The sequence below is a fragment of the Leucoraja erinacea genome, chromosome 18 (genome assembly GCF_028641065.1).
Source record: "Leucoraja erinacea ecotype New England chromosome 18, Leri_hhj_1, whole genome shotgun sequence".
NCBI classification, from domain to species: Eukaryota; Metazoa; Chordata; class Chondrichthyes; order Rajiformes; family Rajidae; genus Leucoraja; species Leucoraja erinaceus.
The window spans coordinates 2921011-3065189 of NC_073394.1; the positions used below are offsets into that span (position 1 = coordinate 2921011).

General features: G+C 43.0%; 3 protein-coding genes across 8 annotated transcripts in view; 2 read left to right on the forward strand and 1 right to left on the reverse strand.

Annotated features, from left to right (window-relative positions):
- svip (small VCP interacting protein) overlaps window positions 1–1501 on the forward strand; it is a 13020-nt gene extending 11519 nt beyond the window's left edge. Inside the window, exon 6 of the mRNA XM_055649155.1 lies at window positions 421–1501. Within this exon, the coding sequence (XP_055505130.1) occupies window positions 421–435 (15 nt within the window). The 3' untranslated portion in view covers window positions 436–1501. The remainder of the gene's footprint in view (window positions 1–420) is intronic.
- A 10456-nt stretch (window positions 1502–11957) lies between these two features.
- On the reverse strand, window positions 11958–110093 carry LOC129705567 (growth arrest-specific protein 2). 6 transcript variants are annotated; one of them, XM_055649158.1, is made up of 9 exons: window positions 109958–110093; window positions 108092–108234; window positions 91478–91636; window positions 73031–73152; window positions 55316–55457; window positions 49487–49550; window positions 32896–33034; window positions 31697–31804; window positions 11958–13965 (listed from the first exon to the last, which is right to left on the reverse strand). In XM_055649158.1, exons 3-9 carry the CDS (start codon window positions 91620–91622, stop codon window positions 13717–13719), a joined length of 969 nt encoding a protein of 322 aa, XP_055505133.1. In that variant the 5' UTR covers window positions 91623–91636; window positions 108092–108234; window positions 109958–110093; the 3' UTR covers window positions 11958–13716. The 6 variants fall into 6 exon arrangements, with proteins under 6 accessions (XP_055505133.1, XP_055505137.1, XP_055505134.1 ...); XM_055649162.1 differs by lacking the exons at window positions 108092–108234; window positions 109958–110093 and adding an exon at window positions 93497–93604; XM_055649159.1 differs by lacking the exons at window positions 108092–108234; window positions 109958–110093 and adding an exon at window positions 93006–93255.
- Window positions 109379–111129, forward strand: fancf (FA complementation group F). The gene has a single exon (XM_055649156.1). The coding sequence runs from the start codon at window positions 109438–109440 to the stop codon at window positions 110551–110553; it is 1116 nt and encodes a 371-aa protein (XP_055505131.1). The 5' UTR covers window positions 109379–109437; the 3' UTR covers window positions 110554–111129.
- The last annotated feature ends 33050 nt before the right edge of the window (window positions 111130–144179 follow it).

A 144179-nucleotide genomic window follows, 5' to 3' on the forward strand; every position in this document is an offset into this window, starting at 1 on the left:
ACAGCGCCCGCGGTCAGGATCGAGGCAGTACGCAGTGAGGCAGTAACTCTACCGATTTTTAGTTAGTTTGCCAAAAGGTGGTAATATTCTTTAAACTTGTGCCTGGGAATGTTTACATCTCGCAATGCATCTCTTTTACACTAAAACGACTTAGTTTCATTTAGAGATACCGCGTGGAAACAGGCCCTTCAGCCCACCGAGTCCGCGGTGACCAGCGATCCCCGCACACTAACACTACCATACGCACTGGGGACAATTTACAATTACACTAGTTCAATAGACTATTGAACCCGCCCCTCACCCATCCACATCAGTCTGAGAAGGGTCTCGACGTCTGTCAGGAGCAGGTCATTTGGGCCTTTGAGCCAGCACCGCCATTCAATGTGATGTAACTAACAGTACTTCTCTTTTAAATTTCAGTGGCAGGTTGGCTAAAGGATGCGTAGAGCTGATACCCGGATTGAGAACCGCCGATGCAGCGTGACCTTCCCAGCCCCCAGCCCCCCCCCCCCCCCCCACGATCACAGAGTTGTTGATGTCCTCCGCGTGGCTTTCAGTGTCGTGTGGTTAGAGCCATCCAGAAATGTGCCATGCTACTTCACGTTGAATGTCGCCTACCAAGCGCTTTCTGTGCCCCGACAGAAAAGTACAATGTCTCTCACAACTTAACAACCTGCCTGTTAATGCATCATTCGGCTAATCCAGACTGTGAAGACCAAAGATACTAGAGCTCCTCTATAATCTTTGGTGAAGACTGCACTCCGCCTTGGATGTTACTCACCCCGAGTCCTTTACATTCGCTTCTGCTTAAACCGGAGATTATATTGCCAGAGGTGGAACAAAAATGCTGGAGAAACTCAGCAGGTTGGGCAGCATCTACGGAGCGAAGGAAATAGGCGAGGTTTCGGGTCGAGACCCTTCTTCAGACTGATGTGGAGATGGGGGAGGGGCGGGAACCCGCCCCTCCCCCACCTCCACATCAGTCTGAAGAAGGGTCTCGACGTCAGTCTGAAGAAGGGTCTCAGCCCGAATCGTCGTCAATTTCCTTCGCTCCATAGATGCTGCCTCACCCACTGAGTTTCTCCAGCATTTTTGCCCACCTTAGATTTTCCAGCATCTGCAGCTCCTTCTTAAACATCAAATTGCCAGATATTTATTTCCTGCGTTGCCATTACTTATAGACCAGTGTTGATTTGCTGATTTCTGTAGATAATTTTGCTGTATCTTTAATAGGCAAGGTTTTCTATATTTATAAAACAATTTTCTAAACCTGCGTGCCTTGGATATAGTGTAGAAAGATGTAATGTGCTTTGTTTTAATGCTGTAATCACCAATTGAAATAGCAGTATTTAATTTATTCTCTCTTTAATTTATTCCACTGTTTTTTCTTTTGCTGTAAAATTGTCACCGGACAAGATCACTACACTGAACTATAACTCTATGTACTTGAGTCATTTAGGAAAAGGCCTTTATATGACTAAATAAAAATCTCTATTTGTGATTCTGATTGAACTTGTCATCAATTTTGAGGCACATTTGGCGACTAACGGTGGCGACTAACTGCCCTGTCCCACGGTGCGAGTTCATTCAATGGCTCTCCCGAGTTTACAAAAAAATCAAACTCGTGGTAAGCACGGAGAATGAACGTATCGGGTACGTCGGAGCTCGGGGACGTCTCTTACCGGCTCGTAACGCTAACGGCAGGCACTCGGGAAAACTCGCTAACGGCAGGTAAGCGCGGGAGACTCGTGAAGATTTTTCAACATGATGATAAATGTCCACGAGAGCCCCGAGTACTGACGAGCGGCCATTACCGTAAATCTCCGAGTTCGAATCGGGAAACTCGGGGAATGAACACGTACCGTGGGACAGGGGTTTAAATGTACACGTTGACTAATGCAAGATTAAAATACTATTACTATTAAAACAATACTAATACTATAAAAATATAAATGTAAATATGCATAAATATAAAAAGCTTTATCCACATCTCAAGCAATAAACATCACGCGTGCGTTTATCAAACATTTAATTGGCATTCACTCCCCCCCCCCCTTCTCTCTCCATCCCCTTCCCCAACTCTTTCTTCCCCCCCCCCCCCCCCCCCCCCCACAGATCTATCCCACCCACTTCTCTCCCTCTCATCACTTCCCTCTCTCTCCCTCTCCCCGCTCTTCTCTCCCTCCCCCCAGATTTAGACTCCCCCCCCCCCCATGTCACAAGGCTATTGTGGAAGGCGTACCAGGCTAAACTACTCTCTGCCTCTGCATCTTCACGTGAACAGTTCTATAATCCCACAGTTTTATATTCGAGCGGCTCGTCTACAGTAGCAGTACGCTACTGCGGATGCCATTCAGCTGTTCTTGTGGTTGCTCCCCTTCTGGTGTCCTTATATCGCCCACTTGTGTGTGGGTAGTGGATGAGAAACAAAAATAACAGAACTAGTGCAAGTTGCTGATTAATATTCAGCATGGACTGTGGATCCTTCTCTGGATGCTTTCAAGAAAGAACTAGATAGGACTCTTACCGATAGCAGAGTCAGGGGATATGGGAAGAAGGGTGGTCACGGTGGCGCAGCGGTAGAGTTGCTGCCTTACAGCAAAATGCCGCGCCCGAGACCCGGGTTCGATCCTGACTACGGGTGCTGTCTATACGGAGTTTGTACGTTCTCCCCGTGACCTGCGTGGGTTTTCTCCGGGATCTTCGGTTTCCTCCCACACTCCAAAGACGTACAGGTTTGTAGGTTGATTGGCTTGATAAAAAAATGTGAAATTGTCCAAGTTGCCGATATGCAGAGTACTGCCCTGCCGATTACAAAATTCAGAAGGCAGGAACGGGGTACTGTTTGGGGATGATCAGCCATGATCGCATTAAATGGCTCGTGGGGCTGAATGGCCTACTGCTGCTTGGAGTGCCAAAGATCCTGTCTCAATGCTGTAGCTCTAACCTACACTAGTTGAACAACAGCCTGACGTATGTGTTGCCCAAGTGGTCCAGTGCAGAGTGGGAGGAGCCAGCAAGATCACATCCGCTGCTCATCTGTTGGTAGGTGAAAGGTAGCAAGTCCAATTGACTGGGGTGAGCACAGTGGCTCAGCGGTCGAGTTGCTGCCTCAGCGCCAGAGACTCTGGTTCAATCCTGACTTCAGGCACTGTCTATGTTGAGTTTGTACGTTCTCCCTGCGACCACGTGGGTTTTCTCCGGGTGCTCCGGTTTCCTCCCACAGTCCAAAGACGTGCAGGTTTGTAGGTTAATTGGCTTTTGTAAATTATCCCCAGTGCGTGTAGGATAGTAAGGGTGATCGCTGGTCAGCACAGACTCGGGCTGAAAGGCCTGTTTCCATGCTGCATCTCTAATCTAAATTAAATTAATCATAGACATTTACGGTGGGCTGTAAAGACTGTTTCCACACTGCATCTCTGAACTAAAACTAAACCAAACATTCCTTACTAAGGTAGAGTTGATCTGCGTCCTAATCAACCTCTCATAGCACCTCACCACAGCAGACATGAGCACCACACTTCGGTAGTCAGTGAGACAAGTCTGAAGAAGAGTCTCGACCTGAAACGTTACCCATTCCTTCTCTCCAAGAGATGCTGCCTGTCGCACTGAGTTACTCCAGAATTTTAAACCAGCATCTGCAGTTCTTTCCTGCTCACCTTGCTCTTCTTTGGGCAGTGGTATTGTGGATGACCATTACGGCAGGTGAGGAGACCTTGGGCCACAGTAGTGAGAGGTTGAAGGTGTCAACGGAAACTCCAGCCAGCTGATGCGTGCACGTTTTATGAACGCAACTGGTGGGGCAGAGGTGCTGCCTTACAACAAAGGTAGACACAAAATGCTGGAGTAACTCAGCGGGTGAGGCAGCATCTATGGAGAGAAGGAATGGGTGACGTTTTGGGCTGAGACTCTTCTCAAGACTGCCTTAAAACGCCAGTGACCTGCCATTCAGGTACTACGGGGAGAAGGCAGGAGAATGGGGTTTGGAGGGAGAGATAGATCAGCCAGGATTGAATGGTGGAGGAGACTTGATGGTCCGAATGGCTTAATTCTGTTCCTATCACTTATGACCCAGGTTCAATTCTAACTACAGGAGCTGTCTGTCTGTACAGAGTTTGCACGTTCTCCCCGTGACCTGCGTGCATTTTCTCCACTAACTTTGGTTTCCTCCCACACTCCAAAGACGTGCAGGTATGTGGGTTTAATTGGCTTGTGTAAATTGTCCTCAGGGTGTGTAGGATAGTGTTAGGGTGCGGGGATCGCTGGTCGGCGCGGACCAGCTGAATCTCTCAACTAAACTGTTGTCAATTCCCAGTGACCCTGGACAGCAGCTCAACAGTTTAATGAGAGGGACATGTTGGATGTCCTTCCGACAGGGTCTTCCACTTGGAAAGTTAACGACTTCTCTCTCCACGGATGCTGCCTGACTTGCTGAGTGTTTCCCAACATTTTGTTTTCCTGTAGAGAGCAGTTTGATGGATTGTCCACTTGGGGGCAATGTTACCATGTGATTTTCTTTCCCAGGCTAGGTTCATAATTAATTCTGTTTTTCATTATCTAAACCATATAAGCCAAGTACTGGCAGTTACCTTAGTTTTCAAAGCATTTTAATTTAATGAGGGGGGTTAAATAGGGCCAGTAATATCTCACGAAAAGAACGTGAAGTTCTTTGCTATCAGCCTCCGCAATATGTACTATTTGAATTTGCAAAATAGAACATAGAACATAGAAGATAAAACTAATCAGCCCGCACGTGATCCATGCCCCTCCATTTTGAGGTGCACAATATCAAGAGAGGAATGGATCGGGTAGATGCACAGAGTCTTACCCATAGTAGGGGAATCGGGATTCTGAGGCCAAGGGTTTAAGGTGAAGGGGAAAAAATGTTATAGGAATTGGAGGGCTAACTTTTTCACACAAAGTTGGAACAAGATGCCAGAGGTGAGAATGCTAGATGCAGGAAAAATGTTCCCAATGTTGTGGGTGAGTCCAGAACCAGGGGCCCTCACAGGCTTAGAATAAAGGGGAGGCCATTTAAGACTGAGGTGAGAAAAAAAAGTTTTCATCCAGAGAGTTGTGAATTTGTGGAATTCCCTGCCACAGAGGGCAGTGGAGGCCAAATCACTGGATGGATTTAAGAGAGTTAGATAGAGCTCTAGGGGCTAGTGGAGTCAAGGGATATGGGGAGAAGGCAGGCACGGGTTATTGATTGTGGACGATGAGCTATGATCGCAATGAATGGCGGTGCTGGCTCGAAGGGCCGAATGGCCTCCTCCTGCACCTATTTTCCATGTTTCTCTGTCTATGTTTCCAGGAGGTAGTTGAGACAGGAATCATCATAACATTTAAGAGACATTTGGGCAGGCACAGGGAGAGGACAGGTTTAGTGGGATTTCAGCCAAGGCCGAGTAGATGGGACTAATGTAGATGGGGCATGTTGGTCGACGTGGGCAATTTGGGCCGAAGGGTCTGTTTCCACACTGTATGACTCTATAACTCTATGTCTCGATCCCTGCATATCCATGTGCCCATCTAAAACCTGCTTAAATGCTCCTATCATTTGTTCCTCTACCATCACCTCCAGCAGCACAATCCAGCACCCACCGCTGTGTGTGGTCAAAATAACCCCATAAATCTCCCTAAAATTGTGCCCCTCGCTTTAAATGCCCTCTGGTCTTTGACATTTCCAACAGGGCAAATGGTTTCGAGTGTCTATCCTATTTATGCATTTCTTATACCAGGTCTCCCCTCATGTTCCCGATGTTGAGGGAGTCCAGAATCGGGGGCCACACTTTAAACATAAGGAGTAAGCCATTTAGAACAGAGATATGGAAACACTTTTTCACACAGAGAGTTGTGAGTCTGTGGAATTCTCTGTCTCAGTGCGGTGGAGGCCGGTTCTCTGGATACTTCCAAGAGTGAGCTAGATAGGGCTCTTAAAGATGGTGGAGTCAGTGCATATGGGGAGAAGGCAGGAATGGGGTACTGATTGTGGATGATCAGCCATGATCATATTGAATGGCGGTGCTGGCTTGAAGGGCCGAATGGCCTACTCCTGCACCTATTGTTTGTTGTGTAATGTCAACCTCCAGCACTCCAGAGAAAACAATGCAAGTAGTTGCAATGCAAACGGGAAAGCAGACATATTATCTAAATGGTGGCCGATTGGGAAAGGGGGAGATGCAGCAAGACCTGGGTGTCATGGTACACCAGTCATTGAAGGTAGGCATGCAGGTGCAGCAGGCAGTAAAGAAAGTGAATGGTATGTTGGCTTTCATAGCAAGAGGATTTGAGTATAGGAGCAGGGAGGTTCTACTGCAGTTGTACAGGGTCTTGGTGAGACCACACCTGGAGTATTGCGTGCAGTTTTGGTCTCCAAATCTGAGGAAGGACATTATCGCCATAGAGGGAGTGCAGAGAAGGTTCACCAGACTGATCCCTGGGATGTCAGGACTGTCTTATGAAGAAAGACTGGATAGACTTGGTTTATACTCTCTAGAATTTTGGAGATTGAGAGGGGATCTTATAGAAACTTACAAAATTCATAAGGGGTTGGACAGGCTAGATGCAGGAAGATTGTTCCCGATGTTGGGGAAGTCCAGGACAAGGGGTCACAGCTTAAGGATAAGGGGGAAATCCTTTAAAACCGAGATGAGAAGAACATTTTTCACACAGAGAGTGGTGAATCTCTGGAACTCTCTGCCACAGAGGGTAGTTGAGGCCAGTTCATTGGCTATATTTAAGAGGGAGTTAGATGTGGCCCTTGTGGCTAAGGGGATCAGGGGGTATGGAGAGAAGGCAGGTACGGGATACTGAGTTGGATGATCAGCCATGATCATATTGAATGGTGGTGCAGGCTCGAAGGGCCGAATGGCCTCCAGCACTCCTGCACCTAATTTCTATGTTTCTATGTTTCTTGTAGCTAATGTCCCCTAATCCAGACAACATTCTGGTAAACCTCTTCTGCACACTTTCCAAAGCCTCCACATCCTTCCTGTAATGGGGCATCAGAATCCAATGCTCACGCCAGTGAGCTTGCCATACACTACTTTTATCTCTCTATCTACATGTGTTGCCACTTTCAGGAAGCCATAGACCTGGGCCACAGAGACAGACACAAAATGCTGGAGTAACTCAGCGGGACAGGCAGCATCTCTGGAGAGAAGGAATTTGTGACGTTTCAGGTCGAGACCCTTCTTCAGACTGAGAGCCAGGGGAGAGGGAGACGCAGAGATATGGTAAGGTGTGAAAACGAGACATCTAAGGGGACAAAGCTCAGGGAAAATGTAGAATAGATCGTTGTTCGCTAGTGGGAGGTAACGTCTATTATCAAAGGATGAGAAATATAATGAATCTACCTATCTTGGATTACGAATCAGGTAGTTACATAGTTCTAAATGTCAAACTTATTTCAATGAACTTATTTCACTATAACTTTGGCAAATTAAGCTCAGGTTGGCATAGCATGATTATAACAGCCTTCTTATTTCCTTGTCAAGTACGTAGATCAATTACTTTAAAAGGGTAGTTGAAATTTACGATGTAGACAAAAGGAGCTGCAAGTGCTGGCGTCTTGCATAAAACACAATAACCATATAACCATATAACAATTACAGCACGGAAACGGGCCATCTCGACCCTTCTAGTCCGTGCCGAACACATAATCTCCCCTAGTCCCATATACCTGCGCTCAGACCATAACCCTCCATTCCCTTCCCTTCCATATAACTATCCAATTTATATTTAAATGATAAAAACGAACCTGCCTCCACCACCTTCACTGGAAGCTCATTCCACACAGCTACAACTCTCTGAGTAAAGATGTGCTGGATGTGCAGGGAGTGGAGGGATATGGATTACAGTATGTGTAGGCTGATGAGAGACGGTCTTGACACAGACATTGTGATCTTAAGGGCCTGTTCCTGTGCCCCCGTGTTCTACTGCCTGCTTGGGGGGATTGCCGACATCCATTCATACTGAATCCACCGCGCTTGGCTGAGCTGCCGATTAGGTTGAAGTATTTGCAGAAACAACTTACCAGGAGATGAAGTCTGAACTTATTTTAAAAACCTTCCAAAGTGTGAGGATTGAGGCAGACACAAGAGATCGAGGCTGAAGCGGAAATATCATAAACTTTATTTATTGGGTTTTTTAAAAAGCATGGAATTTTAAAATAATGGTGGAATTGGCATTTCACAGATTTTAAGGTCCAACAAAGTTATTTAAACAGTAACTACAAACTGATGAAACTGTACAACTATTAAAAACTCATTCAACAAGGTGTAACATATTTAGATATGTTTCCACTTGAAAAGGCCGCAAAAGAAAACTGGCCCTGTATAAGAGTAGGTGGTCACCACTGGCAGCTTCCGCATGTAACCACACAAGTGCAATCTAGAATTTTACGTCATAACCCCAACGTTATTCTTATTGCAAATTTTAAGCCATTGCATCAAATGGGGTCCTCCATTACTTTACGAAATGCATTTTAAAATAATTCATGCTTACTAAAAATGTGCTATGATGTTTACAAGGAATGGAAATTTGGGTTGGGGGATATGAGCATGTTTTATCTACTATTTATTTAAACGGACTCAGTAATATAGGTTGCTGGGGACCATCAATAGCTTCAGACCATCACTGATTCAGTGCTAACTTCAGCTCCCAACAATCCTTCCTGGTGGCATTAATTTTGTGGGGTAACTCAGCAGGACATGCTGCATCTGTGGATAGAAGGAATGGGTGACGTTTCTTCTTGCGAATGAAACATAAATAACCCAAATCTTGAGCCGGGTGTTGAGCAGCCAGGTTGTTGTCTCTGTTGGCGTCAATGTGTGCCAGGCCCTGACGCAGCTCCATGTGGTGGGTGGTAGAGCGGGCACCCAGAGATGACATGGTTGGCTGTCTGTTGTTCTGCTCCACATTCACAGGCTGGGCTCTGGTGGAGGGAGCCCCTATCTCCACACGCTGGCATTGAAACGCCCAACTTCAGTACCAAGTCTGTTGAGCTTCACCCATGCTCCTCTGGGGAGGTCAGACCCTGGACAGCTTTTATCTGGTAAAGAGATGTAGCTGTGTAATGGAGATGAGGTTGCCTTCCATTCCTGTGACCATTCCTTCTCTCCAGAGATGCTGCCTGCCTCGCTGAGTTACACCAGCATTTTGTGTCTACCTTCGGTTTAAACCAGCACCTGCAGTATTTTCCTTACTACTCATTAATTATGTTGTTAGATTTATCACCTTGTGATAATTTATAGCCAGTATTATGTTGTGTTATAGTTGCTTCCGAGATGGCGTCCAAACTAGGCGACTATCTGTGTGCTCGCTACAGAAGCAGGTCTACGATCACATATTACAATCGCTCCACACTCTTAAACCTCTCCTCCCACGGCAACATTCATTCCCTGATCATATATCTGTACACTGCAAAACGGCTCGATTGTAATCATGTGTTGGTCTTTCCGCTGACTGGTTAGCATGCAACAAAAGCTTTTCACTGTACCTCGGTACATGTGACAATAAACTAAACTAAACTGAAATAAAAAAAGCCACTGAGCCATAGGGTTAGACAGCACAGAAACAGCCCCATTTGTCATCTCATCCATGCCGACCATCTAAGCTAGTCCCATTTGCTTGCGTTTGGCCCTTATCCACTTGAACATACAAATTGATTGATTGAGATTGTTATTAGTTGAGACTTGAAGTGAGAATTAATTAATCAATTAGGCACTTGAATTCTAGTTCCTACACAATAGAGCATCTATCTAAATCTACCAGAATGTGGTCTAACGATTTACAACGTTGAACCCACATGTGCAGTATCGGATGGTCCATTTGAGGGGACATTTTCCAGTCATGTATTGCATATATATATATATTCACAGTTCTTCATAGATATGTTTTTTAGTTTTAGTGTTACAGCATTGGAATAGGCCTACCAAGTCCACGCCGACCATCACTCATACTAGTTCTATGTTATCCCACCTTCTCATCCTGTCCCTACACGCTAGGGGCAATTTTACAGAGAGCCAATTAACATACAAACTTGCAGGTCTTCCTCCCAGATGTGGGCGGAAACCGGAGCACCAGGAATAAACTCATGCAGTCACACTCCACACAGACAGCAACCAAGATTGGGATTTAACCCCAGCCTCTGGTGCTGTGAGGCAGCAGCTCCACCAGTTACACCACTGGACCGCCCATATGTAGTGATAGCAATTCACTAGCAAACACAATTATCCAGAAAAAACATGGCTTCTCTCTCCATTGCTTTAAGTCAAATGAATGACATAACTCCACATATACTTATGGCATTGAACCGCAATGGAATGCTTTATATTGTTGGTGACTTAAATAGTTTTGTGTAAGTAAAACCAGTGTATATTTTAATCATCTCGTTGAATAACGAGAAGTGGATGTGTCTATGCATTTCACAATTGTATAGAAACTATTAAACGGACAAAACTATCTTTTTAAAGTGAAGATATAGACGAAAGTTGGAGTAACTCAGCGGTTCGTGTAGCATCTGTGGGGAAAAGGAATGGGTGACGTTTCGGGTTGAGACCTTTGTCCAGACTGAGAGTCAGGGGGAGATGGAGTCTAGCGATGTGGAAGGATAAGATGTGAAAAGCAGCCGATCATCAAGGAAATGTAGAATTGTCATTTTCACACCTTACCCTTCCATATCTCTAGTCTCCCTCTCTCCCGACTCTCAGTCTGAAGAAGGGTTTCTGATTCTGTCTGATAACTGGAACCCTTTCTAACATTTTGCATTCTCTGTTATGCTGTTCAGCATCTGCTGCACTTAAGTTTATCTTGAGCTGGGACAATAAATGGATAGGAGGGCGATGCACGTGTATTGTGAATAATTCCGTCAGCTTAGATTTGTTTTTTTCACCTCTTTTTTTTCTTCTTTATTTAACAAAAGTTATGTTAAATATCACCATGGAACACAGAGTGCTGGAGTAACTCAGCGGGTCAGGCAACATGTGAGAAGGACATGGATGGGTGACGTTTCCACATTATCCAAACCTGCTGCCTGACCCGCCGAGCTACTCCAGAACTTGGTGTCTTTTTTTGTAAATCAGCCGCTGCAGTTCCTTGAGAAACTCAGCGGGTGCAGCAGCATCTATGGAGCAAAGGAAATAGGTAACGTTTCGGGCCGAAACCCTGAAGGAAATAGGTAACGTTTCGGGCTGAAACCCTGAAGGAAATAGGCAACGTTTCGGGCTGAAACCCTGAAGGAAATAGGTAACGTTTCAGGCCGAAACGTTGCCTATTTCCTTCGCTCCATAGATGCTGCTGCACCCGCTGGGTTTCTCCAGCATTTTTGTCTACCTTCGATTTTCCAGCATCTGCAGTTCCTTCTTAAACGCTGCAGTTCCTTGTTTCTTCTCCAGATGTTTGAAGCAGCCAGCCTGATACAGCACAATCTGACCCAGTCTTTCAGTTAACCAGTCAGCACCATTAGTTGCACTTATTCTCGCGACTAGTGTGACATTTCAGTGGTATAGGGTCAAGGGAAATACAGCAATACTGTGTTATCATGCACAAAGTTTAATGATTTGCTGCTATTTCTGTCTTGGTTCTTGGTTTCTTAGTCCTCCAAAATATTCCAAATGGAATTTAAACTGGAGGTGTCTACCTGTATGTGTAAAATGTTAATATTTGCATGCACCTTAATGAGATGAGGGGAAATATCCCTTTAGCTTGAATGGTGAATTTGATGCAACATATAGGCATGCATTTGAGGAGTGCGTTTTGCTATTCTTTAATCTCAGCAGTAAATCTGGGCGGGTGTCATTAGGCACATTGGTCACTTTTTTTGGTCTACATGTTGGAGAGGGAATTTGCAAAAGCTCATGAAGATAGAATTCAACGTGTGGGATTTGGAACAGAGGGGGGATTATTGCAGCTTTTGTTCCCCCCTCTCAGCCCAGCTTCATGACAGTGCAGTGTTTTATCTTTGAGTGTTGTTGAAATGAATCTATAGATTCCCTACAAGGGGGGCAAGAGATATCGGGAGAGAGCAGGGAAAGTGGTGGGGAGGCCAAGACATAGCAATGTTACTACTGCAACTGAAGCAACATTGCTTTCAATGTTTTGAAACTATGAGCAACCAAACATTCAGTCACTCATCATCCTTTTAAGGATGGTAGACATAAATGCTGGAGAAACTCAGCGGGTGCAGCAGCATCTATGGAGCGAGGGGCCGAAACGTTGCCTATTTCCCTCGCTCCGCTGAGTTTCTCCAGCATTTTTGTCTACCTTCGATTTTCCAGCATCTGCAGTTCCTTCTTAAATCCTTCTTAAAACCAGGATTCTGCCTGGTTGAAACTAGTTCTTTATGCAATCTGATGCTTTTGAAACAACGTGTTGTTAGGAGAGTGGTTTTTACAAGGCACACAATGTGCAAATTTCACAACTGATAAAATAATGGAAAGCAGAATAAATTGCATTGGACCACTGGGATAACGTTACAACTACAATAAAGACGGATAATACCAAGTGTTAGTTGCCTGGCGAAAATAATCTTTAGTCAGAGGGTGGTGAACCTGTGGAATTCATTGCCACAGAAAGCTGTGGTCCTCTCTGTTATAGGCTATGTATCGGCTGCAAGTTTGGTATTTATAGAACTAGGACTGACAGTATTCTGCTACTCCCTGCAGAGATTATTTTTCATATATATATATCCTGGAATCTTGGACAATGCCAGGTTATTAAATCACCAGCTTCCACTTACTGTCAGAATAAAATGACAAATTCAGCTGCTTATGAATTAATAGTTGCAAAACTAGTAGGACAATTAGAAATTAGATATAGAAGCAATTGGTTAGCCAGACGGTGGTCAATCTGTGGAATTCCTTAACACAGAAGTCTGTGGAGGCCATGGATATTTTTAAGGCAGAGATAGATAGACAATAGACTATAGACAATAGGCAATAGGTGCAGGAGTAGGCCATTCGAGCCAGCACCGCCATTCAATGTGATCATGGCTGATCATCCACAATAAGTGCCCCAGATTCTTGATTAGTACGGATGTCAGGGATTATGGGGTGAAGGCAGGAGAATGGGGTTAGGAGGGAGAGATAGATCAGCCATGATTGAATGGTGGAGTAGACTTGATGGGCCGAATGGCCTAATTCTGCTCCTATCACTTATGAATCCGTCAACTACTGTGAATTTGGAATGCTCAATATTGGGAGTCAAATCCCAATAGTTTAAGGGAATGTTGGTATGGATGGCAGAGTGGAGTTAGTGCAGTTAAAGCTGCTTGGGAATGTGTAGACATTCAGACCAGTGCAGCCCATTTGGTCTGTCAGTGGTACAGGAATATCAGTAATATTATGTTTAACACTAAGCTTTTCTTTTTCTTAACAAGGCAGGAAGTATGATAGTCAAGCAATGTGTAATCAAAATAGGCACAGTTCCAATCTTACCACTTTGAATTTCTCCACACTGGGATTTAAACCAGTGAAGTAAAATTGTTCAAGTCGTTAAAGTGCCGATCACTGTCTCTAAATCTACTACAACTTTGTCGCGAGATTTTTTTTTCCCGTCTTATTATCTGCATTTTTTGGTTCTTTCTAGTTTCACCAAAAATCCCGTCTCGGGTGATTGGGGAGAATGACTGTGGGACTGCTCGGTTTGGAAGGGTAGTACGTGGTACTTTTGATATTTGGTGTTAGTTGAGATGGCATGGTAAATACTCTGCCATCATTTTGTTCCCCAGTTACCACTATTGTGACTTGCATTCTCTCTTCTGCTCCTGTAGTGGGCAGCCACCACCAGGTAGCTATCAGGGCTTGGATCTTTGATGGGCAGAGACTTGTTGGGGACAGGAGAGGTCTTGCCGTCCACCCTGGAGATCTGCAGCATCCGGCAGGGGTCGTGCTTCAGCAGGTAGCCTTCAAAGGTCTCCCAGCCCCCTCCTACACGCACCATCACGTGCTTGTTGTGCAGCATCTGCAACACAAGAGTAAGTAAGTAAGTTTATTGGCCAAGTATTCACATACAAGGAATTTGCCTTTGTGCTCCGCCCACAAGTAACAACATGACATACAGTGACAGTTACGAATGACTCAGAAAACACTAAACATTAATAATAATAAAACATTAATGACAAAACACCATTGATCAAGCATGTGAACCAACAAAATACCAGATCAAAGGGAGGCTACAGATTTTTGGCTGTTGAGTAGAGCAACTACTCGTGGATAAAAGCTGTTTTTATGTCTGGCTGTGGCAGCTTTGACAGTCCGGAGTCGCCTTCCAGAGGGAAGTGATTCAAAGACTTTGTGGCCAGGGTGAGAGGGGTCAGAGATGATCTTGCCCGCTCGCTTCCTGGCCCTTGCAGTGTACAGTTCGTCAATGGAGGGAAGGTTGCAGCCAATGACCTTCTCTGCTGATCGGATAGGCCGATGGAGCTAAGTGCTGGAGTAGCAGCGGGCAGGCAACATCTCTGGGAAAAAATGCATAGGTGATGTTTTGGGTTGGGACCTTTCTTCAGACTAGTAGGCTGGCTTCTTCAGAATGTCTTGTTGCAGTTTAGAGATACAGCGTGGAAACAGGCCCTTCGGCCCACTGAGTCTGCACTAACCAGTGATCAACTGTACACTAGTTCTATCCTTTTTGTTTATTATATGTTATCTACAAGTCTTGTGTTTAGAGGCCTTCTGAGCTGCTGGATGACTTTCATTGTTCCGTTGTCAGTACATATGACAATTAAACACTCTTGTAGATAGTTTAGTTTAGTTTAGAGATACAGCATGGAAGCAGGCTCTTCGTCCCATTGAGTCAGCGCTGACCACACACTACCTGTTCTACCTTACACACTCGAGACAAAGTCAATTAACCTACAAACCTGCACGTCTTTGGATTGTGGGAGGAAACCGCAGCAACGGGAGAAAACCCACGCGGTCACAGGGAGAACGTACAAACTCCCTACAGACAGCACCCGTAGTCACGATCGAACCCGGGTCTCCAGGACTATAAGGCAGCAACTCTACCGCTGCACCACTGAGTTTTGTAACTCAGTAATGAGATCGCGCCCTACACATTTTAAAACTGCTTGACATGGAAATGGAAAACGCTGTTTGTTTCTAACAGAGGGATAATATGAATAAAATATCAAGTATGAGTATTGACTTAAACCGCATATTTTCTCTTGAAGCAAGCCATGCACGTTCCTAATCCACAGGGACATGCTGTCATGGAAGCGGCATAATGTTGCACATTATTATGAAAATGAATAACCGTTACAGGCAAGAAATTAAAATTCATGTCTTCCCTCTGGTTCATCAACTTCACAAGCTGCCCATAAGATTATGGAGGCGACTTTAAAAATTTGTGAGACATGAACTAAAAATGTACTTGCGTTTTTTGCTCACAAAAGAGTTAATTTGTAAAGTATTAATTAATCTTACGATTCATTAATGTTTTAAAGTCTGTTTTGCAACACCAGATGTTTCTCATTCTGCTATGTTGCTAAGGCAAAACATCCAAGTGAAGCACTGTTTTATTCTCCGCATCCTTATAGCCACAAGCCCTGGAAGAGATGTACAGGGAGGAACTGCTGATGCTGGCTTCATTCAAAGATAGACACAAAAAGCTGGAGTAACTCAGAGGGTCAGGCAGCATCTTTCGGGTCGAGACCCTTCTTCAGACTCGACCCAAAACCTCACCCATTCCTTCTCTTCAGAGATGTTGCCCGTCCCGCTGAGTTACTCCAGCTTTTTGTGTCTAGCCTTGGAGGATATTCTCAATGATAGTGAGTCTTATACCTCAGGTTCCTTTTAATAAATCATTTATTTAAAGAACATTAAAACAAATTAGTTTATAATATTATTAACATTTTATATTATTAATAACCCACCAAACATGACAGTGCTTAAGAAGGAACTGCAGATGCTAGAAAAATGGAATGTAGACAAAAATGCTGGAGAAACTCAGCGGGTGAGGCAGCATCTATGGAGCGAAGGAATAGGTGACGTTTTGGCAAGGGTCTCGATCCGAAACATCACCTATTCCTTCGGCCCTTCCACGACCTTCAGCCAACGTTTCCACGCAGACCAGCAACCACTCTGTGCTCCAGCACTAGGGACAATTAACAATTTTTACTGAAGCCAATTAACCTGCAAACCTGCATGTGTATGGAGCATGGGATAAAACTCTAGCACCCAAAAGAAACTCACAGGGAGAACATACAAACTCCGTACAGACAGCACCCGCAGTCAGGATCGAACACGGGTCTCTGGTGCTGTAAAACAGCAACTCTACCACCGCCACCGTGCCACCACTGTCTAAGGAAAGGAAATTCTCTCTGGAATTCTCTGCCTCAGAGGGCGGTGGAGGCTGGTTCTGTGGATACTTTCAAGAGAGAGCTAGATAGGGCTCTTAAAGATAGTGGAGTCAGGGGATATGGGGAGGAAGCAGGAACGGAGTACTGATTAGGGATGATCAGCCGTGATCACATCAAAGGGCCAAATGCAACTATTGTCTATTGTCTAAGTGTTTCCTACTATCACATACATACAGAGAGAGGGAAAGGTACTAATTATCCTGCTGTGTTTCTGTGTTTTCTGTCTGGATAACTATTCATTCCTCCTGTTTCGAAATGATGAAATAATTATATCGGGCAGTGACAATTTTGCAATCAATGCAAAACTCCCCCAGTGTTCAGTAACTTCAGAGACACCCAACTGATGAGTGTCATTTCAAAAGTCAGACTGAATGAAAATATTGCCCGCAGCTAGCAATTATTTTGCCAAAAAAGATAATTCTCTAATGTTATACTCTACTACAGTCGGATAATATTTCAAAAGAATCCCTTCTGACAGAGGCAACATCTATTTTTCCCAGTTGCCAATCTGATGTTATGTAGCAATTATAAAGCACAAAAAGAAAATGTATTATTATAAAGCTGGTAGTGTTGCAATTAAAAATACCATGGAAATTGATAAGGTAGATAGAAATGCCGGAGAAACTCAGCGGGTGAGGCAGCATCTATGGAGAGAAGGAATAGGTGAAGTTTTGGGTCGAGACCCTTATTCAGACTGATGTGGGGGTGGGAAGAAAGGAAGAGGCGGAGACAGTGGACTGCGGGGGAGCAGGGAAGGGGAGGGGAAAGAGGGAGAAAGCAGGGACTACCTTAAATTGGAGAAGCCAATGTTCATACCGCTGGGGTGTAAACTGCCCAAGCAAAATATGAGGTGCTGCTCCTCCAATTTACAGTGGGACTCACTCTGGACTACCAGAAAAGATTCGGAAATGGAGAAGAGTTGAAGTGCTTCATACCGAGATCAGGGGTTATTGCGAAAGGTGTTGGGCGAAGCGATCGCCAAGCAAAATATGAGGTGCTATGCTGCCTCCAACAAACGGTGGGACTCACTCAGGCCATGGAGGAGGCCCAGGACAGAAAGGTCAGATTCGGAATGGGAGGGGGAGTTGAAGTGCTGGGCCACCGGGAGATCAGGTTGGTTATTGCGAACTGAGTGGAGGTGTTGGGCAAAGCGATCTCCAAGCCTACGCTTGGTCTCACCGATGTAGAGCAGCTGACTACCTAGAGCAGCGGATGCAATAGATGAGGTTGGAGGAGGTGCAGGTGAACCTCTGCCGCACCTGGAAAGACTGCTTGGGTCCTTGAATGCAGTCAAGGGGGGAGGTAAAGCGACAAGTGTAGCATTTCCTGCGGTTGCAAGGGAAAGTACCAGGGAAGGGGGTGGTTTGGGTGGGAAGGGACGAATTGACCAGGAAATTGATAAGATGCTTTTGATTATTTCTAAAAGCTACACACCAAGTCAAAAGCTGTAAATAAAACCACGAGACTGTGCCTAAGGCTGAGCTAAATATGTACAGACAACAAATAAAATACTGGGATAAAAAAAGTCTTGTTTGTTAGGAGCACCCTCCAGAGCAAGGGGGGAGGGGAGAACAAAGGGGGATCTGGTGCGGGGATACTTTGTAACCCTGTAAGTGCCCTTTATGTGGTGCCTATTTGCATACCTTGGGTATGCAAGCGTTTAAGAAGAAACTGCAGATGCTGGAAAATCAAAGGTGGACAAAAATGCTGGAGAAACTCAGCGGATGAAGCAACATCTATAGTGAAGGAACAGGCGACATTTCGGGTCGAGACCCTTCTTCAGAAGCGTCGCCTATTTCCTTCACTCCACAGATGCTGCCTCACCCGCTGAGTTTCTCTAGCATTTTTATCTACCTTGGGTATGCAAGCAAAGAGTTTCACTGTGACTTGTCACATGGAGAATAAAGTATTCGTTCATTCATCTCCAAATAGGCCACAGTCATGTATGCCTAGCTGCCTGACTGTCATATTGATTAGAGGGCACGGTAAATATTGAGTAGGATATTTAGATCTGGTGGATTATGGTGTGAATGTTGCTGGCTCCAGCTATCACCAGCATGACTTCAAGCGAACTTCATCTACATCGGTGAGACCAAGCGTAGGCTTGTTGATCGCTTCGCCCAACACCTTTGCTGAGTTCGCAATTGGAGGAGTTTTGAAAATTCAGCGGTGACCAGAAAGACGCTACGACGCTGGGCGACTGAGGAGACGACTCACGACACCCTGGCGACGTCGCGGGGTGAAGCCTGTATAGTCGTGAGTAGTCGCCCAAACTGTTGTACCTTGTTCTGGTCGCCGCTGGATTTTCAATAAGCTGACAATTTTAGGTTGACCTGCAACGATCTATGACGGGTGCCGGCAAATCGCCGAGAAAGTCGCGGAAGTGGGACAGGCCCATTAGCCTCTTGCACTCTAAGGAAGAGTCCTCGTCCTAAGACCCACTTCCCCAACGTTTCTACCCATATGTCAGGCTGCCAGGACCTGGCAACGTCCTCATAACTCTTCTCTGCACCCTTTCCAGCTCAACAACATCCTTTCTATAGCGGTATACAGTAGCAGTACTTGGTGGAGTAAGTGTGGAATGCAGCATAGACTTCCCATTGTAATTCAATAGCCCATGGCACCAGCAAGACATCAGGCAGATGAGATATCAGAGCACAAGGAAAAGGAGAGAAGGAAAGTGAGACAGCCCCTTGCTGCTCAAGCTATGTGTGAGGAATTTAACTGCCCATGAAGTCTATATCCCCCAACTCAGCACGAGTGCACTTTAAAGAACTGAATATACCATGTGGTATAACTTATGCTACACTATTGTACCTCCTGTTGCTATTAAGAGTCATATGTCTTTGGCCCACGCTTGGTGCAAATGCAGTTCATAAAATCAGTGCATTAGTTATTTGAAGAGGCTATGAAAATATGCAACAACTCTGATTTTTAGTTTACTTTTGGAGTGGCACAGTGGCACTTTTGGAGTGGCACAGTTGCTGCCTTACAGTGCCAGAGACCGGGCTTTGATCCTGACCGGGTGCTGTCTATGTGGAGTTTGTATCTTCCCCCTGTGACCTCGTTGGTTTTCTCCGGGTGCTTGAGTTTCCTCCCACCTTCAAAAGACTTGCAGGTTTGTTTCCTTAATTGGCTTCTGTAAATTGTCCATAGTGTGTTGGATCGACCTAGTGTAGGGGGTGATCACAGGTCAGTACGGACGCGGTGAGGTGACGGGCCCGTTTCCACGCTGTATCTCTAAAACTGAACGAAAACTAACACACTTGAATTTTGAGACTATGTAGCATGGAACTGAGATGGGAATAAGACCGTCTGAAGAAGGGTTTCGGCCCGAAATGTTGCCTATTTCCTTCGCTCCATAGATGCTGCTGCACCCGCTGAGTTTCTCCAGCTTTTTTGTGTAACCATAAGACCGAGAGGGATGTGCTGCTGGGTGCAAACCACTAGGGGCGCTGCACTGGCAGCAGCCTCTACCTACAGCCTGTATGTCATTTCTATATTTTTTATTATTTTTAGTTAGTCTAAAGTCTGTTTTAGGGAGAAACTTTTACTTTTCTATGTGGGGGAGGGGGGCAGGGTAAGGGGGAAACCGTTTCCCAGTCTCTTCCTGGCGGGGACGCGACTATTTCTCCGAGTCGCGTCCTCGCCCCCCCCAGCTCGCGGCCTACCAGCTGGATCGGAGCGGCCTTTCCTGCCGGGGACCGGGATCCGGACCAGGGCTGCTACAGCGGCAGCGCAGCGCTGGAGTCACCACGGAGCGGGCGATGCCTACCTGGGTCGCCGTTTGGACCTCCGGAGCGTTGGGCCGTTGCTCCAACATCGTGGAGTTCTGGTGCAGAGAGCTTCCAACGCGGGCGGCGCTGAACAACACTGAGGAGTCCTGGGGCGCATTGCAGAGGGCCTCCAGCAGCAGTCTCCACCCGGCGCGGCCTGCGGACTTTGGAAGCCGCTGACTACGGTGGGCCGACTCTGGTGTCCACGCTGCTGAGGACGTCCCGCAGCCCCGACGTCGGACTGGTATCATCCCGGCGAGTGGTCCTGGTCATCGGGCCGCCCGTAGCTGCAACTGCGGAGGGCTTGGGGAGACCCTGACCACGGGGAACAGTGGAGGAAGAAGACTGACTTTGGTGCCTTCCCACACAGTGGGAAACTTTGGTTCTGCTGTGTGGGGATGTTTTGTGTTGAATTCTATAGTGTGTTGAGTCCTGTTTATTTTTATTGTATGGCTGTATGGGAATTAATTTCACTGTGCCATCTGGCACACGTGACAATTAAATCTATCTTGTATCTTGCTGGCATTTGTGTTACCACTGTGTAATGTCTCTTTGGTCTGCCAAACCAGCGCTTCTTCTTGCACTTTGACTTGGACTGTGACCTGCTTTTTTTCTTTTTCTTCCTGTCCTTTGACGGAGCATTGGGACTGGTGGACCATCCTCGGCTCCAAACTTTCTTCTTTCCTTCTTTTTCGGTCCGCAGTCGCTCATTCTTCTTCTCCTTGCATGGAGAGTGTCTTGAGTCCCGCCATTTTTACTTCTGACACCATGTAATGGGTTTGGTATAACCCGGTTGTGACTAGCACAATAAAGAGTCGTCCGACACCGAGGACATCTTGTAAGAAGAGCTTTATTTCCCACTCCAAAACAGACACTTCCAGAAGGTCACTCATAATTAGTCACGAGGCCACTGGCAAACTTGCCAGCTTCTACTCCTGGCCTCAAGAGGGCACTGGCATTCACAATATAGATTATTTTATGTTATGGGCTAGCTCACCAGACATATCCTGTGAGGACATGAAATGTATTTCTGCGACGCTAGAATAAGTGTGTTTCTCGGCCCTGGAGAAGACAGCAGTCATAGCTGACTTCACAGCTTGGTTTGGGAACAGCTCCATCCAAGACAGCAAGAAATTGCAGAGAATTGTGGACACAGCCCAGAACTTTACATAAACCAACCTCCCTTCCATTGACTCCATTTATACCTCACTCTGCTTCAGCAAGGTCAGAAGCATAATCAAGGACAAGTCACACCCTGGCCCCTCCCTCTTCTGCCCTCACCAATCGGGCAAACGTTATAGAAGTGGGAAAACGCACACCTCCAGATTCAGGGACAGTTTCTCCCAGCTTGTCATGAGGAATAGTGAAAGGCTTGGATAGAGTGAATGTGGAGAGGATGTTTCCACTAGTGGGAGAGTCCAAGACTAGAGGTCATAGCCTCAGCATTAAAGGACATTGTTTTAGGAAGGTGAGGAGAAATTTCTTTAGTCAGAGGGCAGTGAATCTGTGGAATTCTTTGCTGCAGAAGGCCAAGTCAGTGGACAATTTAAGGCAGAGATAGATAGATCCTTGATTAGTATGGGTGTCAGAGATTATGGGGAGAAGGCAGCAGAATGGGGTTAGAAGGGAGAGATGGATCAGCCATGATTGAATGGTGGAGTAGACTTGATGTGCCGAATGGCCTTATTCTATTCCTTATGACCTTATGAGCAGTTATCAGGCGACCGAACCATTCTACCACAACTAGAGAGCAGTCCTGAACTATTATCTACCTCATCGGGGACCCTCGGACTATCTTTGATCATCCTTTACTGGCTTTGCCTTGCACTAAACGTTATTCCCTTATCATGTATCTGTACACTGCGAATGGCTCAATTGTGATCATGCATTGTCTTTTCGCTGGCTGGTTAGCACGCAGCAACCTCGGCACACGCGACAATAAACTAAACTAAACTGAACTGAGTTGCAATCACTCCCTGCCGGGGTCTTCCAGTGGTGCTCCTTACTGCTCTCCTGCCCCTTCTCTTTTCTGCCATACCAGCCTTTGCTAGGCACATACATAAGTCTGGAAACTCTCTAGGTAGCTAGGGACGGGCTGCAGTGAGGAGGGTGCCTTTAAAGTTTGATGACTTTTTCAGAGGGCTGCATGGTATATCGTTGCAGCCATGAGAAACTGTGTGGATGCTGGTTTTATTGCCAGCTTCTGGGTGCTAGCCACCACCTGTCTGAGTTCTCAATGTTTCACACATTTGTCACATATTTGCTGGATTTCACGAGGCGATTGCAGACTTTCAAAGTCACGCATGGTATGTACTGCGAAGATGTTGCTCCTGGTTTTCCCTTCCCACCAGCCTTTTGTGCATCTGTGTAGGAAGGAACGTCAGATGCGGGTTTGAATCGACGATAGACACAAAATGGAGTAACTCAGCGGGACAGGCAGCATCTCTGGAGAGAAGGAGTTTGTGACATTTTGGGTCAAGTCTGAAGAAGGGTCTGCCTTCTGCCCTGCAGGGTGCTCTTTAAGACTGAGACATTTTTCCTATGATTATAGTTATTACTAGACTAAGTGGGACCCGTTGGGTCCCAGCATCACACAGGAGGGCTGGTCACCAACGCAATATTCCACCTCTCCACCAATTCCAATACTGCTCGCCAGTGTCTGTTGCGCTAGTATGGGTGCTGCAGGCTGGTTTCCAGAGGGCTAGTATAGAAATTGTGGGCCGTATGGATGCTTGGGCAGGCATCCAACTGTTGCAATGATTTTAAAAGCCTAGCCAAGGCAAACAATTGGGCTGCAGCCACCCGACAACCAAAATTCATTTTGTGAACACAAACTTGTTAAAAAAGGGCTGCATCCACTTTACAGCCGCATCGAGGGGACACACCGCGGAGTAGATGTGCGTTCAGTGTTATTCGCAGCTCAGAGAGCTGTGACCTTCTCGCTTCCTGGTCTGGCAGAGACCGAGTGAGGCACGACACTTCCTGGTTTTATAGTCCCTCCCCCTGCCGCCAGCGGGGGCAGCAGAGAGAATGGGAAATTTTGTAAAAACATTAATATCTCTCTTATTTTTTATCGACGGAAGAAATCCTCCACACTCATACAGCGGAGGGGGGCTCTGAGCGAGGTGGCCAAAAATGATGGCCGTAGGTGGCAGCGTTCTCTCGGAAATCGCAGCACAGTCGGCCAAAAGCGGTCAAGATCAGAGATTTAGTAATATGTATAGATAGGTACCTGTACCTAGGCACATGTGACTATTAATAAAGTATCATTAAATCATTCAATTCTGATCAAAATATCTCTGTAAACCTTTGGCCCTATTTGCTATTTGAACATTTCTGCTCATAATAGCAGATTTCAAGCATAATGAAGGACGAATCTCCTCCCTGGTCTCCCCTCTCCCATTAGGCAAGAGGTACAGGAGCACCAGCTATCCATGTCCTGAGACACTCTTTGCATCATTCCTAGGTACATGTGACAGTAAAGTATAATTGAACGATTGAATCATTGAATCCTGATCAAAAGATCTCTGTAACCTGTGTAGATCTTCATGGGAATAATCAGGGTGAAGATCGCGTAAAATGCTCTTAAGGGTACATTATTACAACCTCACATTTTGTAGTTGGTCACCTGATTGGAGTGTTGGTGCCAAACACTGCACCAGTTAGAACATAGAATGTAACGTACAGCACAAAAACATGCCCTTCGGCCCACATTGTCTAGGCCAAAAATTATGCTAAAATCAACCCTTATGTACCTGCACATGACCCAGATCCCTCCCTTCCCTGCATATCTGTGTGTCTATCCAAGTCTCCTCAGTGCCGCTGTCATATCTGCCTCCTCCACCACCTACCTCAGCAATGCATTCCAGGCACTCACTACCTTCTGCGTATAAAACTTCCCAAATACATCTTTAAAGTTTGACAATAGACAATAGGTGCTGGAGCAGGCCATTCGGCCCTTCGAGCCATTCAATGTGATCATGGCTGATCATCCACAATCAGTACCCCGTCCCTGCCTTCTCCCCATATCCCCCGACTCCGCTATCTTTAAGAACACTATCTATCTCTCTCTTGAAAGTATCCAGAGAACTGGCTTCCACCGCCCTCCGAGGCAGAGAATTCCTCACAACTCTCTGTGAGAAAAAGTGGTTCCTCGTCTCTGTTCTAAATAGCTTACCCCTTATTCGTAAACTGTGGCCCCTGGTTCTGGACTCCCCCAACATCGGGAACATGTTTCCTGCCTCTAGCGTGTCCAAACCTTAATAATCTTATATGTTTCAATAAGATCCTCGCATCCTTCTAAACTCCAGAGTGTACAAGCCCAGCTGCTCCATTCTCTCAGCATATGACAGTCCCGCCATCGCGGGAATTAACCTTAAAGTTTGCTCCTCGCATCTTAAAGCGATGCCTTCCAGCATTTGACTTTTCCGTCAAAAGTTCTTATTGTCCAACCTACCTATGCCTCTCATCATTTTATATACTTCTGTCAGGTTTTGTGTATCGAATAAGAATTTTTCTTGCTCATGATTAACTGAACAGTAATGTCTAAAAAATGGGGTTCATCATATTTGATTCGGTAACCGATACACATGTTCCTGATGGTACAGATTAAATTGCACATTGTTCCAACGCAGAGATGCTAACGCAAATCATCTTATCAAGGTGGAACTTAACATGGTACGATTAGGTCATTTATATTGGCAGTGGTCTGCATTTAGTTCAAAATTTATTTTCTATTTCTATATTCAATTCAATTTTTTTTTTTTAAATGAATTGCATTTATCGAAGGTAGACACAAAATGCTGGAGTAACTCAGCGGGACAGGCAGCATCTCTGGAGAGAAGGAATGGGTGACCTTTCGGGTCGAGACCCTTCTTCAGACCCTTCATCTCGACCCATTCGCCCATTCCTTCTCTCCAGAGATGCTGCCTGTCCTGCTGAGTTACTCCAGCATTTTGTGTCTACCTTCGACTTAAACCAGCATCTGCAGTTCTTTCCTACACAATTGGCTTTATCTTTATCAATTAATGAAAATAGCACCATTCTCCAGGGTCATGAACTTTCCAGGATTAGTTTATTATACGAGAGATTGTGCAACCTTGATATAACTATGGTTCTTATCTAATGAGAGTAAATGGGTTTAAATTATATATACATAACTTTTGACTGATGATTGAATGGTTGAACTGTGCACTCTTTGGTCAACAGTGAAGGAGTAAGATGAACTCCTCCAACTTGGTCCATTTAATATACATTTAGAGTGGATAGAGTGGAGAATTTGGATCGGAAGTCAGAGGTGGGGCTGGGCAGACAGAGATTGAGAATTGCTTTTATTCATTATAAATCCTTTATAAAATCTATAAATCTTTGTTGTCGCCCTTTATTTGGTGACCCTTTGCATACCTTGGGCACGCAAAACAAATAATATCTCTGTGACTTGTCACATGCGACAATAAATTATTTATTCATTCATTATATTTGCCGAGGTGATAACAGCTTTGACAGAATAATCATTGGATTAGAAATGGCACTTTTACCCAGAGGTTAACTTTGGTGACAGAGAATTATAAACATGAATACACAATTGAGATGTTGGTGCTGACAGACCAACATCTTGCACTTCACTTGACACTGCACGTGCTGTAAACTGGAGCAACACTTGCTAAAGCAACACAGCAAGTCGAGGAGCATCTCTGGCTGGAAGAAGTTCTTAATGTTTCAGGTCAAAACATAAGGCTTCAACCCAAAACACCAGCAATGTCTTTCTCCCCCACAAATGCTACTTGAGTGGTTGAATTGCTCCAGCTCATAGGTTATAGGAGTAGAATTAGGCCATTTGGCCCATCAAGTCTACTCTACAGTATCTCTCCCTCTAAAACCCCATTCTCCTGCCTTCTCTCCATAACCTCCGACACCTGTATCAGATACTGGATTAGCAATTAGCAATTCAGCTAGTTGCTTGAGATTTATGTGCTGGCATGCTTCAGGAACTGTGAAAGTTTAACCCTGAATTCTAACTTGGACTCGCTGAAGTAATTGTTCTTAGCTTGAGCAGCGTGCAATCCAACTCCTTCCCATTTGTCTTTCAGTTTCCATTAGCAGAAATTGTGTTGGAGGCCAACTTGATATACCGCCAAATCAGTGCTACTGGTTCAGACTTGGAAGCACTCACTAAATAGTGGAACTGCAAACTTAATTAGTTCCATCAGTCCCCGACAGCTTTGAGGATCAACCCCCTGCACGCTAAGATGTATGACATGCGGTAGGCCATAGCTGTGGTCACAACTGTAGATTCCAGGAGCAGCAACCATCCTCCAATCTCTGCCTATCTTTCATTCACACACTCCCTCTCTCTCCATCACTATTCTCTTCACCACACCTTCTCCTTTGTTAGTAGGCTAGTAAATTTGCAGATTATATGGAAATTGGTGCAGAGTGGACAGTGGAGTATCTATTACCTTGCTTGCTTATCCAACTTGGAGTACCCCAACGGCCTTCCAAGTAAGCCCCTAAACTTTGCCTCCTTCTGATTAACATTTTCTAAACCCTACCTTGCCCCAAGTCCTGACATTGTCCTCCCTCTGTTCCAGTAATGTACCCCAATTTATGAAGACTTAGAGTCATGCAGCGTGGAAACAGGCCCTATAATCCCACTCGCTACTTGAATATTTCTACTTACAATAGCAAATTCCCAGCATAATCACAGACGAGTCTCACCCTGGTCACTCCCTCCCCCATCAGGCAAGAGGTATAGGAGCATCACCTATCCATGTTCTCCAGAGATTCCGCTGTTACTCCAGAACTTTGACTCCTTTATTGTATCAACCATTATTTACAGTTTGTATCCCCGCCCCGATGTCCACCTGTTGCTATAAACGAGCAACTGGAGTTCTTTGTTTCTACATCTCAGCTTCTGAAGATGTGAACTTCACCTCCTTAAGGACAACACCAGTGAATGCATTGGAATTTAATTGCTTCACTCACACAGAATCCCAACATAAAATAAGTCCCCAAATGAAAGTCCTATAAATGTCAACATAATTGCAACCGGAGTGTGCCAACCACGTTTCAAGAAGGTGGTACAGCAACATGCATTCAAAAGGGCAGCAAATAAAATAAACTCGAGAATATGTATTTAAAAGAGAGGAAAAAAATATATATATATATCTATATATATAGTAGAAACAAAAGTAGAAAAACATATGGCACCTCAAAGTTCTGACGTGCTTGAACCAGTTTTCAGCACCTTGTGAGTGTATGAATGGTCAACAATATACAGAATATTGCAACTGATAAAAGTCATCTAATTGCAGACACAGAATCAAAGCAGTATGTCCTTCGCAATTGGGAAGGAATTTGATAGGAATTTGAGAAATTCATACTGAGATAATGTTCTTATATGTTGATCTAAGTCCCCCCCCTCCCCCCCCCTCCCCCTAAAATGGGCAGAGTGCTTTTGTTTGAGATCATTGCAATTTTTGGCAGCTACATTTTTTTTTTCAAAAGAACAATGAAACGTTATTTGTCCAGGGTTCCATATTCGAGTCTATAACAAGAAAAACAGTTTCAGCAAAGCTATGCTATATCAGAGTGAATGTTACATACATTAACTTTTGATGGTTTTACCATTCCTTGAAGCACCCCTGATGGTTTGTGCTCTGCTGACTCATCATGAATCATGTCTGTTATTCCAGACACAAAAAGATTCTGGAAATCAAGGTTAAATTATGTTGCTATCTAACTGAACAAATTGAAAATACTCCGGTCCTCTCTATTAAAGGTTATGCATCGGCTGCAATAGCATAGCTAGGTATTTATATAACCAGGATTGACAGTATTCTGCTACTCCCTGCAGAGATTATTTTTCATATATAGATATATATACATCCTGGAATCTTGGACAATGCCAGGTTATTAAATCACCAGCTTCCACTTACTGTCAGAATAAAATGACAAATTCAGCTGCTTATGGATTAATAGTTGCAAAACTAAAAGAACAATTAGAAATTAGATATAGAAGCAATTCTTTAGTCAGAGGGTGGTCAACTGTGGAATTCACTGCCGCAGAAGGCTGTGGAGGCTGTCAATAGGTTTATTTAAGGCAGAGATTGATAGATTCTTGATTAGTAGGGATGTCATGGGTTACAAAGGACAAAGGACATTTATTGTCACATACACCAATTGGTGTAGTGAAATTTGAGTTGCCATTTGCAGCACAGCAATAAAAATAAAACACAACATTAAAGAAGAATTTAACATTAAACATAAAAACATCCCCCCACAATGGTTCCCACTGTGAGGGAAGGCAGCAAAGTCCAGTCCTCTTCCTCTTGTTCACCTCGTGGTCGGGGCCCATTTGAGGCCTCCACAGTCGCCGCAACGGCGGTCCGATGTTTCAGGTCCTCTCGCTGGATGATGGAGCTCTGACATCGGGAGAATACTCTTCAGCGGCTTGGAGTGTCTGGAACGGCCACTTGCTGCCAGAGATGCGGCTCCCGAAGTCCACAGGTCGCGCTGGTCGGGGCTCCAACACTGGCGATCTCGGCGAAAGATCCCAGGCTCCGCGGTGTTTAAACTCAGCGCCGCCCGCAGCTGGACGGTACACAGACCTCACAGCTCCGCGATGTTGGAGTCGGCGGTCTCAGCACTCCGGAGCTTACCACACGGCGGCCCTCGGTAAGGCATCGCCCACTCCGCGATGGTGCGTCAGAGCTGAGCCGCCGCCAAAGCTGAAGATTCAAGCCGGTCCTGGCAGGAAACGCCGCACCAGTCCAGGTGGAGGGGGCGAAGATGAAGCTCGGAGGAAGGTCGCATCTCCGACCAGGTAGGGGACTGAAAAAAAACAGTTCCCCCCCCCCCCCCCCCCCCCCCCCCCCCCCCACAAAAAGACTAGACCTCCAAAACAAAACTTTTTAACATACTAAAAAAATGTTTTAAAGGGTGGAAGGACGAACAGCTGCAGGCTGGGCTGCCGTACTCGACGATGCCCCCACTCGCTGGTTATGGGGAGAAGGCAGGAGAATGGGGTTAGGAGGGAGAGGTAGATCAGCTACGATTGAATGGCGGAGTAGACTTGATGAGCCGAATGGCCTAATTCTGTTCCTTTATGAACAACTAAGCCATGCACGATAAACTTTAGATAAACCACCAGTTGCCTAATGAACAGGCGGCAGCTTTTGGTGGCAGTAGGGGAGAGCGCGCGCAACATGAAGGCGGCGTGAGTATCGGGCCCATCCCCGGCGCACTGCGTGTGGGGCCAGGGCCTCTGTGGCTCCCCGGCCTGGGAATTCCTCCTGGTTTAAACCCCCCCCCCCCCCAAAGCCACGTCTCATCCCTCCCGGCCTTGGGCTAAACTTCACCCCCCTCACTCAGTTACAGCAGTTTTGTGCAGTTCTAGCCTCCCCCATTACAGGAAGGATGTGGAGGCTTTGGAGAGGCTGCAGAAGAGATTTAGCAGAATGCTGCCTGAATTAGAAGGCAAGGTCGGACACACTTGGATTGTTTTCTCTGGAACACCAGTGGTTAAGGGAGAAGTATATAAAATGATGAGGCACTTGGATAGGGTAGGCAGACAGAACCATTCGCCCAGGGTGAAAATGTCAAGGACAAAAGGGAAGTGCTTTTAGTTGAGAGGGGCAATAATAATAATAATAATAATAATCTTATTTATATAGCACATTTTCAGTCAACTTGCATTGACCCCAAAGTGCTTCACATAATTACATTACATTACACACAGGCAAAGGTGGGTGAAGTGTCTTGCCCCAAGGACACAACGACAGTATGCACTCCAAGCGGGATTCGAACCGGCTACCTTCCGGTCGCTGGTCAAACACTTAGCCCATTGTGCCATCTGTCGTCCCGTTTAAAGGAGATTGAAAGGAGATTTTTACACAGAGGGTGGTGGGTGCCTGGAACGTGCTGCCAGGAGTGGTAGTGAAGGCATATACGATAGTGGAATTTAAGAGGCTTTTAGATAGGCACATGTATATGCAGGGAGGGGATGGAGGCATATGGATTGTGCGGGCAGAGGAGATTAGTTTAACATGGCATCATGTTTGGCACGGACATTGTGGGCTGAAGGGCCTGTTTCAATACCGTACAGTTCTGCGACTAATCACCAAGGTTTTCCAACACAACACTGGAGTTTGGTTGGATAAAGTGGTAAGGTGAAGCATGCCTTGAATCTGGAGTTCACATTTCATGTTAAAAGGACATGCTTTGTGGCACAGATCTCCCATCGGGTGACCTGCAAGATATTGGGAAATTTTGAAGGCAAGTCCCCGTGGGTGATTTTGAGCGCGATTCAAGTGACTATGAAGCTAAAACAGCGTCTGGGCAGTTCCCAACCAGTGCTGTCTAAAGAGACAACAGCCTTCTTTCATTACTGTTACAAAGCATGGGAAGGCAGAACACAAGAACAAAGGAAACAGAAGTAAGATTAAACCATTGAGCCAGTAACTTTGTGCTTCCCCACAGTCACATATCTTTCAAAGACTTTTTCAGCAATGGTCTATTTTTTTTTGTTGCTTTATACAGATTGAACGATTAGAACTAAGTACCAGTTTGTAAAATGGCAGCATTAACACGACTATATCATCCATTCCCATGCATTGCATTGTTAAAACATCATTCTTATTTGGATCACGGAACAGCTCATTTATTTCCACTTGTGGACACGATGGTAAGATGGATCGTCAGATCAGTACCGGAAGAGCTCAAGATTTAAATGTAAATGAAGGGGGACTCAGTGCCGGGCGGGTGCGGGTGGGTGAGCACCTGCGGCACTAGCCAGATGGGACTCTTTGGTAAACTTTTATAACTTTGGCGGCGGAGCCAGACGTGGCGATTCTTATGTACTGCCTCAGTGAGGTATGCTGTATGATTCTACAGTCACAGAGTCATACAATGTGGAGTCAAACATTCGGCCCAACTTGTCCATACCGGCCAACATGTCCCAGGAACACTTGGCCCACCTGTTGCATTTGGCCCATGTCCCGTCCAATCCCGTCCATGCCATGTATCTGTCTAACTGTTTCTGAAAAGTTGGGACAGTCCCTACCTCTTAGAAACATAGAAACATAGAAATTAGGTGCAGGAGTAGGCCATTCAGCCCTTCGAGCCTGCACCGCCATTCAATATGATCATGGCTGATCATCCAACTCAGTATCCCGTACCTGCCTTCTCTCCATACCCCCTGATCCCCTTAGCCACAAGGGCCACATCTAACTCCCTCTTAAATATAGCCAATGAAACTGGCCTCAACTACCCTCTGTGGCAGAGAGTTCCAGAGATTCACCACTCTCTGCGTGAAAAAAGTTCTTCTCATCTCGGTTTTAAAGGATTTCCCCTTTATCCTTAAGCTGTGAACCCTTGTCCCCTCTTCTGGCAGCTCGTTCCATACACCCACCATCTTTGTGTGAAATAGTTACCCCTTAGATTCCTAGTAAATCTTTTCCTCTGCACCTTAAACCTATGTCCCCTGGTTCTCGATTCACCTACTCTGGGCAAGAGACTCTGAGCATCTAAAGGTTTTGCAAAAGTGAATCTAAAGGTTTACCCGAATGAAGAGAATCTTTTCTCCAACACGATACCGTCCCTGAGAAAGTCGCTCGACATAAAACTTCTGTGGACATTTGCAAGGAGGATCTTCTGAAATATGTTTCACCTGAAATGACATTAACCATATGAAAAATCATATCCCAGATTAGGAATATTTATACATGACAATTATTTCATACACTGTGAATGGTTCGATTGTAATCACGTATTGTCTTTCTGCTGACTTGATGGCACGCAACAAAAGCTTTTCACTGTATCTCGGTGCACGTGACAATAAACGAAACTAAATTTTAAAAACTAAACTAAACTAAATAGAGTCCTGGAGTCATAGTGCGTGAAAACAGATCCTTCGGCCCAACTTGCCCACACCGAACAACATGTCCCATCTACTCTAGTCCCACCTGCCTGTAATTGGCCCATATCCGTGTAACCTGTCCTACCCATGTACCAGTCTTACTGTTTCGTTAAATGTTGCAATAGTCCCAGCCTTATTTACCACCTCCGGCAGCTTGTTCCATACATCCACCACCCTTTGTGTGAAAACATTACTCCTCAGGTTCCTATTAAATCTTTCCCCCTCTCACCTTAAACCTATCTCCTCTGGTTCTGAAGAAGGGTTTCGGCCCGAAACGTTGCCTATTTCCTTTGCTCCATAAATGCTGCTGCACCCGCTGATCTCCTCTGGTTCTCGATTCCCCTGCTCTGGACAAGAGACACAACCGATTGCTCTCATGAATTTGTCCATGGGATGAGTGCAGCTTCAGTAACTCTATGGAAACTCAACATCACACAGGATATTGCAGCCCGTATAACAGGCATATCATTCCTTCACTCCGCACCACCCGTACGTTGCACCACAGCAACTAACCAACACTCCTCAGAGATGTGTAGGAAGGAACTGCACATGCTGGTTTATACCGAAGGTAGACACAAAGTGCTGGAGTAACTCAGCGGATGAGGCAGCATCAGGAGAAAATAGATGGGTGATGTTTCGGGTCGGGACCATTCTTCAGACTGGACTGAGGGGAGAGATTGCTCCGATAGCACCTGTGAGGATTGTGATTGTTGGCTTTGAATACCATGCTCATCAATCACCCAGATCAGGAAGAATGCCTCTCAAAGATGAGACCAATGACAGATCAATGGAGAAGATCTAACTTGTTACTTTGAGAGCAGGTTTTGATCTGTTTTACTTACAGCATCATCGAGCAGCTTCCCTGCACTCTTCTTCCCAGGGGATTTAGTCGGAGATGGAGAGGGGGGTGGTGTAGAATGCGACTCTTCCTGTTCAATTTCTTTTTCTAATTTGACCAGTCCTGAAGGTTCGACTCCAAACCTGGATGGCAAATGAAAGCAGTTCATGTCATACAGTATGTTGTTAGTAAATATGTTGATCAATGAATTGAGATACATACATTTAAGATTCCACTTTCAAGAAAGGTAGTTCGAGAAGATGGGTCCTGACCCAAAACATCACCTATCGTAAGGTCATAAAGTCGTAAGTGATAGGAGTAGAATTAGGCCATTCGGCCAATCAGGTCTACTCCGCCATTCAATCATGGTTGATTTATCTCTCCCTCCTAACCCCGTTCCCCTGCCTTCTCCCCATCTCTGACGCCCGTACTCATCAAGAATCTGTGTTCTCCAGAGATTCTGCCTGACCCCATTGAGTTACTCCAGCACTCTGTGTCCTTTTGTAGCTCAACCTTTATTTGATTGTATGGACTGGTATGGTGTTTGTGCTGAAGCGTATGATTTTAATTTAATTGGTTCTATTCATATGCAACGATTGCCAAAATTCACATTAACTTTGAAACCTCAGTGATACTGATATGATATACATTCCACGGGGATGGAAGCAATTATACAAAAATGTGCAAGCTGGAGAATAAAATGGTTCACAGATTTTAAACCTCATTGTCAAATTAATGATGGCCGCATCATAGACATTTCAACTGAAGGGTTAAAATGTTTTTTCAAGCTCAAGATGAAAACGGGACTACATTATGTTCAACAATGTTGCAGTGGCAACATTATTCCATAGCATAGAGAAAAAATATCATCTGTTTGCTTTTGATAATAAACTGTATGAGCAATTGTAGGGTTACCTCACGTCAAGATGTTCTTTAGTTCAAGGTGGACATAAATGCTGGAGAAACTCAGCGGGCGAGGCAGCATCTATGGAGCGAAGGAAATAGGCGACGTTTCGGGTTGAGACCCTTCTGCAGACTGATGTGGGGATGGGGCAGGAAGAAGAAAGGAAGAGGCGGAGACAGTGGGCTGTGGGAGAGCTGGGAAGGGGAGGGGAAAGAGGGAGAAAGCAAGGACTACCTGAAATTGGAGGTCAATGTTCATACTGCTGAGGTGTAAAATACCCAAGCGAAATATGAGGCGCTGCTCCTCCAATTTACGGTGCTCCTCTGGCCATGGAGGAGGCCCAGGACAGAAAGGTCGGATTCAGAATGGAGGGGGAGTTGAAGTGCTGAGCCACCGGGAGATCAGGTTGGTTATTGCGAACTGAGCGGACGTGTTGGGCGAAGCGATCGACAAGCCTACGCTTGGTCTCACCGATGTAGAGCAGCTGACACCTAGAGCAGCGGATGCAATAGATGAGGGTGGAGGAGGTGCAGGTGAACCTCTGCCGCACCTGGAAAAACTGCTTGGGTCCTTGGATGGAGTTAAGGGGGGAGGTAGAGCAACAAGTGTAGCATTTCCTGCAGTTGTAAGGGAAAGTACTAGGAGAGAGGGTGGGAAGGGTGGGAAGGGACGAATTGACCAGGGAGTTATGGAGGGAGCGGTCTCTGCGGAAAGCCGAAAGGGGAGGAGATGGGAAGATGTGGCCAGTGGTGGGATCCCGTTGGATGTGGCGAAAATGTCAGAGGATTATCTGTTGTATGTGACGGCTGGTAGGGTGGAAGTTGAGGACAAGGGGGACTCTGCCCTAGTGACGAGTGGGATGGATAGGGAGTGAGAGCAGAGTTACGGGGTATAGAAGAGACTCTGGTGAGAGCCACATCTATAGTAGAAGTGGGGAACCCCCGGTACCTAAAGAATGCGGACATCTCCAATACCCTGGTTTGGAACACCTCTTCCTGGGAGCAGATGCGGCGTAGACGGAGGAATTGGGAGTAGGGGATGGAGTTTTTACAGGAAGCAGGGTGGAAAGAAGTGTAATCCAGATAGCCATCGGAGTCAGTGGGTTTATAGTAGATGTCGGTCAGTAGTCTGTCACCTGCGATGAAGATAGTGAGGTCTAGAATCAGTAGGGAGATGTCGGAAATGGACCAGGTGTATTTGAGTGTTTGTTTAGTTTAGTTTTGAGATACAGCATGGAAACAGGCTCTTCAGCCTACCGAGTCCACGCTGACCAGCGATCCCTGTACACTAACACTATTCTACACACACTAGGGGACAATTTACAATGAAACCAAGCCAATTAACCTGCACTTCTTTAGAGTGTGGGAGGAAAGCGGAGCACCCGGATGGAAACCCACGCAGGTCACGGGGAGAACGTACAAACTCCGTACTGACAGCACCCGTGTTCAGGATTGAACCCGGGTCTCTGGCGCTGTAAAGGCTGCAACTCTACCTCTACGCCACCGTTTCTTTGAAAGCTCCGGCCAAACACAGGGGTTCGTGCTTAATAAATCTCTTTCGAAACCAGCAGCATTTTAGGTTTATTAAGGCCACTGAGAAAGGGTAACAAATATAGCTCCACATAGTCAATGGACAGTGGGGCCATGATAGATCTTGAGACTGGGAGCTGAAGTGACATGAAGAAGGGGTGCTGATGAGGCTCCTGATTCCAGTTTATTCTTTGTGCTATGGTACCATTTTTACGACACCCTCCAGCAATCCCTTTAAGAACTGGTGGTTAAGTAGCTTAAGGAACACTGTTTCCTGCTTGGTGCCTGAAATCAAGGCACACAGCCAATGAACTCCCTGACCAATCTGCTTTTGTTCAGCTTTGAAAATGATGGGAGAAACACCTGCCAGTTCCTTTGAAATGCCACTGGAAGAGTCTACGTATTAACTCTGCTGGATAAAGAAATGTCATAAATATCGCAACTTCCAACCAACATAACTGCACTGTCAGAAGCCGTTGCATAATTATGCAAATTGTTTGTTGCACTTATTAATACAGAATTACACTGCATCTCCTAATTATCACTTCCCCAGTCCAAACAACTGATTATACAGCCATTACTGAAGTGAAGTTTAACATATGTCTGGTGCCTCTCTCCATTATTGAATGCTAACCAAAATGGCTTTGACATATGGCATTGATTCAAGCATTTCAATCTGCTTCTCACTGCAGCTGAAGTACAGAGTGGATATCTTCTTTCTACCCATTAAAACAGCAGCCTGACAATGGCACAGCACGGCCATACATCTAGATCTACAATTTAGTCATGGAGATGTACAGCCAACCTTTTTAAGAAAGAAAAAAAAAATTCAATCGATTGGCAGACGACCTTCCATTTTGAGACGACGTGTTTATGATCACTCATTCTATACGCATTATGAAGAACAAATTGAAGGAATCACAAAGTGCGTAGGAAGGAATTGCAGATGTTGGTTTACACCGAAGATAGACACAAAATGCTGGAGTAACTCAGCAGGTCAGGCAGCATCTCTGGAGAAAAAGAGTAGGTAATGTTTCGGGTCGAGACCCTTCTTCAGACTGAGATGAGCCTGAACTTTGAAGAGGGTCTCGGCCCGAAAAGTCACCTATTCCTTTTCTCCAGAAATGCTGCTTAACCCGCTAAGTCACTCCAGCATTTTGTGTCTATCTCCGGAATCACAAAGTGCTGGAGTAATTCAGCGGGTCAGGCAACATCTCTGGGGAACATGGATAGGTGACTTCATCAGTGATTATCTGAACATCTTCAGACTAAAGGGCCCCGACTCAAAACTTCATATAACTGTTTGTCTTTTAGCTTGGGTAGGAAATCAAGAAGCAGAGGACATAGGGTTAAGGTGAGAGGGGCAAGATTTAATAGGAACCTGAATCGCAAATTTATTGCTCAGTGTGTGGGTGGGTGTATGGAGCGAACTGCCAGAGGATGCAGTTGAGGCCGGTACTTTATGAGCATTTAATAGACACTTGGACAGGAACATGGATAGGAAAGGTTTACCAAGCATATGGTACTACCTTAGATGGGGCATCTTGGTCAGCATGGATGGGCTGGGTTGAAGAGCCCATTTCTGTGATGGATGACTGTATAATTACAAATTGAATTTACATGCAATAGTCTTATGTCTTAGTGTTGTGCATTGTTTCATTCCACTATATTATCAGGTTGGGCTGCTGAGCCAGTTTCCATGCTGTGTGACACTATGACCACATACTTCAGTTTAGTTTAGAGATACAGAGCGGCAAACAGGCCCTTCGGCCCACCGAGTCCGTGCTGACCAGCGATTCCCGTACACTAACATTATCCTACACACACTAGGGAGAACTTCCAATTTTACCAAAGCCGATTTACGTACAAACCTGTTTGTCTTTGTAGTTTGGGAGGAAACCGGAGCACCCAGAGAAAACTCACGCAGGTCACGGAGAGAACGTGCAAACTCCAAACAGACTACACCCGGGGTCTGGATCAAACCTGGATCCCTGGCGCTGCTCTACTGCTGTGCCACCGTGATGCCTTATCTGCATTAAAATCCATGATCATAGTTTTATCCAACGACTTAACTTGTCGATAAACGCTAGCTTTTTTAATGTAACTATTTACACTGTTTACTGCGCCATTTTTCTTTGAGTCATCTTCAAACTTCAATACATTGCACTCGACCCTGTTATACGTCATTAATAAATGTAGTGAATAATCAGAGAAACATAGAAACATAGAAACTAGGTGCAGGAGTAGGCCATTCGGCCCTTCGAGCTTGCACCGCCATTCAATGTGATCATGGCTGATCATCCAACTCAGTATCCCATCCCATCTAAGGTATGCCTTCTCTCCATACCCCCTGATCCCTTTAGCCACAAGGGCCACATCTAACTCCCTCTTAAATATAGCCTTATCAATATATCAATCCTTACAAAACAACATGGTTCATTTCCAAGTTGATTATAAAGACATTTTGCCCTGTGTAGTCTTCATGAGCAACCAATCTAACCAGGTTAATGATACTCCATCAACTGCATAAACCTTAGTGATAAGGCACGATAAAATGTGGAACCTGTCAAACTATTTCCCTGCCAAATTTCCATTTCCCCCAAAGTCCGGTTGTACTTGTTAAACATCCTTCTTAAATGTCTTTATTGTGAACGAACAGCAGTGTAGACCTTGTATTATCTTGATTTATGTCGAACAAAAAAAAGTAGTTTGTTTATTTTACTGAAGTTGTATTTTAACTTCACTTCACATGTCACTGCAGAGTTCTTCTTGGCAGCAAAGTTAAAATAACACCTCACAATTTACACTGCATTTTGAATATCTTTACATCATGAAGTTTGAAGTTTGTCAAGAAAATAAAAACACTTCTCTCAGCAGAGGCCAAGTTGCGGTTTTAAACCTGAGCAGAGTTTTTATTTTTCTTTAAAAACGTCATACTTATGATATGAAAATATTCAAAATCCAATGTAATTTGGCCACAAGAAGGCTTTGTTGTAATGAATCAATTCTCCAGTGCCAGTCTCAGAGCAGCAGCACAATTTAACCAGAACCCAAGCTATTGTTCCTTTAGTGAGGCTGAAATGCTGAATTGTTAGTTTTTCTTCATTTCTTTTTGGTAGAATAATACAATACAATGCTACAAATGATAACTAATCTGGTTATCAATCTTCCTTCAGACATCCACAGAATGAAAAGATAGCAGAGAAGGGATCAAATCCCAAAATGTGATTAGAAAATATAATGGATGTATTTGTACATTAGTCAATTCTATATTTAGTGTCATATAGAGTCATAGATTGATACAGTGTGGAAACAGACCCTTTGACCCAACTTGCCCACATGGGCAACATGTCCCAGTTACTCTCATCCCACCTGCCCATGTTTGGCCCATATCCCGGCAAATCTGTTCCATACACCCACCACACTTTGTGAAACAGTGACTGACCAGTCAGATTCATATTAAATCTTTTCCCTTTCACCTCAAACCTATGTCTGGTTCTCGATTCATCTACTCTGGGCAAGAGATTCTGCCCAATCTATTTCTCTCTTGATTTTATACACCTCAATAAGATTTCAGCCATCCTTCCCTGAATAAAATACAATCAACCCAAGTTTACTCTAAGCCAGGAACTATCTGAAGCACAGGATGTGTGACTTTAAACTTCCAGAGGTTGAATGCAAGCAGATGTTTGGTGTTCTTTGACTTATGAAAGTGAATATAAGCAGGGGATTAGATTTTCAATCAACTTATCTGCGATGGGAAAGCTGTACAAACAGGAAAGGAAAAGACAGAGCACCACAAAGCGACCCAAGGATACATCACGTTTGGTTTCAAGCTGGAAAAGTAATGCTTTTTAAATTAGTATAAGCTGGAGATGTGTTAAAATTCACAGAATGTAAAAGGCAAGTTTGCGAGATTCCTGTCAGGGCCAGTGATTCACATCAAAGGTATGCACAGTAACAGCTAGAAAATAAAAGAAACAGTTTGGTTTGGCTCATCATTAATGGTAGCTAGGGTGAAAAGTAAATAGGGATAAAACAATAACTAGTTTAAATCAGATTCGTCCAAATGCATTTCATTCCTGCATAAATGAAATTGGAGCTGCTTTCCTCAGCGACTAGCTCATGTGGCCCGTTTAATGAAACGCCAGCCAGCATCGCCATGATTGCTTAAACTGGATATATTCCTTTCCTGTGTGTCTGGGGAAGCTGACATGCTGTAAATCTTGTTATTCTCCCTGGACCTCTCCCTATACCTGGCTTCACACTCAGTTATTGCACCAAACAGTCTGCTTCTGTGCAAGAGCCTGCGGAGCATCACTTTATTAATGCTTTAATTAACGCGACAACTTTTAATTGCCTCTTGTGCAGAAAACAAATAATTGGTGTCAATAAAAGATGGAGGTACATCTTCCGATTTTGCGATAAGCATTGTTTAATTTAGTTTAGTTTAGTTTAGTTTAGAAAAGCAGAGCCCCTCCGCCCACCTAGTCAGCACCGACCAGCGATCCCCGCACATTAACACGACCCTACACACACTGGGGATAATTTGACATTTGTACCAAGTCAATTAACTAACAAACCTACAAGTCTTTGGTGTATGGGAGGAAACTGACGATCAGGGAGAAAACCCATGCAGGTCACGAGGAGAACGTACAAGCCCCGTACAGACAAGCCTCCATAATCAGGAACGTGCTTTCTGGCGATGTAAGGCAGCAGCTCTACCGCTGCGCCACCGTACTGCCCACATAAGAATGTGCCATTGAATGAGAAGGTTGAAAGTGAGGGGAGGGGGCAAGAATTAATGGGAACCTGTTTTTTTGTTTTAAACAAAGTGTGGTAGGTAAATGGAATGAGCTACTGGAGGAGATAATTGAGGCAGGCACAATCACAACATCTCAGAAACATTTAGACAGGTATATGGATAGGATAGGCTTGGAGGGATATGGTCCAAACACACGCAGGCAGGGCTATCTATCTACTGAATGGCCATTATAAGAAAGGAATTAAACAATTTGTTTTCCCTTAAGGCTCAAATCTTTTACGCTATCTTTCTCAAATGCCAAGGGGTGTCATCCCGAAAACATTGCCTATTTCCTTCGCTCCATAGATGCTGCTGCACCCGCTGAGTTTCTGAGTTTCTCTCCAGCACTTTTGTCTACCTTCGATTTTCCAGCATCTGCAGTTCCTTCTTAAACACTTTCTCAAAGGCCAGTAGAAACAATATCGACTTTAGGAGCAAATTCTTGATAAATAAGGGAGGGGATGTGTTAAAAGTTAACTGAGGTTATGCATGAAAGATTTTAAAAGGGAGCTGAGGGAGTAACACTTTGACGCTGAGGGTGGAGTGTACATGGAATGTACAATTATGGCATTTTAAAGATACTTGGACAGGTACATTGACGGGAAAGCTTTGGAGAGATGTGGGTTGAATGGGACTAGCTTGGCTGAGCAACTTGGTCACATGGATGAATTGTGCTGATATACCCATTTCTGCGCTGTACGGCTCTATACATTCCATTTTCGGATTGTCATCGTTGAAATAGAGTCTCATTTTCTAGCTGTCACTACTGGCATTCTCATGGTGAGCAGTTTTGATGATGGTGATGCTAAGCTGGTAGCTTATTGTTCCCTTTTTGACCTCTGTTGTTCAAGCTCCCACAGATCCTCATTTGCAAGTTTGTTTAAGAAAAAACAGCAGGTGCTGGAAAAATCGATGGTAGATAAAAATTCTGGAGAAACTCAGCGGGTGAGGCAGCATCTCTGGAGCGAAGGAATAGGTGACGTTTCGGGTCAAGACCCTTCCTCAGTCTTCATTTACAAGTTCTTCACCTGGAGCGGCACAGTGGCGCAGTGGTGGAATTGCTGCCTTACAGCGGCAGAGACCCAGTTTCGATCCTGACTACGGGTGCTGTCTGTACGGAGTTTGTACATTCTCCCCGTGACCTGCGTGGGTTTTCTCCGGGTGCTCAGTTTCCTCCCACACTCCAAAGACCTACAGGTTTGTGGGTTTGCAAATGTCTCCTCTAGTTTTTTGACTGGTTATTGACATCAGACAAAAGCAACAAAGAACACCTTGCATCCAATGGAACAAACTGTTCACATGTGGAAGAAGCACTTTCACCATCTAGATAAATGTGGGATTGCAATCCATAGCCCTGGAAAATTCGCAGAAAAATCTGCACTTCTCACAAAATCTTGCCGTTTGAAGAGATGAATCATGTAACTGGATATATTACGAGTCAGAAGTGTGGCTTTGGCAACACAAATGAGGTTAGGGGATAGACAGGAGGGAGAGAAAGAGAAATCACCTTAACTGTTGCACAATCAGAAGTTTAATGTATCGAGAGATGACAAATTCAGCCCATTTAACCATATAACAATTACAGCACGGAAACAGGCCATCTCGGCCCTACAAGTCCGTGCCGAACATCTTTTTTCCCTTAGTCCTACCTGCCTGCACTCATACCATAACCCTCCATTCCCTTCTCATCCATATGCCTATCCAATTTATTTTTAAATGATACCAACGAACCTGCCTCCACCATTTCCACTGGAAGCTCATTCCACACCGCTACCACTCTCTGAGTAAAGAAGTTCCCCCTCATGTTACCCCTAAACTTCTGTCCCTTAATTCTGAAGTCATGTCCTCTTGTTTGAATCTTCCCTATTCTCAAAGAGAAAAGCTGATCCACATCAACTCTGTCTATTCCTCTCATCATTTTAAAGACCTCTATCAATTCCCCCCCTTAACCTTCTGCGCTCCAGAGAATAAAGACCTAACTTATTCAACCTTTCTCTGTAACTTAGTTGTTGAAACCCAGGCAACGATCTAGTAAATGGTTCCACATCAGCTCCTCTACTAAGAGGAGCTGATGTGGAAAGGGTCAGCAGCGTGAAGTTCCTAGGACTACATCTGTCTGATGACCTGACGTCCACGGCCAACACCACAGCTCTGGTCAAGAGAGCCCAGCAGCGACTACACCCTCTCCGAAGACTACGTAAAGCAGGTCTCCCCACTACACACCTACGGACTTTTTATAGGGGGACTGTCGAGAGCACATTGACCTACGGCATCACTTCCTGGTTCGGGAGCTGCAAGGCGTACGAACGACACCAACTAGACAGGATTGTGAAGACCGCAAGCAGGATTATTGGTGCTCCACTCCCTTTCCTGCTGGACATATACAGGAAGAGATGTATCAGCAGAGCCATCTCCATCATCAAAGACCCCTACCACCCATCGCATGCCATTTTCTCCATCCTGCCATCTGGGAAGAGGTACAGGAACATTAGCTGCAAAACCAGCAGGATGCTCCTCAGCTTCTTCCCACAGGCTATAAGACTGATAAACGGGCTTTGCCCCCTGCCAAAGTATCGCGCACCAACCTGGACACACTGCAGCAGAGCCACTGTTGTGCCGCTGCCGATCGGAACGCCTGTTGAATGTTTAGTAGAGTGTTAAATTTGTTCATGATACATGTATTTTTATTTCTATTTATTTCTAATGCACACTGAATGGACACTGGTTGAGCAACGTTTTTTTGTTTCCTCTGGGTATGTGAATACTCAGGAAATGACAATAAAGATATACAATACAATACAATAAATCTCCTCTGTACTCTCTCTATTTTGTTGACATCCTTCCTATAATTGGGCAACCAAAATTGTACACCATACTCCAGATTTGGTCTCACCAATGCCTTGTACAATTTTAACATTACATCCCAGCTTCTATACTCAATGCTCTGATTTATAAAGACTAGCATACCAAAAGCTTTCTTTACCACCCTATCTATATGAGATTCCTCCTTCAAGGAACTATGCACGGTTATTCCCAGATCCCTCTGTTCATCTGTATTCTTCAATTCCCTACCATTTACCATGTACGTCCTATTTTGATTTGTCCTGCCAAGGTGTAGCACCTCACATTTATCAGCATTAAACTCCATCTGCCATCTTTCAGCCCATTCTTCCAAATGGCCTAAATCACTCTGTAGACTTTGGAAATCCTCTTCATTATCCACAACACCCCCTATCTTGGTATCATCTGCATACTTACTAATCCAATTTACCACACCTTCATCCAGATCATTGATGTACATGACAAACAACAAAGGACCCAACACCGATCCCTGAGGCACCCCACTAGTCACCTGCCTCCAACCCGACAAACAACCATCCACCATTACCCTCTGGCATCTCCCATTCAGCCACTGTTGAATCCATCTTGCTACTCCTGCATTTATACCCAACAGTTGAACCTTCTTAACCAACCTCCCATGAGGAACCTTGTCAAAGGCCTTACTAAAGTCCATATAGACAACATCCACTGCTTTACCCTCGTCAATTTCCCTAGTAACCTCTTCAAAAAATTCAAGAAGATTAGTCAAACATGACCTTCCAGGCACAAATCCATGTTGACTGTTCCTAATCAGACCCTGTTTATCTAGATGCTTATATATATTATCTCTAAGTATCTTTTCCATTAATTTGCCCACCACTGAAGTCAAACTAACAGGTCTATAATTGCTAGGTTTACTCTTAGAACCCTTTTTTAAACAATGGAACAACATGCGCAGTACGCCAATCCTCGGGGACTATTCCCATTTCTAATGACATTTGAAATATTTCTGTCATAGCCCCGGCTATTTCTACACTAACTTCCCTCAATGTCCTAGGGAATATCCTGTCAGGACCTGGAGACTTATCCACTTTTATATTTTTCAAGTGTCAGTACTTCTTTTACTTTGAAACTCATAGTATCCATAGCTACTCTACTAGTTTCCGTTACCTCACATAATTCAATATCCTTCTCCTTGGTGAATACCGAAGAAAAGAAATTGTTCAATATCTCCCCCATCTCTTTTGGCTCTGCAGATAGCTGTCCACTCTGTCTCTCCAATGGACCAATTTTATCCCTCGTTATCCTTTTGCTATTAATATAGCTGTAGAAACCTTTTGGATTTACTTTCACCTTACTTGCCAAAGCAACCTCATGTCTTCTTTTAGCTTTTCTAATTTCTTTCTTAAGATTCTTTTTACATTCCTTATACTCCTCAAGCACCTCATTTACTTCATGCTGCCTATAATTATTGTAAATCTCCCTCTTTTTCCGAACAAGATGTCCAATTTCCCTTGAAAACCAGGGCTCTTTCCAATTTTTACTGTTTCCTTTCAACCGAACAGGAACATAAAGATTCTGTACTCTTAAAATTTCCCCTTTAAATGTCCTCCATTTCTCTTCTACATCCTTCCCATAAAACAAAATGTCCCAGTTCACTCCTTTTAAATCATTTCGCATCTCATCAAAATTAGCCTTTCTCCAATCAAAAATCTCAACCCTAGGTCCAGTTCTGACCCTCTCCATAATTATATTGAAACTAATGGTATTGTGATCACTGGACCCGAAGTGCTCCCCAACGCATACCTCCGCCACCTGTCCCGTCTCATTTCCTAACAGGAGGTCCAGCACTGCCCCTCCTCTAGTAGGTACCTCTATGTATTGCTGCAAAAAACTATCCTGCACACATTTTACAAACTCCAAACCATCCAGCCCATTTACCGAATGTGTTTCCCAGTCTATGTGTGGAAAGTTGAAATCTCCAACAATCACTACTTTGTGCTTACTACTAATATCTGCTATCTCCTTACATATTTGCTCTTCCAATTCTCGATCCCCATTTGGCGGTCTATAATACACCCCTATAAGTGTTGCTACCCCTTTCCCACTTCTCAGTTCCACCCAAATAGCCTCCCTAGATGAGCCCTCCAATCTATCCTGCCAAAGCACTGCTGTAATATCTTCCCTGACTAGTAATGCAACACCTCCACCTCTTGCCCCCCCAATTCTATCACACCTGAAGCAACGAAATCCTGGAATATTTAGTTTCCAATCACAGCCCTCCTGCAACCATGTTTCACTGATCGCCACAACATTTGGCCCCAAAATGAATGGTTCCTATCTCTGCTTATCTACTGGAGGACATGGATAGGCACCATTTTGGGTTGGAATCCTTCCCAATTCACACTGTCACCTCTCCATGTTCTCCCGACATGCTGTCTGAGCTGTTGAGTTACTCCAGCAATTCTTGTTTGTTTTTTTTAAGTAAGAAATACTAGTTTTTGACATATATATTTTGAAATAGCTTATGGAGTCAGATGGAGCATTATCTTTAGAGTTAGGTCTGATTTATTTCGGCTATAGAGATACACCGTAGAAACTAAGTCCATGCCGACCCAGCGATCACCCTGTATACGAGCACTAACCTACACACTAGGGGCAATTTATCACTTTTCCCCCAAGCCAAATAAGCTACAAACCTGTATCATTTGAGAGTGTGGGAGGAAACCAGAGCACCCAGAGGAATCTCAAGCGGTCACAGGGAGAATGTACAAACTCTGTACACAGCATCTGTGGTCAGGATTGAACCTGGGTCTCTGGTTGCTGTAAGAAGCAACTATACTGCTACACCAATGTGCGCTGCTCCTAATTTCAGGAAAGTCTAACTGTTGGATCCTTGATTAACTACTTTTTCACCCTTGACTTATTTGTTATATCATTTTATTGCATGCCAATGGCTGCAGAAATAGTTTAATCCATTCAGCAAAGCTGCTCCATGGTTTTCTGTTATCTAGCATGCGATGTTGCAGCCTATGCAAAACAAACGGACCTTCCCTCAATGAGTCCTGCCAAAAGCAAGCATCATCCAGGATCTTGTCATAAGGTCCCATCAAGTCCACTTCCCCATTCAATCATGGTTGATCTAAGACTTTTGCCTCCATCACAGTGAGGAGATGCTTGGTGAACTCACTGTGGTGGATGTTAATTTGTGTTTATTGTATGTTTTGTTATTTATTATTATTGTGTATGACTGCAGGCAACGTAATTCGTTCAGACTGAAAGGTCTGAATGACAATAAAGGATCAAATCAAATCAAATCAAAATCTATCTCTCCCTCCTAACCCCATTCTCCTGCTTTCTCCCCATAACCTCTGACACCTGTACTAATCAAGAATCTGTCTATCTCTGCCAAAAATATCTACTGTCTTGGCCTCCACAGCCTTCTGTGGCAAAGAATCCCACAGATTCACCGCCCTCTGACAAAATAAATTTCTCCTCGTCTCCTTCCTAAAAGAATGTCCTTTAATTTATGACCTCTAGCCCTGGATTCTCCCACTTGTGGAAACATCCTCTCCATATCCACTCTATCCAAGCCTTTCACTATTCAATGAGGTCCCCCCTTATTCTTCAAAACTTCTTTTTAGAACCCCTTTTACTTCTTCTTGGAAAACGAATGCTTTAACGTTAAGGGTTTGGCCTGCTTCTGTTAGCATGTTTCTGTTGGGCAAACTGCACTAGGATCTCTTTCATTTATTAGCATCGAGCCTGGGCAGCACTCCACTAATCACGATATCCTGGACATTAATGTGCACTCGTCCCTTTCTACGGAAATTGCAAACAGATGATAATGCTGCAATTATTTTCAACATGTCACAATGCCAAGTTTCACTTGAGGTTCTTCAAATTTATTATGAAATATCTTCTAATCAATATAAATTTTAGTCAAAAATAACAAGCTATTTATTATTTCTCACCATTTTAATAAAGAATACTATTTTCTATGTTCTTCTATAATACATTTATTTCAGGTAGGATATAATAGGCTTCAAAACATTGAACACATATGGAATATGCAATAAAAAGGAACTGCAGATGCTGGTTTATACCAAAGATAAAATATAAAGTGCTGGAGTAACTCAGTGGGTCAGGCAACATCCCTGGAGACAATGGATAGATGGTGTTTGGGGATGGGACCCTTCTTAAGACTGATTGTAGATCGCAATCGGTCTGAAGAAGGGTTACTACCCCAAAAGTCGTCTATCCATTTTCTCCAGAGATGCTGTCTGACCCGCTGAGTTACTCCAGCATTTTGTGTCTGTCTTGATCACATAAGGAACCAGCATTTTGTTTGAACTTTATTTTCAGAACTTTAAAAGCAAATAGCCACATGTGACGGAGTTTTTCAGATGGTGAGGCATCTCACAGCTATCTGATATCTATACAATGTTAAACAACCGGTTGATATTTTTACGTTGGGGTCATTTATCTTTGGTTGCAGTGCAGTTACATATATCATTTCTGCCCTTTGTGCTTCAGTATAAAGTCATCCTAATCCAAATTAACATTTATAATTGATTCCATTCTTGGGACTCTATCATCACAAGTAATGCAGCAGTTTAAGGAACAATAAATATCACCTTGCCGATATCGCCAAGAACTAATTTCCGACAAAAATATCTCAACTCTAACCATGTATACACTTGCCATATTAGTTTAAAACCACGATGAAAATATTTTACATTATAAATATGAGAGTGGTGGCAAAGTGGTGCAGCGGTAGAGTTAGGTGACGTTTTAAAAAGTGCTGCAGTCACTTAGCAAGTCTGGCAACATCTCTGGAGAACATGGATAGGTGGCATTTCACGGAGTGCTGGAGTAACTCAGCGGGTCAGGCAGCATCTCTGGAGAACGTAGATAGGTGACGTTTCACATGGTGCTGGAGTAACTCAGCGGGTCAGGCAACATCTCTGGAGAACCCGGATAGATGATATTTTGGGTTGGAACTCCTTATTGAGTCTCGACCCGAACCGTTGCCTGGCCATGTCCTCCAAGGATACTGCCCGAGCCGCTCCAGCATTTGATGTATTAACCAGCATCTGCAGTTCTCCATTTCTACTGAATAAAATACACACATGGCGTTATTGAACTCACTCTTCACAATTTATTTATGTAAGTGTATTATGTATTTGGCTACAAAGATAGACACAAAATGCTGGAGCAACTCAGTGGCACAGGCAGCATCTCTAGAGAGAAGGAATGGGTGACATTTCGGATCGAGACCCTTCTTCAGACTGATGGCCATCAGTGTGCAGAAGGGTCTCAACCCGAAACATCACCCATTCCTTCTCTCCAGAGATGCTGCCTGTCCCACTGAGCTACTCCATCATTTTGTGTCTATCTTCAATTTAAACCAGCATCTGCAGTTCCTTCCTGCACATGGATTTGGCTTCATTTGCATTGTGAGTATCTGGTGGGTAATGTGCATGGAAGATTTAAAAAGTAAGCATGCATTTTTGAATTTATTCCAAACTATGGGGTAATTTCTGATTGAAATGTTTTCCCAACCTGCAGCGAGAAAAATAATCCTTTCCAGTTTCTTTCCCTATTGTGGTTAGAGAAATTCTTGTGACTCTCACAGTAACAATGCCACATCATTGCATACTGAACAGCTGTTTAACCTGCTCACAAGATGTTGCAGAATATGAACTTGAACACATTTATTCTTACTAATTACTGCTCTGCTGCGGATGCTACGAGTTCAGGTAATTAATTATTTCCACAGAGACCGTTCCCTCCACAACTCCCTGGTCAACTAGTCCCTTCTCACCCAAACCACACCCTCCCCAGGTACCTTCCCCTGCAACCGCAGGAGATGCAACACCTGTCCCTATACCTCCCCCCTCGAATCCATTCAAGAACTCCGACAGCCTTTTCAGGTGAGGCAGAGGTTCACTTGCACCTCCTTCAACCTCATCTACTGTATCCATTGTTCCAGGTGTGGATTCCTGTATATTGGCGATACCCAGCTCAGGCTCGGCGATCGTTTCACTGAACATCTGCGCTCAGACTGCCAAAGCCACGCGATCTCCCGGTTGCTCAGCACTTTAAGTTCCATTCCCACATTGACCTCTCTGTCCTGGGCCACCTCCATTGGCAGAGTGAGGCCCAGAGCAAATTGGAGGAACAACATCTCACATTTTGCTTGGGCAGCAGCTTACACCCCAGCGGTATGAACATTGACTCTAACTTCAAGTAGCACTTGCTTCCCCTCTCTCCACCCCCTCCCCCTTCTCCAACCAGTCTTACTGTCTTTGACAACATTTTCTCTCTGTACCGCCCACTCCCTTGAATCAGTCTGAAGAAGGGTCTCGACCCGAAGCATCACCCATTCCTTCTCTCCAGAGATGTTGCCTGTCCCGCTGAGTTACTCCAGCATTCTGTGTCTATCTTCGATTTCAACCAGCATCTGCAGTTCTTTCATACATAATTAATAATGCATGTTTACATTTACAGAGAAAGCAGGAACATTTAATTTTACCTGCAAGCTATTCTCCCCAGCTCCAGTAAGCACAGGCACACCTCTCTGGGTTGTTTGTGAAGGACTATCAACATAGGACACAAAAAACAATTATGATTTAATAACAAGCATTAATCAAAAGAACTTTATAAAAAACATACATGCTGCAGTTAAGATATAATATTTAAATTTTATAATTGCTGACATTCAATTATTTTAAAATAATCATGTTTACACCATGCTTTTTAAATGTGTAACTAGGGGCTTTATGATGTCAAGTTTGTTTATCCAATTAACAAATCTGCATTTTTTTTAAGGTAATCAAGAGGATTGATGATGGTGGATGTTGTTCATATGAACTTTAGAAAGGCATTTACAGTAGTTTATTTAGTTTGGTTTCGAGATATAGCGTGGCAACAAGCCCTTTGGCAGGCACAATAAAAACACTGGGCGGCACACTGGCGCAGCAGTAGAGTTGTTGCCTGTGCAGAGTTTGTACATTCTCCCCATGACCGTGTGGGCTTTCTCCGAGATCTTTAGTTTTTCCCACTCTTCAATGGCATACATGTTTGTGGGATAATTGGCTTGGTATAAATTGTCCTCAGTGTGTGTAGGATAGGGAGCGCTGGTTGGTGCGGACTTGGTGGGCCGAGGGGCCTGTTTCCATGTTGTATCTCTAAACTAAACTTAACTAAAAATAACAACACTTTAGACATTTGGATTGATACATTCTGTAGATAGGATGTGCAAAATGCAAGCAAATGGGACTATCTTAGATGAGCATTTTGATCAGCATGGACGTGTTGGCCCTAAGGGCCTGTTTCCATGCTGCATTATTCTATGTCATTGTATTTATGTTTTCGTATAGGTTGCACAATTTGCAATTTATATTTGAATTAAATCCATAGAATAAACATTATGAATTTAATCTATTTTCTCATATGGCTCAACTGAATGCAACAGAGTTAATAATACAAAGCAACAATATAAAAATGCTGGAATACCTCAGCGGGACAGACAGCTGAAGAAGGGTTTCGACCCAAAACGTCACCCATTCGTTCTCTCCAGAAATGCTGCCTGTCCCGCTGACTTACTCCAGCATTTTGTGTCTACCTTTGATTTAAACCAGCATCTGCAATTCTTTCCTACACAATCTAAAGATGTTCCTTCGCTATCATAAAACTGATTTACAATCAGAACAAAAACTCAATTTTCTATGCCAAAGGATTCCCTTAAATGACATAACATACCAGAAATGCAAATATTTTTTGGCCCGTTCTTATTTTCGAGCCAAACTATAGTTATGAATACGCTTCCTGGAAGTCAAGATAGTAGTATGTGAAATATTGGATATGATATATGGGGAGATTAAATATCAAGAAGATGCCCAGGCTGGGCAAAACACAAGGACCTACTTCTCTGATCAGTGACATTAAATAACTAGGGTAAATGGTAGGTGGATTATAGGGGAGACGAGGAAAGGAAATCAACTAACAATGGGCCATTATGGACTCCACCCTTCTAGAGGTCATCTGTGGCCTACCTGTTTTGTTCTAGCCTTGTCTATCTTTCAGTCTGAAGAAACGTCACCTATTCCTTTTCTCAAGAGATGCTGCCTGACCCGTTGGGATGCTCCAGCATTTTGTGACTATCCTCGGTATACGCCAGATTCTTAAGCCTGCTCTTTCCCGCACAAATCAATTAACGTGGTGACTTCTGAATATAAGGGAGGGCACTGGAGAAATATCATCAACATCGTCACTACAATATCCTGCAAAGACACTGGAAGGATAAGCAAATCAATGTCAGTCCCTCTCCCAGTCCAGTATAGGGGCCTTTAGTTACACTGTCAGTTAGGACGGGCAGGCTAGGCACCAGGATAGAAAAACAGAGTCTATTCCGAGCTCTATTGTGGGACTAGATTATCGTCAACAACAGAAAAGGGCTCTTGGATGTTCCAAACCTCACTGAAAGAATGCTAAATCTCCACCGATTACTGAGAATCTCTAGCCCATTACCACTCAAAATAAAAATGGTATTTGAAAACATTATTGCATTGCACACAGAAGTGGGAGGAACAGACTAGCTGATATTAAACAGATCAGAACTCAGAGCCTTGCCATAAATCAAATGAAGATTGCAGAGTAAGTAAGATAAGTTAAGTAGCATGAGAGATATGCCAGAGTGTGATGAGTCTGTGTACACTTCCTGGAGGAGAGTAACTGAACCCTAACCCTATCCCTATCATCCCATACAATCGCTCGACTCTTAAATCTCTTTTTTACCTGTAGGTACAGCACCATTTCTAAATGCTCTAATTATGTTTTCATTTAATATTCCTGCATATTTGATGATCCTACCCAATTGTGGACATTGGACTTTGTCTATAAAAGTGATGTGCTGCAACGTGGAAAACTATATTCTGCACTCCATATCTTTGCACTATCTATCGTACTCGAGTTTGGCTCGCTTGTTTTATGTATGTTATATCTGATCTTTTTGGACAGCATGCAAAACAAAGCTTTTCACTGTACCTCGGTACACACGACAATAGACATAGACAATAGGTGCAGGAGTAGGCCATTTGGCCCTTTGAGCCAGCACCACCATTCATGGCTGATCATCCCCAATCAGTACCCCGTTCCAGCCTTCTCCCCATATCCCCTACTCCGCTATCTTTAAGAACCCTATCTAGCTCTCTCTTGAAAGTATCCAGAGAACTGGCCTCCACCGCCCTCCGAGGCAGAGAATTCCACAGACTCACAACTCTCTGTGTGAAATAATAAATTGAAACTTGCCTTTACTGGATAACACATCACACAGAGGGGGAAGATCATGCCAGCACACTCTAAGCATTAGAATATCACATGAATGTGGTGATATTGTATTTATTGTTTGGGTCACTATAATAAAAGGTGGATATGTTAGTAGAAAATAAAATGCAAAGGAGATCTACAAGGATGTAGCCAGGGCTGGAGAAGCCAATTTACTAACCCATGCCTTGTCAAACCCTTTAGCAAAGTCCATGTGGACCACAGTAACTGCAGGAATCTCAATCATCTTTGTCATTTCTTCAAATAAAGACACCCAATTAAATTTGGGCATCAGGACCTCCCTCTCACAAAGCCATGCCAATAATCCACAATAAGTCTGAACTTTTCCAAATACATCTTGTTCCTTTGAATCTTCAACAACTTCCCTACCACTGATGAACAGTTTTAGATGGATAAAATGACGAGGGGCCCAGATAGGGCGAGAAAGTGAAGTTAAGTCACTGGGAGTCTTGATTTAATGTGCAGAATCGGTAAGGGCATTTCAAGGAAGATGAGAGAGAGGAAAGAAAATAACCACTGGTGCGATGGGATCTGGAATTAACAGCTTGAAAGGGTGTTGGAGGCAACAACCTTCACCATTCCCAAAGTGCCTGACCAAGCAAGGCTACGGACCAAGTTCACCCAAGTAGAATTAATCTGCCTGTTTTTTCTACCCCTCTGGACATTGCTGGCCAAATGACCTGCTTCTGTAAACCTCTACCATTCATTCATTTTCAAATTTTATAGTAAGTCATTCTGATGGCATTAAAATGCATTTAATGATGACGGCAATGTTACGTGTGCCTGGACTGAAGCAACCTTGCAGGAATGGTTCCTCATCCTTGCGTTTTCAGTAAGAGAATTGCCTTGCTGCTGCTGGCTGAACCCAAGCAGAATCATCTCAATCTCTGCTCCATTTAGGCTGACCTAATTTGCAGAGGGTCGCTCAAATAGGCATTAGGCCACTTAGAGGCCTTGGTCGATAGCCTAACACCCGTTTTAGCCAGTACTCTGACAAAATAGCCAAGCCTGAAGAGATGTTTTTCGGGCATTCTCAAAGCACTGGATATTAATCTCACAAATTGGTCCTGGAAAGTGTATTTTATCACTGTAAAAGGGTCGCAACAGTCCAATTTCTACTCTGTGGTGCTTCAGAATGGGTTGAGCTGTTCCCTGCCTTTTAAAAGCAGCTGACCTCATTGCAGACAGCATGTGGCTAAACTCATTGAGAAAGGTGTTACTGGCTCTGCCCAGAGATCACGAATAGAAAATAGAAATATACTGTGATGTTGTTAATTAGTTTGAGAATTTACACGAACCACCCTGAATAATCTAAAGAAAGTACAGTATTATTTTGTATGTGTTAATTTAATTATAGGATGTTTAGAACCCTTCTGCAGAACCACCCTGAATAATCTAAAGAAATGTGCTGATGGAATATTTCAATGTCCTCTGGCTAGGATAAAACATCTCATGACATTGATTCAAAATTCCCTTATGTTTTGCAGAACAGCCACATATATATTTTCATTTTAAAAGTATATTTAATGCTCAAAGAATTAGTTATAATTTAAAAAATACATTAAGGTTGAATTGCATCCAAATTACCAACTAACAGTGAACCTTTGATTAATTCTGACGTAACCAAATACCTAATATTAACTGTTTAAGAAGGAACTGCAGATGCTGGAAAATCGAAGGTAAACAAAAGTGCTGGAGAAACTCAGCGGGTGCAGCAGTATCTATGGAGCGAAGGAAATAGGCAACGTGTCGGGCCAAAACGTTGCCTATTTCCTTCGCTCCATAGATGCTGCTGCACCCGCTGAGTTTCTCCAGCACTTTTGTCTACCTAATATTAACTCTTCACTTTAGACTTTAGAGATACAGCATGGAAACAGGTCCTTGGGCCCACCGGGTCCGCGCTGACCATCGATCACCCCGTACATTAGCACTATCCTACACACTAGGGACAATTTACAATTTACAGAAGCCAATTAACCTACACACCTGCACGTCTTTGGGGTGTGGGAGGAAACTGGAGCACCCGCGGTCACAGGGAGAACGTACAAACTCCGTACAGACAGCACCCGGAGTCAGAATCCAACACGGGTCACTGGCACTGTAAAGCAGCAACTCTACCGCTGTGCCACCATGCCACTTTCAGTGCAGGGGATTAAAGGGGATTATTAATTCCTTTAGTTTTCTAATCAAAGAATACCTTTAACTAAAAAAAAAAATCATGCAGACATTTATTTGTGGAATTGAAGAACTTTAACGCACATTTGTTTCACATGAGCTGATGAGAAACAGATATGAATGTTGTATTATATGCAGCAACTAACAAAAGATAATGGTTCATGAATGGAATTGTTACTGAGTTCAACCGAAAGACAATTACAACACTGGGGATACGATATAATGATATCACAAGACAGCACTCTAACACTGACTGAGGTGCAACCTTTATAAAAATTCCTGCTTCAGTTCTTCTTTGTCATACAATGAGGAAGGTTCTTCCCACTGCTGGCACGTCCTAAAAAAAGCAATATTTGAGCCAACAGTGTCAAAAGCACAGATTGTAATCTTTGATAACATTTCTCTGGAGATCACCAGCAACAGCTTTATTTGCATGAAAGAATGTCAGGGAAAAAAACAGCGATAAGTATATCAAGCTGTCAGTTGGAAATAATAGTGCAAAACAGTGCCATTAACACACAGAAATTGCATATCAGTTACATGAAAGATAAGCACTGCAGTCAGTCTTCTTCAAGTGACCTTTTGTCTTTCTCAGAAAGGAGGTCACTCAACTGCGTACAAAGGCTCACTTATTCCCCAGACACTACAGATGGTGCATTCATCAAACTAAATAGGGCTTTTCAAAATCAAGTCAGGGTACCAATGCAGCCCAAGGAGAAAAACGCTTCGTATTGTGGATATCGTCCAAATGCTTTCTTTAACGCAACCCATGTGACAGATAATCCCCAACCAAAAAAACTAAAATAAATAAAAATATATATAGACGTGTTTGACTACGTACCCAAACCTTCGGATTCAAAAAGGCAAGTATCATCCACTCCCACTTCCCGACACCAGGAGAGGAAGTTGGCAGTGTTGTCACGGGCAAAGAATGAACCTGGAGGGGCATTTGCTCGACAAGGAATCTTCTTCAGAAGCAGTCTCTGCAAATACAAACATGATATCAATTGAGTAAAAGATATCTTAAGCTTTTTTTTAACAATTGTTGTCACACTTATCATTTCATATTTCCACAATGTCAATTCTTGTATCCGAAATAATAATGGAAAAGTCTCGACCCAAAACGTCACCCATTCCTTCTCTCCGGAGATGCTGCCTGTCCCGCTGAGTAACTCCAGCTTTTTGTGTCCATCGATGGGATCTATCCACATTGACTGGATTCTGATTGCCTTATGGTTTACTGCAGTTCATCAATGCTCATAACTTGTTTCATGGCGGTAAAATCTCAAATCCTGTCATTTAATTCTTCAGGAATCAATCTTACAGCATCCAAACAGAGTGTTAACAAAAATAAAGGCAAATAAAAGCAAGTTTTAAAATACAGTTAGTATTATATATACACCATAGTATGATTCTACTGTTGGAAGACTGTTTTGATATCTTCTGTTTTGATCGGGGATACCTAGAACACACGGGAACAGCAGCGGTGCAGGGAGGTGGTTAATCACAAACCTTCTCAAGACCAAGCAAGGATATGTGATAAATGTTGACCATGCCAATAACAGCACGACCCTGTATACAAACTAAAAAACAATCCGTTAAAAGGAGATCTGAAGAAGGGTCCCAAACCGAAATGTCGCCTATACGTAGGTTCATATGTGAGGAGCAGAATTATGCCATTTGGTCCATCAAGTCTACTCCGACATTCAATCATGGATGATCTAACTCTCCCTCTTAACCCCATTCTCCTGCCTTCTCCCCATAACCCCTGATACATGTACTAATCAAGAATCTATCTATCTCTGCCCTAAAAATATTCATTGACTTGGCCTCCACAGCCTTCTGTGGTAATGAATATTCACATTCTCCGGAGATGCCGCCTGACCCGCTGATTCACTCAAGCTCTTTGTGTCTCATTTACTTAAGGCCTTGGTTTTCTTGAAGCCTAAGCTTTTTAATGTATAACCTCAAACCTGCGACATTGTATGGTGAACTTGAGTTATGAAGTCTACTTCATTTTCAACATTTGCATCAGTACAATGCTTACAGCTGCACTCTATCAATATGTTTCTAAAGTATTTTTTTATTTCCTGGCTAGTATTCTCTCTTTAATTTAAAAAGAGGGGCGATTTTATTGGAAGTAAAATTTACATTGAGGGCTTTCAGAGATAATGCCTGCAGAGGAAGTGAGAAAAATGATAGCAGACTTATTGTATTGCTGCTTTTGCACTTATGTTACAAGAACATTAAAAAAAAATTCTATTAATGCAAAGAAAAAAAAATTGGCCGAGGAAAAGATTATGACAGGAGATCACAATCAAAAGGTTGGATAGGAAAAGGCTATCAAGCCTGTGTGGTGGTGATGAGAGAATTACACATCCTGAACCAAACCATGTGTAGGAAAGAACTGCAGATGCTGGTTTAAATCAAAGGTAGACACAACATGCTGGAGTAACTCAGCGTGACATTGAACTAAACCATTTTGGATTCAGCCAGCATCCTGGTTACATCATTCATATTTATACCTGCCAGTACTGTACACTGTGGGTGGCTAAATTGTAATCACGTATTGTCTTTTTGCTGACTTGTTAGCACGCAACAAGCGCTCTTCACTGTACCTCAGCACACGTGACAATAAACAAAACTGTACTGTAAACCTTATCCTAATTTAAAATTCTCCATTTTCTGGATGTGGAAGACCAAACAAGCTGGCCCTTCACACCAGAGAGATGTACTGTAAAAAGGCAGAGTGGCCTCTGTGCTTCATATCTTGAAGCCTTGTCCCCAAATCCTGTAACAACCAAATCACCGTCAAAGTTTTATGAACTGTTTTCGACTATCTGGAAGTCGTCGATTGTTAATAGGCAGAGATTGTCAGAACCATTCAAGCATCGTAAATAATTTAAGGAATAAAAAAAAGTTTAAAAAAAAAATCTAGGACATTTGATATTTTACACGTGATCCATTTAAGTACAAATTTCTATACTAACAGCAGGCAAATTGATAAGTAGTTCGCATCCCTTGGTCTCTGGACATCCTAGACAGAGATGACCTTATCTTCAGTCCATTCTATTCTTTCCTATCTTCCTAAATGTTATTTAAGCCAGCGAAATATTCTTCCTCATGATGAGTTCATTTCATCCCTCAGTCATTAAGCGAGCCTCAGTGTCCATTAGAAGTCTGATTTCATGAGTTCTCAGGATCAAAGATGTCACAGCCATTGAAGGTGATGCTAGGTGACTCTTCCTTCCCCCCCATCTGCCCCCCCCCCCTATCCTCTACTATCCCCCGTCACTTTAGCAGGTCCTGTTAGATCAGTCATTAATGACCGTTACCTCCCTCACACACATCATCTTCATCCTTTCTCATCTAAATATCCTTGTGGATCTCTAATCTTTTGAACAATTGTTCACATCACTGGGTCTTTGGCAACTCAATGGCCAATGCCCTCTCCCTCTCCCTCTGGCTTCTCTTTGCTTTAAACATTTCTAAGTAGGCAAACATAGGATTTATTGCACCAATAGTTACTGCAGAGATAAAGCCAATTCCCGACCCGACCAAAGGCCCCAACCAGGGGTGAACATTAAGAACAACAGAGGAAGAGGACTGATTTTGGTGCCTTCCCTCACAGTGGGAAACTTTGATTCTGTTGTGTGGGGATGTTTTGTGTTGGACTCTACCGTGTGTTGTGTACTTTATTTTAATTGTATGGCTGTATGGTGAACACACATTTCACTGTGCCAACTGGTATATGTGACAAATAAATAGTATCTTGTAATTCAAGACAAAGGCATTCACATAACATCTGCATTCTCAAACATCCCCTCAGGCAAATAGAAAACCAAAGACCCTTTTCACAGTTAACAAAACAAAACAGTTAACACAAACAAAAACATCAATACATCTAAAGATGTACAATCCTTAACTAATTTAGCAAAGCAGCCCATCTTGCCTTATGATTCTAATTTTATAAATACACAAATAAAAGTGGTTTGTTGGTATGAATGCTATCATCTGCCTAAGATGCAAGTCACTGAACATAACCTTGTGATGTGTGTGTGTAAACAAGAATCAAAGGCCATAATTATAGCTTAATATTGCTATCAAAACAAGTTTTTCAAGAATCTGGGATATATTAACGTCAGGCACAGTGACGAATGTTAGCATTTACACAATATATGTTCATTTAATAAAGAAGAATATACAAACCAAATAACCACCATAATACCAAAATGTGGAGGATTTTAAATTAGGATATTGTTTACAGTATAGTTTAGATAAGTTTATTGTCACATGTGCCAAGGTACAGTGAAAAGCTCTTGTTGCATGCCAACCAGTCAGCGGAAAGACAATACATGATTACAATCGAGCCATCCACAGTGTACAGATACATGATAAAGGGAATGACATTTAGTGCAAGATTAAGTCCAACAGTAGCAACTTCTACGGGAATATATTAAATCAGAAGGGAGCAAATGCTCCGATAATTTAAATGTTTTTAAACCAGCTCCAGTACAGTCCACCTCCTCCTCCACGTCTACAGATTTTGGCCGAGGATGTGGCCTTGTCCGTGTCAGAAAGACTGGGCAACCCATTTTACTGGGCATCTGGTCTCTGTCGGCAGTTGCCAACCCAAGTTCCCAGTTGCTTGTCAATTTCAATTCCACTTTCCAATCCCACGTGACCTGTCCATCCCCAGCATTCTCCACTGCCAGGGTGAACCCCAATGTAAACTGAAGAAGCAACACCTCATATTCCGCCAGGGTAGTCTACAACCCAATGGTTTGAACATTGAAGTCTTCTTATTTTCAGCAACCCTCTTCTTAGGGATGTTTGTTTGTTCGTTTCACATAACCTTCCCTTTCCTTCCAATATGGCCCAAACTGGAAAATAGCTCTTGATTGGACAGCCTTCTTGGCCGTCATAGATATTTAGGTTGTCGGGCCGGTTTCCATGCTGCGTATCTTTATGGCTCAACGGTTATAGAGTCAGAATATCAGTCATACATGTTATTGGCATTTACGGTCAGCCAGCAATGCAAAAGGGGTCAAGGAAAGAGCGTTCATGTCGTGGCCATGTTTCCACCAATCTTGCCACCACCACGCACAAGAAGCGCAAGACAGACAGCTCTGGCTGAACAACTTCTAATCTTAGAATTGGCTTCAACCATGACCTGGGTTAGACCAACGTCTCAGGCTTAACCAAGTGTCAATATTGCCAATAACTTTGAAGGCTGTTGAATCTCTCTGATATTCAGAACCCTTCAAAACATTCAAAATCTATTAAAATTCAATTGACCATTTAATATTTAAAAGTTAAGTAGTTTTAAAAAATCATTAACAAATTATAAACCTTTTAAACAAACCTAATTCTTTAAGGAAGGTAGACAAAAAATGTGTATTACGTCATAAGTTTATAGTGATAGGAGCAGAATTAGGCCATTTGGCCCATCAGGTCAACTCCGCCATTCAATCATGCCCAATCTATCTCTCCCTCCTAACCCCATTCTCCTGCCTCCACCCCATAACCCCGGACACCCGTACTAATCAAGTACACAAGTTCCTCAAGATGTTCTTCATTCAGATGAAAGGGCTCAGTGTCTGTGCATAGATGCAGATGCCCCAGTGTAACTACTGGAGAATTAAAGCCCTGTCCCACGGTGCGAGTTCATTCCAAGAGCTCTCCCGAGTTTAAAAAAAAAATCAAACTCGTGGTAAGCACGGAGAATGAATGGAGCAGGAACGTCGGAGCTCTGGGACGTCTCTCAGCGCTAACGGCAGGTACTCGGGAAGACTCGCTAACGGCAGGTAAGCACGGGAAGACTCATGAAGATTTTTCAACATTTTGAAAAATGTCCATGAGAGCCCCGAGTACCGACGAGTGGCCATTATCGTAAATCTCTGAGTTCGAATCAGGGCAAACTCGGGAGAGCTCTTGGAATGAACTCGTACCGTGGGACAGGGGTATCACAGAGAGCTCACTGGACTATGACATTCCCATTGTTGGAACCCAGTCAGGAAATCACCAATGAAGAATGGCCAGCAAGTTCAGAAAGTCTGAGTGCAGACTTTCAACATTTCACATCGATATCCAGCCAATTTCTTTAAACTGAGAATGCTCAACTAATACTACAACAATATCACATTATGCAGGCTAATAAAAGAGATATTGTATCCACGTTCAACTTGATTTATTCATGACCTTATGATATTCACACACCAAATGCCACTGGAAGAAAGATACAGAAAAAAATTAATTTGAATTTCCATTGGAACGGTGAAATCAGAATATTGTAAAGAATGATCAAATCTATCTGTGGCAATGACATCTTTGTAGGCTTTTAATTTTCAAATATCAACTCTTTGTAGAGTGACGGAATCACATTCCATATTTGGTAAATGGACACTGGGTTAAACCAGGCCAGCTCCATTTTAGCAATTAAACAGTGTCAGTATGGGGAAGTTTTCTATTCACCAAGACTATCTGCTTCTTGGCACAAGCACAATCACATAGCCAGCAAATTATACTGGTATGCAACGGAAATAGGTAGATGGGTATCACTGAATTACTCACTGGTATTCCTTAGTTCTCTACAACTTTGATTACAACTTTAATAGCAATGTCTAAGCCATCTCTTTGGTGTTCCATGGTTCTTCTGAAGTTAAAGTGCAGGCATGGGACATGATTATTGAATTACATTTAATAAATCCACAATATTAGCAATTTATACAGAGCAAAAATATCAAATAGCTTTAAAATACACTTCCAGAAAGATGTGGTCATTTTGTTGGCATGCAACCAAGCTCGTTGTATAACAAAAGTTGAAACTGTCATCCAGTATAATCTCACATGGTTTAATCTTTTTTATACACCTCTGTTGGTTTAAGAAAACATTTAGAGCAAATCATCTTCTCTTTCAGATAGAAGAATTCTTGTGAGTAATGGGAATCTTGCCTGCTCTGAAAGTCCAACTAAAATGCTGCCTCTTATTGATGTCCAGTATTAATAGACCAATGTCTAAGAAGGAACTGCAGATGCTGGTTTAATTCAAATTTAGACACAAAATACTGGAGTAACTCAGCGGGACCGGCAGCATCTCTGGAGAGAAGGAACGGGTGACGTTTCGGGTCTGACTCTCGACCTGAAACATCACCCGTTCCTGCTCTCCAGAAATGCTGCTTGTCCCACTGAGTTACTCCAGCATTTTGTGTCTATCTTCAGTTTAAACCAGCATCTGCATTTCCTTCTAGAAACTAATCTGTGGTTGGTGATCCCTGTAAATAGCAACTGTGGGGAAGGGTCTTTTCCTGCTACCAAGCACGCGTTCAGCTGTGTGAAGAGTGACATTTGCTGAAACGTTGACGTCCAATCTGCCAACACTAACATCAGATCAGTGTTAGACTGTTCTGCCTTCTCTAATTGAGAGGGTGCATTACTTTTCTCACAAGGATGGCATTCACCATAATGTGTGCCACAGGTGTATGTAAGTCATTCTGTCATCGTTGAGGCATCTTAAGGTAAATGTCTAATTGAGGACAATAAAACAAAAAGACTAATTAGAAAACACTACACAGTTGTGAACTCCTAATAAAGTATTCTCTGAGCAGCCAACATTCCACCAACCAAAGTGTTGTATTTTCAAACCTCTTTTTCATTATTTTTTACCATTCCAATCAAATCTCCCTAACTTGTATCCAACTATCATTTGGCAACTTTATCCCACCCCCACTTCCTTTTATTAACTTTCTCCTCCCAACTACAATCGATCTGAAGAAAGGCCCCGATCCAAAACATTGTCTGTCCATTTCCTCCATAGATGCTGTTTGACCCGCTGAACTGAAGAAGTGTTCCGACCCGAAACGTCACCCATCCATGTTCCCCAGAGATGCTGCCTGACCAGCTGAGTTACTCCTGCATTTTGTGTCTACTCCATCTACATGCTGCCTCGGGAAAGCCACCAGCAAAATCAAGGACCAGTCTCACCCCAGTCACTCCATCATTAACCCTCTCCAATCAGGCAAGAGGTAAGGAAGTTTAAAAATGCACAACTCCAGATTCAGGGACAGTTTCTACCCAGATATTATCAGCCAACTGAACTGTCCTCTCGACAACTAGAGAGTGGTCCTGACCTTCCATCTAACTCAGGACACCTTTGAGCTATCTTTAATTCGACTTTATCTTACACAAATTGTTTTACCCATCATCCGCTATCTGTACACGGTGGACAATTTGATTGTATCATGTATAGTCTTTCCTTTGACTGGGTAGCATGCAACAAAAAGCTCTTTACTGTACCTCGGTACATGTGACAGTAATGAACTAAAACTAAACTGTACTCCAGTGTTGTGTTTTGCATCTGCAGTTCCTTGTCTCTCTATATTTTAGATTCATTTTTCTTGTGCAGGCCTTAAGGAAATGTCAAAGATTTTTAATATTGGAGTCACAAAAGAATTGCAGCAACATTTCCAAAAATAATAAAAGTAGAACTTTAAATGTTCTTCAGTGTGTACTTATAAGCACAGATGTGTGAATGCATCGAGACTAGAAATTGTATTTCACATAAAAAAAGTATCCACTAAAGTAGTTCTCTACGCTGGCCCCAGGGCATTTTGTACATTCTGCTGACGTACGTGCCATTGGAGAAATCAGTTGCATTTGTTTCTCCAAACTGTAAGCATCAAGTGATTTCATGAGTGCCCCACATCTGCAGAAGTCAACCACTGCTGAAAGAATTGCTGCCTCCATTTGCTAAAGGGAACGTGATCAGTGCATCCAAACACCCTTTGTGTATCACTGTTTGTGGTGGGAACCAAAGCACGAATTATGATAGTAAACATGACGCCAGGCACCCTAATTCGCAGCTGGAGACATCAGCACCATAATAATTTCCACTAGTGGGAGAGTCTTGGATCAGAGGTCATGGCCTCCGAATTAAAGGATGTTCCTTTAGGAATATCTTTAGTCAGAGGGTGGTGGAACTGTGGAATTCATTCTGTGCAATCTGTGCAAGCACTAGCAGGTAGAGATCATGGATGGTGTATCCAGGCAGCTGGCGGAATCCAAAATAGTCTAGCTCAAAGATACTAGAGGAGCTATCTAGTATCTTTGGTCTAGCTCAGGATGTGTAGTTCTCTCACCACCGCCACACGCTTGAAAGCCTTTTTATATCCAATCTTTTGATTGTTACCCCCCTGGCCTAATCTTTTCCTCAGCCAATTTTTTTCCTTTGTATTAATACAATATATTGTTTTAAGTTCTTGCAATATAACAGCAAAATCAGCACTGCAATAAGTCTGTTGTCATTTTTTCACTGTAGGCATTATCTCTAAAAGCCCACAATATAAATTTGACTTCCCAGAAAATCGTCTCTCTTTTTAAATTGAAGAGAGAATACTGGCCAGGAAATAAAAATACTTTGGAAACATATTGATTGAGTGCAGCTGGATGCGACTGTGGAAAATGAAGTAGACTACACAACCGGAGTTCACCACACTATGTCACAGACTGGAGGTAAAACATCAAAAAGCTTTAAGAAAACCAAGGCCTTAAGTGAATAAGACACAAGGAGCTCGAGTAAATCAACGGGTCAGGCGGCATCTCCGGAGAATGTTGATATTCATCGCCACAGGTGGCTGTGGAGGCCAGGTCTACGGATATTTTTAAGGCAGAGAAAGATAGATTCTTGATTAGGACGGGTACCGGGGATTATGGGGAGATGGCAAGAGAATGGGTTTAGGAAGGACGGTTAGATCAGCCATGATTCAATGATGGAGTGGATGATGGTTTGGATGGCCTAATTCTGCTCCTATCACTTATGGACTTATAATCTGCATCTCAGAGTTTCCAAAGAGATAGTATTGAGATAATGTATGCACGTCATCGTGGCCTGATGTGGCAGTCTCAATGTGCAGGAACGCAAGAGGCTGTAGTAAGTGGTTGATTCAGCCAGGTCCGTGGCAAGCCCATCATCAAAAGCATCTCCTTGCGGCGCTGCCTATCCAAGGATCGCCGTAGGTGCTGTCTATCCAAGGATCGCCACCATCTGAGCAAGGCTGTCTATCTTGCTGCAACACGTATTGGGTACGTGGGAGGAAAGCAAAGCACCCGGAGCAACATTTGAGGCCACGGGGAAAACGGGAAAACTCACTCAGGCAGGACCCGAGGATAGGACTGGTGCATGGAGGCAGGGGTTCTACTAGCTGCACCATTGTGCTACATATACTGTTTAAGAAGGAACTGCAGATGCTGGAAAATCGAAGGTACACAAAAATGCTGGAGAAACTAAGCGGGTGCAGCAGCATCTATGGAGCGAAGGAAATAGGCAACGTTTCGGGCCAAAACCCTTCTTCAGTTCTAGATGCTGCTGCACCCGCTGAGTTTCTCCAGCACTTTTGTCTACCTGCTACATATACAGTACGTGTATGCAAGATTTCCAAAGGTAAGTGCAGTATGAAGAATGATAAGAATGCAGGGAGACAATATAGGCAAGTTGAGTGAGAGAGCTTAACAAGGCAGATGAGTTAACGTGGAAGAGGATTAGGTTATCCTCTTGGGGAATGCAGCACAAATACTGCAAAAGTAGTTTTCAAAATGTTAATCTTCAAAGAGACCAGTGTCCCCTTGTACACATGTCAATGGATGCTAACATGTATTCCATGTAATATTCCATGTAATACCATGTATTGCAGTTATTAGTCTATTGTAATTTTTATTATTGGTTGTATATTATTGTGTTTACGGGCCTGTTAAGAGGCAGCAAATAACAATTTCACTATTCTGTGGTCGATACGGTGCTGGCTCGAAGGGTCGAATGGCTATGAAACTGTATTTTGGATAACACAACACAAATTCCCCTATACGATACCTAATCACCGCGGGTTCGATCCTTGTATCTGCCTGGCCAAGCCCGTCTAGCCTCATGCAAGCAGAGACACTCCAAAAGGTCACGCAGTCCCAAGCGCTCTTCCAGAAGATCGACAATGGACCTCGTGGAGGCTGCCTTTTATAGGTCCCCCAACCTTGTGGGGCCGAACTACATGGAGGTAGTCTCTGTACAGTCCAATAACACATATCGATTACAACAGTACATGACAGACAGTTCCCCGAGCCAATAAAATAGTAACTAATGCATGTATCTGGTAAGGCTTCAAGAAGGAAGCTAACAGATGAATAATGCAACATGTGCCTTGGGATTCAAACAACTCAGACAAGGCTTAACATTTCAACCAATCAACAACTACAGAATAACTGTCTCACAACATTATTTACAATATGTATACTTGGTTTGCATTGATCCAATTAGCTCTATGCATTTCACACTTCATTATAAGAACTCTGCAGATGTCATATTCTTTCTCTGCAGCACTTATCTGGGCCAGAGACATGCTGGCACCATTCAGCAGCTTGTCTCAGCTCTGCAAAGGCACATTAACTTGACCAAAATGGCCCAGCAGCACATAAGCCCTTACTCAATTTTAATGCCATGGCTGCTCCAATTTAGCCAGGATTAACAAACCTAAAACGCCTTTTGTCCATTTCCCAACACAGTCGCTGCCTGACACACTGAGTTCCTCCATGACTTTGTTTTCTCTTCATATAATTATACCAGGAGGCCACACCTGCACTATTTTGTATACTTCAGTCTTTTTTTTCTTAAATGAAGACAGACAAAAGAGATTCACCAGATTGGTTCCTGAGATGGCAGGTTCTCATAAGCATTGACAACAATTAGCCAAGACCCCTGGTCTTTCGTTCAATAAATGACCATATTTAAACAATCAAAATGTTTGGAGGACTTGACAGGGTAGTTTTGGGGATGATTTTTGTTTGTTGTCTAAGGTGATAGCCATCTCATAATAGGGGATAGCCTTGTTGGTGGTGAATTTTTGGAATTATTCACCCAAGATTTTGGAGAATCAGTCATATTTGCATTCAAAACCAAAATCAATAGTTTGGTGGATATGAACAGAATTAGGTATTATGCGGGATGGAGAAATAAAATAGTGATTGGAGAAGATTAGCCTTGACCTCAAGGAACAGAATCAATACTTTCTGAAGAAGGGTTTCGACCCGAAAAGTCACCCATTCCTTCTCTCCAGAGATGTCCCGCTGAGTTACTCCAACATTTTGTGTTTACCAGCATCTGCAGTTTTTTCCTACATACTTTGAGTTCCTACTTCACATGCTCTTCTGCTCATGGAGGAGGTAGACAATTACATAAATATATCATAGTTGTCTGACACCCCAGGAGATCTCCACATTGGAAACGTCTAAAAAGCGGTCAAACAAAGTAAAGTCTGGAGTAGTGCCTGAGAGTCTGTTCTCAGTGTCATAGCAAGTTTATAGACCTGGCAGATCCAGTCAAGATCAATGCAGACGGCAACAAATCCATCTGCCATCACTAGCACTACTACTTCTACAGATACTGGTACTTCAACACAGTAAGACACAACTGTCAATTCATGACACATAATTTGTAATACACTCACTCACACTTTCCCCTTTCTGGCAGGGGCAGATTGTGTGCACCTACTATTCACAGTAGCAAACGTAAGGGAACTGTCTCTGCCTAGAAACGCAGCTAGATGGAGGAAAGAGGAATCCAAATTTCCACAGGTCTTTGCAGTTTGACTTTGTGAATAGTGGATAGTCAAATACTTGTGGGATAAATCGTGTTAAAATAGTTGATGGCAGTGGTCTCAATTTTCATTGCAACACAGGCTGAAACTATCCAAAAGCAGATTACTACAATCACCCGCAGTTGATCAACTCAGTCCCTCAGTTGGAACTAAGGTTGTCTCACTCTGTGTGACCAGAGCTGGCAGAGTTGGGTCAACAGAAGATTAGCAGGCCTTTAGTGCATGTTGGGATTTCAGACAGAGCCCCCCCTTTCATTCTCATTCATTGTCATTCTCTCCCTTCTTCTTCTACTCTGCCATTGCACAGCAGGCAAGAACTATGCCTGCAAGATGGCTGTATTCTGGGCTGCAAGTAGAAAATGATGATTACAATCAACATTAGCCATCGATATCTGCACCAGCAGAGTGGTACTGCAGATAGAGCTACTGTCTCACTGTGCCAGAGACCCAGGTTTGATGCTGACCTCTTTTGCTGTCTATGTGGAGTGTGCACATTCTCCCTGCGACCCGTATGGATTTCCTCTGGGTGCTCCGGTTTCCTCCCACATTCCAAAGACACGCGGTTTTCTAGATCTTCTAAATTGCCCCTAGTGTGTATGGAATGGATGCAAAAATGCGATCACATTGAACTAGTGGAGTGAATCCAGCATTCATTACGATCCTTCCAAGTGGTGACGCCTTCGAGTGTGGCAGCCTCGCCTGCAGCTGTTCGTCCTTCCATCCTTTTTTTTTTTAAATTTTTAGTCTGTCAAAAAGTTTTGTTTTGGAGGTCTCTTAGTTTTTTGTGGGGGATGTGGGGGGGGGGATGGGGGGGGGGGGGGGGGGGGGGGGGGGGGAAACTGTTGTTTTTCTCAGTCACTACCTGGTTGAGGATGAGTATTTCCTCCGAGGCTCATCTTCGCCCCCTCCTTGCGGCCTACCATCTGGATTGACGCGGCCTTTCCTGCCGGAGACCGGCCAGAGCTTCAGCTTCAGCGGCTGCGCGGCACCGATGTACCATCGCGGAGCTGGCGATACCTTACATGGGCGATACCTTACTCCGCTGTGGGGGGATGTTTTTATGTTTAATGTTAAATTCTAGTGCTGTGTTTATCTTATTTGTGTGCTGCATGGTAACTCAAATTTCACTGGACTCATTGGTATATGTGACAATAAATGTCCTTTGTTCTTTGAACTAGTGTGATCGGGCGATCGATGGCTGGCATGGACTCGGTGGGCCGAAGGGCCTGTTTCCATGCTGTATCTGGCAATCAATCCATATTTACGGCTGCAGTAGCCTATCCTCTCCATGTCAAACAGATTGATACAATTGTCTACAGTGGGTGCCTGTCAGTATTACCATTCAAATGTGCTATAACCATCACACCAAGCAAACTGACGTACAAAATTATATTACATTCAAATTTTTGTACAAATATGCACCTCTGCTGGGAAAAGGCAAATTGACTCTATTATGTTTTCAATTGTTTAGAGATCAGAATTGAATTTCACAAACCAGTTGAGAAAATCTCTTCGCCAGATGGTGAAGGCTAGATTCAGAAAGTAATGTCTTCACCACATGCAGGTTGCTGCCTGCCTTCGCAAAGCAGTGCTAAAAGCAAGGTGAGTGGGTTGGCCTAATTCTAAATGTCGGTAGAATATCAACGCACAAAGCAATGAAATAGCAACGTGGTGTAAAGTGTCTGTGCTTTAAGCCGCCGAATGCCAGAACACAGATTTAAGTCTGTCGTTCCTCATTCAGCATGTTTTAATTTCCGTCTTGCCAGCGCAGAGAGACAAAAAAAAAAGAGGCCGGTGTTTCCCCAAAAGGAAGAAAGAAAAGCAAGAGAAAAAAGCCGATTCCTCTGGCACGTTGCACAGGAAGCAACCAAGGGGGAGCATTTGCTAAGGTCTTGAATAAGATCACCTGCTTGGCGCCTTGCTTAAAGGGACACGCGTAACAGAAAGCCAAAAAGAGAAAGGTGGATAGAATATGTTGCAGTGTGGAGGAAGGAACTGCAGATGCTGGTTCATACAGAAAATAGACACGGTCTCGGGGCAGCCGAGGTTGAAGATGAAAGAGGGGGGCCGCTGCAAGGAACATAGCCAGTTCGATTAACTTTCTGAAACGTGGCGACTCCATGTATTGCCTCGGTGGGGTCTGCTGTACGAGTTTACCAGATTGTATGCAAAAACAAAGAATTTCACTGTACCCAGGTACATGTGACAATAAAGTATCATTGAAAATGCTGGTAGACAAAAATGCTGGAGAAGCTCAGCGGGTGAGGCAGCGGGTGGGGGCGCCCATCAGTCTGAAGAAGGGTCTCGACCTGAATCGTCGCCTTTTTACTTCGCTCCATAGATGCTGCCTCACCCGCTGAGTTTCTCCAGCATTTTTGTCTACCTTTGATTTTCCGGCACCTGCAGTTCCTTCTTAAACATTGAAAATGCTGGAGTAACTCAGCAGGTCAGGCAGCATCTCTGGAGAAAAAGGATATGGGGCATTTCGGTTTTAGAACCCTTCTTCAAGATATGTCACAATTAAGAAAAATGGGAAGTTAATCTAGATACAAATGCAAGTCTAATTATTCAGATGTTAATGAAAACATATTTTCCTTTCCCCATAAGTGTAATTCAAGCCCATAGGCAACAGAGCAGAAATTTAAAATACAAAATGTCATGAACAATGACATGTTGGGTTAACATATGATGAGCGTTTGATGGCACTGGGCCTGTACTCACTGGAGTTTAGAAGGATGAGGGAGGACCTCATTGAAACTTACCGAATAGTGAAAAGCTTGGATAGAGTGGATATGGAGAGGATTGTTTCGCTAGTGGGAGAATCTGGGACTAGAGGTCATAGCCTCAGAATTAAAGGGTGTTCTTTTATGAAGGGGATGATGAGGAATTTTTTTAGTCCGAGGGTGGTGAATCTGTGGAATTCTTTGCCACAGAAGGCTGTGGAGGCCAAGTCAATGGGGATTTTTAAGGCAGAGAAAGATAGATTCTTGATTAGTACGAGTGTCAGATGTTATGGGGAGAAGGCAGGAGAATGGGGTTAGGAGGGAGAAATAGATCAGCCATGATTGAATGGTGGAGCAGACTTGATGGGACGAATGGCCTAATTCTGCTCCTATCACTTCTGACCTTATGAACAATAATACCCAGTCTCACCACCAGTAACACTGACAGTGGGTTCTAATGCAGAGGGAACAATTTGCATTGGTGAGAATATTCTTCTGTCGCTTTACATCTGGCATCACTTCAATGATATCTGGCGGAGCAAAGATTAATGATGACAAGAGGCATTTTCCTGCACTATATCCCAAGCTAGGAGAGGTTTAACATTATCACCAGTCCCTAGAATCGTGGTGGTTTAATGTTACCCAGCCTTTAACCACTATATGTGTACACTGTACATAACTCAATACATTGAGTTGAACCAACAAGAGTTATAACATACTCTTCTTGCGTATAGGCGTGCACAGCCTAAAGTTGTAGGACAACTTGTTCTATTTGATCGTATTTGATTGTGCACACCAGGTTGATTGCATTTGTCGAAACAGGGTGGACCACGTGAAGGTTACAATCTCCCATCCCAACATAAATATAATAGTGAACCATAAAAATATATGATTGAAACATTTGGACTGTCGGAATATTTGATGAAATATTCATCTGGTAGCATTGCCTGAGATCTATGTCTGATATCTGCAATGTATAATCAAAACGGCTTTAAATTAATTATTTTGTCCTTGGTTATTAGCCTGTTGTCTGGCATGCTATACCCAAGGCACCGCACAGAACAATTAACTTGTATCATTGATCCTTATTTATATTAGTACCATTCCAATCACAAAAGTGATTTTGCTTTGGGACCACACTTGTTCCTAATTTAATGGAACTGGATTAGTTCGATTGTGTAATTTTCTCTGCACTACTTATCTGACAGTTTTGATGAAGGAATTTATTTTAACATTTACAAACCCACGTGCTTCATGGTTTTCTACTTTTACCTGTGATTAATACCAGCTCTTCCTTCTTACACTCCAAAGGGGAATGCACCAAATCATGTAATAACTATTGTGACAATGTTTGTACAGAATCTACCAGTGCAAGATCCTCAGAGTGTCCCATAAGCCAATTCTTGTGTCAAAAGTTATGACTATTGTAAAAGGCAGAGTACAATGTACGACAGATTACATTTTAGGTTGTAACGACGATGGGGTCTCAGCGGTGGTGAAGCCTTGCTGCGGAGGCGATGCCCCGCAGTCAACAGTCGACGAGTGCGTGGAGAACCACCGTGAGGGGGAGGGGAAGAACAATTGAGGACCCGGCATTGGGGGGGAACTGTTGTGGGGGGGGGGGGGGGGGGGGGGGGGGGGGGGGGGGGGGGGCCGGAACAAAAGGGGGAGCCAGCGTGTTTGTAACTGTGTCAGCACCATAGGTGCCAGCTATTTGTATACATTGTGTGTGCAAGCAAAGAATCTCACTGTGCTTAGTCCCATGTGACAATAAAGTATCCCTATGCCTTCCTATTTAGTGTTACCACAAACAAGAGCTGATTTTTACCATGAAACATTAACTCTGTTACTCTAACCAAAGCCGACCAGCTGGGTACTTCATGCATTTTCTGTTTTACGAAGAGCAGCGCATGATCAGGCCCTTCGGCCCGCAATGTCTGCGCTGAAAATGATGTCAAGTTGAACTAATTGCCTCTGTCTGCACGTGATCTACATCCCTCTATATCCATATGCTATCGAAAATCCTCTTAAGCACCACTATTGTATCTTCTTCCACCACAACCCCTGGCAGCACATTCCAGGCATCCATCATGCACTTTGTTGAAAAAATCAACTAGACCCGCACGTCTCCTTTAAACTTTCTCCCAGCTACCTTAAAGCTCTTGTCTTTGACATTTCGGCACGGAAAGAAAAAGTTCTGACTGTCAAGCCTGTCTATGCCTCTCATAATTTTATATATTTCTATCATGTCTTCCCTCAATCTCCAATGGTCCAGAGAGTTTATCCAACCTCTATTTATAGCTAATACCTTCTAATCCTGCAGCACACCGGTCCTCTACTTCTGCATCACATTCAAAGCCTCCACATCCTTCCTCTAATGGGATGACCAAAACTGCACACTATCTGCGCATAACCCAAATTAACCTGAGCTTCTTAAGCGATAAAGAATGCAATTGATTAGGAGATCATGATGCCTTAAAGGTCACAATAATATTAAGATCTTTTCATTTTTAATTATAATTATCAGCTGGTTAAAATCATCCACAAAGAAAATGCAAATGGTTACGAATGTCAGTGTTGGTGTTGATTTGACAATAGACAATAGGAGCAGGAGTAGGCCATTCGGCCCTTCGAGCCAGCATTGCCGTTCAATGTGATCATGGCTGATCATCAACAATCAGTACCCCATTCCTGCTTTCTCCCCATATCCCCCGACTCCAGTATCTTTAAAAGCCCTATCTAGCTCTCTCTTGAAAGTATCCAGAGAACCGGCCTCCACCGCCCTCTGAGGCAGAGAATTCCACAGACTCACAACTCTCTGAGTGAAGAAGTGTTTCCTTGTCTCCGTTCTAAATGGCTTACCCCTTATTCTTAAACTGTGGCCCCTAGTTCTGGACTCCCCCAACATCGGGAATTGAATTAGACAAAAATGCTGGAGAAACAGCAGGTGAGGCCGCATCTATGGAGCGAAGGAAATAGGCGACTTTTCGGGTCGAGACCCTTCTTCAAATTCGGGAATTAAATTGATTATTTTTCAATGCTATGTAACAAACACCCAATTGAAATTCAGATGAAACAAATCAATTCACTGGAACAAGTTTTCATTGCAAATAACACTAATTAACAAGACCTCACTGCCTTGCACGTTTAACAGTTAAAATGTAAAAGGATCATTAGCATGGCTTTCACAGATACCTTGGCAACTTTGTTTTCACTGTTGTTTTCTTTGAACTTTTCTTGCAATGTTTGGGCAAGTTGGCAGAGAAGTGCTCCGTTATCCAGCTTTCCCATAAAGCTTTCCGCAGTAATCTCTTTCCCTGTGTAAAATAAAAGCAAGATAATATAAGGTGGCAGGTACATTCTGTAACATGCCGATGTTTCAGGTGATTATAATACAGTGTGCAAGAAGGAACTACAGCTGGTTTAAACCGTAGACACAAAAAGCTGGAGTAACTCAGCGGGACAGGCAGCATCTCTGGAGAGAAGCTTCACAGATGCTGTTTGACCCGCTGAGCTGAAGAAGAGTTCCGACCCGAAACGTCACCCACCCATGTTCTCCAGAGATGCTGCCTGGCCCACTGAGTTACTTATCCTCTGATTATGATACAGATTTGATTATTTATATTGGGTCAAACTAATCCAGCAATTACACAGGGAAATGTTGACAAGTCACAGTGAACCCATCAGCATGTTCTCAACATCTGCCCATTTGATACCCCAGCCTTCAGCTTTATATCATTGGCACATTTACATATGGTTGGCTTGAGTGTGATCTCGTCCATCAGAAGAGTCATAATTGTTTAATACATTTTAATTCACATTTAATTATTGGTGGTATTGGTGACTCTCTCTAACTTCTACAGGTGCACAGTAGAGAGCATGCTGACCGGTTGCATCGTGGCTTGGTTCGGCAACTTGAGCGCCCTGGAGAGGAAAAGACTACAAAAATTAGTAAACACTGCCCATTCCATCATCGGCTCTGACCTTCCTTCCATCGAGGGGATCTATCGCAGTCACTGCCTCAAAAAGGCTGGCAGTATCATCAAAGACCCACACCATCCTGGCCACACACTCATCTCCCTGCTACCTTCAGGTAGAAGGTACAGGAGCCTGAAGACTGCAACGACCAGGTTCAGGAATCGCTACTTTCCCACAGCCATCAGGCTTTTAAACCTGGCTCGGACAAAACTCTGAACATTAATAACCCATTATCTGTTATTTGCACTTTATCAGTTTATTTATTCATGTGTGTATATATTTATATAATGGCATATGGATACATTGATCTGTTTTGTGGTCAATGCTTACTATGTTCTGTTGTGCTGAAACAAAGCAAGAATTTCATTGTCCTATCAGGGACACATGACAATAAATTCTCTTGAATCTTGAACTTTTCAATTCTGTTTCACTGTTTGGTTATGTTTCTACTTTCAGCATTAGGCTATTGGTATATAAAAAGACATATATTTAATATTGGTATAATTGATATAAAAGTACTCAGCTAAGCGGACTTGGCATCACCACCTCCCTCTGCAATTGGACACTGGATTTCCTCACCAACAGACCACAGTCTGTTAGGATCAACAACCTCACCTCCTCCACTCTAACACTGAACACCGGCGTGCCACAGGACTGTGTGCTCAGCCCTCTCCTCTACTCCCTCTTCACCCATGACTGCGTCCCTAAGTGTGGCTCCAACGCCATCATAAAATTTGCCGATGACACCACGGTGGTAGGACTGATCTGCGACAACAACGAATCAGCCTATAGGGAGGAGGTCCAGAACCTGGCAGCCTGGTGTGCCAACAATAACCTCGTCCTCAACTGTAAGAAGACAAAGGAAATCATTGTTGACTTCAGGAAGACCAGAGGTGGCAGACATACCCCCATTCACATAAATGGGACTGAGGTGGAGCGCGTCTCCAACTACAAATTCCTCGGGGTACATATCTCAGAGGATCTCTCCTGGTCCCTCAATACCACCAAACTGATCAAAAAGACGCAGCAGCGCCTTTACTTTCTGAGGAGGCTTAAGAAAGCTCACCTGTCCCCCCAGACCCTGTCCAACTTCTACCGCTGTACCATAGAAAGCATCCTGACCACCTGCTTCACGGTATGGTACAGCAGCTGCACCGCAGCGGACAGGAAGGCACTGCAACGGGTGGTGAAAACCGCTCAGCACATCATCGGTGCCTCGCTCCCTGCCATGGATGCCCTCCACCGCAAACGGTGTCTGAGACGGGCCGGGAAAATCATCAAGGACCTCTCTCACCCTAACCATGGGCTATTTGCCCTCCTCCCATCAGGGAGGCGGTACAGGAGCCTCAGGTCTCGCACAAGCAGGCTGAGGAACAGCTTTTTCAATAACACCATTATACTGCTGAACAGAGTCCCGTCTCTAGCTATCTTTAGACTCTCCCATTTGTATACATGTATTGCCTATGTGCCAGTTTAATTCATCCACAGGCCACACATTGTTAACCATGTTTTTATTTTTATTTGTATTTTTATTTTGTATTTTTATTTTTATTTCTACTATCTTGCACTATGACCAGACGCTAAACTGCATTTCGTTGTACCTGCAATGACAATAAAGTTGAATTGAATTGAATTGAATAATTAAAAGCCAATACCCACTGAAGGAAGCCAGAAGATGAAATTCAGATTATGGATTGCTGCCCAATTTGACAATGCCCATCTTGAAGTGCCCACCCACGGCACAGTGGAGCAGCAGTAGAATTGCTGCCTTACAGCTCCAGAGACCTGTCTGCAAGAAGTTTGTACTTTCTCCCCGTGAACTGCATGGGTTTTTTTCCGGGTGCTCTGGCTTCCTCCCACACTTCAAAGACATGCAGGTTTGTAGGCTAATTGGCTTGGTAAAATTGAAAATTGTGCCTCGTGTGTGTAGGTGAGTGTTAGTATGCGGTGGGCAGAAGAGCCTGTATCTGTGCTGTAATCTAAACTAAAAAGATAGAGGATTTTTTGGGGATATTTTGTAGAATATTTATTTGCTATATTTTGTTTAAAATCTATCATTTTTTAAGACTCTCTTTGTCATCATATGATTTCCCTTTGTAGTACTTCAAAATATTTTGCACCCAAATTAATTATTCTCATACTATTCATTATTGCGATTTGGGGAAAGCTGGGAGAACAGAATTTACTGAATGAAATTAAATACTCATTTAGGCTATTATCACTAAATTGAGGCTATAATTATATTTAATAAATTACTGACACAGGAACAATATTCATTCAACCTCGGCAACTCCAGATTCTCATGGTTCTTTCTTAAGGAGTGACCCCGGGCTTAGTTTCATTTTTAGTTTTAGAGATACAGCATGGAAGCAGGCCCTTTGGCCGACCGAGTCCATGCTGACCATGGATCACCCATACAAAAGTTCTATGGTATCCCACTTTCACATTCTACACACTAGGGGAAACCCACCCAATAGTCTTTGGAGTGTGGGAAGAATCCAGAGCATCAGGATTCAACCCACACGGTCATAGCGAAAACGTACAAACTCCGTACAGACAGCACCCACAGTCAGGATCGATCCTGGGTATCTGACGCGGTGAGGCAGCAGCTCTACCGCTGCAACACTGTGCCACCACCATGTAATCATTGCCATTCAATATGATAATGGTTTATCATCCAAAATCAATACCCCGTTCCCGCTTTTTCCCATATCCCTTTATTCCCTTAGCCCTAATGGCTAAACCTAACTCTCTCTTGAAAACATCCAGTGAATTGGCCCCCACTGCCTTCTGTGGCGGAGAATTCCACAGATTCACAACGCCCCCAGCCAGATTTCAAAAAGAGTCTGAACACTTATATTTCTACTACTCATTTCATTCTAAATCTCAGCTCAATTTCTGACAATTATTTTCCATTGTGTTTGGCATCCATTTCATGTTTGGACCTATTATATAATTACAAGTTAATATTCATGAAAACTCACATTGGGAAAAGGGTGACGTGACAGCTGAACAATAGGCTTTCAAACAAAAATGAAGCAATGAGATTTTACAACAACGCAAGGCAATTGACACCATGTGAAGGCATTCAGAATTGGATTTCTACACAATTTAAATACTGGGATACTTTCTGCCAAATATATAACCGAATACTTGCATTTCAAACTTTGAAGCATTCAATTATCTTAACGTTACCAAGCCCTGGGTTGTACTGAGACATAATTTTAAAAAAGTAAAAAAATACCAGATGGACCATTCTTAGTTAAGTTTAGAAATAGAGTGGAAACAGGCCCTTTGGCCCATCGGGTCCGCGCCGACTAGCCATCGCCGCACACTAACTATCCTACGCCGACTAGGGACAATTTTTACATTTACCAAGCCAATTAACCAACAAACCTGTACGTCTTTGGAGCGTGGGAGGAAACCGAAGATCTCAGAGAAAACATACACTGGTCAATTGGAAAACGTACAATCTCCGTACAGACAGCACCCGTTGTCTGGATCGAACCCGGGTCTAATAAACCACAACAAAGGCTCATGGAGCTTAAACATCATGAGTGTTTTACTGTCATATGTCCTGAAACAGAAGAATGTTTTTTTTTTCCCTTGCATTCCTATTTAGTAATCTGGTACCAAAATTCAAAATACTGAGCTAAAAATTCCTTGAGCTGTTCATTTTAATTCTATCTACTCAATAAATATCCCAGTTGGGTAAATGCAGCATGAAAAAGAATAGCACATTGTGGCAGCACAGCAGTAGAGCTACTGCCTTACAGCGCCAGAGACCCAGGTTCGATCCTGGCTACGGGTGCTGTCTGTTCAGAGTTTGTACGTTCTCCCCGTGACCGGCATGGGTTTTCCCATTTCCTCCCACACTCCAAAGACGTAAATGTTTGTAAGTTAATTAGCTTGGTATTAAAAAAATGTAAAAATATTAGTCTAGTGTGTGGAGGATAATGTTGGTGTGCAGGGCTCTCTGGTCGGTTTGGACTCGGTGAGCCGAAGAGCCTGTTTCCGCGCTGTATCTTGAAACAAAAAAACTAAATGGAAATAGGGCTACAGAATTATGCATAGACTGTTCTTCGAAATCCTCAATATATACTCTGAAGCTCTATTTACGGATCACCTAAAGCCCAAGAAGCGGAGTCCTGGGCGTGTAGTTGAATTCATGGAAGGTGGTCTTGGAAGGGAGGATGCTCCTCAAACTGTGGCGCATCCTGGACAATACAGCTCACCCACTCCATGACACACTGGTCAACCTGAGGAGCACCTTCAGCAACAGACTGGTTCCAACAAGATGCAGCACAGAAGATCCTTCTTCCCCGTGGCTATCAAACTGTACAACTCCTCCCTCTTCTCTCGTAGGGTAGACTGAGACTGACCTCCCTCCCGCCTCCCCAAGCTTTGCACATCCCCAATCCTGGACTTTCCACTCATCACTTCCATTTGATTATTTCACGTATCTTGTTGTGTTTTATGACCGTTTGCAGACTAATTTCCCTCCTGGGATAAATAACATTTTATCGTATCCTATTGTATCGTATCATATCCAATCTCGGCTTTGGAGGCACGTACACGCTCTCTCTCCACACACCAGTCGATTCTCTTGCAGATCAAATCTCTATGCCATGAATTTATACTTTGGCTCAGTCTTCACAGCACCCTTGATTAGCAAAGATTTACACCCCTCTATGAGAAGAAATTCCGCTCCATGTCCTCTGGCCATCCATTCCAAATTCAGATTCCGATTCCGATTCAAACTTTATTGTCATTGTGCAGTGTACAGTACAGAGACAACGAAAAGCAGTTAGCATCTCCCTAGAAGAGCGACAAAGAATATGAGCAATAAATAAATATATTTACGTGCATTCAGTCATAGTAGTGCAATTATTTTTTCCTGGTGGAAGGAGTGTCCGGGGGGGGGGTGATTGGCAATCACCGAGGTACAGTGTTGAGTAATGTAACAGCCGCAGAGAAAATTCTGGCCATTATTGTTAGGGGAAACATCCTCCTCGCAGCATCAACCCTATCAAAACCCCACAGAACCTTAAAGCTTTCAATAAGATCACCTATAATTTTTATCCACTACCATGTACAGACCAATATTTCTGTTCCATGTATTTTCCTAAAGTATTTTCATAACTTTACTCCAGGAATTAACAAGAGAACCTTCTCTGCATTGCCTTCAAAGTGAGTTTAACCTTCCTTAAATACAGAGAACCAAACTGTACATCGCAATCCAGATGCGGCCTCACCAACACCCTATTAATCTGTCAAAACGTCCTTATTTTTACACTCTAGATTGCTTGCAACAAAGTCAACGTTGCATGAGCATTCCTTGTTACTTGCTGTACCTGCCCAATAAACTTTTGTGTTTTAAGGATAAAAATGACATAGAATGCAATCTTCGAGAATGGTTCAAAGGCATCAGACACTAAACAAGTCCTGAAGAATACAACTGCCAGATTAGTCCCATTTGTCCTCTTTTCAGTTGTAGATACACATTCCATGATGACCTTGGCAAAGGTTGTGGGATAAATGAACAAATCTAACAGTTGGGGCGGCACAGTGGCACAGCAGTAGAGCTGTGGCCTTACAGTTTGATCCTGACTATATGTGCTCTCTGTACGGAGTTTGTACGTTCTCCCTGTTGCCGCATGGGCTTTCCCCGGGTGCTGCGGTTTCCTCCCACACTCCAAAGACATACAAGTTTGGAGTTTAATTGGCTTTGGTAAAATTGTACATTGTTCCTAACGTGAAGCATAGTGATAGTGTTCGGTGTGGACTTGGTGGGCCAAAGGGCCTGTTCCGCACTGATTCTCTGTTTTCATTGAGATGAAATGGACTGTCACCAGCAAAAGAATTATACACATCAACAACGTATATTTACACACTTTTTATTCCGACCAACCATGTGTCCAATTCAGATTGGAACATTCTGGTTTCTATTGCAAATATATTGCATCAGAGCCAGCAGCACATTTAACCAAGTTACTCCAGTACATTTACAAGCACTAGCACATGTCAATGACCAGGTCATCTTCTGTACACATAAAGCAGAACAGAAGTAACCTGGCTAATTGGCCTACTCCAAGACACACACAGATTGATGATAGATCACAACAGTCCCATCAAGTAGAAATTACCAACAACCTGGCTCTAAATCTCATCACTAAATAGATTATAAGGGTATAAATACGACCAAGATGAGAATGGCAACTTGTGACATTAAATCAACATTTGACTAAGTGTGGCATCATGGTCAAATGCAAAATTAAGATCAATGAGGAACAAGAAACCATTCTGTAGTGGCTGGAATCGTTTTTTGGCAAAAAAAATAAACATTACATTGTTTACTGGAGACCATTTGCCTCTGTCCTGAGCATCAATTGATCTCAGAATTCCCAGGACAACATTTTGAGGTCAGGTGTCGTCAGCCATTTCATCAATGACTTTCTCTCCTTCTCAGGTTCAGAAACAGGGCTGTGCCTAAACTATTCAGCTTGTTCTGATCTTGGCTTGTAAAACAGTCCAATGTTGCATTTATGACACGCAAGATTTAAACCCTGCTTCAAAAGATCTTACCAACAACATCCTGACTATAAATTCAACTAATCCAGGCACACAACTGAGCAGAACAGAGACTAGACAAGTAGTTCACCTTACAAGTTCCTCAAATCTTCTAACTAACTAACTTATTAACTAACTAACTAAACGAACATGACTAATCATGGTGGGTATGTAATATTCTCCATTTGCTTGCATGAGTGTAGTTGCAATATTCAAGGGAAAAAAAACAAATATTATAAAACACATTCTATGTCCCTTTCTGACCTTTATTACCAATGAAGTGTTGTTGGCTCCCATTGGTGTTGCAACATATGGAATGAAGGTTAAGTATGGATATGTCACCTGGAAGAACTTCTCTTCTCAAAAATACCTTCAATTCCACCCAAAAGAGAGACAAAACTTGGGGTTTAATGCCTCATTCAATAGTACATCACTAATTTCCACATGGCACTGGGGCGTCAGTTTAGGTTTTTGTGCTCAAATCCGCCATATTGGGGAACTGATTAGGGATGATCAGCCATGGTCACATTGAATGGTGGTGCTGGCTCGAAGGGCCGAATGGCCTACTCCTGCACTTATTGTCTATTGTCTATTGTCATATTCATTTTATAGACACAAAAAGCTGGAGTAACTCAGCGAGATAGGCAGCATCTCTGGAGAGAAGGGTCTCGACCCGAAATGTCACACATTCCTTCTCTCCAGAGATGCTGCCTGTCCCGCTGAGTTACTCCAGTTTTGGTGTCTATTTTCCGTTTAAACCAGCATCTGCAGTTCCTTCTTACACATATTAATTTTATAGTCGCGAGAGCCAGTAAATGAGCCACAGCTGATACCAATGAGAATCTAGATATGAACCGAGCCAAAACAACCATGCCTAATTTGTTCAGCTAAACAGTCAATCCTAAAGAAAAAGGTTTATGAAGATCAAAAACTCAGACCTGGCAAAAAGGATAATGATCTATTAGTTGTCTGTAGTTTTAGTCCTCCTTTCTGCTTCAGAGACCTTGACGACACTCAGCAGGCAGCTTGTTAGCTTTCACAACACTTTAAAGAAAAGAGTTCCTCAGAGAAATAACAACATCATCTGCCTCATACGAGTGATTCCTTATTTTTGAACCATAACCCTTTGTTCCAGATTGACCCACGCACTAAACGTCCTCTCCACATCCTCCCACTCAAGACCATTCGGGATTTTGCGTTTTGATTCAGTCGCATCCAACTCTTCATTATGTTACCAGAATCAATCTTAGCCTGTCAAATCTTTCCTTAAAGGCTACCTGTCCATTGCAAATATCAGTCTGGTCACCCTTCTCCAAACTGTTTCCAATGCATTGAAATCCATAAAATACAGGAGAAATACAGGAGAATAATAATGCATGTAGAACACCAGCTATGAACTCATCTGTGCCCCATATGACTAAAACATATTGTCTCCATTTTTGGATTCAATTCCCCGAACAATAAGCAACAAAAGCCATTCTAACATATTTCTTAACTACTTGCAGTACCATATAAATAAATCATATTTACATCACGTTTGTTTGTTGGATTTATATCCCATCCATTTATACAAAGCATTTCTCCATTAATTTAGTTTTTAGTTTTAGAGATACAGCACAGAAACAGGCCCTTTGGCCCATTGAGTCCACATTGACACTACTCTGCGGGTCTGCGGAGTGGAGCGGGCGGCGCCGTCTTTAACATCGGGAGCTTGGGAGCTCCAACCCGGCGCGGCCCTGTCGGCTTCGGAAGACGACAATCCCCTGCTAGGAAGCGGCCGTTCCAGGTGGCCCAGCCGCTGTGAGGACTCTCCTGACGCCGGGGCAACTCCACCCGGCCAGAACGGCCAGGAACATCGGGCCTCCATAGAGGCAATAGCGGTGGCCTCAAATAGGCCTGACTTCTGGGAGAACTGGGGTTGGGGACTGGACTTTGTGCCTTCCCCCACAGTGGTAACCATTATGGGGGGATGATTTTTCTGTGTGTAGTTACTATGTTAGTCTGTGTCCAAGATGGCTGTCGGAAGAGAGAGTGGACGCTGCCGCGCTTTAGCTGTTGCTGCTCTCTTCACATTGTGTTTTTTGATTTTGATTTCTATCTTTAATTTGTATATTGATGATGTCCTTAATATTTATTTTTCTCCAACTATATGTTTTTTTCTCTTCTGTTAATCTTTGTAAGGTGTCCTTGAGATTTGAAAGGCGCCCGAAAATAAAATGTATTATTATTATTAATATTACTCTACACACACACACAAGGGACAATTTACATTTATACGGAGCAAATGAACCTACAAACCTGTACATCTTTAGAGTGTGGGAGGAAACAGAAGATTTCGGAAAAAACCAACGCGGTCACAGAGAGAGGGTACAAACTCGGTACAGACAGTACTCGTAATTAGGATCAAACTGCAAGCACTGTAAGGCAGCAACTCTACCACTGCGTTACTGTACTGCCCTTGTTCATGCCCCAATTTGTAAATGTGTTTATTAAATTATACAGAAGCTGTTTAAATTTGTTCTCGGTGTGCTTTTATTTAAAATCATTGTCCATCGTGCCCTGCTTTAAATAGTTCAAAGCGTTTCAAATCCAACATTTAAATCCAACAGTTAAATATAAAATTAACAATGACAATAATGACAACCTATGTTAGAGGAGTCCAGAGCCAGGGGCCATAGTTTAAGAATAAGGAGTAAGCCATTTAGAAAGGAGATGAGGAAACACTTTTTCCACACAGAGGGTGGTGAGTCTGTGGAATTCTCTGCCTCAGAGGTCGGTGGAGGCCGGTTCTCTGGATGCTTTCAAGAGAGAGCTGGATGGGGCTCTTAAAAATAGCGGAGTCAGGGGATATGGGGAGAAGGCAGGAACGGGGGGTACTGATTGTGGATGATCAGCCATGATCATATTGAATGGCGATGCTGGCTCGAAGGGCAGAATGGCCTACTCCTGCACCTATTGTTTAATGCTCCAACAATTTTTAAATGCTATTTATGAATTACACTCGTGTAGAAAATGATTTAACTTGCTCGTAGTAAATCTTTATTAGCCCCATGCTAATAAAGAAATTGTGAGCTTCTTCAAGCACCGTTTCATTTTCCATTGAGTAAAGAATTTACATATATTTAGATTATATCCCTTAAGCTGCTTAGATATGTGAAGCCACAGGAAAAATAATAATTGCTTTAAAAGATAGAGTTGTTTTTTTTAAAACAGTATAAAGATTTGTTTAAAAAAGGATATGATACACCACAAAATACTATTTTATGTTTTCCCATCTTCTGAAAATCGAAAGTGAATTGATTTTCTTTGGTTGTGAAATAAATCCACCACGAGACTACACAGCAAGAATAAAAATTTTCTTCCTGATTAATTGCATTCCTCATTGCACATTTTTGGATTCACTTTCAAGTCAAATGCCAATGCAAGCTCTGCCGAGAAATAACAGTAATAAATTTTAACATTTTGGCCTCTTAAAATGTCATTAGTATTATGTGATCAGTAGTAGGTGATCAAGCACTTTGAACTCTGTTTTTCCATATACTCACAGTTACGTATTTCTATTCTTAAAACTCTTAGGTCTAGGACAAGGGTTCCCAACCCGAGGTAAACTTACCCCAAAGGGGTAAATTTCACCCACCCAGGGGTTAAATTTGTTGATTCTGGATTTGTACATATTTTTTCTCATGGACTGACTGTGTTTGGTTCTGGTATACCGGTATCTGTTCATCATTAGTTGTTCATAAATAAATGAAATAACATTGTTGTGTGGTATTAAAGTTGCCGGGGGTAAATGGGACGAAAAAGGTTGGGAACCCCTGATCTAGGACAAGAAAAAGATCTACAGCAGTGGTCTGTGTTCGAGTGATCAATGGTCAGCATTGACTTGGTGGGCCAAAGGGCTTGTTTTCATGCTGAAGACACACATGGCCTTATAAACTCACCCCTTTTACAGCACTTTCTCTGGAGTTGACAGACTGTAATCTCCTCACTCATAAATATAGATTTCTCCCACAAACTCCACTTTAAATCAAATTCAGCAACAAATCAAAATCACCTTAAAGACTGCACCATCAGTAGTGGTTTTCCTGCAGGTGATTAACATAGGCTTGTAGCTGGATTGTGACAGCCAGTTTGAGGCAAAGATCTTATAGCGGTGGCTTGAGGGCTGTTGCCAAATCCTTGTTGCACGAAGATTGACAATCAGCTACCTATTCTGCATATTTTCAGTTTAACACAGGATGCAATTGCTACCACAGTGTACAATTTTCCACATTATAGAAATATGCATTCAATTACCAAAGAAAATTGGAAACAAATGAGCAGCTCTGGTGCCAAAAATATACACATTTCCATATTTCATGAGCAATGTATAGAAATAAATCTTTTAGCTCCTCAATTAAATAAAGTGGAAGATCCGATAATTAAAATTCTTTGCTTTATCCTTGTGAAAAGGTATAGAAGTGTGAAAATGCACACCTGCAGATTCAGGGAGTTTCTTTTCAGCTGTAATCAGGCAACAGAACCATCCTACCACCAACTAGAGTGCAGTCCTGAGCTACTGTCTACTTCATTAGAGACCCTCGGATGATCTTTAGTGCCTTGCACTAAACGTTATTCACATTATTCCCTTTATCATGTTTCTGTATACAGTGGACGGCTCGATTGTAATCATGTATTACCTTTCCGCTGACTGGTTCGCCACAGTTTTCCCAGCTTTAAAACCCAACCCAGATATGACTTTGTGAATTTGACAGTTTAGTTACTAGCTACAATAAGTCATGCTTGTTTGATAGGTCTCCCTCTTGTTTGATTATCGGTGAAGGAATGCAAAGACACAACAGGTACCAGACTGGTATCGGATTTGAATTGATGCAGTTGATAACACAAAAGTGATGCAGTTTGAGGAATTTAGAGGCTTACTGGACTTTTCTACGTGGAGCAGTGATCCTGGCAGGCAGCGGACATGTTGAATGCTCAACACATCTGACAAGGAATGTGATGCTCAGGCTGCAAAGAAAGCCAAGCGGATAAATGCGAGACATTCCTTGAAGAAGGCAAGACAGCAGTTTAGCTAAAGCAAGTAGATGTACCAAGAAACTTGAAAGAAAGTAACCAGACAGAACGCCAAGTGAAGCGGCCTGGTAATTAATGAAAATGTGATATCTTCAGCAGCGATTTTCCCTTGAGAGCAGGTAATATTCACAAAGGATGTAGCTTCAGAGGCAAAGGGAATAATGAGAGCATTTTTGGGGGATTCATGGATTTTTAGTGCTATCGGCGTGTGTACATGACAGTAGTGATAGGCATTGATTTGTTTCAGCACAGCTCAATAACTGAAGCAGAAGCATCATGATGGAACAAGAATATACTGGGGAAGAAGATGATAGTTCTGTGCCAGAGTGACAAAGTAATGCCTCACGGTGCTGGAGACCCAAATACAATCCTGTTGTGTGGGGCATGCAGTGTGCATATTCTCCCTGTGACCATGCAGGTTTCCTCATACTGCTGCAGTTCCCTCTACACCCAAGAGATGTGTAGGTTGGTAGGTTGACTGGTCAATGAAAACCATCCCCAATTGCAGATAAATGGGGGAGGTTGATGGGAATGTGAGGAGAATAAATATGGGGATTAGTGTAAGCAGGTGGCTGATGGTCTGCCCAGACTTTGTGGGTCAAAGGGCCAGTTTGTGAGTTGTACTGCTCCCTGACTTACCGACATATTGAGGGAGTGCAGCGTAGGTTTACAAGGTTAATTCCCGGGATGGCGGGACTGTCATATGCCGAGAGAATGGAGCGGCTGGGCTTGTATACTCTGGAGTTTACAAAGATGAGAGGGGATCTTATTGAAACATATAACATTATTTAGGGCTTGGACACGCTAGATGTAGGAAACATGTTCCCGATGTTGGGGGAATCCAGAACCAGGGGCAGCAGTTTAAGAACAAGGGGTAAGCCATTTAGAAAGGAGCTGAGGAAACCAGTGTTGGCTCGAAGGGCCGAATGGCCTATTCCTGCACCTATTGTCTATTGACGTTATGTGGAGCCTATCCCTGTAGGGTTCCTCAACTCGGACCCTAATTGTACCAATTGCAGAAGCACTGAACAATTGGGAGATGGGCCAGAAAGAAACAAGCTAGATAGAAAATTAGACAAAAATGAGATATTTTGGAGGAAATGGCATTTTGACTCCAGCGATCAGAGGTTAATCTATTTTGAGTAATGAAGCACTTTCATAGTGATTTGGCAATTACATAACAGCGGGACTGTTCACAAACCTTGATAGCAAACAGAGGAAGATTCTGCAATCAGTTTGGCCAACACAGGACAGCCAATGTACAGCTGCACAGTTGCAAGAATCCATGGGAAAGATGTAACGCAACAGATTCTGTAGCAAGGTAGTAATGTCTACGATTGGCACAGACACTAATGGCAAAGAAGATGAGACTGTGCTGGTTCAGTGCCCAAAAGACTTTTACTATTTACAGAATTTATGACTGGGCAATTGAAGTTCCGATCAAGTATAACTTTCTCTTTTGGGAATGTGGAAGCAGTTCAAAAGCTGTAACGATTCTTTGAAGGATATCACAATATGTCGACTTATTAATGTCTGCCAAACATGTCAGACTGCAACAGGACAGGCTGAAATCAGTCACAGAATTGTACAGCACAGAAACAAGCCTTTCAGCCGACCACATCCATGCTGATCTTTTTGCCCATCTATACTAATCCTATTTGCCCACTTTAGGTCCATACCATGTCATGGTAGAGAGGAAAACAATGGAGTTGATACAGAAAGGCTGTGACTCTTGGACTTCAAGAGGGGACTCCAAAACGGAGGCTAGACCCAATATCTACAAACAGCTGATGAGAAAGTCAAGTTGCAAGAAGTTGTGAAAACAAAAGCACAAGGACGGAGAGTTTGAAAACAAAATTGTAGGAACTATTGCAACTAAGTTCATGGCATTCAACTACGTACTAAATGAGGTATAATAGTAACTCCTGTAGGTACTGATAAGAATGTAGCCTGTACCAAATTTAGTGAAAAGTTTAATATACACAGGTGATCAAGACATGAAATGTATTTCTGATTATAAAGTCACTTATATTGAAGTAACAATTGCAGAGCAAGTCATGTGGCCAGGTGCACATGAAGCCCACCTAGTGAGGAGATCGACTGGAGTTATTACCACATGGAGTGGATACTTCAAAGACGTCAAGAACAGCTTGCAGTGAAGAGTTCAGAGAAGAATGACAAAGCGATTGAATGTATTTATAATTAGTTGAATTTGCAACCATATATCAATATAAATAATTAACTGATTATAGTTTTATCTAAATGAATTGTTAATGGTATGCATTGGGATGTTATTTGCTACATTTCCACAAAAGGAGAAGCAGTGCAGTGTGTACTTGTCCCTTTAAGAGATAGGTTAAGAATCGTGTTACGAGGAGGTAAACTGTAGGCACAAGACACTGCTATTTAGTTGAGAGCTAAAACCTTCAATAAAGAATATTATGCCGATTACTGCCAGTTATTTGTTTATTTATCTATAAAAAAAAGCTTACTATGGACATTACAACCTCGTGCTGGAGTAAAGGGCCTGCCCCACTTGGGCGTCATTGCACGTCATTTACGCAACATCATTTACACGTCACGACGCACGACACGACGCGCGTGTCGTGATGTGCACGTGATGCGCGCATGGCGTGTATTATGCCTGGTGAGGCGTGGTGGCGTAGGCAGTGACGCGCGGTCGCACGCAGCGCCCAGGATTTGGGGATTCACAAAATCTTCGCGCACCACTTGCGTGACGCGCAAATGACGCCCAGGTGGGACAGGCCCTTTACTCAACAGTTCAGACAGCATCTGTAGAGAACATGGATAGGTGATGTTTTGGATCAAGATCTTTCTTCAGACAGATTGTACGGGGGAGAAGAAAGCTTTATGTTTGCCTATTTCGTTGCCCGAAACGTTGCCTATTTCCTTCGCTCCATAGATGCTGCCGCACCCGCTGAGTTTCTCCAGCACTTTTGTCTGCAACAAATTAAGTTGCCGGATACTGCTGATTAATGTGTTTCTTGACCAAACAATTACAAGAAATACTCACATGTACATTTAATTGCAGGTTGAAACTATTTACATTTGGGTCAAATAAAAAGTTCATTCCTGTTGATTAAAATATAACACTTCATTGAAACGAATGGAAAGTTTGAAGTTTTTCCCCCAAAACTTCAAAGAAGGGTTTTGACCTGAAACATTATCCATTCCTTCTCTCCAAAGATGCTGCCTGTCCTGCTGAGTTACTCCAGCATTTTGTGTCTATCATCAGTATAAACTAGCATCTACAGTTCCTTCCTACACTTTATCTCATGTTTGACCAAAGCTTAAAATATATTTATCAAGCAACAGGTATGCATAATACATCTTCATTCAAATAACACATTGATTGATTATTGATATGAACATGTCCTGAATTACAATGTTTTTAGAAAATGTGAAAGAAGGATAAGAAGAAACAAAAATGATCGTAAAATATTGTAGGAAATCATTTGGAAGACAAAAACGCTGGAGAAACTCAGCAGGTGAGCCAGCATCTATGGAGAGAAGGAATAGGCGACGTTTCGGGTTGAGACTCTTCTTCAGAAATCATTTCATTACAATCCACAGAATCCAACCAGTTAGGGCTAAATATTGCAGTAGTTAATAGTTTTGCTCATTGATATCAGGGTTAGAGAGAGACACACATTAGAAGGTATACCTGTAGTCATCAGGACCAAATCATCTGGTACATTTCAATAGTATTAAATAGACACTAGAATTATTAATTTTAATGATCTTTGTTCAACTGATATTTGTATATATTTTAATATGGAATGTAGATCACCAGTTATTAAAGAAAAGATAATCACTGATGCCAGTGACTCAAAGGTTTTACAGTCAATACTGAAAATTAACTTAGAATCTGCAGGATAGCTCTTCATGCATTTCTGCTGGATCACACAAAGAGGTCATTAACATAAATCGAAGAAGCAGAATTAGGCCATTCGGCCCATCAAGTCTATGCCATTCAATCATGGCTGATCTATCTCTCCCTTCTAACCCCATTCTCTTGCCTTCTCCCCACAACCACTGACACCCTAAATATCAAGCACCTATCAATCTCCACCTTAAAAATATCCATTGACTTGGCCTCCACATCCATCTGTGGCAATGAAATTCCTCCTCATTTCCTTTCTGAAGGCAAGTTCTTTTATTCCGAGACTATCCTAGATATGGTCAAGGGTATGTTATACAGAAATGGCCCAAGGGTTAGAAACATAGAGACTGGGTGTAAGAGTAGGTCATTAGGTCCTTCGAGCCAGCACCCCCATTCAATATGATCATGGCTAATCATCCAGAATCAGTACCCTGTTCCTGCTTTCTCCCCAAATCCCTTGATTCTAAGAGCTATATGAAACTCTGCTAGGAGCAATCCACCTACAGCCATATTTGTAGATCTGTCCTCATGATTTCACCCAGTTTCTCCTGCCATGCAACACCCTGCAGATTGGCCATGTTGGGACGCATAAATGGATCAAGCAGTGGTTCCCACAAAGGACTCCTGGCATGGCCCATCCTTCAGCACATTAAGTGTGCAGAGCAGATAGATCACCGAGTACAAGTAATAATTATGAAACAGCAATAACTGCAGACCAACCAACCAGAGAACCTTGTCAACTGTGGCACCTAGACATTTTGGTATCATAGGAAAAACCATGTAGAAGGGCATTGGTAGGGAGAGCAGTTCATAAGCAGACCATTTAGCCCATCGAGTCTACACCATTCAATCAATGCAGATCTATCTTTCCCTCTCAACCCCACTCTCCTACCTTCCACCAGTAACCTTTGAAAACCTGTACTAATCAAGAGCCTGTCAATCTCCACTTTAATGAATGAATAGGTTTATTGGCCAAGTATTCACATACAAGGAATTGCCTTGGTGCTCCGCCCGCAAGTGACACCGACATAAAGTGACAGTTAGGAATGACACATAAAACATTAATAATAAAACATTATTGTTTAAACATGTGAATTCAACAAAATACCAGAGCAGAAGGAGGCTACAGATTTTTGGTTATTGCGTAGAAACATAGAAACATAGAAAATAGGTGCAGGAGTAGGCCATTCAGCCCTTCGAGCCTGCACCACCATTCAAATGATCATCCAACTCAGTATCCTGTACCTGCCTTCTCTCCATACCCCCTGATCCCTTTAGCCACAAGGGCCATATCTAACTCCCTCTTAAATATAGCCAATGAACTGGCCTCAACTACCTTCTGTGGCAGAGAGTTCCAGAGATTCACCACTCTCGGTGTGAAAAATGTTTTTCTCATCTCGGTCCTAAAGGTCCTGGGCCTTGCAGTGTACAGTTCGTCAATGGGGGGGGGATTAAAAATACCCAATGGCTTGGCCTCCACATCCATTTGTGCCAATGGATCCCACAGATTCACCACCCTCTGACTAAAGTTGTCCACGATCAGTTCACTAAAACGTCTGTGAAAAGACCATCTAGCGAGGGAACAGACAAGATGGTACTGTCATTTCCTATCTAACAGTTTATGTTGTTTACATTCAAAGTCAGTACCAGAGGTGATTTCCATTAAAGGAGATGATAAAGGAGGACCCTGCCTGCTCCTCCTAAGGTTAATTTTAAATTGCATGGTATTTTCAAGGAACAGTAGAGTTATTGCTGGTGTCTTTGCCAATGTACATCCTGGCCAATATTTGTGCTCCAGTCAACATCACTAGAAACAAATGATCTGATCATTTTCACATTACTCTAGGTGGAAGCTTGCTGTGCCAAGTTTCCACATTACTTCTGTGACTGCACATCCAAAGTACTCCATTGGCTGCAAACCACTTTTGGACATGCTGAAGTTGTGGAAGGTGCAAAGGAAATGCACTTCTTTTCTTTCTTTTACGTCACCAAACCAGATACTATTCCTCGAAAGCCCTGTTCAGTTGCTTCATAACTTTCACCACTATGAAAAAGCCGAAGGCTGCTAACATTTTAAATTGTTTTAATCAAACACGTCAATACTTTTGTAATCTTACCTAATAAATTTGTCAGCCAAAGAGCCAAGTCCTCCTTCATTGGTAATAAACTAGCTTCATGCCTGCTTGCTAACCATTGACCATATTGGTGCACATCAGAGAGGCTGGGGCCGGGCTCTTTTGGGGGACTAAATGTGCTGTACATCTTCCTTTATCCACCTGTAATTTACAACAGAGAAAAAATAAAGTTGTAATGATTTACAACATACACGGTGTCATGAATGAACTGTGTAAGAAGGAACCGAAGATAGACACAAAAAGCTGGAGTAACTCAGCGGGACAGGCAGCATCTCTGGAGATGAGCTTTACTTTATCAATATTTACACTCCAGCAATTGAAAGAATGGGAATTCAACAAAAGAAAATAATTAAGTCTGATGAAAATTCTTGACCCAAAACATCACCTATTCCTTTTTTCCAGAGATGCTTTCTGACCTGCTGAGTTTACTCCACTTTTTTGTGTCCATCTTCAAATAAATACTAATCTGCTTTTATCTTTGCATTAGTATTCAAAACGAAAATGACATTAATTACACTTGGTAAAGGAATCTAACAGCTGAAAAATGGTTATACAAGGTTTTTTCCCCAAAAATAAAAGCACAGTTCACTGAATATGAATGTTTTGCTTTACCTTGGTCCCAGTCAACTGTGCTACTAATGGGTCTGCAGTGTTTTTGCCGAGGGAGCCTCTAATTGTACAGTTTTTCTGCTTCAGAAGAGCCCTTTTTGTACCTAAATTTGAGCTTGCATCTCAAGTTCCAGGCAGCACAATCAACGTTAGTGACCTGGTTTAGCACAGTTTATAATACGCCACAGAGCATGCATCAGTCTGGTCCTTTTAACAAACACAGCTATAAGGCACAATACACTCCCTCCAGCAGAACAGTAGGGTTTTATACAAGACTGCACAGAGATGCATTCACAGCAGCGGCTTAGCATAGAGAGCAGTGTTAGTGTCTTTAATCATTTGTAATTCAAACTATTAACAGCTGCACAAGCAAAATACAAAATATTACAGAGACATCTACAATGAAATCGGCAGTAATTCAGAACATTTTAAAAAAGTATCGACTACGTAAAATAAAATTCCCCTAAATATTCGACTGTGCAACGGAGATGATTAATAAAGCAATGTAGCACCGGCTGCGAAATTGCAGCATTATTGTACTATTTTTGATTTTAGAATAATCCATAAATTATAGAAAACCTATTGGAGAAATCATTCTAAGGGTAGAGTTTTCCAGATTTCTTCATTAAATTAAATCAGGTGAACGAATTAATCAAGATTTCAAGCAGAAACTAAAACAATCAAGATTGCTTAGAGTTTAGAAATAATGGCACACCGGGTTTAAAGTATTCAGTTAACTGCACCTCGCACTGTGTCATTAGCCTGTACACATTCAAAGCTCTTAATTGTTTGCGAGCAGTCTGATACGGTGTCGGTACTCCTTGGTTTACGCTATGATTTCATGCTTGCTTTACTGGTAGTGTCGGGACAGCTGCAGGAAAATCACTGCATCGCACCTCACCCACTCCAAGCGGATCCGTCCTGACGATTTCCACTCAGTTTCCACTGCAATGCAACACTCTGCAGGTCGACCTGGCCGGGGCGCGTACACGGATGAAACAACACGTCCCGCAAAGGGCTCCTGGCATGGCCGATTCTTCAGCTCATGAAGTGTGCATCTTAGATTGAAGGATTCAAGTAGCGCCGACCACGGAGTAAACGCCACATTGCCTACTACACACACATTCACATCATCCTGTCAGATGAGAACGGAAGTCAAAGCCTTTCCATTGCCAGGCATTTCGCTGTCATGATCTATCTATCCCCGAAACGCGTATACATTTCAGCATCTGGCAAACCTAGGATTTAAGAAATTCAATTCTTCACATCGGGGCTTATTGTTGGAGACGGACAAATTTGAAATTAACTTATCACGAGAGCAACATGACCTTCGAGCATAAGGAAAAAAAAGTAGCAATTAATTTAACCGCGCACACAAATGTTAATTCAGACCTTAAGAGTATCAGCACATTGGTTTTCCGTTTGGTGCTAATCCGTTTTATCTGTATCACTTGATTTTTTAAATTTATTTATACAGGCTCAAACTTGGCAGAATTTGACACACTTGTAATAATGGATCAAATAACAGGCAACGCGTTTCCCACTTGTACTAGTGCCGCACTGATGGGAGCAGAGTCTCGCTGTACATTGGAGTGTTCTGGCATTATTTTAAAGAGTCAAAAGTGTTTAATTGAATTGTCACATGTACTGAACAGGCAACAGCGAAATTCCTGTAGCGGCACAACAGGTCTGTAAACACTGTACTCACAGGTAACAAAATAAACAAACAGTTCAATAAATTAAAGAAAACAGTTTTAGTGCAAAAGAGCCTGAGGTGGTGTAACCAACACAGTTGGCAGTGGAGTTGGGGTTCAAGAACATGATGGCTGTTGGGAGGAAGCTTTTCTTGAAAGTGGACATCAGATGTTCAAACTCCTCTACCTTCTGCCCAATGGTAGAGGTTAAATGAGAGTGTGGCTTGGGTGATGTGGGTCTCTGATAATGCTGGCTGCCTTTTTGAGGCGAAACCTCCTATAGACCCCCTTCGATGGACATTCTCTTAGGAACGAGATAAGGAGGAATTTATTCAGTCAGCGGAATTCTTCACCACAGAATGCCATGGAGGCCGTTAGTAGATATATTCAAGGCAGAGAGAGATAGTACGACGTCAGAGGTTATGGGGAGAAGGCAGGAGAATGTGGTTAGGAGGGAGAGATAGATCAGCCATGTAGACTTGATGGGCCAAATGGCCTAATTCTGCTCCTATCACTTATGATCTTATGATGGTGGGAAGGTCAGTGCCCATGATGAACCAAACAGTATCCATCACTTATTATTATCAGCCATGATCATATTGAATGGCGGTGCAGGCTCGAAGGGCCGAATGGCCTACTCCTGCACCTAATTTCTATGTTTCTATGTTTCTATACTGGCCTTTGTTCCTGGGCAAACATTTGGGGACATCCCGACCTCACCATTTACACATTAGCTGATTAACTTTCTGCAAATAGTGTGTTTGTGTGATCTTGCTGTGGAAAAAATGGTTACTACATTTGAATATTCACACACCTTCTAGCTATATAATGACTTGATGTGACTTGATGATGCAAGGATGTTTCCTTAATCCAAATGATTAAGTTTCAGCTTAATATGGTTTACTTTAGTTTAGAGATACAGTGCAGAAACAGACCCTTCGACCCACTGAGTCCGTGCCGCCCAGCGATCACCCTGTACACCAGCACTATCCTACACACTAGGGATATTTTAAATTTTACCAAAACCAATTAACCGACAAACCTGTACATCATTGGAATGTGGGAGGAAACCAGAGCGCCCAGGGACAACCCACGCAGGTCACGGGGAGAACATACAAATTACGTGGACAGTACATGTAAACTGGATCAAACCTGGGTCTCTGACACTGTGAGACAGCAACTCTACCGCTGCTTCACCATGCCATCCTACAACGCCCTATGTAGCAAGCTTTAAAGAAAAGTAACTTTCACTTTTCATGATCAATATTTCCTGAGTCACTTCATGTAATGCAATAAAAGGTTGAAGACAGCTTCTGTCATGTTGGCCTTTGTTAGTCAGGGATCTGAGAAAAGAACAGCTTCTGGCATGTTGGCCTTTGTTAGTCAGGGATCTGAGAAAAGAAGTTGGGAGATTACCTACCTCATTACATATACCCCATTAGAGACCTTTGAACTATCTTAATTGGACTTTACCTTGGCACTAAATATGTTACCCTTTATCCTGCATCTGTACACTATGGGCGGCTTAATTGTAATCATGTATAGTCTTTACGCTGACTAGATAGCATGCAACAATAAAACGTTTCACTATACCTTGATAGACAATAGACAATAGGTGCAGGAGTAGGCTACTCGGCCCTTCGAGCCTCCACCGCCATTCAATGTGATCATGGCTGATCATCCATAATCAGTACCCCGTTCCTGCCTTCTCCCCATATCCCCTGACTCCGCTATCTTTAAGAGCCCTATCTAGCTCTCTCTTGAAAGCATCTAGAGAACCGGCCTCCACCGCCTTCTGAGGGAGAGAATTCCACAGACTCACAACTTTCTGTGTGAAAAAGTTCTTCCTCAACTCCGTTCTAAATGGCTTACCCCTTATTCTTAAACTGTGGCCCGTGATTCTGGACTCCCCCAACATCGGGAACATGTTTCCTGCCTCTAGCGTGTGCAAACCCTTAATAATCTTAAATGTTTCAATAAGATACCCTCTCATCCTTCTAAATTCCAGAGTATCCAAGCTCCATTCTATCAACATATGACAGTCCCACCATCTTGGGAATTAACCTATGCTGCACTCCCTCAAATTTGGAGACCAAAACTGCACACAATACACCAGGTGTGGTCTCACCAGGACCCTGTACAACTGCAGAAGGATTTCTTTGCTCCTATACTTAATTCCTACTGTTATAAAGGCCAGCATTCGCTTTCTTCACTGCCTGCTGTGCCTGCATGCTTACTTTCAGTGACTGATGAACAAGGACCCCCAGATCCTGTCGTACTTCCCCTTTTCCCAACTTGATACCATTTAGATAATAATCTGCCTTCCTGTTTTTGCCACCAAAGTGGATAACTTCACATTTATCCACATTAAACTCCATCTGCCATGCATCTGTTCACACACCCAACCTGTCCAAGTCACCCTGCATCCTCATAGCATCCTCCTCACCGTTCACACTGCCACCCAGCTTTGTGTCATCTGCAAATTTGCTAATGTTACTTTTAATCCCTTCATCTAAATCATTAATATATATGTTGTAAATAGCTGCAGTACCAGCACCGAACCTTGCGGTACCCCACTAGTCACTGCCTGCCATTCTGTTAATCCTTACTCTTTGTTTCCTGTCTGCCAACAATTTTCTATCCATGTCAGCACCCTACCCCCAATACCATGTGCTCTAATTTTGTTAATTAATCTCCTATGTGGGACCTTATCAAATGCTTTCTGAAAGTCCAGGTACACTACATCCAATGGCTCTTCCTTATCCATTTTCCTAGTTCATCCTCAGAAAATTCCAGAAGATTAATCAAGCATGATTTCCCCTTCGCAAATCCATGCTGACTTGGACCGATCCTGCTACTGCTATCCAAATGTGCTGCTATTTCATCTTTTATAATTGACTGCAGCATCGTCCCCACCACCGATGTCAGGCTAACTGGTCTATAATTCCGTTTTCTCTCTCCTGCCTATCCTAAAAAGTGGGAAAACATTAGCTACGCTCCAATCTGCAGGAACTGATCCTGAATCTATAGAACATTAGAAAATGATCACCAATGAGTCTGAAGAAGGGTCTCGACCCGAAACATTGCCTTTTTCCTTTGCTCCGTGGATGCTGCAGGAGTTTCCCTTCAGGAGTTTCTCCAGCATTTTTGTCTACCTTCAATTTTCCAGCATCTGTAGTTCCTCCTTAAACATTAACCAATGAGTCCACGATTTCCAAAGCCAACACCTTAAGTACCCTGGGATGACAATACATACATGAAAATAATAAACTAAACTAAACCAAACCAAAAAGATGAGGCTGCACTTGGGAGTATTGTGTTCAATTTTGGTCACCCTGTTTGTAGAAAATATGTTGTTAACTGGAAAGAGTGCAGAGAAGATTTACAACTACGTTGCCAACGAGATGTTGGGCGAGCTAGGACTTTTTCCTAGGAGCATTGGAAGTTGCGTGTTGTTTTTATAGTGTTGTATAAAATCATGAGGGGAATAAGAAGGATGAATGCACATACTCTTTTGTCATAGGGGAATCAAAAAGGAAGGGGTAATGGTTTAAGGTGAAGGATTTAAGTGGAACATGAGGGGTAACTTTTTAGACATAGAGGGTGGTAGGTACAGTATATGGAATGAGCTGCCAGAGAAAAAACTTGAGGCAGGTACCATAACAACATTGAAAAGACATTTGGACAGGTATGTGGATAGGAAAGATTTGGAGGGTTATGGGTCAAATGTGGGTAGCTGGGACTAGGTTAGATGGGGCATCTTGGTCAGTGTGGATGAGCTGTGCCAAAGGATCTGTTTCCATGTGCTATGACTCCATGTTACATCAAACTAAACAGCTGCCTGTAATTCAAATAGGACTGTATATTTGCAATGTATTAAAAAAAAGTGCTCACAGAGCTTCTTCTGATGATGGCAAAGCATGAATTTGAACTGAACATATCACTGAAGCAATAATGATGGATGACAGGGTGGGTACTTAAAAAATGCAAAAGAAAATGGCTTGGTTTGCTTAGTATAATTGACTGGTTTAGTAGATAAACAATATCTTTAGGTCTAAGGTCGGTCTGAACACAAGCTGCTCAGACGGAAGTTGTCTCTCTTGTTTGATGTAAAGAACTCAAATTTTAATTACAACAGTTTCAGCTTAGTTTCTTCTGGGAACAGATCCACGAATGAAAACTGATCAAACTTGTCACAGTACCACACTATTTTGGCAAATACATACACGAGAAAATAGATTGAAACACAGCAAATACATACACGAGAAAATAGATTTTGAAACACAGGTACATACAGTAAGGATCTTTACACTCCTTCCAACCTCAGCCTGAACTTCAACTGACCTGGAACACTCATTATTGGCACTGGATAGAAAACGTGTTCCATTACACCAACATAGTGACATCTTACCAAGATCAGCTCAACGCTCAAAATGAAAGCCAAATAGACTGCATTGTGGGGTGGAAACAAGATATCAGAATGGATATGTTTGAGACCGGGGTAAAATATGAAAAAATGCACCTAATCTAGGTTTGGAAATCACTTTTAATTTGAGAAAAATGAAGGAATTTTCCAAAGATCCATGAGTTTTAGAAAAGAGAAGGGTTTAATAAAAATGTATTTCGAATGAATTAGGGAAGAAATCTTTAATTTAAAAAAAGCCCAAGTTAAATATGGTGGGAAAGTCAATAAATATAACTGGAAAATGGACAAAATAGTCAATAGTCAATAGTCAATTGTCTATTTAATTGTCATTTGGACCCCTGGAGGTTAATTTAAAAAAAGCCCAAGTTAAATATGGTGGGAAAGTCAGCGCTCCTCCACCGCTAAATATAACTCGTTGGAAAAAGGTCGGGTCTCCAGTGCAGGGAGAGATTCAAAAGTTTCCCCCCCCCCTCCCACCCCCACCCCCGCCCCCCCCCACACACACACCCCAACATAAAATAACAAAAAAAGGTAGTCAAAAAATAATAAAAAAGACAGGCTGCAGAGGCCGCTTAGAAAGTTGCTTACCGGATAAAGGTAGTCAAATAAGAACTTTAGAAAGTTGCTTACTATAATATTTTAATAAAGGTTGACATGGCATAGAAACATAGAAAATAGGTGCAGGAGTAGGCCATTCGGCCCTTCGAGCCTGCACCGCCATTCAATATGATCATGGCTGATCATCCAACTCAGTATCCCGTACCTGCCTTCTCTCCATACCCCCTGATCCCTTTAACCACAAGGGCCACATCTAACTCACTCTTAAATATAGCCAATGAACTGGCCTCAACTACCTTCTGTGGCAGAGAGTTCCAGAGATTCACCACTCTCTGTGTGAAAAATGTTTTTCTCATCTCGGTCCTAAAGGATTTCCCCTTTATCCTTAAATCTACAAATTAAAATCTTTGGATGTAAAATTAATCAATAATATGAAGATGCTGATATGTAATAAAATGTGTTGTTTCTTGTATTATAACATACCTGGTTTAAACCTCAAGATAAATTTGATGAAAAAGTTAGAGGGATTGGAATGAAATAAGGGCAAGGATAACATTACAAGTAAAGATTAGCATTACTAGCCTCGGACATTTTGGCAGTTTAAAATGGTGAGTGTAGGCCAGAAAGGAGGCTGTTGGGAGTTGATTCAGGTGGAAACATGTGGAAGTAGGGAATGAAACTAATATTTTTAAAAATTGCTGCAGACCATGGAGACCAAAAAGCAATATTGATATATGGACACTTGAGTAAATTAAGGTTTTTCTTATGATGTAATGGGATCCAAAACCACAGAAAGTTGGTTCAAATCCACAAAATATTTAAAGACTGCTTTTTAACTCTGCATGTTAAAGAAAATAAGTAAGACGATTTTATTATTGGGATAATTTTCTGATCCTACAAGTCTAGAAGAGAATCTTAGAAGTGCACTTATTCATAGTGCACATTTTTCCAACTGTTTTAAACCACAATTTAATGCTATGTCTTTATTTCTTATGGTATAAAAGTAAAAATGTCTTATAAAAGGGATGTTCCACTAAATTTTGACACCGTCGTCTGCAACAGTTAAAAAGCTTGTCTTAATATAAAATAAAGCCATTCAAGTCATTCATTTTTATTAATCAAGGCTCCCAAGCACATCATAGATAATTATTTAATTTCTCAACACTATTGTTTGAGAAGTGTGACATTCTGCCCGTTACCAATTAATGAACTTGTCTGAAACCTTTGCAGTAAGTTATTTGGTATGTAGGAGGACAAAACGCATTATGAAGCAAGGACACAATTAGGCCACTCAGCCCCTCTACTGGCTCCTGTTCTTACTCAGTTGATTATGGTTAATATATATTTTATTCCATATGTAACAGAAAACACCAACCATGATTTATTCTATTTGTAGGTATTATTACCAATTGCTCCCGATTCCTAGCACAGAGAGGAAACATCCTCTATATCTTCCGTAATTAATTTCTAGATGAATAGAAAATCATGTATTCGGATCTTCCTTGCCCCTTATCTGCCATAATATACAAAACTCAAAGGGGACATAAACCCTTTTTATCCATCCTTTGTCCCAAACCAATTTCTCTTTTCTAGCTTTTTTTCCGACTCAGTGTGAAGAAGGTCCTACACGAAAACATGGTCTGTACATTCCCTCCGCAGATGCTCTTTGGCCCTCAGAGTTCTCCCAGCAGGTTTTCCTCAAGGTTACAGCATCTGCTGTTTCTTGTATCTCCATTTCTTCATCTCCATCTCCATTCCTTCGCCTCAATTCCATCCATTAACCCTGGTAAATTGCTCATCATCCCAGCCGATGATGATCTGTGTACAGTTGATGCTTGGTCACCTCACTTCTTAATCATGTCCTTGAGATAAGGCTAACATTCTATTATTCTGCAACGATGCATTATAAACGGCAGCTTTCTTTTCAGAGAGATATGTTTTTGAATGTTTTAAAAAACATTCTCTCAAACTGGTAGAGCACAGGAACAGGTCCTTTAGCCCACAATGCCTGTGCTGAACGTAAAGTGAAGACAAACTCGTATTAGCCTGTACATAATCCTTATCCCTGCATATCCATGTGTGCCTTTTAAAAGGTATATTAAATACCTTTTAAATGCCACTATTATACCTGCCTCCAGCACCATCCTTACCGTGTTCAATGCAACCGCCACCCTCTGACTAAAAAAACTTGCCTCCGCACATCTCCTTTAAACGTTGACCCTCTCACCTTGGAGTATTGTGTGCAGTCCTAATTGCCCCTCCCCCACCTCAAAAAAAATGTGGAGGTATATTTTAATATTACACAACCCTGAAGAATCTAGCCACCCACTCTAAATTTGAAAGAATGACATAAGCATTGATAGCCAATATCTTTTACACTTGAGCATTAAACAGAGGCAATTTATCTGTATTCACTCACCCACATTCACGAGTCAAAGATGAAGAGAAAAATAATCTTTGGGGGGTTGAAACAAAGTGTGCACTCAGATGCAGATTTCTTGATTCAATGTAGCCAGATTTTAGCTTCCCTTTGTCACTCCAGATTTTTAAAATAATTCTTGCTTTCATTAAAAGAATAAAATGAGAAACCTGAATGATCTTTTAAATTTAACTGCTTCAATGATTCCTTGCATATATACTTACGATAGATATCCTTTTATTGATGGCAAGTGTGCTATTGAGCCTTTTTTAAATTTCCAAATATACTTTATTCGAGAAATAAATATATACAATACATGATCCATACAAAACTCCATCCGACATTCTCGGAGGCTATACATACATTCAATAGTTTCCCCAAATCACAATTTTATCCCACACCTTTGCCACTCATGTGGTCCATTGGCGTGGAATCCCTTCCCTTATTTTGAGGGACGTCTCCACCACACCTTGCCCCCCCCAGCAGTGGAAGGACACTAGACTGTGGTCCTCCCCCACCGAGCCTTGGCGCTGGCTGCACCGAGCTTCAGTGCGTCCCCCAGCACATACTCCTGCAGTCTGCAGTGGGCCAGTCGGCAACATTCCCCGATGGACATCTCGCTCCACTGGGTGGTCAACAACGCTCGGGCAGACCAAAGAGCGTCTTTCACCGAGTTGATGACCTTCCAGCAGCACTTGATGTCAGTCTCTGAATGCGTCCCTGGGAACAGTCCGTAAATCACAGGGTCCTCTGTGATGAAGCTGTTCGGAATAAACCGTGACAGGGACCCTTGCAGACCTCTCCACACTTTGCAAAGAGGTGGGCAACCTTCGTGTGTGGCTGCATCAGGCGGAGCGTAGAGAGCCATTGTGTGCTATTGAGCCACTGTCTTGCTAATGGGCATCAGGTGTATCAGATCTCTCTTTATCCAGCATAGTGGTCTGATGCACAGAGTCATGCTTCACATGATGGGGCAAGGGAGAGAACTGCTTAATTTTTTGATAGTGTGGCACCAATTCATTATAGGTAAACAAATAGGTAATCAGCTTTTCAGTGCCAGTGCTGAGTACCATTTCAATCACTCAACACCAATGTAGATCAGGATTTGTTTGTCAGCCACAAGGTTAGACATGGAATCTTTTCATTCAACTTTTAGTTGTAGGAATTCCATGTGTTATTTGCATTGTTAAAGTTGTGAAAGCTTCTCTAATGCTACACTCCACTTGAATCTACATTTGTATGCAAGGGTGCTAGAAATATTCAACATTGTATATGACAGTGTTGGATAGGCCACTGTGTGTGGAAAAAGGGGGAATAGAAGCATACAAGAAATATAAATGAGTATACCTCAGTCACTCAAAAAAAATAATCAGAGTATGGTGAGTATATGGAACAAGCTGCCAGAGGAAGTTGAGGCAGGTACTATAACATATGCCAGGCAGGAGAGAAGACTCAACACCTTCCACCTTAGAAGCATCCGCCGTGCCTTGGGCATATCCTGGCAAGACAGAGAGTTCAACGCCGAGATCCTGTCTTGCACTGGCCTTCCCAGTATGTACACTCTACTGAGGCTGGGCAATGTCCACCGCATGAAGGATGGCCGTATTCCAAAAGACATCCTCTATGGAGAGCTGACATCTGGGAGGAGAACCATCGGCCACCCCCAGCTACGTTACAAGGATGTCTGCAAGAGAGATATGAAGGAGCTCGACATCGATGTGGAGTCTTGGGAGAGCCTTGCAGCTGACCACACGAGGTGGAGAGGTACCCTGAACCAACATCTCAAAACGGGGGAAGAGAAACCGTTGAATGCAGCAGCAGACAAGCAGGCGCGCAGAAAGGAGCGCGGCAACTTCAACAAACCAGAGACCACACACACAAATGTGACCTTTGCCACAGAGACTGTCACTCCCGCATTGGTCTCTTCAGCCACAAGCGACGCTGCTCCAGCCAAGGTTTGGAGCAAGCAGCCAACAACTAGGATGCATCACCCATGGTCAGTCATGACCGGGGGGGGGGGGGAGGTTCGATAGCAGGAAGTATGTAAATCGAGACAAAGTTTTATCGGGAGAGAATGAAAAAATTGTGCTGCAATTAATCTATTGCTGAGGAAAAGCTGTTTCTCAGGGCTGGAGTAGTTTTTGCTAATGTCTTAACTGTCGATTATGATAGAATTACTTCACACCAATCTGTTCTTCTCCATCACAAATGGAACATCATCAGAGGGTGAATTAATCAAAGTTACCCAAAAAGACTGCTCAGCAGCTTATCCAGTAGCTCCCATAAATAAGTATCAGCATTAATCATGTTATCTGCTTCACAAGTTTGTGCACTTAACTGCTTACTTAACAGATAGCAAAATTAAGATTGTCAGTTGTGAAGCTCATTGGCTGACTTTAGGGTTTAATACAGTCTCTGGTTAGGTACACTGATGCCCATTTAAGTTCAAATGTCTACAGTTTCACTGCAGTGGGTGTATGACCTGCGCAGTTGATGTTCAATTCGTTATTTGAATAAAATGAATGGATAATACAAATGTAGCTTCAGCTCGCTATTCCGGTTGCATTAGTGAAACTGACTTTACTTTAGACTTTAGATATACAGCGTGGAAACATGCCCTACTGCCCACCAAGTCCTCGCGTACCAGCGATCACCTCGTACACTAGCACTATCCTACACACTAGGGACAATTTTACAATTTATGGAAGCTACAAATCGCTACACTTTTAGAGTGTGGGAGGAAACTGGAGCACCCGGACAAAAACCCACGTGGTCACAGGGAGAAAGTACAAACTCCGTACGGACAGCACCCGTAGTCAGAATCAAACTCGGATCTCAGGCAGCAACTCTACCGATGCGCCACTGTGCCACCCATTCACATTTGTCTTAGCATCCTTTCAGCATAGAGATCAATGTGGATACTAACAGATTGGCAAAAAAGCCAAAATAATCGATTTGCTCTAATGCCTCAAAATGTATCTCCGTAAGAAAGAGAAATGGAAATGAAAAAGTCCAAAGCCCTGTTCAGAGCAGTTGTAAAGGAGGGTAAGGATAGAGCAAGGGTGGTAGTGCCACCTAATGGCAATAAATAACAAATACCAAACTGTTCACAGTAGAAAGTCAGAATGTATTATAAGGGCAACATATTGCAGGCTTGAAATTAGCTCAGACATCTTACATATTTGCCACAAATTCACCAAATCTGACTTAATTAGAGAAGAAACTACTGAAGAATTAAAGAGCATGCTGTCAAAAAGCATTGTGAGGATATTATTTCCATTTTGCTTGGAAAACGGACTTAGTTTTGAAACATGCTACACAGCTTATTGGAAAAGAATGTATGGTGAGGATTGAATGATTTTGGATCTATCCATCAGAATAGGGTGCAGACAGCCTATGGCAGACGGCCAGATACTCAATAGGTATAACCTGCTGACAAAGCACATGGTAGATACATAGCCAAGTGGCCACAAATATCAAGCTTAGTTTTTTTAGATTAGACCAGATTAGTTTATTGCTATATACACCGGGGTGCAATGAAATGTTGTGCTTATATTCAAGTTCAAGTTCAAGTTTATTGTCATGTGTCCCTGATAGGACAATGTAATTCTTGCTTTGCTTCAGCACACAGAACATAATAGGCATTGACTACAAAACAAATGAATAAATAAACTGATAAAGTGCAAATAACAAATAATGGGTTATTAATGTTCAGAGTTTTGTCCAAGCCAGGTTTAATAGCCTGATGGCTGTGGGGAAGTAGCTATTCCTGAACCTGGTAGTTGCAGTCTTCAGGCTCCTGTACCTTCTACCTGAAGGTAGCGGGGAGATGAGTGTGTGGCCAGGATGGTGTGGGTCTTTGATGATACTGCCAGCCTTTTTGAGGCAGCAACTTCGATAACTCACAGACTAAACAGTATACGTGAATAAATAGATCAACAGTACATGCAAAATTACAAACTAGTGCAGGTATACCCTGAAAAATCTGAATAGTGCAAAAGAATGTGAAAGAACAATATTAGAATAATTAAATGTGAAGAGTAGTAGGTATAGTGGCAGATTATTATATCGTACAAGATTGTTCCCTCTAGCTACTTCGGAGACAGCGGTGTTAGGAGAGTGTCGTTTTACGCTCTCCACGAGACTTTCAGAGCTTCTCGAAAGATAAATCTTCATAACACAGTCTTTTGATTAATAGTTTCTTTATTGTTGAAGAAAAACAGTAAGATATTCATCCAAGGTAGACAAAAATGCTGGAGAAACTCGGCGGGTGCAGCAGCATCTATGGAGCGAAGGGAATAAACGTTTCGACCCGAAACGTTGCCTATTTCCTTCGCTCCATAGATGCTGCTGCACCTGCTGAGTTTTTCCAGTATTTTTGTCTACCTTCGATTTTCCAGCATCTGCATTTCCTTCTTAAACAAGATATTCATCCAACCTTCTTCTCTGACTTGTACACTTTAATCTTCGTCCAACTTCCAGCATAACGCTTTTCAACGTTAGAAAACTCCTCATGTCTCAGCATAGCTCCACATGGTTGAAGGGTATTCCTTCTTACCATGTTGAGCTTCAAAACTAAACTGAAAAATTAACAGCTTCTGCGCAAGAAACCCAGCAGCAAACTCGTCACCAACTACGTAATATATCCCACCCACATAATTACAAGCTGGCAAGATTTAAAGGCAAATGCCATAATTAATGACACATAAAATTAAGCCAATGGCCACTACATTTGGCACTACTTTGGGAACTGGGAGTGTGAAAGAAGCGATTGGTTTTGGAGTCAGCCAGCTGTGGGTAAGCGGTTGTTCTTAATCAGGACATCCAAGTTTTCAGGTTCATGTATTTTCTCCCAGAAGGTAGAAGGGGTAGGGAATGACCAGGGTAACGAGGATACTTCCAGCCTTCCTGATGCAACGTACCATGAAGATGGACTGGATGGAGGAAGTGACGAGCTTGTGATTAGTTGATCTGCAGATTCAGGTGGTCAAGAGCAGAGCAGTTGCCATACAGCTGATGTCTTGAGAAGTCTCCCTGCAGAATACATTCTTGTGTAGAAACGTCTGTAGAACTTTAAGGAAAATTCTCATGGAATGCCAAATCTTCTCAGATGCTTGAGGAAATAAATATGTTGAAGCAATTTCTTGATCACATCAATGTGATGGAGTGTTAGAGATTTAAATTCCTGGTCACCCTGTGTTTCAGTCTTTGTCTGTAAGCTGGCAAGAAATGGCACTAACAGACTGGCCAAAGTGAGAGGATGGAGCGATGGTGTACTTGATGGCGGTGTAGTAATGAGCCCATGTGGTGCATGGAATTCTAACTCCTGGTTCTAGCCTGGGAAAATATCCCCTCTCAGTCAACCTGTTCAGCTCCATATGAATTTTGTGAATTGCAATGAGATCATCTCTCATTCACCTGAACTCTTGAGAATACAAAGTAGTCTACTCAATCTCTCCTTATATGGCAAGCTACCTCTAGGCGACCAGCATAATGAATTTTCATCGAGTTCTCTCCATGTCAAGTTTTACTTTGGTGAAAGGATCGGAACTGTACACAACACTCTAGCCACAGTCTCAACAAGGCTCTAAATAATGATTATAAGACATTCTTTACTTATTCTGCACTCAAATCCTCTCATATTACCATTTTCTTATCTTTCTTATGTAACTACAGTGCCCTCCATAATGTTTGGGACATAGACCCATCATTTATTTATCTGCCTCTGTACTCCCCAATTTAAGATTTGTAATAGAAAAAAATCACATGTGGTTAAAGTGCACATAGTCAGATTTTAATAAAGGCAATTTTTATACATTTTGGTTTAATCATGTGGAAATTACAGCAGTGTTTATATCAATTTTGCTTTCCACCTTCTTTATATTATGTATCATCTGACCAGACTATCCTCATGATTAAGAGACTTTTGCCAAATTATCTACAACAATTTCTTTGCTCTAGAATTTTTGAGAAACTGAACAAGGCCTCATCAAGATTTAAGGTGATTAAATATATTGTCACATCCCTTTCTTTTGTTAATCCCTTCGTAGTTATATCCCTGATTTACTTTAGTTTAGAGATACTCCCATAGATACAGGCTCTTCGGCACACAGAGTCCATGCCGGCCACTGATCCCCCATTCACACTAGTCCTATATTATCCCACTTTCTCATCTCATTCACTGGGGGTAATTTTAGAGGCCAATTAACTACAAACCTGCTCGCCTTTGGGATGGGGTGACAGGGAAAACGTGCAAACTCTGCACGGACACAGCACCCAAGCTCAGGATCCCACCCAGGTCTCTGGCACAGTGAGGCAACAGCTCTACCAGCTGCACTACTGTGCCTCTCATGGACTGTGCTTGCTTAATCTTAATTAAAACACATTGTAATAAACATGTTACTTAAAAATCTCTTTCCTATAATATTTGTTCTGTGCTTATTTGCTTTTAAGTGAGTGAAGAAATAAATCAAATATACATTTCACAGCAATTTACATGATTTTAAGACAATACAGCAGATTTAATGTACTGAGTATATTTATCATGAAGTAACCGTTATAGCTTCATTAGTAATGTAAATTTTGATTTTTTTATTATTTCATGTTAATAATAGAAACCAGTTACTATGAAATGTTGATTTTTCAACTGCACATTGACTAATGGATTGGGATAGCTTTGTTGACAGCTTCTTTGTTATCATTTACTTTAGAAACCATCACAATTTCCCTCACCTGAAACTATCATTCTCTGTTTTCTATTACCTCTTTGTTTATTATCATATTGAGCAGAAACATGAAGCTGCAGATCGGGCTGGAATCTAGTTCAGTGGGAATGAGATCAAGCATTGACTGAATATTCCATTCAACAGAGTAATGAAAAGGATATTAACCTGTAAATGGCTTAAGTAATCTCTCCACAATACACATGGTCACTCTCTCAACTGGCATATCAAAGAAATCCTTCAAAGTGCTCACTGGATAATTAGGAGGAGATGTAATGGGAATGGCTTACGTTCCAGTTTACCATTGCAACCTAGGCAAGAAAGAAACAGAATAAACTTGATATTCCTAAAACAAAAATAAAAACTGGATGAGTTTTTGCATCCATGTTCTAAACTTGAAATATAAAGTCTATAAATCAATTACATAACAGATCGCTTTGCATAATTTTGTCAGATATATTCTAACTTTCATTAATGAGAAAATAGAGATACAGAGTTACCCTGAGAAAAAGCAATAGGATTTGATAGCACTTATATGAATTCTTTTGTAAAATATCTATTAAATCAAATTGTACTTTTTCTTTTCTGAATCGTTCACTCATTTGTCTTCTTTCTTCCTCCCAAATAGGGTTGCAATCAAAGATCCTATATGCTATAGGATATTTGGTTGCAATGACAAATTGGAGCACTTTTTATAATAGGCAAGCATAATACAGGCAGATGTGAATACTGTGGGCAAGAAGAGACAATAGAGCATGTCATTGTACATTGTGAGAGGTATGAGGAGGAGAGAGGACGGATGAGTGAGCAGTTCAGAAAAGAAAGAGTACAGTTTGATTTGGTAGATATTTTGCAAGGGAGTCCATAGAAACATAGAAATTAGGTGCAGGAGTAGGCCATTCGGCCCTTCGAGCCTGCACCGCCATTCAATATGATCATGGCTGATCATCCAACTCAGTATCCCGTACCTGCCTTCTCTCCATACCCCCTGATCCCCTTAGCCACAAGGGCCACATCTAACTCCCTCTTAAATATAGCCAATGAGCTGAACAGAAATATAGCCAATGATAGCCATATAAGTGCTATCAAATCCTGTTGCTTTTTCTTAGGGTAACCAATTTGTTCGGAAGGATATAGGTTATTAGTATATGTAATGGTGTTGTTTGATCCACACTCCATGTCAGTTGGTGGCGGTAATGCACCAAAAAAGTTGTTTGCCAACCGCCATAAAACACTACATAGAAGGGTTTCGGCCCGAAACGTCGCCTATTTCCTTCGCTCCATAGATGCTGCTGCACCCGCTGAGTTTCTCCAGCCTTTCTGTGTAACCTTCGATTCTCCAGCATCTGCAGTTCCCTCTTAAACAGCTACATAGAAAAAGTCAAATTGGAGTCACACGGGGCGCGCATGCGCGGGGCCCCCCCCCCCCCCCCGGGTCAGGTGACCACTGGCGGGAGCGGGAGCGCGAGCGCGCGAGCGGCGGGTTTGAATGTGCGAGGCGGTTGGAGGCCGCGATGGAGGAGACGGCGGTGGTCGAGGCCGCCCAGCGCTTCGCTGAGGTACTGGCGGTGGCGCGGAGCCCCTGGGCCGCTGACTGGGACACGGCGACCGTCGGCCGGGCTTTCCAATGGGCGCGGTACTTGGAGCAGCTCAGCCGCCGGCTGGAAGGACAGAGACAGGGGGAAGCCTGGCGCCGGCTCCAGCTCCAGCTCCGGCCGGAGAGCCGGGCCCCGATGCCCCACCCGCTGCCCGGGTTCCGCGGCCTGGGGCTGGAGGAGCTGGGCCGCGGCCGGCAGATGCTCGGCCAGGCCCTGCTGTGTAACCCGGCCTCCTCGGCCGCCGCCTTCCACCGGGCCGCCGCCTGGTACCGGGCGGGTTGCGGGGAGGAGCAGGCGGCGGCGGCGGCGCTGAGGCGGGCGGCGAGATTGGCGGCGGCGGCGCGGGTGCTTCAGCTGGCCGGCGGCGGGAACGATACCGAGCGGGCAGCGCGGGTAACGCAGGCCGAGGTGTGGAGGGAGCGGAGGGGGGAATTACCGGAGGAGGTGTGGAGACGGGCGGTGTCGGCCGATGCCGGCTGCTGGCGGCCGCTTGCCGCGCTACTGACTGCGGCGGACGGCGACGAGCCGCCGGCTGCACGGCCGGGGTTGCCTGGCGACGGTACGGCCCGGCCAGGGTTGCTAGGCGACAGCACCGCCCGGCCGGGGTTGCCCGGCAACAGTAGGGCCCGGCCAGGGTTGCTAGGCGACAGCACCGCCCGGCCGGGGTTGCCTGGCGACAGCCGCACGCTCGCCGACGCTGCCTGCCGCGCGCTACCCTGCCCGCTGCTGAGCGAGCTAGCGGCGCGCCGGCCACCCTTCGCCCGCCGTTACACCGCCCACCTGCAGCGCTGGGCCGCCCGCATGCAGTACGACGCCGGCAGCGGCCGCTGGCTGCACCCGGACTCGCCAGAGCAAGACTGGGAGAAGCTGCTGCAGCATTTTACCGGCCTCTTGCAGGGGCCGCCTGCAACCAAGGAGTCGACGATAAGGACGTTAAACTCTTTAAAAGCCGCGGATGGAGACTTTGAAGTGTGGGGGATTAGCGTGTGGACGGATCTGTTACTTGCATTAAAACAACAGAAAGTTGTTTGAAGTTTAACCAAGCAGTCGAACGTTGCTACGGACTGAGACTTTGCAGTGTGGGGATCCGTATGCTGACACAACATGCTACTTGCATTAGTAAATTGAGATTTACTCAAGGATTAATTCAAAAATGACTTTGAACTCTGAAAACTGTGGATGGAGACTTCGAAATGTGGGGATCAGCATACAGCCACAGCTGTAACTTGCATTAAAAACAAGAAAATTGTCTGAAATAAAATTGAGTCGACTGAAAACTGTAGATGGAGATGCAAGACTACGGACCGAGTTTGAAGTGTGGGGGATCGGATCATGGACCGATCGGTTACTTTTGCTTTAAAATATAGAAACTTGTTGAGTTTATGTTTGCATTTTTAACTGCACTTGACTTGGAAGATGGAAACTATATGGTAATATATTTGCACAGCTATGTAATAATTTCCTGTCGGGTCAAATTATTTAATGTTTTTGAGATAAAGCTAAAAGTCCTGAACATGACCAGATTAGGCAAGTTTTGCGGAGAGAATCAGTTGCATGTTCAAATCGATGACTCAACAGTATTAAAAGAAGAAAGACTTTGGCAAAATACAGGCTTGTCTTTGGCTCAATTTGTATTTTGTATGTGTAGTCTAGCCGGCTGGGCAGCCCCAAGGCCCTTGTGTTTACATATTACAAATGCTTTTGATTCTCACACAAAATAATTTATGATTAGGTCGGATGACAATAGAAATGATAACCCAGACTTGCTAAGTTTTCCCAGTGCTTTTATTTTTTTCAGATTTCAGATCACCTTAAATTTCTCACCTTAAACCTGTTTCCTCTGGTTCAAGACTCCCGTGATTTGGGGGTGGGGCGAAAGATCTGTCCTGTCCATTCCTTCCCAGACCACTTTCTCACACCCAGTTGTGCCATATTGCTATTTCCTTCTTCTGTTGGTCCCTGGATAAGAATTTTATTTTCAATTCCATGTTGAACACTAATTATGGCCTTGTTTTAAACTACGTTGCATCCACATTTTCCATCTTTTCACACTTCATAATTTTAAAGGTATCCCTGGTGCTTTTTATTTCTCGTGATAAGTTCTCAGCCTATTCTTATCTACTATAAATACTTTTCATTTTTCAATTCTAGCATTATGCTTTTATTTATTTTTGCACTTTCTCCAGTGAATTGATTTTTTGAACTTAAAATTGCTGTAGTTTATGTCTTGGATGCAATATTTTCAGCAAGTAATGTTTTCTCTTTGAATATCCTTTTTAAATTCAAGTTGTGATTTCTAGTCTTAAATTAGGTGTGAACTTTGGCAATTTCAGCTCTGAATCAGAGGTAAGTGCAATTTGTTTCCAGTCCAGAAACATGAGCATCTATTCCAAGCTGACGCCACATGCACTACAAAGAAAGTAGTGCTGTCAGTGGCGCCACTGAACCGAGGCCCAGTTCCCTTTTGGAAAGACATGAAAGAATTGAAAGTCTATCGGTTTTATTCAAGCAGCAGATTGGTTCTCCTGTCTAATATATATGCCTGATATGATACATTTGAAATCTATTTAGACATTAATCGCTATTTATGAAACCTTGCTATACATGGGTTATTTTCTTTTCAAACTACCGTGTCTATAATTCAAATGTACTTGCCTATTAAATCCTTTGGCTTGGAAAAAATGTTGATACAAATGTGAATTTTTCTTTGTTCTATATAGTCTATCAGATTGTTAATTTTTATCAATGTTTTGAAATGGAATTGCTGCATGAAAATCAATTACAAAATCATCCCTACAATTTTCATTCCCTGTTTAAAAGTTTTGAATATTTTTAAGTAATATTTTAAAGCAAAAACGATGTGGCTCATAGTAAACCCATTTAATATGTAATAGAGATGAATTCAACAACATTATCTGTCTTATAGACACAAAACGCTGGAGTAACTCAGCAGGACTGGCAACATCTGTGGAGAGAAGGAATGGGTGACACTTCCAGAGATGCTGCCTGTCCCATTGAGTTACTTGTGCTTTTTGTGTCTATCTTTGGTTTAAACCAGCATCTGCAGTCCATTCTTACACATTATCTGTCTGTATCATTGATTTGTTTTCCCTATTCTAAAATATTGCCGATTACACAATTAACATTCAAGCAAGGCTTAAATTTTCAAATTTTAACTTTTTAGAAAGCACTGTCTTCCCCATCTCAAAAGGATCTACCTGGATTTTCATTTTACTATTGAAAGCATGAACTGGGATTAAAAATAAACTACGCAGGCCTTTCATTTTAATTTTTGCTTTGGGGATCCCATATGTGGTTATCATAATGATCTTATAGACCACTGACCAGATTAGATTGTGGTGCAATGACATAACATGGATGAGAAAGACAGAAGAGTAAAACCATTGGTGGAAATTACATGCAAAATATAAGGTGTTCCTGCTTACATGATTAAAAATGATTTTGTGGGAGATATAAAGCAAAAATGACAGAGACCGTGTCTAATGTGGTTACTCCAGCATGTTATGTCAAGCTTCCTTGCTCTTGTAATCTATTCTACTGTCTATAAAGCCACATTCAGATAGGCTTAGTCATCGAGAAACACACAGAGTATCTGATTAAACTTGGGCACTGTGAGATGGTGGCAAGACCAGCTACACCACCTTTTGGTTCCTTTTTATTCATCTGAATTCCCCATGATTTAACTGACACAGTTACCTTCCACTATGTATACATACAAACCCATATATCTTTCTGATGTTTGTGCCCTCTTTTGTATTCTTTTCCACTCTTCCTAATACAATTACATTGTTGTTACATTTATCCTACAGCCTATACCTTTGTTTTCACTAACTTTTTTTTAACTTATTTCCTTGAAGTTTACCAATATTCTCCCAGTTCATATCCTCTTCCGACATGGACTCAAGAATGGCCCCCTATTTAAGGAAATGTATCATGTTTCCGTTTTTTATTTTTGATCGGTCCTATCACTCCCCTTTCAACCATTTTCTTATTTGGATGTGTATAGAATACGTTTGGATTCCCACTTGTATTTATTATTAGTTTTTTTCCATGCTCGGTCTTTATTTTAGTTTTTTAATTATCCTCTAAACTTTCTGTGACCAACTTGGTTTGGACGAGTTAATAAGATGGCATCTGTCAAGTACTTTGATTTGCTGTTCTTTGCTCTCAGCGTCTCATTGGTGACCCACAGAATTCTGGCTTTAATTTCTCTCCCTCTTTAGCGGAGGAATGTATCTGGATACGCTGAAATATTGCATTTTTAAAGACATTTCATTGTCAGATCACACTTTTGCTTTGCAAGCTTTGAATTCATCTATCCCTTTGAAGGTGGTTCTCCTTAAACAGACTATTTGTTGACACAACATGCTGGAGTAACTCAGCGGAACAGGCGGCATCTCTTGAGGGAAGGAATGGGTGACGTTTTGGGTCGAGACCCTTTTTCAGACTGATGCCAGGGGAGTGGGCGGGACAGAGATAGAATATAGTCAGAGACGGTAAGACTTGTGGGAGAACTGGGAAAGGGAGGGGATGGAGAGAGAGAGAGAGAGGGCAAGCAAGGGATATTTGAAGTTAGAGAAGTCAATGTTCATACTGCTGGGGTGTAAGCTGCCCAAGCAAAATATGAGGTGCCGTTCCTTCAATTTGTGCTGGGTCTCACTCTGACACTGGAGGAGGCCCAGGACAGAAAGGTCAAATTGGGAATGGGAGGGGGAGTTAAAGTGCTGAGCAACAGCGAGATCAGGTAGGTTAAGATGGACTGAGCGGAGGTGTTCAGCGAAACGATCGCCGAGCCTGCACTTGCTCTCGCTGATGTACAGGAGTTGACACCTGGAACAGTAGATGAGGTTGGATGAGATGCAGGTGAACCTCTGCTTCACCTAGAAAGACTGTTGGGGTCCTTGGATGTAGTCGAGGGGGGAGGTAAAGGGACAGGTGTTGCATCTCCTGCAGTTGTTGGGGAAAGTACCTGGGGACGGGATGGTTTGGATGGGAAGGGACGAGTTGACCAGGGAGTTGCAGAGGGAACAGTCTCTGCGGAAAGCAGAAAGGGGTGGAGATGGGAAGATGTGGCCAGTAGTGGGATCCCGTTAGAGGTGGCGAAAATGTTGGAGGATTATATGCTGTATGCGACGGCTGATGGGGTGGAAGGTTAGGACAAGGGGGACTCTGTCCTTGTTAGAATGGGGGCCAGGGGGAGCAAGAACGGAGCTGTGGGATATCGAGGAGATCCTAGTGAGAGCCTCATCTATAATGGAAGAGGGGAACCTCCAATGACCTGGTATGGAAAACCTACGCCGTATCTGTGCCCAGGATGAGATGGATTCTTACATTGGACTGCATAAAGTATTTTATTTAAAAAAATGAGAGTACCCATTTCTTCCAGACCGTAATAAAATTGAACAAAAAAGATTTCTTGGACTGAATCAAAGTAAACTGAAAAATTCAAGAACTGCATATAATCAAGTACAGTGCTATTCTATGGAGTTCAGAAGAACGAGGAGTGATCTTATTGAATCACATATTGAGATAACTACGCTGGTGAAACAGTTACAAGCCAAGGGATTATTGTGTAAACTGAAATATATTGGAGCTTCTCACAAAGGAGGGTGAGTCTCTGGAATTCTCTACCTCGGAGGGTCATGAAAGCTATCTACTGGAGAACTGAGGAGGTAAGTCAAAGTGGGAACTATGTGGAACTGGCATACGAGGCAGATCAGGCATGATTATATTGAACGATAAGGCAGACTTGAAGGATTGGCTGACTTCTGCTTTTCCCTTTGTGTTCTTCAGGTACACGGTGTTCTTCAAGAACACCATGTACCTTGGAAGAATTTGAATACTCTGTCCTAATTTATTTCACACTCAATCCTATTCTTAAGTAGAAAGGCAACACATTTCTCCCTGCACAGATACTGTCTGATCTGTGTGCCCAACATTTTCTGTTTTTTTCCATGCAGAAGCATCAGGGATAGGGATTTAACTTCTTACAAATAGCAATCAAATTGTCTCACATCTTGCAGTGTAAATAATAGTTCAATCAATATGTGTCGGAGTTAAAGACTAAATTGGTCAGCAATTCCGGCATCTGCACATGAAAATTTAACACTGAATTTCAAAGTTCAATTTCACCAAGAGCTTTATTCCAAAGATATCTTAATGAGAGATTTGGTGACCAAAAGCACAAAGTAGGATATTGCAGTACCTACTCTCTAGATATCTAGCAGATGTATTGGTAAAATTGGCTCCTCTGCAAATGGAAGTAAATTTTACCATGATTAATGAATTACTGTAAACAACTTATTTTTGAAAATCATCTTTTCAATCCTTTGGAGTCTCTAGATTTTCATTATTATTGGGAATTTTTATTTTACTTGTCATATGTTCTTTGATCTGTCAATCTTTCCTATTTCATCTGTTCAGCTCTGAATTAATCTCAAAGTATCCTGATGGTGTCAGAGCAATGCATTTTCCTCATTATGAAACTCGGGCACTTATGGTGAAATATCTATGTATGTAACTATTTCTAACAGCTAAAAATACATATCCATCTTCTTGAATATGGAATTCAAAACAGTACAGGTGGTGGAAATCTGGAACTAAAACAGAAAATCATAGATCGGGCAGCATCTATGGAAAGAAGAACAAATGCTTACGCGAAAGGTCAAGATAATGTCAGTGTTGTACATACATAATTTGGTCGAATTTCGTTTGAACCTCGTGAGGTTCAAATGACAAATAAAAGGTATTGTACATCGGGTCTGACTTGGGATGGTGTAATTGATGGCATGTCATTGATTTCCCAGTCTGGTTATCACATCTTCACCTTTTCTGTTATTTGTTTTAGCCATTAACTGAGTATGATGTGTTAACAAGCAACATTTATTAAATCACATTTACTTACGGATATGGAGGAAAGAGGGCTGCTTGTCAAATTGAACTATCCCATAAGGAAATACCATCTTTTTATAATTTTCAAAGATGCTGAATGAAATGATACTTGAATATATTGTCATATTATTTAAGCAGCATTGTGATTAAAGGTGACACTTAACACTTCTCTATCCCCAAACTATTTGTGATGCATTATGCCATCTTGACTTTTTAAGGCAGTCTTTCTGAAATACATTTTTGAGTGAGTTGTTTCTCTGATTAAAGAACTGAAAGATTGATTGATCTACCGTGTTGGCTTTCGTGGTGGCTTGTTTAAGGCAGGGAGTACTTTAGATAAACAAACATCATCCAATGATGGTTCTCCCTCTCAAGCTTCCTGCAATCTTCATTATTCCTGAGATGATCAATGTTTTTGGACTAGTCCATCAGCACCCTTTATATCTAGCAGCATTTCCTGCCTTTGGCCACCGCCTTGATTTTTGCTGGCACATGTTCTACTTGGTCTTCTAGGTCATGGGCAGTTCCTATATTTTGGGTGCAGGTGCATGATCGTGATGTTTGATGCATGTACACGGTTTTCCCCTTTTTCCATAGGGGGCTATCCATTGCTTGCTTTCTCTACCCCAACCCTCAACCAACCCCATCTGCAGACATTGGCTGAATGTGTGCAGTCCACCCAACAAGTATGCATGTTTGACTGGGGTCTGCATTCTACAGTGAAAGGCTGCGTTTGCATTTGCATGCATAAGCTCCAGGTTTGTAGTATGTGACCAAGTTTTTGGAGTTCAGGGTGATTACGATGACTTAGATGGTATCTCGATATCCATGAGAGCTCAGAAATAAAGGTGACCGGTTTCTGGGTTGACACATCCAGTAAACCCAAATCACAGAAGTAAGGATAGCAATTCTGCACTAAATCCAAATTTTCAACCAGACTCTTCTTTTTTCTGACTGGTTGCTTCAATTTAGTGCCTAATTTCAACCTTTGGCCAAAATAAACACTACTTGGTTCAGACGAGACTGAAAAAATAATTATGGATATTGAGCATAAAATTATATTTATGTAAAATGTAATTGAACACCAATCTTGTGGTATCCTCTATGGAATATATCTTTCTTAAAATTATCAAACAAGACAATACATGCCCAATAGAAACAGCAATAATCTGCATCTAGGTTATAATTACAATGAGATGCATGTACGTAAACTGAGCATAAATCAGCTTTATGTTGTGTAGTTGTGTGGTTTTGGAAACAATTTATAAAGACTTCATTAGCAATGGATGTAAATGAGTTACATAAGAACAATTGATTGCTGTCAAGATGTAACAGCGTGTAATCAATCATAAATAGGCAGTGTAGTAGCAAGGTCATCTTTCAGCAGTTTAATGTCACATGAGATAGAGACTTGTTCCAACCTATGAAATGCAATTGAGACAAAATTTCAAGTGTTAATTGGTGCAAATTAACACATTCTGTGACTTGTCTGTCAGGCAGCTACACGGCTGAATTCTTTATTAACTGGCGCATTGACATCTTTCCAAATATTGTTTTTACTAAAATATCCACAAGCTTAACTCAGACTATAGTGGATACTGTCATTCTTATTTTTGAAAGAAAGGTTTTTAAAAATTACACTGAGTAAAGCATGTATCCGATACATTTTTATCTGCTGTAGAACAGAATTTATGCATCAGAGAGATTGGATATCACAGTTTGGAATGTGCCTCATACAAACTGGAAGGCCCGATCATACATTTGCACTAATCCGTAGAACTGATGTCAATCATTGTGTTTGATACATCGGGTTCTACTAAAGATGACTGGTGTTCATACTGTTATCAAACACTGTTGGGCTGCACGTTATATCAGTCACAACCATGCACTTTTTTTTTTAAAAAGGTCATCAGTTGGAGAAAAACTAATTGGAGTTTACTAACTGGAACTTTAGAGGTCCATGTCTTCTAAAGATTTTGGAACACATTAAGATGAAACCTTGTTAAAAAAATTGGATAGTTTAGTTCAGATAAATTAGTGGTCAGAAGAGGCCCTGACCACGTCAGATCAGTGGAGGAAGAGACTGACTTTGGTGCCTTCCCACACAGTGGGTAACTTTGATTCTGCTGTGGGGATGGTTTATGTCAAATTCTATCGTGTGTGTTCTTTATACCCTTTCTGGCTTAATCCCGCCCTTCACCACCTCCAGTTTAAATTCCAGTTGGAATATTTTGGAGGACCCAAGAACCAAGAAATAGAATTGTGTGGTCCAGATCCCTCCATTACCTGCGTATCCATGTGCCTATCTAAAAGCCTCTTGAACAGCACTGTTTTACATACTTCCAACACCATCCTAAGTAGCACGTTCCAGTCACCCATCACCCGTTGTGCAAAAGAACCTCCCCCCCGAACACATCCCTTTTAAATGTTCTGCCTCTGACAAAGCTATGCGCCCAAAGTCTGACATTTTGCACCCTGGGGGAAATGTGTTCTAACTTTCTACCCAGTCTATACCTCTCATAATTTTATAAACTTGTAACAGGCCACTCCTCAACCTCTGGTGCTCCAGCTAAAACAATCCAAATATGTCCACACAGCTAGTACCATCTAATCTTGACAGCATTCTGTTAAACCTCTTCTGCACTTTCTCCAAAGCTTCCACATTCTTCCTGTGAATCCCACAGTACTCAATGTGGATTTACCAAAGTTTTATAATACTACAAAATGACTTCATGACATACTCGATGCCTATGTCCACCATTGTAGTTGTATATACTAGCCTATATTTACCTGCATTTGGTCCATAGCCAAAAACACTTGATACGTCATGAACATTGAATGTTGATCACGGGTGTCCAAAGACAAACTTCTGCTGGGCATCACTCCTGCAATTAACATCTCTGACCATCATCTCCCACAGGTTCTTCATTTTAGTTCTAAATCACTACTGGTCCCTCAAGCATGCTAACTGATCACTACATTTACTCCTTTTACTTGGATCCAGCAGCAGGTGTGTATGATGAATAACACTTATTTCTAGATCTCTGCTGAAATATTTTTTCATGCTGCATGCTGCGTTCCAAGAGTAGTTGCCATCTGAGCTTCTTGCCCCTTTAATAGCAGGACATTTACTGTGGGCTATTGTCTGTCAGTGTGCATGCCTTCTGAAACTACTCAATGGTACTCGTGGGGAGAGCATTGCAGATTTCCCTCTTGTGCGCTTAAACCTTTTTGAATGAGGTGTGTTCACATAAAAAGTCTTGTGCAGTCAATTCTCCAAACGGCTGATGGGGTGAAAGGTGAGGATGGGGACTCTGTCCCTGTTGCGACTGGGGGTGGGGGGAGAGGGAGGAGGAAAGCAGAGCTGCGAGATATAGAGGAAACCCTTGTGAGGGCGTCATCTCTGATGGAAGAGGTAAGGAGGTGGCAGTTTTGGGGGCTCCGGTGCTCAACCTGTCCCGACGTCTTCGTTCTGACCAGCCCGACAAGAGGGCTTGAATATCGGGCCGTCTGTAGCGACGACTACGGAGGGTCAGGGCCCTGACCACGGGTGAACAAGGGAGGTGGAGGAGGAGGACTGTCTGAACTGTATTGCCTTCCACCACAGTGAAAAATGCTGTGGTGGATGTCTGTTGACTTATGTTGTGTATTATGTCCTTTTTTTAATTGTAATGCTGGATGGTAAATTCATTTCGCTACAGCTTGTGGTGCATGTGACTAAAAAAATTGAGCCTTTGGTATTATGTGTTTTTAGAAAAGTGTCCAGGCCCTAAGAATACAGACTGCACTGCATTAAATATTTACATTATGCTCCCTGACAACTGATATCCTTGACATTTTACCCCCAAGGTATTACATTTAAAATGGTTGCAACCAAACAGACTTTAGTCTGTTGAAATCCACTTTCCTGCAGATATATCTCATTCATGACTCACCAGTAAGTGTTTCACTGTGCTGTATGCCCTTTATTGTTCACACTGCCTTTACATTGAAGAAGATGTCATCATATTCAATTGCAATTGATTTAGCTAGAACTGAGAATATATTATTTATTTTGAATTAGATGCATAAGATTTAAAACTGCGTTGCTAAACATCCGCAGCAACAAATGTATTAAATGTGTTGCTCCAACTGTGGCTGTGCCAATCTATTAGAACTGCTGCTCTTGGCTGTTCCAGGAGCCTTGAAGCTGCTTACTATGTCACTGCTGACCTTTTAAAATGGCTTCTACAGTGGGTTGCTCAAAACAATCTTCTTCCTTCGCTCCTCAGAGAAATATTATTATTAGATTTCATCTGCATGGGCAACATGAAATATGAATATGGGTTTAAAACAATATTAAAAACCAGCAAAGCAGAATAATTCCTCAAAAGCAAAACGCGTTCTTTTGTTCATGCTAAAGTTCAGCATCACTGCTGCAAGCACACCTTAAATCTAGCTCCACGTGCTAATTGAACCCCAAAGTTAATTATTCATGATCGACGAGATCAATTAAAGAATCTGCAGGATTCATTTTGCCAGCAAACAGACAGATGGTAGCATCAGGTATCACCATAGCAACAAGAGCTAGGAGCAACTAATACTTTAAAAAGAGGCAATGACACATTTGTACTCCAAGCAGCGTCTGTGCAAATTGGACGTGCGGGTGGGAGCCATTTTACCACAATGAGTATTATTGTTAGCAGTACATCTCCATCCATGATTGGAGTTGTACTTTTATTAGGGCAGCCAGGCACTTTTGTATTTTACAATTTAAAAAAAAAATCTGCATCAAATATCTCAAAATAAGTAGCTCAAAGTAGTTCAATTCCAGTTCTAATTTACGGTGATCATTTGGGGCGAAGGGTGGGGAAGGAGGGATAGATGACAGTGAGGTTGAAATAAAGGATTGACCATGATAGCGGTGAAAAGCAAATCAGGCTCAAGGGCAGACGCGGCCTACTGATTCTATTTCTCCACATCTTATTTATTCCCATAATCTCTCAACATATCACTTGTTGCACCGATATATTATCATCACCCAAAGCATATTGTGATTTAATTAGTCACAGTACACCAAATCTATAGCTTTGTCTAATTTATTTTCCCTTGTCACTAGTATTTATGTTTTACTGAAATTCCAAAAGGATTTGTACATTTCAGAAGGCGATGAGAGAACAAAAGTGGATATTTGTGTGGAAGATATTGTGTTATTCAGCATTGTAAATAGATGTGTATCGGCAAGAACTTCAATCCAGCCATTGTCCTTCAAAATAGCTTTTTTTCTCTGCTCTATTATTCCCCTTAGGGGAACAATTCCTCAGAGATAATTTTTGACATCACCATTATAAACCATGAAGCTCATCTGCTGCACTGCAGTAAACAAGGAATAAAACTAACATGGGGGTGAGCATCAAAACAAAAGAAGCCTGACATCACATTGCATTTGTCCGTAAAAACACCTGTTTATATTTCAAACAGTTGATTTTGATAGGAGCATAGCAGCAAATATCACCAATACAAGAAAGGGGCTTGGCTCAAATATTAATAGATCATTGTATGTAACTCGAAAGAACAATCAATGAATGCACAATATGCAATGGCTATTTTTGTTTTGTTTTTTCCAGTTTTTATTCTTTCATCAACGATAATCTCTGCTGTTAATAAATGTTGAGACAATGACTGTTTTGACGTAAAATTTCAAATGTGTTATCCGTATATAAATGCTTCATATTTTTTTTTGCCTCGCGCAGAGTCCATTTTAGTGTGCACTGTTACAAACAACAAGATGGTGCTACTCAGCTTTTGAAAATTCCTTGCAATGTACAAGGAGTATGGTACACTGCATAATTCATGAATGTGATTGGGTTGAACCACATTTTCTGCATTTTTCTTTATTAATGCTATTTGGCTGCTGCTTGTTCTGTCAAGAGCATATTCAGTAACATGGACGTCAGCCCCTTGAGCTTTAATCAAGTATAGCTCCTTCAATATGAAATACAGCAATCTGTCATTAATTACTCTTCAGGCAACTGCTGGAAGTCGACTTTCAGCACAATGAAATGTTTATTTTTCTGATGGGTTTCAGGAGTTGGGGAATACGTAGCACAATAATGCGCTCCACCAAACTGAATTAGTTGTCTGCCCTGAAGGAATATCATAATATTAAAGTGAGTTACTGACATGTCAGGAAAATATTACAATGTCCAGCACTTGCCTCAGGCCTGCCTCAATCTCTGTACCTTTGCAATTGATGAAGTGCCTTTGTTTTCTTCTCGGGTCAACATCCTAGTGAAGTTGAGCTCTTAAACTACATGCAGCGATCTAGAAATTATACTTGCACCATGAGAAGGCTAAGACAAAGTCTGTACATGGCATGTCAACCATCATTGATCAGATTTGCTAACTTCACTGGAACTTGAGGCAACTAATGAGACATGAGGGGGGGATTTGATGGGCATGGGGCTGACGGCCTGGCAGTGTTTGGCCAAAGATCAGAACCTGGAGATGTGTGTGGACAAAGAACAAAGCCTTGTGGATAGAGGTGTGGCTGTTTGGATCCTGGGGCAAAGCAAGTAGGAATCGGGGCCTTTGGCCCAACATGCCCATGCCAACCAAGCTATCCCTCTTGCACTTGTCCCACCTGCCCATGTTCGACCTCTGATATCCTGAGGATGAATTCCTGATCTTCCAATCTACCTCATAGTCCCACTTACATATTTTCTGTATATGCACTTTCTCTGTAGCTCTAGCACTTTCTCCCCCTCTTTTTTACTTCCTAATAAACTCATGTTTTGTAAGATTTGCTGGCATGGCACAGAAACAAGATTTGTTTCCACTGTATCTTGGTACATGTGACAATATTAAACGTACCAATAACCAAATGGATTGGGTTGGAGTTGAGTAAGAGTACGTGGCAGCCTATTTGGGAATGAGTGTGAAAGAGTTGATTGGTTCAGGTGTCTGATAACTGAGAACAGAGCTGATCTTGGATCTGGATAATGTGAGTTATCATGCTCCTGTATCTTACAGAAGGTAGAAAAGGGAATAGACAGAAGGACAGGAATTCTTCATGATCCCTCCAGCCTTCCTGATGCAATGCACCGTGAAGATGGGTTGGATGGGAAAAGGTGATGAGCCTGTGATGGACTAGGCTGTGTCTACCAATCTACGGGCTCAGGTGGTCAAGAGCAAAGCGGTTTCCATACCAGGCTGTGATACTTTCATTAGCACACCTGTAGTAGTTGGAGAGAATCCTTGGGCACATGCCAAATCTCAGGCGCCTCAAAGTAAATGTGCTAATGCAGTTGATCTCGGCATCATTGTGAAGGGTTCAGGTTAAGTCACTGGTGATATGAATGCCTAAGAAATTGAAGCTGTCAACCGTCTCAACAGTGGCTCTGTTGATGAGAACATCGTTGAGTTTACCCCCTCATGGGCGGTCTCAGTGGTGCAGCGGTAGAGTTGCTGCCTTACAAAGCTTGCAGTGCCAGAGACCCAGGTTCAATCTCAACCACGGGTGCTGTCACTGCAGAGTTTGTATGTTCTCTCCGAGACAGTGGGTTTTCTCCGAGATCTTCTGTTTACACCCACACTCCAAAGACGCACAGGTATGTAGGTTAATTGGCTTGGTGTATGTATAAATTGCCTCTAGTGAGTGTAGGATAGAGTAAATGTGCGGGTATCGCTGGTCGGTGTGAACCCGGGGGGCCGAAGAGCCTGTCTCCTTGCTATATCTCTAAACTAAACTAAACTCGCATCTTTAGTTTAACATGTTTAAGAAAGAATTGCAGATGCTGGAGAAATCGAAGGTGGACTAAAATGTGGTAGAAACTCAGCGGGTGAGGCAGCATCTATGGAGAGAAGGAATAGGCGATGTTTCGGATCGAGACACTTCTTCAGACTGATGTGGGGGAGGGGTGGAAAAAAGAAAGGAAGAGGCGGTAACAGTGGGCTTGTGGACGAGCTGGGAAGGGGGTGGGGATGGAGGGAGAAAGCAATGTATATCGGAATTTGGAGAAGTCAAATGTTCATACCGCTGGGGTGTAAACCACCCAAGCGAAATATGAGGTGCTGTTCAATTTGCGCTGGGCCTCACTCTGGCAATGGAGAAGGCCCAGGACAGAAAGATCAATTTTGGAATGGGAGGGGGAGTTCAAGTGCTGAGCCACCGGGAGATCAGGTTAGTTAGTGCGAATTGAGTGGAGGTGTTGGGCGAAGCGATCGCCGAGCCTGCGCGAAGCGATCGCCGAGCCTGTACTCAGTGCATACATTGGTCTCGCCGATGTAGAGTAGTTTACACCTGGAACAGCGGGTGCAGTAGATGAAGTTGGTGGAGGTACAGGTGAACCTCTGCCCGACCTGGAAAGACTGCTTGGGTCCTTGGATGGAGTCAAGGGGGGAAGGTAAAGCAACAAGTGTAGCATTTCCTGCGGTTACAAGGGAAAGTACCCTGGGAGGGGGTGGTTTGGGTGGGAAGGGACGAATTGACCAGGTTGGCTTGCTAACATTAAGGCCTAAGTATTGTCCTGACATCATGACACAAGGTTCTTGATCTCGTTAAACATCAAAACTGAAATTACCAGAAGTCAGGTGAGTGGTATTCCATGGTTACACAAAAAAGCTGGAGAAACTCAGCGGGTGCAGCAGCATCTATGGAGCGAAGGAAATAGGCAACGTTTCGGGCCGAAACCCTTCTTCAGACTGATCGGGGGCGGGGGTGGGTGGGGACAGGAAAGGGAAAAGGAGGAGTAGCCCGAAGGCTGGGGGGTGGGAGGAGACAGCAGGGGGGCTGAGGAAGGGGAGGAGATAGCAAGGACTAACAAAATTGGGAGAGTTCGATGTTCATGCCCCCGGGGTGCAGACTCCCCAAACGGAATATGAGGTGCTGTTCCTCCAACATGGAGGAGACCCAGGACAGAGAGGTCGGAGACGGAGTGGGAGGGGGAGTTGAAGTGCTGAGCCACCGGGAGGTCAGCTTGGTTATTGCGGACCGAGCGGAGGTGTTCGGCGAAACGATCGCCCAACCTCCGCTTGGTCTCACCGATATAGATCTGCTGACATCTAGAGCAGCGGACGCAATAGATGAGGTTGGAAGAGATGCAGGTAAACCTCTGTCGCACCAGGAACGATTGCTTGGGTCCTTGAACGGAGTCGAGGGGGGAGGTAAAGGGACAAGTGTTGCATCTCTTGCGGTTGCAAGGGAAAGTGCCCGGGGAGGGGGTGGACCGAGAGGGAAGGGAAGAATTGACAAGGGAGTTATGGAGGGAGCGGTCTTTGCGGATATTCCATAATGGATCTCCCAACTTGATTTGGTGAATGCCGTTCTGCTGAATGGTTAGCACGCAACAAAAGATTTTCACTACTGTACCATACATGGGACAATAAACTCATCTCAAAATCAGTAAATTTGCAAACTGCACAATGCAAATCTTTGCTACTGGAGAACATTTTATATCACAGCTTAGGCTAAAATAACTTATTATTTCAGGCATGCAAGACAAAAGTCTCGTATCAAATTTCATGGCTTAACATAAAATGGATAGATTCAAGACATTTTGAAATTCAAGGCAATTGCAACTCTGATCTTAAATTAATTGAAAAAGCAAACTTTAAAGTGTCACCTTATTTTTCACCAACAGGATTCCTGAAACACATGCCATGTGTATTCACATAGTGTCCCAGAGGTGCTGATTTATGCAATGAGACAAAGCAAGGCTGACACTGACTGACATCTTAGCCAGACAATGGTTGACTGATATTCCCACTGCACGACACAGGAGGGCTGACAATGATTGGTGACTGAAGAACCCAGTGGCAGAATTGAAGAAAGGCTAGCAACAAACAAGCATTCATGCAAAGTCTGCCCTTTACACTTCCTTCCTAACATTGTTTCATTGAAATCGTTGGAATAAAAATATGGAAGGAGACCACTGTAAAGATCCAGCACCTGTTTATTAACACCAATGGTCAAAGGCAATGCTACCCTGTGGAATTCTACAGTACAGACCAAATTTCACATTAATCCTCTTGCACCACTCCCTATTTCCAAAAACCTGTGGGTTTGTAATTGGCCTCTGTAAAATTGCTCCTAGTGTGAACAGGTGATCCATGGACTTGTGACCCAAAAGGCCAGGTAAGCTTATAAACAATCTCCATCCACCTTACCACTAACCTTGTTTTCGTCTTCAAACTTATTAATCATGCCAACTACATTCTCATCCAAATAGTTATTGAAGATGACAAATAATGGATTTGTGACCCAGTGGATTCCTAGGGCAGAATGCTGATCATGTGACTTCATTCTGAGAAACAACTTTCTCCAACCACCTTGGATTGCTACCAGTAAGCCAATTTTGTATCCAATTACAATTTAAATACAATTACGAAGTGATGCTATTTTCGAAAAGAAAATCTTGTATGTTGCACCCACAAACCACTGAAACCATAGCCAAGATACATTACAGCAAGGGAAAGGAATTACAACAAAAACTTACTATGGAAATGCATATAGAACATGGACCTTTTGGGTTTTATAGTCAATTCTCAAAACCTGTTCTATTACACTAAATTTCCCTGCACTATGATTAGCCCTTTCTTTGCTGGGCGTTGGCAGCAAAATGTTATTTTTCTTTCTGTTTTCTAACCAGTTTTTAAAAATCAAATTTTCATAAGACATAGGAGCAGGATTAGACCATATGCCCATCGAGTCTGCTCCACCATTCAATCATGGCTGATCTATTTTTTTTCTTAACCCCATTCTCCTGCCTTCTCCCCGTACCATTTGATGCCCTTCCTACTTAAGAACCTATCAATCTCTGCTTTAAAAATACCCAATGACTTGGTCTCCACCACCATCTTTGGTGAATTCCACAGATTCGCCACCCTCTGGCTAAAGCCATTCCTCCTATTCTCCAATCTAAGGCTGAGCCCTCTGGTCCTAGACTCTCCCACTCCTGGAAACATCCTCCCTACATCCAATCTATATAGGCCTTTCATTATTTCATATATAATGTAGACCTTTTGATTAGATTGATTTTAACATACTCTGAGCCTAAATATTTACTGGTCTTGTGTTTAATTAATCATGAAGTGACTGATATTTCCATCATGAATCTAGGCTGTGATCTCCACTGTGGCATCAAACTGATTTATCTCAGTAATGAGTGGAGCAGAAATTAGTTCAGCTGCATTTGTGATTGTTTAGTGTACTCAGATGGATGGAGATAAATGGAGTGTAAATGGCAGAATGTCAATTGCATATATATCCTGTGTGTTCTGGTAGTGATATACTGTATGTTATCATCTGGGAAACATCACAATTGAGAAATGTCAGCAGTGACAGTAAAAATAATTCTTTGGAAGATTTTTCTTCAGTGTCTCATCTCAAGCAATTGATATTCCACTGAATTGAGTTGTAGTCACATCATGTAAATAGCCCTTTTGGCACAACTTGCCCATTCAGACCAAGATGCCCCACCTGTCCTACTTACCCATGTTTAGCCCATATTCCGGTTTCGGTTCAGGACCCTTCCTCAGACTGATCGTAGGTGGGGGGAGAAAGCTGGGCGAGAGGAGAGGCAGGCCAAAGTGTCGCAGCTAATAAGTGGTCACAGGTCAGGGGTCCGGTATCCTGTGTCGGTTTTTTCCACAGCATAGTTTGTTTAGACTGTTAATCCAAGATGAAATTGTAGGCAACTGGGTCAATGTACATCAGTGATGATCTGAGCTAATTAAAGTCTGGGAAGAACATTTAAACATAAAAGTTATGCGGATTAACTTATTGCAAAGTAGATCAGTCATAAAGTCACAGTGTTAGTAGTTCTGGGAACATAAAAGGGCACCCCCGCATGGTTGAACGTTCAGGTAAAAAGACAATCTTGGATCTATGAATTGTAAGCCATCTGTTTATTGGCGACAAATAATGGCAAGACCCAATAATGATCTATTATATAACATAACTTAATTAAATAACATAACATTCCACTGATTTTGCATCCTCTCAGAGAACATACAGTCATTCCAACACGACCAAGAACCAGAAGCTTTGTTCTTAACTCCCTGGAGTGAATCTTGTATCTGCAACTTTCTGACTTGGAGACATAGGTGTTGCCAAATATGCCTCAGCAAGCACTTCACTCCAGGAGTGTACATACACTTCCTGCCCACCAGGCTGGAGCCTTGAATGACTAAATATAATCTAAAGGAAGCATTTTACAGGCTAGTGTTCAGACTCAAAATTCAGCGCAGCCTGTGTAGTTACTCTTTCAATCGTAAGAGCTGAAGTTAATCTCTCCTCAATGAATTATATTTTTGCCAAATTAGAATAGAAATACATTCCCCCAAAAGAACACAAAGTGCTAGAGTAGCTTAATGGGTCAAGCAGCATCTATGGAGAACATGGTTTCTGGTTAGGACCCTTCTCCAGATAGCGGCATCTTCAGACTAGTCAGAAGAAAGATCCCGATCCAAAACGTGCCTATCCTTTTTCTCCAGATATACTGCCTGACCTGCTGAGTTACTCCCATCACTTTGTGTGTTTTTTCCCTAAGCCAGTGCCTGCAGTTCCTTGTGTCTACAAACATGTATTCCAGTTCTAACTTAGGTTTTATCTAACAGTTGAGTAAAATCATTAATGCTGAAATACATGGGAAATGGGTAAAAGTTGTTACTGCACGCAGTGATCACGGAGTAAATATCACCCGATTGATTTTGTTTAGGGAAGAAAAATCAATGATTCTGATTGTTTTATTTGTGACTATTGATTTCTCTCAGTGAAATCAGGTATTTGTGAGTTTGTGCAGTAATTGGAAATACCATGTATCCAGGGACTAGTAACAATCTGGATCCAATTAATTCTGAAGTGGCCTTAATAATTTTGTTTCTAATTTCAAGATTGCCAATATTTGTAGAATAAGGTAGCTGGACAGGTTTATAAAAGTGGGCATCCTGACCACGGGTGCTGTCTGTGTGGAGTTTGGACGTTTTCCCTGTGATCACGTGAGTTTTCTCCAGGTGCTCAGGTTTCCTCTCACATTCCAAAGAGGTGCAGGTTTGTAGGTTAATTGGCTTCTGTAAATTGTCCCTCGTGTGTAGGAAGAGCTAGTGTACGGATGATTGCTGGTCGGCATGGACTCGGGGAGCTGAAGAGCCTGTTTCCACGCTGTATCTCTAAACTAAACTAACACTAAACATTTTGTACAACTGTAACATAATGTCCGGGGCTTCGATAGTCAATACCCTGACTGATGGCCAATGTACCTAAAACCTTAGCTTCATTTATGTTTCACTTAGCTATTCTTGGTGAAGGCGAGGTGTATCAGTGACTCTTGCCTTTATTGATATTTTCCAGGAAATTTACAGTAGTAATTGTTCTAGGTTATGTAATTAATTGTTTAATTTCAAATCTCTAGTTGCCATGACGGGATATAAATTTTAGGCTTCACGTCAATAACCTTGGATTCTGGATACTAGTAACATAATTACCGTGATAGATTCCCTCAGCCATGGTGATAACTATCTCACATTTTAATTGTTTGTTGAACACTTAGGCACTGTGCCAAAATGTTCCTCGGCTATTACTGACCAAATGCAGAGTATAAATCTGTGTCAAGATAAGGTGGTGTTTAATGCCCAGCTTAGAATGGTTTGTAGATGCTGCTGAAGACTTGTCCAATAAAGTTCCCTTGCAGATTCAACCATCCCCTCTTACTTAAATTGCCAAGATAATGATAAGTGCATTCTATGGGTTAAGGTAAGGCAATAATTCCAACAGCAATATCTGCCTTTAGCTGATGTCACGATAATTCATTGTTTGTCCTCTGGATTGTTAGCTAATAGGTGTCAGGAATTCTATGCATAACTAAAATTCTGATCTTGTTATCTTCCGGTTTGGTGGTCTTTCTATTTGCGCAAAAATGGTTCGCGATAGCGCTACGATTTTTCGCCAGTTCACTCACCGTTCTCCTGTGCTGTGAGTGCGCCAAGTTTCGTTCCGATCGGTTGAATGTCGTAGAAGTTAGCGAGGTTTAAAAATCTTAAAAAACGCGCGTGCGCAGATCCTGCCAGTCGGCGCCGCACGGATTAGTCTCTTCCCCGTCACTCCCCGGAACGGTCCGCCCCTTCCTGCGCCATCGCGTCTTTACTGGAGCTGAGGGTGGCCGGCGGAGGTTTCCAACCGGACTTTCGGAGGGACCCAAAGCAACCCAGCCCCAAGCAGCAGCCCCAAGCAGCAGCCCAGCCCCAAGCAGTCCCTCAGCCCCGAGCAGCAGCCCAGCCCCAAGCAGCAGCCCAGCGTTGGAGACCCAGCCCAGCCCAGAGTCGGACACCCATCCCAGCCTGGAGCCGGAGATGTCGCCGATGTCGCCAAACTCTGATCCTGGCGGAGGAGAACAACCAGCGACCAGCGCCCGCTGTGAGTCTCCATCGCACCGCCAATTGCAGCCACTACCCCTCTGGTCCCCCCTCGCTGGCTCCTCCCCATCTCCCCCATGGCTCTTCCCCCGTCTTTCCTCCGAGCTCACTCCCTCCTGCCCACACACCCCTATCTCCCCACAGCCCCCTCGCCCCACACACCCCTCCCCCCACTACCCCCTCCCCCCCCACAACCCCATCCCCCACCCCACACAACCCGCCTCCACAACTCCCCCCATACACCCCTCCCCCGCTCACAAACCCCTCCCCCACTCACACACACCACTCCCCACAACCCCTCCGCCTACACACCCCCCCCACACAACCCCCCACACATACACACACACACCCCTCCCACATTCCTCCTCCCCCAATCCTACACCCTTCCAGCCCACATATTCACCTCCCACCCCAACCCCCCCCCCCCCCACCACACACCCCATCCCCACCCCCCTCCCCCCCTACACCTCCCCATCCACACACATCCCTCCTCTGCCCCCCCCACCACACACCCCACTTCCCTCCACACATGAAGAGGACGGGGAGGGAGTGCTCGGGGATGAGGGGAAATGAGCCGCGCCTGCGCAGTTAGGGGCTATGGGTGAGTGGTGGAATATTGCGTTGGGGGAACGGATTGTGTTGGGGGAACGGGTGAGTGGTGGAATGTTGCAATGGGGAATGGGTTGTGTTGGGGGACCAGACCTCCCGTGCGACTGGGACCCAACAGGTCCACTTAGTCTAGTTATATATGTAGAAGACACTGTTTATTTTAAAGTAGCTGATATCCATCTATGCCATGCACTAAAAAATGTAAAAACTACAGGTTCTAATAAATTTAAAAACAGCACACAACATAGCTCTCAATACACTATGAATAATCGATTCACATTTTCAAAAACAAATAAATCATCTAAATCCGTAAAGGTCTGCAGTGCATTAATTTGTTTTTCAAATAACAAAGATTTAACGATTTCAAGCACAAACCTTTTTTACATAAAAAGGTGACACAACTTATGAATAGTTGCCTCAATACATGTCTATTTAATCTTCATCAACGTTATGACTTCTGTCCACTTATCTCAGTTGATAGCATGCTTATCTCTGCATCAGAGAGCTATGAATTATAATCAAATCTTCTACACAATTTCTCCATTTTATTCGAGTATAGACAATTAGACTGAACTTTAAACAGATATTCTTTATTGAAGATAGCAACACTCAAATAAATAACAGTTGAGTGTACAACTAGTACAAGTGTGTCTCAAGATCATACCACGTGGAACATAAATATTAATTTTCTCCAACACACTAAAATTTAAGCTATGCTGGTATGAATATTATTGAAATATTATTCAGGTTTCAAAATTTTAGAATGTTTTGACAGTGAAAATGTTACCGTTAAAGTAAAATTTAATTTTAATTTCATCAAAATAAGTGGCCACATAAGAAATAATGCTTTAGATCTGTGGGCTAACGTGTAAATTTAGAAGTAAATTTGATAGATTGCAGTATACTTCATGTTCGCCAAATTTAATCTTGACTCATTCATATGTAATCATCTTCAAGGCTCTGTTGTTGATCAACTGTATTCATTTCCATGCGGCACCCTTCAGAGTAGTTAACCCTCATCTATGGAATTCACACAGAGAGTGGTGAATCTCTGGAACTCTCTGCCACAGAGGGTAGTTGAGGCCAGTTCATTGGCTATATTTAAGAGGGAGTTAGATGTGGCCCTTGTGGCTAAGGGGATCAGGGGGTATGGAGAGAAGGCAGGTACGGGTTACTGAGTTGGATGATCAGCCATGATCATATTGAATGGCGGTGCAGGCTCGAAGGGCCGAATGGCCTACTCCTGCACCTAATTTCTATGTTTCTAACTCTTTCTCCCTCTTCGTCCGATATTACAAATCTTCTCAGAGGACCATTTTAATGATGATTTTAATCCACACCTTGAATTCCTCCTTTATTTGGTTAGCTGCTGCTTTTCCAATCCAAATGCGAAAACCTTTGGGTCATCTAACTTCGGCAGCAGCAGGAATACAAGTGTCCATTAATAGAGCGTCTTCAACATGACAAAGCTTCTCAGGGTTCATCACAAATGAGGCAAAGCTACAACAGGAAATGTTTGAGCAGGTGCCCAAATACTTGGTCAAGTAGACATTCGAGCCAATGTTAAGGTAGAGAGAGAGAGAGAGATTGAAAGGCAGAAAGGGTTAGAGAGGGTCCTCGCAGTTAAAGGCATGACCACCAATTATGGATTACAAAAGATCAGAATCGGGACATAGAAACATAGAAACATAGAAATTAGGTGCAGGAGTAGGCCATTCGGCTCTTCGAGCCTGCACCGCCATTCAATATGATCATGGCTGATCATCCAACTCAGTATCCCGTACCTGCCTTCTCTCCATACCCCCTGATCCCCTTAGCCACAAGGGCCACATCTAACTCCCTCTTAAACATAGCCAATGAACTGGCCTCAACTACCCTCTGTGGCAGAGAGTTCCAGAGATTCACCACTCTCTGTGTGAAAAAAGTTCTTCTTATCTTGGTTTTAAAGGATTTCCCCCTTATCCTTAAGCTGTGACCCCTTGTCCTGGACTTCCCTAACATCGGGAACAATCTTCCTGCATCTAGCCTGTCCAACCCCTTAAGAATTTTGTAAGTTTCTATAAGATCCCCTCTCAATCTCCTAAATTCTAGAGAGTATAAACCAAGTCTATCCAGTCTTTCTTCATAAGACAGTCCTGACATCCCATGAATCAGTCTGGTACCATTGATATCTCAGCGGGCTGAAGGAAGTTACAAAAAGGGGGCATGGGGAAGGGGACATTAGGATTGAAGAATTGCTTAACAATGAGGCATTGCTGATTAGCAAATACAGGAAGTTTGCAGAGACTTAAATGAGGTAGAACCAAGGAACTGTAGATACCGGTTTACAAGAAAAAGGTACAAAGTGCTGGAGTAATTCAACGGTTCACTCATATCCCTGGGGGACATGGATAGGTGATGTTTTGGTACAGGACACTTCTCTTAGACCGCTTGTGGGGGGGGGGGGGGGGGGGGGGGGAAGCTGGAAGTGTGGAGAGGCAGGACAAAGCATGGCAGATATTAGGTGAACACTGACAAGGAGGGTTTTCGATCGGCAGATGGTTGAACAAAGGTCAGAGATATGAGAAGGTGTGAGACAGGATCGGAGATGGCAAAGCCAGAGGAAGGAATGTAGGTGGCGGGGGAGGGGAGAAATAGGTGTGTGATTGTCTAAGGTGAGGTACAGGGGGAAGGGGTAGAGGGTGTGGGGGGGGGGGAAAAGTGAACAGATGAGGGGGGGGGGGGGGGGGGGGGGGGGGGGTGTTTAAAGGTTATATAAATAGAGGAATTCAATGTTCATCCCAGAGTTGGGAAAAGGTAGAACTGCCAAGAGGGCCTTGGAATCTGCTGAAGATCGACACAAAAACCTGGAGTAATAGCGAGACAGGCAGCATCTCTGGATAGACATAGACACATAGGAATAGGTGCAGGTGTAGGCCATTCGGCCCTTCGAGCCAGCACCGCCATTCAATATGATCATGGCTGATCATCCAACTCAGTATCCTGAACCTGCCTTTTCTCCATACCCCCTGATCCCTTTAGCCACAAGGGTCACATCTAACTCCCTCTTAAATATAGCCAATGAACTGGCCTCAACTACCCTCTGTGGCAGAGAGTTCCAGAGATTCACCACTCTCTGAGTGAAAAATGTTTTTTCTCATCTCTGTCCTAAAAGATTTCCCCCTTATCCTTAAACTGTGACCCCTTGTTCTGGACTTCCCCAACATCGGGAACAATCTTCCCGCATCTGGCCTGTCCAACCCCTTAATAGAAGGAATGGGTGATGTTTGGGGTTGAGACTTTCGTCAGACTGAAGAATAGGCAGGTATAGCTGACCAGTAACGCCTCAGCATAACATTCCAGTTTTTATATTCTAATCCTCTCTAAATAAATCCAAGCATTGCATTTGCAAACTCGGAGCAGCCTGCTTCCTTGAAGAGAGGGTCGGGGGGTTTTTTAAAATAGTAATCTCGTCATGTGATGGAAAGGCAGCACAGAGCAGTTACCACAGCCGAGGCTGAGCTTGGCTCTGGGGAAAACCATCCAGCATCTCTAACCTCAGCATGTTACAGCTCCAGAAGCAGATTTAATTTATTAGCTAAATTTGCAGCAAATGGATTATTCCTGTCTCGGTAATAAACCTAACGCAAAACATGAGCAATATGAATGTGAGACTAGTCGGTAACTGCACGACAGAAGCAATTTTCTCACTTGAAGTCCTTAGTTAAGCAGCACAGCACTCAGAACTGGAAGACGTTATCTTTTCTGTTCATGGAATTTGAAATGCATTGGCTAAGACCATTACAGAGGGACACTTTACACATTAACATGGCTGACGAAGCTCCATTTATTTTTATGGTTGTGAGCCTGGATTTTCCACCATGTAATTTTATTTATTTTAGCTGGAAGGCAGAACTGCACGATTTTGACACCATGAGGCAAAGGGAATAGTCCCGCGGGGACAGGCCATCCCACACATACAGAGCAGGTTCGGATTAAATAAAGGGTTTTGCACTTGTCAAAGGATGCTATTAAAATCCGTGTGCTTCACTGCCTCTGAGCTCGGCAGAAATGAACCCATCGCACTTTGGGGAACATTTCTTATTTAATCATTTAATTTTAGCATATTGCACGTGCTAGGCAGTTAAAAATGGGGAAAAAAAGATGCTAAATATCCCCAGTGGGACTTAGACTCTGGGGTAATTGGTTCCTAATATATAAATGGAAGAAGAAAAATCTAAAGATTTTAAATAATAAATTAAATTGATCTCTTACGCATCGGTTATATAAATTATACTTTTGCATCCCAACATCCGAAGAAACTTGATTTAAAATCGGCGAATAGTTATTATGTATATTTGAACCAGAAGTGTACAATTCTGGAAACCCTATGATGTTTTAATTTAGTTTAGATTAGTTTATTGTCACATGTACCGAGGTACAGTGAAACATTTTTGTTGCGTGCTAACCAGTCAGCGGAAAGACAATAGAAACATAGAAAATAGGAGCAGGAGTAGGCCATTCGACCCTTCGAGCCTGCACTGCCATTCAATATGATCATGGCTGATCATCCAACTCAGTATCCTTTACCTGCCTTCTCTCCATACCCCCGATCCCTTTAGCCACAAGGGCCACATCTAACTCCCTCATAAATATAGCCAATGAACTGACCTCAACTACCTTCTGTGGCAGAGAGTTCCAGAGATTCACCACTCTCTGTTTGTAAAATGTTTTTCTCATCTCGGTCCTAAAGGATTTCCCCTTTATCCTTAAACTGTGACACCTTGTCCTAGACTTCCCCAACATCGGGAACAATCTTCCTGCATCTAGCCTGTCCAGCCCCTTAAGAATTTTGTAAGTTTCTATAAGATACCCCCCTCAATCTCCTAACTTCTAGCGAGTACAAGCCGAGTTTATCCAGTCTTTCTTCATATGAAAGTCCTGCCATCCCAGGAATCAGTCTGGTGAACCTTCTCTGTACTCCCTCTATGGCAAGAATGTATTTCCTCAGATTAGGAGACCAAAACTGTACGCAATACTCCAGGTGTGGTCTCACCAAGACCCTGTACAACTGCAGTAGAACCTCCCTGCTCCTATACTCAAACCATTTTGCTATGAATGGTTACAATCGAGCCTTTTACAGTGTAAAAGTGTGTAGCGATCGTATTATGTTATTGTAGATCTACCTCTGGGGTGAGCACGCAGATAGTCACCTGGGTTGTGCACCATCAGCATCTTTGATAATAGAGAACCAGTGATTCATTGGAAGGCTGGAGTTAACATGTCAGGACCGATCAGCGGACTAGGTTTGATCAGGAACCATAGTTTAGAATGAATAATTGGGGAATGAGGGGATGGTACTGAAGCAGGCTGTTCAGAGAGTTTGCACCAAGAAGTTGCAATGTCTTGTTTGAGACAGACAGCAGTGGCATTTAAAAGACTTTTGGATAGGCATATATATATGCAGGGAATGGAGGGATATGGATTATGTGCAGGTAGATAAGATTTGGTCTTGAATCTTGCTTGACTGACATTGTGGGTGAATGGCCTGTTCTTGTTCTGTACTGTTCTATGTTCTAAAAATTATAACCTTAAATATATTTTTATGAAGTTAAATTTCATATGATTCACAGCTACCCCTCCAAGGTACACAAAAATGCTGGAGAAACTCAGCGGGTGCAGCAGCATCTATGGAGCGAAGGAAATAGGCAACGTTTCGGGCCGAAACCCTTCTTCAGACACTTGCCTTTATTTCTGCAATCTAACAGCTTCTTCAATTCTTCAATCTAAGAAGTGTCTGAAGAAGGGTTTCGGCCCGAAACGTTGCCTATTTCCTTCGCTCCATAGATGCTGCCGCACCCGCTGAGTTTCTCCAGCATTTTTGTGTACCTTCGATTTTCCAGCATCTGCAGTTACTTCTTAAATACCCCTCCAAAGTGTTGGGGGAAAGAAACTGTAATGTAGCTCACCTGCCACTAGAGAGCAGCAGCAAGTCAAACCCAGCTTCAATACAGAATTTGTGGAATTCTGGACCTATTTACCATATAACCATATAACCATATAACAATTACAGCACGGAAACAGGCCATCTCGACCCTTCTAGTCCGTGCCGAACACATAATCTCCCCTAGTCCCATATACCTGCGCTCAGACCATAACCCTCCATTCCCTTCCCATCCATTTGGTCGGTTTAAGTAATAGTCAGGTGAACGCACAGATTGCTTTTTCTTGCAAATAATTTATTCATTGATATGTTGTAAATGGCATATTTCGTTAATTGAAATTTTGTTCCCATAAGGTGTCTGAAAGGAGAAAAAGACAGCAATCAGGTGACTATTAATTGGTGATTGTGAAGTGGGAAGGATATCAGGGTGGGAATTCTACTGTGTGCTTAGTTCATTATTCCTATTATCAGTTATACAACTGCATTCAATTATTCCCTCCCTCAGTCCAACCCACACTTAATAATGAATAAATTGGGTGCATGGATGTTAAGCCAAGTGCTTCTGTTATATAAATCCTATGTAATTCCTAGCCTTTTGATAGCGTATTTGTGATCATACTAACTTTGTGAAATAATTTCTCTGGAGCCAATTGCTAAACCTCCTGAAGAAATATTCACTTGCTGTCTGGAAATCTATGTTTCTACAGATCTTCAATTACACTGTGGTGGCACGGTGGCGCAGCGGTAGAGTTGCTGCTTTACAGCACCAGCGACCCGGGCTCGATCCTGACCACGGGTGCTGTCTGTGCGGAGTTTGCACGTTCTCCCTGTGAACGCGTTTCTGCGGGTGCTTCGGTTTCCTCACACATTCCAAAAAACGTGCAGGTTTGTAGGTTAATTGGCTTCTGTAAATGGTCCCTAGTTTGCAGGACAGAACTAATGTACAGGTGATGGCTGGTCAGCATGGATTCGGTGGGCCGAAGGGCCTCTTTCCATGCTGTATCTCTAAAACTAAAACTAAAATCTCTGGAGAACATGGATAGGCGACGTTTCTGATCAGGACCCTTCTTCAAACTAGATTTTAATGTTACTTTTGCATTGAATATTCCAAATTATGGTTCATGAGGCAAAAGCAGACTTGTTCAAAAAGATATGAAGTTATTTACAGCAACAATAGCATTTTATGATTTTTCTTCAAAGTCTTGATACGATCGAACTTTATTCTTCCTCGGAGGGAAATTGGTCTTGTAGTCGTTCATGATTTCCTCATTTCTATTTAACGCCAACATTTCTTTTGCACCCCATCTTTTGTATAAATGGCTTTGTAATCATAAACCAACAGCAGTTTAAAGCCAATCACAAAACCTCCACTGCTGCCATAGAATCATAGAGTCATACAGCATAGAAACAGACCATTCGGCCCAACTTGCCCATGCTGACCAACTTCCCCCATCTACGCTGGTCCCACCTGTTCATGTTTGACCCATATCCCTCTAAAATTGTCCTATCCATCAACCTGTCCAACTGTTTTTTTAGATGTTGTTATAACCTGCTCAACTACCTCCTCTGGCACTTTCCCTAGTCTGAAATGTCCCCATTCCATTCCCCTCTAGAAAAGGTTGTCGGCCCTTCGAGCCTGCATCCATCAATAATCATGGCTGTCCAACTGTATCCCGTACCTGCCTTCTCTTACCCTTGATTAGCCACATAACTCCCTCTTAAATATATGAACTGCTCAACTACCCTCTGTGGCTCTGGCACTTTCCCTAGTCCCTGATCCTTAAGCTGTCCCTTGTCATTCCAACATCGGGAACCTTCAGAGATAGCTGTCCAACCCCTGATTTTGTAAGTTTCTATAAGATCCCCTCTCAATCTTCTAAATTCTAGAGAGTATAAACCAAGTCTATCCAGTCTTTCTTCATAAGACAGTCCTGACATCCCCCGCCAGGAATTTTGTCTCCTCTATGGCAATAATGTCCTTCCTCAGATTTGGAGACCAAAACTGTACGCAATACTCCAGGTGGGGTAAACCCTGTACAACTGCAGTGATGCTGCTGATCTGCAAGTTTCCCATTTTGTCTCTACGGGGTAAACCATACTCTGGCAGCTCTCAGCTTCCATATACCCACCACCCTCGGAGTGGAAAAAGTTCCTATTTCTCAGGTTCCTATTCAACCTTTCTTTTCCCCTCTCACCTGAAATCTATGTCCGATGGTGCCTCTGTGGAAATGCTATTTCTTATTAATGACAAATAAAATCAATGCATCATCTGTTGCTCTCTACGTAAGTAAGTTCTCCACGAGGAGAAGGTCACGCCGGGAATGAGGAGAACCTCGCAGAGCTCACCACGTGACTGGAGAAGTTCCCAAGGCCCGTGTTCCCACGGCAACAAGTGAACTCACTAACATCATGCAGGCGGACGGGCGGGAGGGTTGTGGCATCGATTTATTCAAGGTTTGATCCAGCAGACAGCCGTCATGTGGCTACATTGACTGAACACCTATTGCTTCAGTAGTTAAGACGGTTCCTTACAGTCAAGGCTAGCTTTTATTCCTCTTGCAAACACAACACAGATCAAGAGAATTTGCAACCCCCCCACTTAGCGACAAAACTAAGCATAATCTGGTATCTGCAAATCACGTTTCCAATGCCCCTGCTGCAAATGGAGCCTACATTTCCACATTCACATATCATACATTAATAGGCATCTTATAATAATAAAACCAGTCTTACCCATTGTGTTGAAACATAGAAGATAGGTGAAGGAGGAGGCCATTCAGCCCTTCGAGCCAGCACCGCCATTCATTGTTATCATGGCTGATCGTCCCCTATCAATAACCCGTCCCCATATCCCTTGACTCCACTAGCCCCTAGAGCTCTATCTAACTCTCTCTTAAATCCATTCAGTGACTTGGCCTCCACTGCCCTCTGTGGCAGGGAATTCCACAAGTTCAGATTCAGATTCAATTTTAATTGTCATTGTCAGTGTACAGTACAGAGACAACGAAATGCATTTAGCATCTCCCTGGAAGAGTGACATAGCAAATGATTTGAATAAATAATAATAAGTGTCTGGGGGTGGGGGGGGGGGGTGGTGATTGGCAGTCACCGAGGTACGTTGTTGAGTAGAGTGACAGCCGCCGGGAAGAAGCTGTTCCTCGACCTGCTGGTTCGGCAACGGAGAGACCTGTAGCGCCTCCCGGATGGTAGGAGGGTAAACAGTCCACGGTTGGGGTGAGAGCAGCCCTTGGCGATGCTGAGTGCCCTCCGCAGACAACGTAGTTCACAACTCTCTGGGTGAAAAAGTTATTTCTCACCTCAGTCTTAAATGACCTCCCCTTTATTCTAAGACTGTGGCCCCTGGTTTTAAACTCGCCCAACATTGGGAACATTTTTCCTGCATCTTGCTTGTCAAGTCCTTTTATATTTTTATATGTTTCTATAAGATCCCCCCTCATCCGTCTAAACTCCGGTGAATACAAGCCTAGTCTTGTCATAAAATCATAAAATCAGTCTTGCCCAATGTGTTGGCACTGGCTTCTTCAATCTAACAATTTAGTATGTCACGTACTTCTACTGTTTTCCCTCATCCTTGGAATGTTTTTTTCTCCAAGTATTTATCCTATTATTTTTTTAAACTGCTACTGGAACCAAACCACCACTTCTCCTTCTTTTCGTGTCCATCTTCCATGTTTCAAATGTTGACATCGCTGTCATCGTCCGTCCTGTAAAGGGCGCAAGCTTCCGGCGACAATCAGTGGGAGCCGTCACTTGTTGCAATAGATGATGGTGGTAGCAGATTTAGCTCGGGATACTTCCAGTTTCCAGCCCCGCCACATGGATGCTTCTTCTACGGGACCAAACCACCACTGAACTGCTGGTAGATTGCAGATTAGAGTTGTAGAGGCATACGGCACAGAAACAAGCCCTTCGGTCCAACTTGCCCATGTCGGCCAAGATGCCCCATCTACGCTCGTACCCCGTGCCAACCAGATGCCCATCGACACTTGTACCACCTGCCCAAGTTTGGCCCATTTCCCTCTAAACCTTCCCGTTGATCTGGTATTTTGTTGGTTCACATGCTTGATCAATGGTGTTTTGTCATTAATGTTTTATTATTATTAATGTTTCGTGTTTTCTGAGTCATTCGTAACTGTCACTGTGTGTCATGTTGTTAATTGTGGGCGGAGCACCAAGGCAAATTCCTTGTATGTGAATACTTGGCCAATAAACTTACTTACTTACTTATCCATATACCTGTCCAAATGTCTTTTAAATGTTGCTGTTGTACCTACTTCAGCGACGTCTTCTGACAACTCGTTCCATATACCCACGACCTTTGTGCGAAAAAGTTACCCCTCGGGTTCCTCTCCCCTTACCTTAAACCTCTGTCCTCAGGGTAAAAGACTCAATGCATTCACTGTATGTATTCCCCTCGTGATTTAATACACCTCTATAAGATCACCCCTCAGCCTCCTGTGCTACTAGGAATAAAATCCTAGCCTGCTCAGCCTCTCCCTAAAGCTCAGGCCCTCAGGTCCAGGCAACATCCTCGTAAATCTTCTCGACACTTCCCACTTAACAACATCCTATAGCAGGCTGCCCAAAGAATTCTTATAACTTATGGCATAAAAGGTTTCTTCTTATGCTTTTTTGTCAATCACCTTAAATCTCTGCTATCTGGTCAATTCTTCACTCATTGGAAGTGATTTATCTTACTTACTCCATCAGAATCCTTCGTTATAAATCAAGCACTCCCGCAAATCCCCTCGGGCAAACAGGCCCAAATTTCAATACCCGTATAATTGACTGTAATCCCTCGTCCCTGGAACCTTTCTGATAGATGTTCTTGCGATCTCTCTTCAGGATGAACATCCTTCCTTAAAAATATTTAGTTTAGTTTAGTTTAGAGATATACATCGCAGAAACAGACCCTTTGGCTCCACCGAGTTCGTGCCGACCGGTGATCCCGCACACTATCATACTAAAGGAAACTGAAGATCTTGGAGAAAACCCACACAGGTCACAGGGAGAACGTACATACTCCGTACAGACAGCACCCGTAGTCAGGATTGAACCTGGGTCTCTGGCGCTGTGAGGCAGCAACTCTACCGCTGCACCACTGTGCGGTTGCAGTGCGCTGCGCTGCACAGCAGCGACTTTGAGAAATAATACAACTTGGTGTACAGCATTGTTTTATGCACATGTGGCTGATGTAGCATCTTGCAGTTTGTATTTATTATTTATAGGGTTTAGCGTCCCATATGCTTAGTTGTCCTGTCCTGCCATCTTCAGAGATTTGCAACAATGCCTCCAACCCTCACTCACCTTGCTTCCCTTTGAAACTGTACTATTTAAATTCTATCGTCTTTCTGCATGCATCTAAAGAAAATACTTTACTGTATTGAGTTTTAGCTGCAGCCGTCCATCTTTTCACCAACCTGTCCACAAATCCTATGGAAATCCATTAAAACCTCCCTTAATGTTTAATTGCTAATTCAATCGTTGGACCTGGGCCTCACCAGCAAGGAGAGCATTACTTGAGCAAAACACAAAGTGCTGGAAAACACAAAAGCACAAAAGCTTCTCACTGTACCTCAGTACATGTGACTATAAACTGAACTGGAGGAACTCAGCAGTTCAGGCAGCATCTGTTGAAAGAAATGGACAGACGATTGTGTAATAATAATAATAATAATATCTTTTATTGTCATTGCACATAGGTGCGACGAGTTTTCGTCTGCAGTTTCCATCCAATGTCATAACTTTTTTTATTATTTTTTATTTTATTAGAAGTACAAAACAATACAGTGGGACCTAATTTTAAGTGCCAACTATGTCTAGTGGAAACTTTTTTAAATCTCTCCCTGCACGGGAGACCCGACCTTTTCTCGTCGGGTTTCCGTTGTCGTTGGGGCCGCAACGAGGAGCGGCCTCCAACAGGAAGAGACTGGGGACTCTGGTGCTACGACTCACCGTCGCCGTCGCAGGGCTGGCCGAGTCCAGAGCGGGTGGAGCGGTGGAGGAGCGCTGCTGCTGCTGCTGCTGCTGCTGCTGCCCGACCGGAGAGTGGGAGGCTCCAACGGCAGGTCTGTGGACGGCGGCAGCGGGAGCCCGCGGGTCCCTGGAGGGAGACCGCTTTTCAGGGCTCTCGCAACGGCGACTTCCCCGCCCGAGTTGCGGGGTCGAAGAGCTCCTGGAGCGGGGCCTACATCACTGCCCCGCGCGGCTTGGAATGGCCGCGGGACTCTGCGAGCACACACCGGGGGCTCTAACACCAAGACCCGGTGTGCGACCTCGCACCACCCGGCGTGGCTATAATGGCCGCGGGACAATCGCCATCGCCAGCCGGGGGCTTTGACTTTGACTCTGACATGGGGGGGGGGGGGGGGGCACATGCAGTGGAGAGACGAGATAAGTTTTTTGGCCTTCCATCACAGCGATGTGATGGATGTTTATGTAAATTATGTTTGTTATGGGTTATTTGTTTGTAATGTATGGCTGCAGAAACGGCATTTCGTTTGGACCTCAAGGGGTCCAAATGATAATTAAATGTATCTTGTATCTTGTATCTTGTCATAATCTAATACATTCTATGTACAACCTCTAGTTTTATGTTTTTGAAAAGGAAGTAAACAAACCCAGAAAAAATAGAGAGAAGGAAAAGAGGAAGAATAGACAGTAGAAAATAGAAAAACGTGAAGTGTGTATATAAGAAAAGAAAAAATAGAAAGTAGAAATAGGAGAAAAAGACCCTTAAAAAAGAAATGTTCAAGTCTTTGTTCGGAGATGTCGATGTCATAACTTAAACAACCAATTAGAT

What these genes read in the sequence shown, in the direction of transcription:
- LOC129705567 (XM_055649158.1), bottom strand. Translation starts at nt 91,622, where the DNA reads ATGTACAGCACATTTAGTCCCCCAAAAGAGCCCGGCCCCAGCCTCTCT. An exon ending in GTGAAAACAAAGTTGCCAAG is followed by an intron (nt 55,458 to 73,030) that starts GTATCTGTGAAA and finishes TTGTATTTGCAG; the next exon opens with AGACTGCTTCTGAAGAAGAT. An exon ending in TTTTGAATCCGAAGGTTTGG is followed by an intron (nt 49,551 to 55,315) that starts GTACGTAGTCAA and finishes CTATGTTGATAG; the next exon opens with TCCTTCACAAACAACCCAGA.
- fancf (XM_055649156.1), top strand. Translation starts at nt 109,438, where the DNA reads ATGGAGGAGACGGCGGTGGTCGAGGCCGCCCAGCGCTTCGCTGAGGTA.